Here is a 115,133-nt window from a genome sequence, read left to right as displayed (position 1 = left end):
ACCCCCTTAGATTGGAAGAAAGAAAAGAACACCCTCGTGCTCACCTCCCAACCTAGGAATTTGCAAAAGACTTCGAAGGCCTGAATAAAAGCCCAACTATTTAGGTGTCGTTGAGTTGGCGCGACGTTCAGCATTGACAACCCTGAGCATTGGAAGTCGGTGAAGGGGAGTCGCAACTGAATACACGTAAATAACGTCTCATACACCAAGATTGACCCTGAATCTCCATTCGAGGCCAAGTCCAGGTAGACTCGCTTTTCCTCCCCACACGACGGGGGGAAAACGAATAACTTTTCATCCCCGATAGCGAACAAAAGTACCCACATCCTCAGCTCGATGAGCCTCTTAGAAGAGTTGTATATCGAGACAACATTAGCCACATCTTTACTCACCCAACCATATCTGCCACAAAGCAGACTCGAAGATGAACCCACTTGATCAACTCTAGCTTCATTGCCACCACTCACGTCGTCCACAACAGCCTTCCCAGCCATGTACGAAGTACCTACAATGTCATCAACGGACCAGGGAAAATAAAATTATCAGAAATCGGCATCCCACGCATATTCCGAACTATCCTTAAAACCCCTGATCTATACCTTCAATTGCCCTCCTAAAACCCAACCAGTAAGGCCTAGTAACTAACCCCTCGTAAGGGCACCAAATTCCTCTCCGGGAGCCTCCCCCTATGGCGATAGCATGTTCTCTTCCCTTCCCAAATTCACTCCCCGAACTCGCCATGGCACTCGACAAACCAGCTAAAAATAACAAAAAGAGCGAAAGGAAAAAGACTTAAAGAATCGGTTTCGTGAAGTTACTTGTGCAAATGAGCGAAATCTGTAGAAAAATAGTAGAAGAGGAACTTAGCCCAAACCAAAGGAACATGAGCAGTCAAAGACAAGAAGAATGCAGAAGCTCTCGAAGAATTAGGGTTCAAGAATCAGATGCAAAGGCAGAAGTAAGAATTGTGAATATGGCTTACAAGTGTCTTTAAATAAACATTGCTCAAACAATGGTGATCTCGGCCCTTCCCTGATAATGAATCAACACCACAAAATGCATCAAATGGACAGAGATCAAGCATTGCCTGTGACTCCCCGACCCCAATATCGGGTGCCACCATAACCTACATTACAACCCCGGCCTGCCCGAAGGACGGTTATGCCCCTACCAAAATCCAACTTTAAAATAATATGGGCGCCCTGGGTGGGGTCCAGGCTTCGCCGCCTTCGGCCGGACGAGAGCTCGGGAGTAAATGGCAAGGGCAGCGGAAACTCACCCGAGCCTCGTGCCTGATTAGGCCCTTGGAGCATAAATCTAATTTCAAACAAATATCACAAGCCCAATAAATTACTTCAACCATCAAACATAATTAAACATAACTCAATTTTCAGCCATGGCCGACAAGTACAAGTTTCCTACCCTACTGGGTTTACTCATAGTGGGAACCTTAGCTTGGTTCCGGTTTACTTCAAGTTAAGCCATATCCGACACTCACAGTTAACACACAGTAGTTATATTACATTATTAACATTCGGGGTTAACCTACACCCCCACGGTTAACAGTTGCTGCCAACTGGCGACTCATCTATCAGCACCGCGTTTCCTTTCTCGGATCCCGAGCCACCTGTTGGGTTAGTGGGAAAATACAGGGGTGAGTCCCGAGGACTCAATAAGGGTAATATGAGTTGCAGTAAATTAAAATGCATGACAATTATAGAATAATGTGAAGTGCATCATGCATGCAGGCCTATCCACCTCACCCTGATCCGGATTTTGGTGGCCCCACTGATTTCATTTAGGACCCTATCTCGAGACTCACACGGCCCAAATCTACAGCCCCATGCCTAGACACTTCTCCCACAGTCTATTACAAGCCATGCCAAAATAAATTTACACGCAAACCATATTAAACCTTACCACACATTAATCTCGTGCTGCGCATTGGTTTCACGTTCCAATTTCCTATACAATCGTAAAATAATTTAATTAAACGCGCAGTCAATTTTAATTATCGCTGCTACATCGCTAATTAATTCAGCTAAACATGCGACTGATTCATAAATAGCATTATTAAATAAATTTAAAACATTTGTATACCTCGTGTACACACACGGGTAGAGTTTCGGCATGTTAAAAAATTATTGAGCATTCACAGCGATGAAACAACGCTATTTATAGGCGCCAGAAGATGAGGAATCGGCCAAGGGGTGAAGGAATTAAGTTGCTAGGGCCTCCTGCATGCTGCCATGTGGCAGCAAGGGAGAAATGGTGGGTGGCGCATGGCCACCCACGCGGCATGGCCTGGGGCGCGTAGTTGGCGCACCTGGCCGCGTGGCCGCACACATGGGTGCCCTCTGGCGCCCAAAACGACGCCGTTTTGGGGCGCCTTGGCTGATTAAAAATCAGCATTCCCTTGCGCGCACACCCTTCCGCAATTTTAAACCCGCGATCGCTGCCTCCCTCCTGCTCGCCCGCGACCGCCGGAGCCAGCTGCCTCTTTCAACCATTTAGCCCCTACCATTTTACTTCATGTGACCTTGACCCCTTTTCTGGAATTCACGCTACAGCCCCCAGCTCTCCGGATTTTGCACAACACACACCCACACCTTATTTCCACTATTTCACTTACTCCCTAAAATTCCAAGATTCATTAATTTAATTTATTTCCTTCCCCATTATTTCCATAAACATCCTCATACCACATTTCTTTGAGAATTCATAATTAATTCATCTCAACCCCACAATTAACCGATAATCACCCAAATCATCATAAACTCACTAATTAATTATTGTTCAAAGTCCAGGGTGTTACATTGCCAATCAATCATAGAGATCGCACCATCTTTCACGATCGCCTGACATGCATTGAACACCCTAGGCAGGACAACTCCTTGCCGGCCCATGATGTCACAACTTTCGAAATGGACACCTCAAATATTCAAATCGTGTGCGTTGTTTGGCAGTACCCCATCAAGCTTGACTCTAGCTCGACTTCGTTTTGAGCTCGAATGCTCACCCTTGCGAACATCCAACCTGGGGGGTTGTGGACTATACTAGTTCTATTGGGTTTGGCCCAACGGAAAGCCCATAGCTCAGTATTGGGCCCAATCCCTTGGGCCCCTTCCATCAACGTCAGCTTAGCAACATCCCTCATCGCATCAATGTCAGGCCAGCAACACTTTTATCCCATCGATACCATGCCCAGTTCATTAGCGCCCATGGTGAGCCTTAACTACCCCGAGGTCCTCGGCTCCCAGCTCACCTGCAACAATTAGCAACACATGGGGCTCTCCCTTTCTCTCCTATATATAAGTTAGTCGGCCGCCAGCCAAGGTATGTTTACTTTTTCATCCTTACAGAAACTTTGTTACTTTGAACTTTCACTCACTTGAGCGTCAAAGTGTTTGCAGGTGCCAACCACCCTACGCCATGCAAATCGTTGTCGCCTCAGTCCCTCCGTTCGGTTATCTCATTTGGGCTGGAAAGAACAAAATCGATTTAACACACAACATATATATATATATATTTAACACACATCAACATATATATATATATACACACGCATAGTGATGGGGTGGATGCCGATGATGGAAGAGGCAACGGATGATGATGGAGGCGCGAGAGGCAAACGACGACAACAAAGAAGTTGGGAATGGGTTTAGAGAGAGAGAAAGAGAGAAGGGAGAGAGAGGAAAGACTCATTTCATCCCTCACCCTTCTGAACCTCATGTGATTTAACACGTTGTGATGACTGGACAATGAGATGGATGATCGGTCCAAAATTTTAATTTAAGGGGTGTGATAGATCTTTTGTTGCAACTTGAGGGGCACAATCAGTTCTCTCTCAAGTTAAAGGGCATAAATGATTAAACGGGGCAACTTTAGGGGTATAGATGTGATTTTAGCAATTTTATTTGCATATAAAAATACATGTACACATACACATGTATGCATATATACATAAAAATGTGCTTGTTAAAATGTTACGATGAAAAAAATCATTTATTAAATTTTACGTGAATAAGAGAATAATTTATAAATTTTAAATCGACAAGTCATTTTTCTCATTTGAAAATAAAATATTTTTTAAAAAAATCACGAGCTTAATACATTTTCTTTTAGATCAATAATTTAATAATTTTGAAACAAACGATCAGATTTATATTATGCCACGCTAAAAAATAAATATATTTATACTGCATTTGTAAGGTGTGTCGTTGTATTGTATGAGACTTTATACTTTATAAGTGTCGTATTTGTAACTTAAATCTGTGACCTTTTAGTCTCCAACGGACAAGTTAAGTCTTGCGTCTATCTCAGTGGTCTCTCTTGGAACTGTTCGGGTCGGGCCAAGTATGCGCTCCTCAATTGAAATACATGGAAAACACATCGTGCAGATTGGACATAACTCAAGTGGGACATATGCTAGTGGTCCAACTCGCCGCGCCACCACCCCAAACGGGCCAATGTATTTTAAATTCAATTTCCCTCTCTCCTTATCTCTCATCACCGTACAGAGAGGGCGAAAATAGGTACAGGTTTTGAGATACTACTACATCGTGTTAGTGTTACTACAACACAAGCAAGCAGTGAGCACCGTTTCAGCTCCTGGAAACTAGAGCAAGATCCATAACATAATACAACAGGAAAGCATGAATAACTAACTATTACCTTTAGCCATAAGTACAAACCAATCAACAGGGAGATATCTGTTTTGGGTCCACCACCAGTCCACAGCAGGACCATTCATTAATTCGTATAATTACAGTGAAATTACCCACTTTATGATATATAAGACACACATAATTAATAATTCACACAGTAATACCAAAACCCAAAAGCAAAAGGAAGGGAGTCTTCCATCCATCCATCCATCCAATTCTTAATTCACCAGCATATGATCGAATCCTACTCCAGCCTGCAATGCAACCCGAGGTACCTGCACGTTGTGAAGCAACTGCTGCAACCACCTTCTTGTTGTTGCATCTTCCTGAAAGTGTAATATCCGTCAACTTATCATGCATCCACCAAATTAAGGAAGAAATATGCATCTCCATGCTCAAGTCCACATTCAATCAAAGAACTAATAACGTATGCTATACAAGGCCGCAGACAACAGCCATTAGGACCCATATCCCATTATTATTATCATTGTGATACAAGAGCACGTATAAAAGAACTTTACACAAAAGAACCTGAGAGACTTGACTTACAGAGATGAGCCATATTAAATTTTGACAAGTTACACGAGGAATCCTCAAAAAAACACGTTGGATTCTATATATTTTAATAAGTTACTTACACGAAGGGCAGGACTGAAGGTGCCGTCCCTCAGCATGTCTGGTAGACAGCTTCTCAGCGCATCACAAGCCCTGCATCATGAGGGCCAAATAATTTAGACAGTACATGGGGCAGTGGCCAACCGTAGAAAAGGAAAAGGTAGGAAGTAATCCATACTATTAACGTCATGACTGCGTTTACATCCAACTAAACAATTTACTAACCTTGGGTTGTCAGATAGGCGAAGATAACAGCGGATAATATGCTTTAGCAGGCGTGACGAGGGCTGTTCAGCAAGTGCAGCCACCATATTCCCCAATACTCGGCCTACAGCAAAAAAACGCTCTGCCGTTGTACATATATAATCCAGGCCCACATCATCCAATAAAATTTTTTGAACAATAAATGTGGCAACCTGTCAGCATAAATATTTAATCAGACTTCAATTGACCTAAAGTCTCGTAAGAACACTGTTGTATTTGATTAATTTGAAAATGATAAAACTTAAATATGAAAGATCAGAAGCTTGGTAAATTGAAGTAATTTTCTTTAATATTTGAGTGTTCTGCAAGTTAAACAAAGAATCAATTAGAGAATTGTGATTTTCCAGAAGATACCATATTATGAGCCTAGCATCTGGCTCAGCAATCATATCTATTTTCTTCCAAGAATCATACAAGTGGACAATAATGACATGCATATGGAACACAGATAATTTAAGCATAACCAAAGAAAATCACTTCTTCCAAGATCCAAAATGGTAACGTCAGACCGTTGCCCCATCAGCCACCATCAAGTGAATGATGTTTGACCAAAACTTGTAAAAGGGTGGGGGTTGGGGGGGGGGGGGGGGGGGAGAATTTGAAATGATTCACAAGGAGAACTCAACTTACTGTTTTTGACAGTTCACTACCCATCTCCATTGTCCTTAGGCACAGAGGAATTATTTCTGTAGAGAGAAGAAAACTGATAACCTCCGTATCATCAACCTGAAGTAAACACAAAAAACAGACAGGTCAGGTTTCGGGAAAGAATTAAAAATCCAAAAAATGAAATGTAAAATTGGATTTCACAAAGTTTTCAGAAAAGGAAAAAAAAAAACTGCTCTCTGAGTCATAGAAATCAGCAAACAATAGTGAAAATTCCTTTATTGCGTTCACATGAGAATTGTTTCCAACAACACTGCCACCACCAATGTGCACAAACAGCAATTCTTAAGATCTTAACAGCCACTGTTTTTATGGATAAAAGCTTTCATGGTTCAAGGAGCATTGTATGAGAAAACTCTCTGAACTACATAAATATGAGATGTTGCCTCTCATGTGAGAGGGAGATTACTGCAAGCCAAGATTGAGGGTTCAAAATTTTAACAGAACGGAGAAGAGGACAGAAACAGTTAACGAACAGATCATAAAAAATTCAACACTGCAACGAGAGAGAGTTAATGAACAGATCATAAAAAAAGACAGAAACAGTTAACGAATGGATCATAAAAAATTCAACACCGCAATGTGTGTGAGAGACAGAGAGATCAACAATACATTCATTAAAAAAAATATATAAAATTATGTTCCAGTACAAAAAATCTTCAGGAGTATCATTGAGGTCTTAAGAACAAGATCTAAAATATTGGTTGCAAACAGCTTCTCCACATACACAGTTGTCATTAACAAATCATGTCAGGCGGTTGGAAAATGTTGATAGAAAATTTAAGAATTTCCACGTTGCAGTGATCCTATGAAATCATACATCACACACATACATGTCGATGTTAGGAGGCAGGTTTTACTATGAGTCTCAAACTTCTAGGAATTACATTTAGGCCTGAAGCTATGACTTAATTAATTACAAGAGGGCCTGTAAGCTTTCCAACTAACCCATTTAGACCAAAATGGTTGCCAATTCACTCTAGGACCCCAAACTGTACAATATTCACATAAGCCCTCAACTTTCATAAATTACACTTTGGCCCTAGATTTCACAAAAATCACATGAAGACCCCCAAATTTTTCACATGCAATTACACTATGGCCCTTAGGGTCTTCTTTTATCTCATTTCCAGACCTTAAGCTTTCAATTTATTGCACAAAGCCTATATTATTTTGACAAAATCACACAGCCCCCCTTGACCCAAGTTCTATGCTTATTAAACTTCAATTAAACCCTGATTTCTTGCAATTTCTTCACATGCAAACACTAAGTAAGGCCTAGGGACTCCATTAGGCCTAAATGCACCCAAAAATCAGAATAAAACCAAGCTGAAACCATGGATTAACCTCACCTGAAAGCTGTCCCTGCTTTGCCGCATTTCTGACCAGAAATTAAACCAGCTCAAACTTCAGTTTTTGCTTAATCTTTCTTCTAATCAGCACAAGCAGGGTCTTCCCCCAGGTTGTAGAGGTTCTTTCCAAGCAAACCACATCTCAAACTATAATGCTCATAAAGAGACAAATAAGAGGGAAACCAAAATCCAACGGGAAATAGGATTTCTAAGGCCATTGTAGATTTGAATTGAGTTTATATTCTAAATGGAGATTGAGATAAGAGGGATTATCATAGCTGTGGAGGGATTTAAATGGGGATGGAATTTTGTATTAAACTTAATTAAGTCTGGGATAAATAAGGAAAAATCATAATTATATGTATAAATATATTATTGGAAGAGAATGTAAAAAAGGATTAGGATTGGCTCTAAGGGATAATTGAGAGATAAATCATAAACATATATGGATATTATCTTAATATGATTTGAGAAGGATAAAGATAAGGATTAGGATTAATTATTATGGAATTGAAAACAAATCAATTCCTTGTAGAAGAGGAAATTATTCATCTAAAGTTTAAAGACAAACTAATGCATTGTGAAAAAGGAATTAGGATTGGTAATGTAAATTTTGAGGATAAATAGGAAAAAAAACTTATGTATGGTTAGGATTTGGTAAGGATTATGACTGATTGCGGAATATTGGTAAATATTTATGAATTGAATTTTTTTTATTGTATATATATATATATGAAAAACTTTCTTTTTTGTATTGATCTATCATGCAGGGTGACCTTTAATGGGCTTTAAGCTTGCCAATCTCCCCTACATATTTTTTAGGCAAGTAGGAATAAGGGGCTAGATGTGAACTTGGATCGAGGGATTATTAGTGGACTCAGTTTGGGATAGTTTAATTTTTAATTATTTTTTGTTATTTCAGTTATGTAAATATGGAAGGATTTTAGGTTTCGTGAATTTTAAATCTTGGCTTAGGGTTCATAATCGATTACACAACCCATGGAGGGGGGTGTGACACAAACCCTCATAAAAAAAGGGAGAAATCAGTCTTCGTTGGGGTTGTACCCTGTTTCGTGTCACAGCAGCTGTCGGCAGCTTTTCCCTCTGTTTTTGGAAACTTCTCCAACTATAACTATCACCTCTACTGGCAACTCCCTTAGTCCTGGTGAACCTTTAGATTCTTTTCCTTTCTTCCTTTTCCTTCTTTTTTCCTTCACTCATTTTTTTGTTGTTTCTAGCGAGTATTGTGTGCATCACACACATGTATACATATGACTTTGATTAAATTGCACATTTCACCCCTTGGTTCATCTTATTCTCACATAAACCCCAAATAACCTTCCTTAATTCACTTTGATCCCTTTTTATTTCACTTGGGCCCCCACAAGTTTTGAAAATTTCGCAAATGCCCTTTTAAATTTTTTGGCATTTCTTAGAGTTCCACTTTAGTAGTCTTTTAACTTTCCTGGGCCCTCGAGAATCATCAACATTCATGAGTCAACCCTCTGGGGTCCACTCATGCCCAATCGAGCTCCTTGACTTTTAACTTTTACCCTTTGTCCTTTCTCGACCAAGAAAAGCATGTAATACAGGGTATTACAATGTGTGTGTGCATACATGCATATATATATATATATATACATATAGAGAGAGAGAGAGAGAGAGAGAGAGAAGGGGGGGGTGAGGGAGAGAGAGAGCTTGAACAAGAGTTTCATTGTGTGCATATATATACATATAGAAAGAGAAATATGTCAGAGGAGTCACCAAAGTCGTCATTGCTGTTCAAGAGTGAGAAAGGGTTAGCATAGAGGATGCTAGTGGCTAGGAGTGAAATGGAAAGAGAATGGGAAGGAAATCTTGAACACAGAAAGGGTTTCTTTCTTACTGCCATTTTTGTAGTTCATTTCATTTTATCTTCATTATTCTGGACTAAAAATGTGATGGCCACATGACCTTTCAAAATTTCCATTCCAAAATTATGAAAATAAAATGGAAAACATGAAAACAGGCATGTTTTCAAACATGCCCTAAATGGCTATGTTTGTGGTATTTGTTCAAATTTGAAGAGATACTTTAATTAAACATAAGCCTTAGACAACTACACTTTACATAGAACTAAGAGTAAATTTCTAAATTCAAACCAAAAAAAAAAGGGGGCATCCTTAGTGCATGAGGCTCCCCACTTTATGAGGGTTGGGGGAGGGTTGTGTTTGTATGCAACATTCCCTTTGGTTTCCGCAAATAGACCACTCCACAACTAGTGCTTAAAAAAGCACGCTTAAGCGCGTCTTAAGTGCAAAGCGCAAAGTGCAACATGCTTGGGGCTTTTTGTTGTGTGAAGCTCAACGACTTTAGTTGAGCACGATTAAAGCATGCTTAAGTTGCACTTTTACCTAAGCCTCGAAGTGCAATAAAATGTGCTTTAGAAATACACTTGGGTTTTTTTTCAAACAATATAAATGGTTGAATTTGTTTAAGTTTTTGCAATAATGTGGCTACTTGTATGGAATTCTTACCCAAAAAAGGTATTATCATACCATAAAAGATCTAAATAAAATCATATATACAATTTAAAAAAATAAAGACTCAACTATATTTACCAAGCAAAAAATATTGAAGGAAACATATAATTAAGCGTAAATTAAGGGTTGCTAATTTATTTCTAATTGTTGTATATTATGGATTGATGATTGATTCCAGATTGCCCTAAATTACAGATTGATGATTGATTCCTGATTGTTGTAAATTATGGATTGTTAATTGATTGCAAATTAGGGATTAATTGATTGGGGATTGTTGTAAATTAGAGGTTAATTAATTGGAGATTGTTGTAAATTAGGGATGAGTTTTTCCTTATTCGTCGATCCGATCCTTTATATAAATCATGTTAATGAAAGAGAATGGGTTTTGTTGCCAAACTTTTACAAAAACAAAAGAAAGACTAACAAATTAAAAAAAAATGCCTTAGCATATTCAAATTCTTTCAACCGAGAATTTAGACCAATTTGTTTTCCAGGTTCCATTAGTACCAGCAGCTGACCAGATTGTATCATTTTATATGTCCCCTATGTGTTTTTGTTATGGTTGCATGAACTTGTAAAATGGTATAAAATATAGATGAAAAATGGTATCTCATCTTTTATCAAATTTGCATCCCTCATTCGTAGTTTTTTTTAATGATTACCTTTTTAATAGTTTATATTTTTTATGCTTTTAAAAGTTTATACTCTTTATTTTATTTATATACATTTCACTTTGTTCTTCACGCTTAAGTGCTGTAGGCCTTCTATGATTAAGTGTGCTTTACGCTTTTCAAAACACTGTCCACAACTCAAACCTATGACCTTCCAGTCACAATGAAGTAACCTTACTAATGCTATCAATGCTTGCCCTCTAAGAATATATAATATTAATCAAAATCCAAGAAGCACTAAAAACCCATGACTGGAATTACCAGAGCATGAATATTCATGAGTGGAAAGCTACTCAGCTTACTGATATTACTTCCAGCTTGAAGTGGAGTTCAAGAGATAAGATTGTGCATGCAGCTCATGCTACCTGTGAAGTGTTTTTGCCATTTAAAGATTTTGGATGAATAGACATTTTTTTACTAAAATGTCAAAGGAATGCATCCAGAATCAGATTGTTTATGCACCTCAACAGAAAAGATCAAGAATATCAGTGACACAGAAAACAGGATCAGTTAGATGAAGTACCTTCACCAAAGCACCAATGACGCCCAAGGAAGTAAGCCTTAGATACTCAAATGGCCTGGATTTACTTGTTGTATTAAGGAAAGGGTACAGATATAATGGAATATGCGCTGCAAAAGAAAAACCATTGATTAGAACATTTTCATTAAATCTAAATAGACTTCTAGAAATATGCATCAAGCACAGCAACAGAAAGACTACTCTTTTTGTAATCTTAACCCTCAGAGAGGAAGAACTATATTACTTCAAAGGCAAAAAGGTAAATACAAATTGCCAAAATCTAAATTATTAGTCTAGGAAAATATCAACTCCAACTTTAATAAAAGGGGCAGCAACATGTTACAGAAAGACATCACATGCCTAGCTGGTTGGAAAGCTTTACGATCACTATATAGCAATCAAAAGATCCTCTAGATAAATTGTACTGCAATAAGAAAGAAGTCAAGCACCCAATAAAAGGTGTTTGACATGGAAATCTCAAAAGGAAGAAAAAGACAGGTGCAATGTAGGTCCCACAATGGTACACACAGACCATAACTGAATCTATTGTACTGCAATAAGAATGAGGTGGGGCACCCACACAAAGGTATGTGACATGGAAATCTCAAAAGGAAGAAAAAGACAGGTGCCATTGCACAATGGTACTCAAATGACCATAACCGTATCTAAGGTAAGGTACTGTAGCAGTAATTATTAGCAGGGGAAAACTAGCGAAGTGAACATTACAATATTTCCTCTTCATTTATTTGTACCTAAGCCAAAATGAAGTTTTTGGATATGAGACTCTTTTTACTATTCTGGGAGGGCTAATAAACTAAGAAAATGCCCATACAAGAAAGATAAATATGTAAATGAAATCAAGACTACAAAATTGGACAACGTTCCTGAACCTTTTGTGATGTTAGACTCTAATTCCAGGTTATAAGGATACAGTGAAGTATCAGAAACCTTGATTCTTATTTCCATAATTTCCAATTTCAACAGAAGAAATAATTGGGAAATAAAAGAGAAACAGGACACAGTTCCCTTCCAAAAACAAATGAACAAGGAGAAAGAGAGAGAGAGAGAGAGAGAGAGAGAGAGAAATATCTGAAATTGATTTAAGCATTTCAAAATGTTATTATATCAGGTAAAAATAAAAGAAACGAAAATACATGATCTAGTTCTACTTGATTTCATGTGATCTTAACGCAAATGAACAACAAAAAGAGGCTACTTGGAGAAATGTATATGCATGAAATTCGCAAAAAATGGAAGTGGAAAAAATTCTTTGAACACAGTAAGCAATTATAACCTCATGTAATTACAATTCATGCATGTAATGGAGCCTTTATGTGCTAACTTAATAAAAGAAAATTACCATTGAGGAATGACATTCTCGTTTCTGGGTGTGAGGCCACACACTGGAAAAATAGATTAAAGATATAAGGCATAAGTATTCAAAAAAATTATGGGGAATAAAAGATAGCAAATATACTATCCTTGACCCTTGAACGTTACTCAAGTTTTCAATGCCGTCATTCAACTTTTGATTTTTTTAATTTAAGCCCTTGGACTTCAATAATTAAGTTGATATGTCCAACTCATTAGCAAAAGTGAAAATTGAAATCACTATATCACTAGAATCTTGTGCTGGTTGAACAGTAAACTAAACTTGAACATTGTCCATTGTTGCCAAAGCTTCCTCTCTCTATCTTTGTTTCTCTCCTTTAATCAATCTTTTTTCTCTTTCCCCTTATTAAAATTCTAGTGGAAAATATATATTAAAAAAAAAACAACAAAACAAACACCATACCTGGAGAAGGGCAAGTGCATTGCAAACTCTATTCGATTGTGCTGGGGTAAGGTTTGGTGGTGATAAAACAGGGTATATTGAAACTATCTCCTGCAAATAATGAGGAAATCTGGCATGATCATACAGATGGAATATATGACACACATCCAGTCAGTTCATAACAAAAAAATGAAATACTAACACCAAAAATTCATTTATTATTGGTATGATGGGCTGTAAGGAGAAAAAGAAAATGAAAAGACAAAATGCATGCACTTTTATTGTCAAAACGAAAATTAAAATTTAGAATAACAAATCGCAGATAGCATATAAACTCAAAGAAGCTAATCTGACGCCTGCCTAATTAACCCAAAAATATTTGGACCACCATTAAAGGCATCCAGAGAGTTGTAGGCCATAAATTCAGTCTGGACTGATATCAAGCTACTTTAACTCAGTCATACCACCTTTTTAAAGTAAATAAAAGTTTTTTATAAGAAGTCATGTACGAAAACAGGTAATGCCTGTTGAGCCAACTTAGTGTAACCTAAATTTATTTTGGTGTTTTGATGAATTACAAAAAGGCTCAATGGTTGAACATGCAAATTAAGGCCCCTAAATGTTTCTCAAAATATTTCTTATATATTTCATGTTATCAAAAATTAATATTTTTATGAAATTCATCTTGCAAGGAGTTTTTTAATAAGTTAAAAATTATTTTACAAAAATTGGACTAATAAGTCGACTTAATCATAAATAAGTCAACTCGACAGAGAGCTTGCTTTAAGCAAGTTGTAGCTAAGTTGACTTGGCAGAGAGGCATTTTCAGCCAAGTCGATTTAATTGAAAATAAGTCAACTCGTCGTGAGGCTAAGTTGACTTAATTTGTTTCATGGCCAAAATTTTTTAAACGTTATGCAGGTCACCCTAGCCCCTATATATACATCATATGCATGTCAAGGAAGGCACTTATGCCATTTTGAAAACTCAAAGCAATCAAAAGAACTTTCTCAAAAATCTATTGCTTCTCAAAGGCTTACGCTCTCGATTCCATATCAAACGAAGAGCCTACTACTGTTGGAAATCGAAGTGCTGAATATCTGTCTCTCTATTTGTGTTTGATCTAAGGGTATATCTATTATATTTGATATTGTTCTGTAACTGCTAATATTTATTGTTTGTTTAAAGTCCAAGTGTGGACAAGTACTGTAATCTTTAAACTCAATAGTGACTTGTATCGGTCACCTAGATCTGGATTTATATCTAGGCGCGTATGTGTGTTTGATCTAGTTTCCAAGGTAAGTTAAGAAAAAACCTTGACTTTGATTGGATTTAGTGGAACCCCAATGGTGGTTAGACATTGGGAGAGTGGATTAGGTGTTTGAGATACACTGAACTACTATATATCGCAATGTTCATCTTCCTTTATTGCTTTGTTAATTATTGTGTTGATTTCAATTTCGGAAGACTCATTAAATAAATCGATTACAATATTTTAAGATTGATTAACTAATAATTCATTTGATCTAATCAATAAGGTGTAATAAGATAAAGATTTAATAAAAATCTTTCATTAATAATTCTCCTCAGAAATCAAATAAAATAAACGAAGTTCAAAAAGTTTTTTTTAACCACTCAATTTACCCCTCCCCCCCTCTTGAGTGGCCGTTCATTAAAGGACTAACAATTGGTATCAGAGCAGACTTCTAGAATAATTGAGTTTACTGTTTTAACACCCAACTTAGAAGAGATCCGAAAATGGCATCATTTACCAACCAAGCCATAACCAAAGGACCATCGCCCTTAGACCACCTTTCTTTGATGGAACTAATTAGACTTATTGGAAAATGAGGATGGAGTCCTATTTGTTCTCTATAGACTATCAATTATGAAAAATAGTTAGAGACGGTTTTATTACAACCTCAACCAAAGAAGTAGAATGGACTGAGGAAGACATTAAGAAACACCAAATGGACCATAGAGCTAAATACATAATTTTTTATTCGATTTTACCTAGTGAGTATGAAAAACTCTCTGCTTGCTCCACATCACATGAAATCTGGAGGAAATTAGAAGTTGTCTATGAAGGAACCGATCAAGTGAAAGATACCAAGATAAATCTATTAATGTCACAATATGAAGAATTTAAGTTACTTCAAAATGAGAATATTAGTGATATGAATGGTAGGTTCCAAGAGATAATAAACAACCTTAAGATGTAAGGAAAAATCATTTCCGAATAGGATCAAGTAAAGAAAATACTTAGGTCTTTGTCATTAAGAATGGCAGCCATTAGTAACTGCAATATCTCAAGCCAAGAATCTGAAAGTATTAAGAACGAAAGAATTAATAGGAACACTTCTTACTCATGAACTGATTCTAAACAAATCAAATGAAGACACTAAAAGCAAGAAGACATTAGTTCTAAAACCCAATGAAGAAACTGAAACTAGTGAAGAAGAAAATGATGATGAAACTGCTCTTTTAACAAGAACTTTCGCAAGACTTATGAAAAAGAGAGGAATGGAACGTAGGAGAGTACCACCAACTTGCTATAAATGTAAAAAGGTAGGGCACATGCAATATGATTGTTTGGAAGAAAAGAAAGATAAGAAGGAAAGGAAAACAAAAAAGGAGAAAAGAAAAGATTTAAGGAACCAAAGAAACAAGCCTAGCATGGGATGAGGATACCACAAGTGGGTCGTCCGAATCCGAAGAAGAACAAGCACATGTATGTTTTATGGCAATAGAAGATGAAGAAGAAGAAGATAATATGGACTTAGAAGAACTACAAGAAGCATACAAACAACTATTTAAAGAATATCAAGGAGACAAGAAAGAATTGAGAAATTCAAAGAAATCTCACAAGGAAGAGAATGAGAAGTTAAAAAGTCAAATAAAAGACTTAGAAGAAAAATCTAAAGATATAAAGAATGAGAATGAGAATGAGCTAGATGAAAAATTAATCAAGCTTCAAGAAGAGAATAAATCTCTAAAGATTCAAAACAATAAAATACTAGTTGAAAAGAATGCCATTGAAAAATCCCTAGCCACACTAATTTCTAGACAGAAGTCTAAACCTAGACCAAAATATAATGTTTCTAAGAGAGAATGGAGACAATCTAAGTGGCAACCTCAATCTAGAAAGACTAGAGAAGTTCAAACGTGGATACCCAAAGGGGTAGCCCAACTATGAGAGTTCTAGATCATGAAATTCCTAATGTTATTAATGTATCTCATGCAAGCACATCAAGAGTAATTTGAACATTTGGTTTTGATGAAGTTAGACACAAGGGACCTATCTCTAGATGGGTGCCCAAAGCTAAGATATGATTCTATATGTGCAAATGTGCGTGAAGATCACAATGGGCAACAAGTGGTATATGAATAGTAGATACTCACGTCACATGACCGGTGTGAGAGGTCTATTTTTAGATCTCACTCCCAAGGATGGTGGATTTGTCACTTTTGGAGATAATGCTAAAGGTAAGGTGGTTGGTATTAGCATAGTTGGTCAACCTCAACACACCACCATTAGAAATGTTTTGTTAGTAGATGGTTTAAAACACAATCTACTTAGCATTAGTCAATTTTGTGATGATGGTTACGAGGTTATCTTTAGACAAGAATAATGCCTCATTGTTGATAGTGATAAATCTTCTATTATTTGTACTAAAAGACAAGGTAATGTGTACGTTGCCGACATTGAGGAAATTAATGCAAAATGCCTAATGGTTAAAAATGAAGACATTCTTTTATGGCATAGATGACTAGGACACGTTAATCTTGACTTAATTAAAAAAATTTCTAACAAAGACTTAGTTCTAGGGCTCCCTAAGATGAAATTTAATGAAGAAATTTTTTGTGATATTTGTTGTCAAGGGAAACAAACTAGAGCATCGTTTAAGTCTAAGAATGAAGTATCAACTAGTAAACCCCTACAACTCTTGCACATGGACCTATTTGGACCCACACAAACTAGGAGTGTGGGTGGAAAATCTTATGCATACTGTGAGAAGTCAGAGGTGGAACTCTAACCTGAAAAGCTAGCTTAATAGGTGGAGGGATCCTCCTCCTTATATATAGCTCATGTCTCTCTTGCTGAGGCAATGTGGGATTCTCACACTCCCCCTCACGTCGAAGCTTCTCCAGTAACTGATACATGCCCAGGTAATCGGGTAGGGTACTAGTCCATGACCACGACCGAGGGTAGTCCCCTAGCCAAGGGTTGGCCCTGATACCATGTAAGAAGTCAGAGGTAGAATTCCAACATGAAAAGCCAGCTTAATAGGTGGAGGGATCCTCCTCCTTATATATAGCCCAAGTCTCCTTTGCTGAGGCGATGTGGGATTCTCACACATACGTTGCAGTGGATGACTTTTCTAGGCTTACATGTTCTTATCGTCAAAAGATGAAGCCTTCCAAATTTTTGTTAAACTAGCCAACAGAATTCAAAGAGAATTAGATGATAAAATAGTTTCTATAAGAAGTGATCATGGTGGAGAATTTGAGAATAGGTTATTTATGAAGTTTTGTGAAGAGAATGGGATTCATCATCAATTTTCCACACCTAGAACACCACAGCAAAATGAGGTCGTCGAAAGAAGAAATAGAACCTTACAAGAGTGGCTAGGACTATGTTTTTAGAGAATAGTTTGCCTATCTATTTTTGGGCGAAAGCGATCAATACCGCATGTTATATTCTAAACAGATTTAACTTAAGGCAAGGTATCAAGAAAACTCCATTTGAATTATACTATAAGAAGAAACCTAATGTCTCCTATTTTAGAGCTTTTGGATGTAAATGTTATATTTTGAACACAAAAGACAATGTAGGAAAATTTCAAGCTAAAAGTGACTGAGGCATATTTCTTGGATATTCAAACACTAGCAAGGCTTATGGAGTATACAATATTAGAACAAATACTCTAGAAGAATCAATTCATGTCAAAGTCAATGAATCTTTTGAGTCAAAAAGAAACAATGAAGATGAAGAAACAAATGCTATAGGTGTATCTAAGGAAATGGAAAAGTTAAACACTCAAGGAGAAGACAAAAATGAAACTGAAATATCTCAATCTAAAGCCCAAGAGGAATCAAGAGAAGTACCTTCAAGTTCTCAATTTCAATCTCAAGAACAACCTTTGCAAAAAAAAGACCTAGATAGGCTTCCTAGGAGTTTCAAGCATGCATCAAGTCATCCCAAAGATCAAATCATATGAGATCCAAACCATGGAATAATGACTAGAGCATCTTTACATCGATATTGTAATAATGTGGTTTTCATATCAAAAGTTGAGCCAACTTGTGTAGAGCAAGCACTAGAAGATGAATTTTGGATCGAGGCCATGCAAGAAGAATTAGATCAATTCAAAAGAAATGAGGTATGGGAGTTAGTTCCTAGGGCCAAGGATAAATCAGTAATTGGAACAAAATGGGTGTTCAAAAATAAGCTAGATGAGAATGGAAATATATCTAGAAACAAAGCGAGAGTTGTAGCCAAAGGGTATTATCAAGAAGAAGGAATAGATTTTGAAGAATCATATGCCCCCGTAGCTAGGTTAGAAGCAATAAGAATGCTGTTAGCTTTTGCCTCTCACAAGAATTTCATGCTACATCAAATGGACGTGAAGAGCGTATTTCTAAATGGTTATATAAACGAAGAAGTGTATGTAGGTCAACCCCCTGGTTTGAGGACTCACACTTAGAGGATCATGTGTATAAGTTAAGAAAAGCGCTATATGGCCTCAAACAAGCCCCTAGAGCTTGGTATGAAAGACTAAGTAAGGTTCTTATTGAGAAAGGATTCTCGAGGGGTAAAGTGGACACAACACTTTTCATAAAAACCGATGGACCCAACATATTGATAATTCAAGTATACGTAGATGATATAGTATTTGGAGGAATATGTGAAAATCTTTGTAAAGACTTTACAAACCTAATGACAAGTGAATTCGAAATGAGTCTCATGGGAGAACTTACATATTTTTTAGGTCTTCAAGTAAAACAAACTAAGGAAGGAATCTTTGTTCATCAAGCCAAATATTTAAAAGAAATGTTAAAGAAATTTGGGATGCTAAATGCTAAAGAAATATGCACCCCTATGAGCATATCCACTAAGTTAGATAAAAATGAGCAAGGTAAAAGTGTGGATCAAAAATTATATAGGAATATGATAGGTTCCTTACTCTACCTAACAGCGAGTAGGCCCGATATTATGTTTAGTGTATGCCTATACACACGTTTTTAGTCAAATCCTAAATAGTCTCATGTTTTAGCTGTTAAGAGGATCTTTAAATACCTAATTGGAACTCAAGATGTAGGCTTATAGTACCCTAATGGAGATGATTTTGAGTTAATAGGATATTCGGATGTAGATTTTGCTAGTTGTAAAACAGACCGAAAAAGTACCTCTGGCACATGTCAACTACTTGGGAATAAGTTAATATCATGGTTTTCAAAGAAGCAAAATTCAATGGCTTTATCCACTGTTGAAGCTAAATATATAGCTGCCGGTAGTTGTTGCGCTCAAGTGCTTTGAATTCAACAAGAGTTAATCGATTTTGGAGTATCGTTTAATCAAACCCCTATTAAGTGTGATAATACAAGTGGCATTAGCCTTTCGAAAAATCCAGTACTGCACTCTCAATCAAAACACACAGAGGTTAGACATCACTTTCTTAGGAACCGTGTTCAAAATCAAGAAATCATTCTCGAATTTGTCTCGACCGATTTTCAGTTCGCTGATATTTTCACCAAACCACTTCCCGAGGACCGTTTTAATTATATTAGAAGAGAATTGGGAATTATTAATCCTTTTGGATGGTTTGTTTGTCTAAGGCCATCAATTTGTTTGTGTTTGATTCTGTCTTCGTAAATTAAGTCGACTTGGAGCCAAGTTAAGTTGACTCCGTGTTTCAATAAGTTGACTCGATCTAAGTCAACTCATTTTAGGAGCGATCTCGAGCGACCATTGGCTTTCTTCTTCTTTTTAAACCCCCTCTCTGTTTTCTCTCTCACTCTCTGTCTCCCCAAACCCATCTCTCACTCTCGTCATCCTGGCTGTCGGTGTCCTCTTCGCCAACAGCCGTTGCTACCCTCATTGGTGCCATCTCCGCAGGTAACGTGTATCATCTTTTCTCTTTATTTTTTTTATTTCTTTCACACTCTCAAACCCTGTCTCTCTTGGTTTAGCCAAACCTTCGCATGGCTCGTGTGTTCGCTCCTTTGTCATTGAAACTGTAAGACCTTGTTTCCCTGTGTTTATCATTGTTCGTGTATGTCAATGTTTGTTTGCTGGCCATTACGTTCGTATAACATCCTATTTTAATGCCTAAATCAAGTTTCTATGATTGCGTGTTCATTTGATCATTTGACTGTGTTCATTTGTGGCTTGTTGCCCCGCATTTATCCCTTTTGTCAATCTTGTCCATCCACGTGCAGTTAAGTCGACTCAACAGCAATCCTCACCCAAACCTTCTCCAAAAATGTCCTCCTCTTGAAAACGTTTGTGTGATTCGACCTCATCACGAGCCCGTTCCCCTTCACCACCTCCTGCCGCTCAAGCCACCCACTTTCCTAACCTTCACCTCGAAGCCCATTTTTACAAAATGTTCCATGCCCGTTCAGTCATCCATGGGAAAAACATATCTCGGGAATATTTTGACAAACGTTGTTTAAACTTTGGCACTTGGCTCTATGTTAATCGACCCTGGGGTATTTTGGAATTTTTTATAAGACAGTTGATAAAAAAAAAAATTTCAATATCTCTATATGGTGTTATCATTTGTTATGTGATGAGATGGGGAAATTTTTTATAGGGCAGTTATCATTTGGAAATGTTGTTTCCATGCTCATCAACTGCCCTATAAAAAATTTCTAAAAGACATTGAAACTAGATAGAACTCAACATTTTTGTTATTACAAATGATAACACCATATAGAGAACTTTTAAAAATGTTTTGGAATAAAGAAATGACCCATCTCATCACATAACTGAACTTGATTGGAATTTGTTAGATATACTTATTTTTATATTAGAACAATTTTATCATGCTACAGTTATATTTTCTGGTTGTAAATACCCAACAACTCACCTTTTTTAAGAGAAATATATAATATAGTAAATTATTTCAATGAATATAGAGAACATCAAAGTTACATATCATTTATTGATCCAACGGAAACAAAATTTAGGAAATATTGGACGCAAATTCCACCACTTTACTTAATAGCTAGTACGTTAGATCCCACACAAAAGTGGAATGTTATAGATTATTTTTTAGATTTTTATGGCGATGCTATGAACATCAATATAAATGATATGAAATATGAAGTTAAACAATTAGTATATGAAATGTATAATTTGTATGAATTTCATTTTAAACCTAGACAACAAGTTGAAGACTCATCAATACAAACAAAATCCAAAAGAAATTTAAAATTTGAATTTTCAAAATTTTTGAGAAGTAAACAATAAAAAAAACTACAACGTCAAATAGTGCATTTAATGAATTAGACTTTTATTTAAATAGAGATGCAATTTTTTGATGATGAAATAAATAATTTTGATGTTTAGGCCTAGTGGCGCCTAAACCAACACACATATCCTGTTTTGGCTGCCATGGCCCGTGATGTGCTAACTCCTCCGGTGTCCACAGTACCATTAGAGTCTGCTTTCTCTACAGGTAACAGGGTGTTAGATTAAAAAAGATCAAGATTATCACCAAAAATATTGGAAATGTGTGTTTGCTTAAAAGATCGACTCGATGTGGAGTTCTAACAACAAGGGATCAAGTTAGTAGATGAATCAAGTGAAGATGGTGTTGATGACTAGCTGAAGCCACTTTACCTTTGCAATTTTGTACTATTTTCTTTTATTTAATCGAAAAGATGTAAAAATTTAATTTAACTATTGTACTCCCTCACCAATTAGTATTGGCAATCACCATTTGAGTGATGGGAGTTTTTTTGCTAGCCGCAAGATAATGATCTTGCTACAGCAATAGATTTAAAATTTTCCTACCTCTAAAAAAAGACTAGGATTATTAGGGATGGTTGCTAGCTCATGTAAAAAAGCTAAAAAAATATTTTATTGAACTTCTTCAAGTGATGGCTTGAAGAGAGAGGAGTAGGCCATTTGTTTACTGAACAGCTCGAACCTTTATAAGTTACAGTGTCCCTTACTCATTTATTTTTTTAACTGTGTTATTTTTTATTAATTATTGATATTGGATGCTAAAAAATTTACATTTCGCAATATATATAAATAATAACCATCAATATATTTAAAATTTTCAAGCTAAATTTTTTATATATTTAAATTATAAATAAACATTTTCCTTTTTATATTAGCATTATTTTTCATATCAATTCACAAGAAAATTTACAAGGCATATAGAATTTTGAAATATAAAATGATGAAATAATATTTAAAACTTAAGATAGAAAATTGTTTAAAAAGGAAAAAAAGAAAAAAATTGGTTTTTATATATGCATTATTTTTAAAAAAATATATATTTAAAAAAAGAAAAAAAGGGTCGGGCTCAGTGGGCCTGGCTTACCAGGGCCTGTAGGCCAGGCCCACCGAGCCCGGCCCTACCCACGGCAAAAAAGGCCAGACCGAGCCCGACCCTCTAGGTAAATGGGCTGGCTCGGGCTCGGCCCATTTAAAAAGCCCGTGGGCCGAGCCGGGCTTGCCCGACCCTTTTGATATCTCTAGTGGGAGGTTCGGTCTCTTATCTCTCAATATAAGTTGTCTTTAGCTTTTATTTTAGAGTCTCAGTTACAGGAAAGGCAAGCGAGGGAAATCTCTCGAGCTATTATGCCCACTTGGAAATGGATTTTCAATTACGACATGAATGATGGAGGTCAGTTTTGGATTGGTTATGATCCGTCAGCCATTAATTTAGTTGTTTTGAGTAAGTCGGACCAGTTCGTTCACGTTAGAATGACTGGTCCTGATATTATCACCCATTTCTTCATGTCTTGTATTTATGCTCGGAATGAAGAGGTGGACCAAGCTCACCTATGGAACTCTCTGAGAGGTGTGGGGTTGTCGGTGGTTAATGACCCTTGGATCCTCCTTGGTGATTTTAATGTCTATCGTAATAGTTCTGAGACGAGATGTGGGAACACCTCTCTATCTTTGGGGTATGCACAGATTTAATAGGTTTCTTTCCTCGGTTTCTCTTTAGGATTTGGCCTTTAGTGGTCCAAAACTGACGTGGAACAATAAGAGGTTTGGTGTGAAGTGCATTTTCCGAAAGCTGGACAGAGCCCTTGCAAATAATGGGTGGCTTGCTAGTTACCCAGAGAGTGAGGCTCTTTTCCTTCAATCAGGAATCTCTGATCACAGCCCCGCCGTGGTTTTCTTAGCTAGTACTTCCCGAAATAATGGTAGCCCTTTTAGGTTCCTCAACCACCTTGTCGACCATCCTCTTTTTCTTGATAAGGTGGCTAACAGCTGGAGCAGGTGGGTTCCTGGGGCCCCTATGTTTCGAGTTGTCTAGAAACTCAAGGTGGTTAAAGGAGCTCTGAAGACTCTTAATAAATCGAGTGGCCATGTCTCTGATCTTGTTTTGTTTCTCCGAGATAGTTTGCACAAAATTCAGCGAGAGATGCAGGATAACCCTCATGATCCTAATCTTCGCTAGCGAGAGCTTGATTTTAATAGGGATTATTCAGCGGCCTTGGCACAGGAATCTGATTATTTTCGCCTCAGAGCTCGAATAAGATGGTTTGCGGAGGGAGACCGGTGTTCCCGCCTTTTCTTCCAGCCCATGTTAGCTCGGCAAAATAATCACCATATCTATAGCCTCCAGAAAGAAGATGGATCTGTTGCGGATTCTAAAGAGGAAGTGGCGAGTTGTATGGTGTTGACGTCGGGAATTGATCGACTGTGATTTGTTCACCCGCCTTGAAGAAATGAACACGAAAAGGGAGAAGAGAAAGCACATCGAGGAGTTTTATGTGGTTCCGTCTATGTTTCGGCGGCCAACACTTGCAAGCACTCTGATGCTCTAGTCAATAAGAGAATAAGGTCATGGCCGTGTATCAGTAGGTCAAAGGAAAAAACATATCATCCACTCTCCCCAGAGCTAGCTCATGTAAGAGGAGGGGATATCCTCCTCTCTACATGCATCGTGTGTTTGCAGGTGATGGAACTGAGTATCCAGCATCAGTGAAGGTACACAGGTGGGGGCATGGTGTCGACAATAGAGCTGGCAATTTTAGACACGACACGACACGATACGACACGGAGTTAAACGGGTTAGGGTTGGGGTTAATCGGGTTCGGGTCATAAACGGGATTATTTTCGTGTCTTAGGCGGGTCAACCCGTCTAACCCGTTTAGACACGAAATGACACGTTTAATTAAACGTGTTAACGGATTGACCCGAACACGTTAACACGATTATATACGAAATGACACGTTTAATTAAAATGGTTAGTGGGTTGATCTGAACACGTTAACAAGATTATACACGAAATAATACGTTTAAAACTAAATAACACGTTTAACAGGTGACACAACACGACCCATTTAAATTAAACGGGTTAAATAGGTTAACAGGTGACACGACACGATACGACACGTTTAGTTAAACGAGTTAAACGGGTCGTGTCGTGTTACACGTTTAATAAACGTGTCGTGTTCGGGTTTAAGAAATTTGACATGATTATTAAACGGGTCGTGTTCGGGTTAGCCTGACACGTGTTATACGTGTGTCTTGACACGATACGATTACGACCCGCCAACACGAATTGCCACCCCTAGTCGACAAGACCTTCATTAATGAGGATGGGATCTGAGGCAGGCGTGCGGATACCCAGTTGAGGCTGCAATGATGTTGCTACAGGCTAGTACAGGGCCAGGATGAGATCGGCATGGGCCAGGAGATGGGCCGAGAGGGTGGGGCCAGATCGGGCCCAGACAGCCCAGCTAAAGTAATGCCTAGTCCACGACAGTTCTTTGGTTGTCCTATGGTCTTCTTGCTATGTGAGCTGAACAGTTGGGCCAACGACCTAAAAACATCATTGGGAGCTTGCTTGGTTTTGCGGTTTGAGCTCGGGTCTCAGCAACGTATGACCTTGTTCTAACGAGCTCGGCCTCGGGCTTATTGGGCTTTAGGAGATTAGGCCGGCCCGCGGGGTCAAGCCCAACCCATAAGAAGCAATCCGAGAAATACCCATAACATATGGTTTCCTATTTCCAAAACCTCTTTGGTCACAGTGCCCGTTTAGCCCCTGTGTCCATTGATGAGATTGCCCCTTTTATCGACAAACGCTTGTCACAAGGTCAGTGGGGGGGCCTTATTGTTGAGGTCTCAACAGAGGAATTCAGGGAGCCTTGTTCAATATGGGGGATGATAAAGCCCCTGGGCCAGACGGATTTACTGTTAAATTCTTCAAGAGGGCTTGGGAGATTGTGGGGTCTGATGTGGTGGAGGTTGTCAGGAGCTTCTTCTCCTCAGGTTGTCTTTTAGGGCAAATGAATGCAACTATCATTAGTCTGGTTCCTAAGATCCCTCACCCCGAGTCGTCGTCCCAGTTTAGGCCTATTTCTTGTTGTAACGTCTTGTATAAAGTCATCACCAAGATTTTGGCCAATAGAATCAAACATGTGCTTTTTGGTCTTGTGAATGAGGCTCAAGCAGCATTCGTGCTTGGGCGCTCGATTGGGGATAACATCTTGCTCGCCCAGGAGCTTGTGTTCCAATATCACCTTCACAAGAGGCCTCCTCGATGTGCGATAATAGTGGACCTAGCGAAAGCTTATGACACTGTGAAGTGGGACTTTCTCTTGATTGTCCTTCATCTTATGAATTTCCCTCCGCAATTTTGTAGCTGGACCGACGAGTGTGTCACTACTCCTTGTTACGCCATTAAAATCAATGGGCAATTAAATGATTTCTTCCCTGGGGGTCGGGGCCTTAGGCAAGGGGACCCTCTATCTCCTTATCTCTTCATCCTCGTGATGCAAATCTTGCATGGCATTATTAGCCATCAGACGAGGTCTCCAGATTTTCAGTTTCACTGGAAATGTGAGCAAACTCAGCTAGTGATGCTCATGTTTGCAGATGATCTTTTTTATTCTCCCATGGCGATCCTATTTCAGTGGGTATCTTGAAATCTTGCTTGGAGAGATTCTCTAGTTTGTCTGGCCTCAGGGCCAATGCTTTAAAAAGTGATTGCTTTGTCTCTTGTAGAGATGATTCCTTGAGGGAGAATATTTTGACTGTTGTGGGTTTCCAAAGAGGCGTGTTGCCTATACGGTACTTGGGGATGTCTCTTCTTTCCACCAAGTTATCATATGGGAATTGTTGGCCTATCATTGATAAGGTTAAGAATAAGATTTGCTCTTAGTGAAGTAGGTTGCTCTCTTTTGGGGGCCGCCTTCAGTTAGTTCAGTCTGTTCTTTCCACTATCTATGTGTACTGGGCCTTTGTGTTTATTTTTCCAAAACGGGTGGTCCATAAGATTGAGCCATAGTTCTGAAAGGCGCGAGGCGCAGCGAGGCGCAAAGGGTCCTGGAGCCTGAGGCGCGAGGCGCACGAGGCGAGGCGCGCCTTTGCGAAGCGAGGCGCACCTTTTAGAAAAAAAACTAAAAATCTTGTAAAATCATAAAAAAACTATCAAATTATCAATAATAACACATGCATATCATTAATGTTTCATTATCTTCAAATTCTAAACTAACAACATCAAAGTTAATTCATTCATCATACAATTTCTAAACTAGAAACATCATCAAAGTTCAAACTTAAAGTCTCAAACTCAAACAAGTACTAACCATCATGCAAAGTTCTAAACAAATATATAAACACTACAAGTCCACAATCAATAAAGAAGTTTTAATCATCATCATCATCATACCCTTCACCAAATTGAAAATCATCATCTTACGGTGCCATATTTTGCTCATCCTTGATTCCTTGTTATTTTTCTTCTTTTGCATGTACTCTCCAATCTCTTGTTTTATTGATGGAGGACATTTTGGAATAACTTTAGTATTCTCCACAATCAATAAACACTACAAGTTTAGCGCATTTTTTCTAAGTCTGGAAGATTAGGGCATTATAAGGAGACATATAAGAAAATGTTTTCATTTTGAAAAACTAACTCCCGGTATTTTGATAGTTAATATTCATTGTTGTTAAAATGATTTTTAATGAATTTTTCAAGAAATAGTAGGTATGTATTTTGGGGGTGGTAAAATCGCTAAATCCTGAATTTATACTAAAATCAAAATTCTATTTTCTTATTGTTATGGATTTTGATTTTTTAGATATTTTTATTGAATCCAAATGGGGGGTACTTTCTTATTTACATTTATGTATTAAAGTAAATTGAAGGTAAAATATAAATAAAAGAAAATGTGGACATTTACTTAAACTAAAGAAATGTAAATAAGTAGTGATGTATACATGCTGAAACTGAGAAGAGGGGATGCTGGAGAGGAGAGAAAGAAATGATGCAGGCAGGATGCAGGCGCGATTTTCATGAGGCGCGCCTAGGCGCGCCTCAGCGCCTCACCTTGCAAGGCGCGCGCCTTGCAGAAACCGCCTCGCCTCAGCCCAGGCGAGGCGCCAAACTGGCGCCTTAAGGCGCCTTGCGCCTAGGCGCGCCTTTAATAACTATGGATTGAGCAATTAATTCGTAATTTCTTATGGAGTGGTGATGGTGTTGACCCCCATAGAGCTAAAGTGGCTTGGCGGGAGATTTGTTGCCCCAAGTTGCAAGGGGGTCTGGGTCTTAAGCCTCTCTATGTTTGGAATCAAGCCCTCATCGCCAAGCTAATCTGGCATTTGCTCTCAAGCAATGGGGAGTCTCTCTGGGTGAAGTGGGTGCATACCTATCGAGTTAAGGGGGCGTGCTTCTGGCTCCTTAAAGTGTCGTACGCTTGTTCGTGGTACTGGAGGAAGCTGCTCACCCTCGGGGGAGTTGTGCGACCTAGAGTGGGGTGGAAAATTGGGGACGATCGTAGCGTGTTCCTTTGGCATGACCAATGGCACCCTTTGGGTGTACTTATTGATCGTTTCTCTTGCCAATTGCCTCGACAATTAGGCATCCATACCTTGGCCAAGATCTTTGATTTCATTGAGAATGGCTCTTGGAATTGGCCTGACATTTTCCCCTGTCCAGCTTATGATCTTATTAGGAATCACCTTCCTAGCCTTCCCCGCTTTCAACGTAGGGACAAGAATTTTTGCCTCCCGGCTGCAAATGGTGTTTTTTCGGTTAGGGTTGCTCAAGGACTTTTAGGAACAGTGTCCCCAGGTTCCATAGGCTTGTGTGGTCGTCAGAGTGTATTCCAGCTCATTCTTTTATTTTGTCGTTAGCGATTAAGGAGCGTCTTTTCCGAATAGATGTTTCCTCTGTAGGATGAATACGAAAAACACATAGTCACCTTTTTTTCAAGCGTCCTTATTCCAGAGAAGTGTTGACATGCTTCCGCAGATCAAAGAAACTCAATTGGCCCTAGCGTTGATGGGATACTGGTGTACTTTGGGCTGCTACGAGACGGAGTAGTGAGGGTCCGTGGCAAGTGGCAAACAAATTGGTGCTTCATGCTTTAGTGTATTTCATCTGGAAGGAGTGCAATAACAGGTGCTTTTGTGATTATAAGAGATCTGCCTCTCAGTTGGCTCATCAGATTCAGTGCATTGTGTGGGTCCGCTTAACAACTCTCCGATTCAGACCGTCTATTCAGAGTTATGCTCTTCGTCATGTTTGGCAGCTTTCAAGAGACTAGGTTTTCCCTCCCCATTGAGTTGCTGTTTGCTTGTTGTTGGGGGCTAGCTTACGTGTTCCTTGAGTCTCTTGTTTAGTGCCAGTCCCTCCGATGCCTTGTGTTCGATGTAGCCTCTCTAGTTAGGGCTCGCTTTGTTTTCAGTTTTCCTGCTCGTGATCAACATAGCAGGCTTGTTCTTCCGAGTTGAATTGTTAATTTCGATCACACCCAAGCTTTGTTTACTTTCTGTACATAATGTCTTTTATTTTGCTTCTTCCCATGTTTTCTTATTTTAGTTTATTTTTTCATCTTTTGGCCCAGAGGGTGATCGTTGTTGTGTTCTTGCCCCTTGTTTTTGGTTGGGTTGGGGTATGCCTTGGCCTTGGTTTGTAGCCGATTCGGCATTGGTTTTTGTTCTATAAATCTCTCACTTACAGGGGGAAAAAAAATTGTTTGAAGGGGAGGGAATTGTCAAGACCCTAAGGGTAAATTCGTAAAGGGACCGATAGTAGTCGTTAGTTGTTAACTAGCTGGGGGGGTTAAGAGGTTAGTTAGTTAGTTAACTGTGCAATAGCTTAGTGTTTTACTGTTATGATTAGTTAGCTGTGTTGTTACATTGTTATACTTGCTATTAGGGTTGCTAGAGGATCTATAAGTATCCTACGACAATAAGAGCCATCATCAAGAATAGTAAGAAGTTCTTCACTCTCAATACTCTCTCTTGACTCTTTCTCATTCTCTCTCTAATATTTCTCTCATTCTCTCTTTCTCCCTTTCCTCATTCTATTTGTTCTTCCTAAAATCATATCTTCGTGATCGGAATTCAACTCGAATTCCCTCAATTGACCAGCCCACAATTTGAGGACTTGACAATGGGATCTGTGAAGCCTATACACAAATGGGCCCTGAGCTGACCGAGTCTCGGGCAAATGGGATTGTCATTGAATCAATCTGAGGGGTTGTCATTGAATTAGTCTGAGCAAATATTACTAGAAAGGTTCTATGCACTACGTTGACCTCATTTTGGGCATGCATCACTTTTAAGCATGCTTAAAGAAACACAATCTATGTGTGATAGACAAAAAGATAAACTAGAACAATTTGTTCAACAAGCACAATCAAATTAGCCAGTGATTAAGGAAGAATTCTGCAGCACTTTTTAACTGAAAGGACAAAAACTGATTAAGAAAAAAGTGCCATGAGCAGTAGTATGGAGCATACCTGTAAGAGTGCAGCAATAGTACCAAAGGAGTTCCACAACAATGGAGCCAAATCTTGAAATAATTCTCTCTTCTAAAAACAGAAACAGAGAGGACAAGTAGTTTAACACAGGATATAACAATTTGAGTGTGTATATACCGATAAGGATGTGAAATGAATATGGCAAAAACAGAATGTTCTTATATTTTTCAATAAAAATGTTTATGAACATAAGAACAAAAAAGGGCCAACAATATTAAAAGAATTACCATTTATCCAATATGAATATTCTGTTTAAACCAAAATGATAATAATATATAAAAATATTAAAAAGAATACCACTAACTCAACAATGAAGATTCCCATTCAATCCATGAGAATGACTATATAACATAATAGCAATATAGCCAATCCATAAAAACTAACAATATCTTTTGTTGAAATTGTCATCATAGGACGAGGCACTGTTGGAGTTGTGATCACTACCAAGCTGGCTTGTTTGGAGGTTATGAGGAAAGAAGAATAATCTCGTTCAAAATAAGAGAGGGAAAGAGAATGAGAATGAATATAGAGATAGAAGCAGGGTGGGGGGAGAGGGAAAGAGAAATGAGCCTGCTCTTTCCATCACACAATGTCTATAGTTTGGATGAAATTAAGGGCCTGTTTGACTTGACTTTTTTTAGTGTGTGAAAAGTTGGCTTACAAAAGCAATAAAAAAGTAGAGTCGGTTTAAACAAAAAAACTATGATGGTGTGTTTGGCTTTTCGTTAGTCGTTTTCAATGTAAAATAATTTAGAAAATAATAACAATATCCCTGAAATTTATTATACTTTCTAAAAGAGTAACATAAAAGTGAAAATATATCATATATTCTTTCATTTTATTGAAATAAGCCATTTTTGTACTTTTTTGCTTTTTTTTGGATTTTTTTAAAATGCTACTAACTTGAAACTTTTATAAAAATGCTACAATCTCTTCCCAGTTAGTATCCACAGTGGATAAATGCTACTGATCTGGTTGTCTTTTGGATTTTTCTCGCCCTCTATCTACAATCTTAAGTTTTTATATGAGATGGTGATTAATAATTCAATATGCTACCAGAGCAGGGAAAGGTCCTGAGTTCAAAACTCACTGCTAATCCAATATTTATTCCAAGTGCTTGGACTAGTTATGTAGTGAAGTCTGGCCACACATGAGAGGGCGTGTTGAGAGTAAAAATAATAATATAAAAGATAAAGTTAACCTTCTATCTACAAAGTTAAGCTTTTAGATAAGATAGTGGTTAACAATTCAAGAAAAACTAATCCATGTTAAACAAATTTTTTATACTTAAAAATGCATTACACAAGCACCATGTAACCAACCATATACCAGTGTTATTAAAGGCCCAAGGCACACTAAGGAGCAAGGGTGTTGGAGCCTAAAGTGCAAGGTGAGGCGCACGCTTGATGAAACTAGGGTTGCGCTAACTAAAGAAAAAAAAAAGAAAAATATATATCTTAGTTGAAGAATAAGGTATAAAATAAGTCTTAACTCCTAATAATATATTCACAAGCATGTTATTAAGGAAATTAAGAAACTCAACATATACTAATGAAAAAAATAATAAAAAATGCCAAAAGATGCAATCTAAAAGTCTTTAAGTCAACTTAAATTAAATTTTAAACAATTTATAGGTCTTAAATCTTAATCAAGATTAACTAATTATGCATTTTAAATAATCTAAAAATCATCCTCATCATCAAGATTAAACATTTCATATTTTCATCATTAGAAGCATCATGCTAATATCTTCTTCCACATCATCTCCCTCTCCATCTTCATCTAGTTCAAATTCAATTGGAGCATTTGAAGTAATAACCTTTTTACTCATTGTCAAATTTGTAATTGAAGCAATGAATTTAAACCCTAAACAATAAAAAATTAAACAACATAATAAACAATAAAATAAAAACCCTAAAAAATAGTTAAAAAAAGCCCAGGCGTCTTGGGCCTAGGCGTGCCCTGCACTCGCCTGGAAGCATTCCAGGCGCCCAAGGTGCACCTAGGTGCACCTTTAATAACATTTCCATATACAAAGATAGGATTGGGGAAAAAGGAAAGAAAAGAAACAAGCCAACAAAATTGTCTATTTAACAATTTCTCAAAAATCTCCATAAAATCTTAAAAAAGATTGTTTAAAAATGGTTCATCGTTCCCGGAAGAACCAACTACACTAAAACAAAGAGAAGCATTATTCAATCCAAAAGCTAATTCTTTCAAGTTTTGAAAATATTTCCTATCATGCCCGTCACCAATAATCCATGTAGCCAAGGCTTTTTTCTCATACTAACTATATCTCTTCCACAACCAGAAAGAAGATGGCTACCTGTTAGATCCAAGCTACAAAAGAATTAGCATTGCACATGCATACACCAATAAACCAAATGAAACTTCTAATGCAAACCACAACCCATTTCAAGAATAGCAGATAATGAAAATATTTGGGGTTCTAAAACAACAATAACAAGAAGCCCTAACCCCTCTGCGAAATGTCAGCTACATGCTTAAAATCAATCACAAATCATGACCCTAAATTCCGTCCACAAACACAGGAATTCAGCTTTGTTTTAGGAAATGAAAACAACGGAATGAATAAATTTAACTCTTTTCCAACTCTGAAATGAAACAGATAGGTCGCTAATTCAGAAATTCCACCTATTGCATGTACCATATAGGAAGAAACAAACCACCAAATTAACATACCAGCATAAAATTTATCATCCTCGCACCTTCAAATAAAAAGGCCCAGAAATGTTGAAGAATTAATGAAGAGGTAGATAAAAATTAAAATAAGTAGAAACTCGCTTGATTCCAAGGGCGAATGCGAGCGACGAAACTCAGATAAACAAATGCAAACATATATATATATATACCTTGGATAGCTCGACCAGAGCGTTCTCTCGGAGATCTGGGTTGCTGAGATCGAGCACCAACTGCTCGGCCGATTGCATCTTACGTTCCTTGTTTCCTTGAGTGCCGATGGCGCTGGGAGCCGGCGAAACGGGGCCGCCGAACGGAGAATTGATGGACGAGAGAGATTGAGGTAGGTTCGCCATCCGGAATTACACAAACTCACTTTCTCGCACTTTCTTTGTCTTCTTGATTGGGAGAAGAGAAGTGGGGGAAGGGATTGAAAGATTATTGAAGCCACTGAGTTTTTAGGAGGGAGTTGGGGAGTCGGGAGGGAGTAGGACCGAGCTCGGGCCGTTTCTACGTTCCCAAAATGTTTTATGTTTCCGAATGCTTAAAAATATTTTTGGATAATTTTTATAAATTTCAAAATATTTTAAACTTATTTTATAATATATTAAAAATATTTTTTCAATTTGAAAATGTATTTTCATCCATGAAGGCATCAAATTTGAAAACATATTTCCATCTATAAAGGCGTTAAAGAAGGAATTTTTTTCATCTCTAACTCAAAAAAAAATTAAATTTATTTTAAAATTTTATTTGAATATATTATGAAATTTATATTTATTTTTAGATTAAATAATTATTTATATATAAAAGTTTATATTTAAAAAAAAGACTTTTATATTATTTTTTATTTACATATTTTTCTATATTTTCCTTTATTACTTTTTTTTAAAAATATGATTCTCTCGTTTCTATTTCATAAAATATTCATTTTCGATTTCATATCTATACAATTTAGGGTGAGGATTCATACTGCTACTTTCGTTTAATAATGGGGAATAAAAATATAATTATATTTTTTATATATTTAGTACAAAAAAATAATATTATTTATTTAAACTGAAAATAAATTTATAATCTAATTAACACATTTTCATTTTCTAATAAAAATATCCAACTATATTAGAGATTCATCTCTAGTCTAAGAAAATATTTGTTAACCAATATATGGAGTGAAAAATATAAGATATGAAAAACATTTCAGATGTTTGTCATTTTTAATGCAGTTGTTAAATTTATTTGACTTTCTCAAAAAAAATCCTCACATGATTTTTTATTTTATTTTTTATAGATAAATTTATCTAATATTTTACTGATAAACCTAAATTATTCATATGTCAATTGTATAATAATTAATGTCATTTAATAAATTTATAAAATTTAAATTTATTAAGTCTTATTTTTACAACAAGTTGGTTTTAAAAGAACTTATTTATTTAAGTCTCATAATTAATGTCATTTATTATATTTTTAAATTGTCATATATTTTGATAATTTTTAAATTTTAAATAAAATGATTCCGATTTTTAAAATTTAAATTCCCCCCCTCTCTCTCTATATATTTTATTGTATAATATAAATTTATTTCACCAATTTTTTAAATTATTTTATTCAAATTTATATTTTATTATCCATTATGAAAATATGTTTTGGTAATTTTTAATCATAAATTTATTATTGATGTTAATATACAGTTTTGAATGAATTTGATAATAAGGATATTTTAATAAAAAAAACCCTATCACATACATTTAACAAATATATGAAAAATAAAATATAATTTTCAATAAATTTTAAAAAATTTAACAAACAATCTAATATAAATTTTAGAATGTTTCATAGTCTTATTTTAATCATTTCATATATTGGTCTACAAAGTATTCAAACATTATCTTAATATTCTCTTATCTTGTTCATTTTAACAAACGCTACTTAAATAAATAATATTACTTAGTACAAAATGATATAATATGAAAAATCTAAAAAAAGACAAAAAATTGACTCGATAATGTCTTTTATTTGTATAAATGCTAAAATAAAAGGAATACCCCGTCTATTGTTTCATGAAATTATAAGAATATCTCATTTTTTTTTAATTTAACGTCTAGGATATGAAAAATTCCTTATAAATACGAGGACAAATTTATTATTTTGTGCTCCAATATAACGTTAGAATAACAAAGGAATAGTTTTGACTGTTTTCAAAACGTTATGGGTATTTTTACGATTTTGCTAAATTTTAAGAGTTTTGTTTGCAATTTACCCAACATTAAAATGACATGAATTTTTCTGTTATTTAAAGGGTAAATTATTAAAAAATAACTTTTCGATTTTTATAAAATTAGAAGATGCTTTTAGTAAATTATAATATTTAATAATAACATCCTCAATAATTTTAATTACCCTTATTTTAGTAACCTAACGTTATTTTAGTAAAAAAAAATACCGTTAGGTTTTTATTTTTATAAATTACCCTTATTATAATAAGAATTTTATTAATTTTAAGACTTAATCTTATCGATATTATTTTGGATATATGATGTTGAAAGGAAGGGGTTATTCTTTTCGTATTTTTTTTTGTGAATATGTTTGACCAAGTATCTGAAAAATAAATAAATATGTGTTATTTTAATTATCAAGAATTAGAGAGTGAAATTACGTATAGTTAGCATATATCAATATAATCTTACTCCAATATCAGTATATGGCCTTTTATGCCTTTCCAAGTGAATCTTAGACTACTTAGTGTCTTTAGGCCATAATGTGGAGTAATGGTAAATCTGACATAGAGCTTGAATGACATAGAACTCGAAAGCAATAACACAAGAATAATTCAAGAACTCAATATTCAAGATCAATAATCAGTGTCTACTTAATAATACATCTCGAAAGCATTTGTATAGACTGTAGATCCTAACTAATTTGAAAATATATCAAAGATCGAAATATCCTAACTAATTAAGCATCCTAAATGTTTGAAGTATAAGCTTCCCAAAATAATTAGGAAAGAAATAAACAAAAAATATTCTAAAAGAATAACAAAATAGATTAATAATATATTTTAAAATATTTCCCATCTTGCTCCCATTATTGTCCTTTGGCGAGAAAAAACTTGATCTGGAGTTTTGTAGATCTTCATGCTCAATCTAGAGGATTCACCTATTGAATGAGAAAGTTTTGAATTTTTCCCATTCTAGTAGGAATATTTAACATTGATGAGATATAAATTGCAAATACCACTTCAGAAGTTCAAGATTCAAAGCTCGATAATCATCCTCAAGAAGTCATTTATCATCTGGGTTTAGACAATCGTTTTGTTTGATGAAAAATCTATGAAAACCTCCATGAGACAATCTAAATAGGACTTTTACAAGCAGACAATTTAACATAATCATCGGGGGCAAATTCAGTAGTTGTCAAGATTAAATCTCAATTACTAGTTGGTTTTCCCACAAAACACCTTAGTGAATATCTCAAACTAAGGCTAACAACCTCTCAAAATAATAGCCTAACAACATGTGAATGATCAAATGTTTTAGGGAAATTCTATTTGTAATCACTCATTTTGCTCTTTACTGTTACCTTTCAATATGTCTAACATATCCTTGTTTGAAAACTTATTTTTACCCTTGTTATTACAATCACTTTATCCCTTAATGAACTGCCCACCAGCCATACGCGATTGTCATTTATGTCGGAGATGATGTGACAAAGAACACCAAATACAATCTGGCCAAAACAAAAAATGGATGAAAATACAAAACGTATACACACACATACATATATATATACGCATACATCCATACATATATATACATAGAGAGATGGTCGGGGAAGCGGCCATGGTGGCAGCGACCCTGTTCATGGCGCCCCGAACCCCAGGGTTCGAAGTGTCCCAAAAAAAAACAACTATTAGAAAATGTGAAGAAATATCATACATATATATATATGTATATATGCATACTTTCAGGATGCCATCTTCCACCACTAATCTTCCAACAGATAATGTGGCCTCTCCAGCCAAGAAACCTGAATGCTGAAATTTGCTTTTGCACTTTTGCCCGACGTACAATGTGTTGGAGGTGCTCAAGAAAAAAATCCACTTGATATCTTCCGGTCCTCCCCTTGTATCAAGTAGCTTCCCAGTTTGTTTATAGAAAAGCTTCTTGTCCTCCAAAGTAACTCCGTAAGCCTTTCTTTCTGTTTGCAAAATGAAGCAGGAATGATTTGGTGAGGCAAATTTCAATTAACTAGATAATTTTTATTTGATTCGGATCGAGTAATTTATACAACTAGCTATCAAACCTAATATATACACAGTCACACATATATACACATCTCCACACACACACACACATACATATATGTATATGTACACGTACATATATATATATATATATACAAACGAAGATGGTCGGGGAAGCGGCCATGGCGGCGGCGACCCCGTTCATGGCACCCCGAACCCCAGGGTTCGAGGAGCCTTAAAGGCCGCCCCTATCGCTCCCAAAACCACGGGTAGCGGCTGTGATGATGGCGGTCGCTAGCCAAGCTCGAGAGGCATTGGATCCCTCACCTAAACCAAAGCAGAATAGATATGCTTTTGCTTTAGCAACTTTAGCTTCTAAGAATGCTGTGGTGCTGGGTTACGGTAAGTTTAATTAATTTCATTGCAACTAACAATCTCCAAATAAAGTTATAATTTTTAATCTTTAGAATAGAAATGGAGATCTGAAATATGATTCTCCAGGGTTTGCATTTTCAAAGGGCTCTTTCTTAAACATAGAATAATGTTTCCATTTTCAAGGCCCCTAACCCTGGGGTTTGGGGCGCCTTGAATGGTGTAATACCCAAGAACTTTGGGTTGTTATTTAAAGGAAAAATGGAAATTTGGAAAAAAATAGGTATTTGAAAAGCCCAAAAAATTTATCGAATCAACCAAAGGGAGAACCCTGAAGCTTAAATGTCTAAGGAATAAGGAACGCATTTAATGAGCATATCGAGATAGGATTTTTAAGACCAAAAGAAATCGAATTGAGAACAATTTTCGGTACAGCAAAGATGCAGCTGCCATTTAGGCTGCAAAAACTGAATCTTTAAAGAAGACTTCCAAGAAGTCAACGGAAGCTTGAGGGAGCTTCGATTTTTCATAAAGAACAACCCTTCAGTAGTTTCAGGAAGAAACAATTAGGGTTAGAGTCAAAACGAAGAAACGAGCTTAAGTGTAATTTTTTCGAAGTTGCCCAAGAGGGTTCAAAATATCATTTTTTTAAAAAGTTTCAAAAGGGAAATTGAAAGATTTAAACTTGAGGGACTCAAATGCAATATTGGAAAGTTGCCAGGTAAAAAAGGGCAAAAAGGTAAAGGCCAAAAGTTGAGGGGTCAAAATGCAAAAAACTCAAAGATGGCAACAATGGGAGATTGACCAGGCCATGAGAGGCGCCGAAAGCTTCTAGGGTTGCATGGGCAATGGTCAGGGAGGGCCAAGGGGTGATGATGAGTCGACAATGGCCATCGGAGTGGCCAAAATTTCTAGAAAATCGGCCAAAAATGGGAGAACTGCAACTCGCTTTTGCAGGCGAATATCGATGCTTTTAGGTCGATCTGGGGGCAATGAAGACTCTTAAGGAAATGGGCAAGGCATCCAAGCCCATTTGAAGCTTCAAAATCCCTTGTAAATAGAGCTCAAAGATGGCCAAAATTTTCAAGAAATGAAGCTTCAAATCAAGGGCTATTTTGGACGAATTGAGAGGCAAGGATAGAGGGCTTTTGTTGCTCATAGGTTGAAGGTCATATTTAGAGCATTTCGTGAGCAACAGAGCAAAAGCGGAGGAGAATCGAAGCTTTGTCAGAACCCTAAGCGGTCCGTCTGGCCGGGAGTTTGAGCTCTCCGTTGACCGGCTTTCGAGCCTCATTTTGAGCTAATTCAGGTACCATTGGGATCGATTTGGGCTGGGTTTTGTCGTGGTGTAAAAATACTATTTTTCCAAGCAAGGTCGTGGCCAGAGGAGAAAACCGACGCGTGAGCCCCACGCGCCAGTCTCACACGCCTTACCACGCGCCAAGCGTGTGCAAGCGCATGCGGGCTTAGAAATTTTTGCAATTGTTTTTAAAAAAATCTTGAAAAATTATTTTATGATTTTTCATGAAAAAAGATTTGCAAAATATGTTACGTATGTATTTATTTTAGAATATTAGTAAGGAAAAATTGAAGAAAAATAGAGAAAAGGTAAGAAAATAGAGGGAAAATAGTGTTTATTGATTATTTGAATAAATATCTTGCCTGGGGTGTGTTTGGACTTGAGGCGAAACATTTGGTGCGAATTTCAAAGTTGGCACGCAAATCGAGGCAAATTGCACGTTTTTTGAGGTATCCCGATAATTGTGAAGGGTGAGTGGTTTTACCCCCATAAATCCATATTCGATGTGATTACCTTTCTATGCATGATAATTACATATGTTATGATCAATCTCGCCATATTTGTTCATATATTGTTGCATATATTGTTGTATGGAAAGTTGTGACACTCGCATGGCACGATATTATCATCATATTGAAACTTGTGCATGGGGTTGGGATGTCGCCCTAAGAGTGTAGCTATAATTCCCCGAGGGCAACTGATGGAACAACGTTAGGGTTATCCTGTAGAGGTTTGGGATTTTGCCTAGGGTTCCGTGCCGGGCTGGTTAGCCAGGGAAGTTACATTAAGGGTATCTACTTATAAATGTCCATGCATCTCATTCATTCATGCTTGCCTAACCCTTACTTAGAAGATTTCATCTTTTAATATTGGACTATGTTCCTAGAATATTCCACATTCCAGGCGAGGTAAGCGGTCGGAAGGGCAAGGAGGTGATCGAGGCCTGATCGCGACAGAAATTTTGTGGGTCCTATGTGGGCCTAGACCATATGTTTCATTCGACTGTATTATTTAGATTTTAAATAAATGTGTTGGGTAAATGATGTTGATGAACCCAGGTTATGTTTTCGAGGTTTCATGCAGGTTCTGATCTTACTTCCGCTTATGTTTAAATTGTATCATTCCTTTACTATGTTTGGAGTGTTAATAAAAAAAAGTCATGTTGAGGATTTATTGCCAGTTTATGTAAAAAAAAATAAAAATAATCCTAGCATATATTAATGCCCTGAAAAACGGGGTGTTACAATTGGTATCAGAGCTAAAGTTTTATTTGGAGATTTAGGATAGATCATTTTGAGATCTATGAAACCAAGGTTTAGAAAAACATAGATTAAGAAATCCTTATCTAGGGATTATGGACTTAAGTGTGCTGTAGTGAAAGTACATGTCTAGGAAAGTTCTGGCTAAGGAAAGATTTGATACTTAAGTGTGTCCGTTTGTGACACACCTCTCTTTCTTGGGAGCTTACTTGGTGTACTATTCATGTACAGATACCATGTGTCTACTATTCTCAGTGAATAATGGAAATCTAATCAGTTTTTCGATGTGAAAATGGAAGGAGACTACCTTGAGCAGTTCTGGGTGACCTTCTAGACCAGCCGATAGGTGGACAACGAACCAATAATGGTATACGTGTTCGGTCGCCTTAATCTTCTCGAAGGTATACTAAGAGATGTGCCGCCAAGCAGTTTCGTACGGCCAACCCTAATGCTCGCCCAGGTGGAATTTTTTATAAATCACATGGAAAGGGTTTGGAGAGACCTAGTTGAAGGACTTCACCTTCAAGGAAATTATGCATCCTTATACTTTTATTGCCAATAGTTTCGCAACCACGTCGCCAACATGTATGAGGGTATTGAAGCAGAAGGAAATGAGATGTTAGACTCATATGAAGATTGGGATGACATCGAGGCAATCGAAGCAAATATGATGGGTGCTGGCTACTTTGACTTGGACAACGAAGAAGAAGAAGCAATTGTGCACGATGACCTCGAGGGACTTGTAGCCGAGTCTGAAAACGACACAGCGAACAACGATGCTTGGGTTTAGAAGTTAGCCAGCCCATAGGAAGAATCATGGATGATTTTATTTCGCTTATTAGTGTGTCAAATGTGTGATGTGTGCTATTCTTAAGCAATGTTATATGTGTCGTATTTTGAAATGAAATTCCGTTTTGAAAAAATTCTCGTGGAGTGAGATTTTGTCTTGTCTTTCAGATGGTAACTACAAGACAACAACGGAACATGACTTCTGTCAACCCCAATCGGGAAATCGAGGATGTCAGATACAATGGGAATCGTCGCCACAGTCGCGTCGATAGTAGTAACAACCGATCTGAGGAACAAGAGACAGAATTAGCTGTCCCCAAAGGATGATTGGATCGGACTGAGAAGATCCTAGAGAATCTCGTAACCCACACAACTAGGGGAGAACCGGGCAGGCACACTGATAATGTGCTAGAACAGTACTGGTGACAGCGACCACCAACGTTCAAGGGAAAATCCCATGATCACCCCAGCATGGCCGAATATTGGTTGGAGAAAACAGAGAAGTTGCTTCGACATCTGCAGTAGAATGATGAGGACAAATTGAATTGTGCCACTTTCATGTTGGAGGAAGAAGCTGGAAGATGGTGGCAGACAGCAGAACGAGCTTTACAATGATCCCACTCGAGACAAGGATCAGAAGCCGATGAGGCTTCGGTATCAATCTGGGAGGCATTCAAGAAGGCCTTCAATGATAAGTATTTTCCTCTTAGTTAGAGGCAGGAAAAGAACTGGGAGTTTACAAACCTAAAGTAGATCGGGGAAATGTTGGTGGCTCAATATGACACTCGATTCAATTAGCTCATCAAATACGTGCCAATGTATGATGCCGATGAATGGCAAAAGGCACAAAAGTTTATGTCAGGGCTTCGAGTAGAGTTGCTGCAGGCCTTGAGCACTTGGTCGATCGACTCCTATGAAGAGGCCTTGAGTAAAGCTTTGATAACGAAAAGGAATCTTCTCCAAGTGAAGCTCATTAGGTCTGGTGAAACGAAGGGAAACTCAAAACAAAAATTGGGAAATAAAAGCTCCCAAAATAGCAGGCAATGCCCCAAATGCAAGAAGAACCATTTGGGAAAGAATTGCTTGGCAGGGATATCCAGTTGTTACTTGTGCGGAGAAAGAGGACACATAAGTAGAGACTGTCGCAAGAGAAAAGAAACACCCCCAGTGAAAGACTTAATGAAGGTGGTGTGTTTCCAATGCGATCAACCAGGGCACTATTCCAGGAACTGCCTGAAGAAGCCGAAACTCGAACAAGCAGAAGGACCAGCTGAAAAAGAAGGGGAGGCTTGTGGGACTCGTCAGGGATGCATCTACAACCTCACCAAGGAAGATGTGGGGGCAGATCCGACAATCATATAAGGTACACTCTTTATATTGGATACCCCTGTGCATGCATTGATAGATCCTGGGTCAACGCATTCGTTTATGTCATATGCTTTGGCAGAAAGTTTGGGGGTAGAAACTAAACCTATGGAGTTTTTGATAGTAATTTCAACACCCATGGGTAAAAGTGCAAGGTCTTCAAGAGTGTTAGAAGGATGTGAAATTAGTTTAAGTGATGCTCAGTTTCAAGTTGATCTAATTTTACTAAAAGTATATGACTTCGACGTAATCTTAGGAATGGACTTTTTGTCTAGATATGATGTCAGCATAGATTGTCGAAGAAAAATAATAACCATAAAGGAAATCGAAGGTGAATGGGTCAAATTTCGAGGTTAGGGTGACCCCAAGAATGGAAAAATGATTTCGACCGAGAAGGCAGAAAAGTTAATGACCCAAGGAGCCCATGGATGTATAGTTTATGCTCATTTGGAAGAGAAAGAAGTACCAAAACTCAAAGAGGTGCGGGTAGTATGAGAGCATGAGGATGTGTTTCTAAAAGAGTTACCAGGACTACCGCCACCTCGAGAAATCGAATTCTCAGTCGACCTAATGCCAGGAACCAAATCGATATCAATTCCTCCATATCGAATGGTTCCGACAGAAATGAAGGAATTAAGGAGTCAACTTCAAGAACTGACAGATAATGGATTCATTAGGCCGAGCACATCGCCGTGGGGTGCGTCGGTGCTATTTGTAAAAAATATGGACTAAAGTTTGAGAATGTGCATTGATTATCGTCAGCTGAATAAGGCCATGGTAAAGAATAAATATCCACTTCCGAGGATCGATGAGTTGTTCGATTAGCTTCAGGAGCAAAGATATTTTCAAAAATTGACTTAAGATCTGGATATTGCCAATTGAGGATTAAGCCTGATGATATTCCGAAAATGACTTTTCGGTCAAGGTATGACCATTTTGAATATTTCGTGATGCCATTCGGGTTAACAAATGCTCCAGCAACATTTATGGACCTCATGAACAGGGTGTTCAAACCCTATTTGGATCAGTTTGTGATTGTATTTATAGATGATATATTGATCTATTCCTCGAATGAGAATGGTCATGAGAAGCACTTAAGGACGGTGCTGGGAACTCTCAAGAAACATCAGTCATACACCAAGTTCTCAAAATGCGAGTTCTGGCTACCCCAAGTCGTGTTTCTTGGACACGTGATCTCTACTGAACGAATCTCGGTAGATCTAGCAAAGGTTGAGGCTGTTCAGGGATGGAAACAACCAATGAGTGTGACAGAAGTACGAAGCTTCTTGGGATTGGCTGGCTACTATCGAAGATTTGTGGAGGGATTTTCGAAATTAGCCGCACCTATAATAAGGATTATTTGGAAAGATGTCAAGTTTGAATGGACTACCAAGTGCGAGGAAAGTTTTCACGAGCTCAAAAATCGTCTAATCACGGCACCTATTTTAGCAATGCCAGGTGGGCCCGGAGGATTCGTTGTGTATACGGATGCCTCTAAGATAGGTCTAGGTTACGTGTTAATGCAACACGGACTAGTGATCACGTATGGATCGCGACAGTTAAAGAGGCACGAGGTAAACTACCTGACGCATGATCTGGAATTGGCAGCTGTAATATATGCTCTGAAACTATGGAGACATTACCTATATGGTGAAACCTTTGAGGTGTTCACGGACCACAAGAGCCTGAAGTATGTGTTCTCACAAAAGAGTTGAACCTTCTACAACGACGGTGGATGGAGTTTCTTAAGGACTACAACTGCACCATACAGTATCACCCGGGGCGTGCCAATGTGGTAGCTGATGCACTGAGTAGGAATGTGCATATTTCAATGGTCGGGATGATGGCCCGTGAGTGGCAAATGTTAGAGGCTTTTAGCCATCTAACGGTGAGTGTTGTGCCGAAGGAATAGTCTGTCCTTATCGCTGCCATGGTAGTTCAGCTGGATTTGGTGAATGGAATATGAGAGGCATATGTGGATGATAAGCAAATACATCTATGGATGGACGAGCATGGCTAGCTTAAGAGACCTGATTTTGAAATTCATGATGGTATATTGAGATTTTGGGGAAGGATTTACGTGCCAAACTTGAGAGACTTGAGGCAAAGGATTTTAAATGAAGCCCACAGAACTCGTTATACGGTACACCCCTGAGCCACGAAGATGTATAGAGATCTCCGAGAAGTCTATTGGTGGCTGGGAATTAAAACAGGTGTGGCAAGAAAAGTAGCTCAAGGTGATACATGCCAGAGGGTAAAAATCGAGCACCAAAGACCGGTTGGGCTCATGAGACCATTAGATATCCCGAAATGGAAATGGGAGCATGTCACGATGGATTTTGTGATAGGGTTTCCCAGGGATCAGAAAGGTAACAATGCAATTTGGGTCATCATAGATAGGCTAATGAAGTCAGCACACTTCTTGCCTACGTGAATGGATAGCCCAGTACGGAAGTTTGTGGAGCAGTATGTTAGAGAGATAATTAGACTTCATGCCACACCGGTAAGTATAGTCTCCGATCGAGATCCGAGGTTTACCTCGAGATTTTGGGGAAGTCTACATGAGTGCATGGGGACCCAACTGAATCTTAGCATGGCTTATCACCCGCAGACTGATGGACAGTCTGAAAGGACCATTCAAACACTAGAAGACATGCTAAGGTCATGTGCCTTGGATTTTAAGGGTAACTAGGAAGAGCATCTGACCTTGGTGGAGTTCGCTTATAACAACAATTACCATAGCAGTATAGGAATGGCACCCTATGAGGCTTTGTATGGAAGAAAATGTCGATCACCTATCGTTGGACTGAGGTAGGGGAGAGACAAATATTGGGACCTGAGTTAGTTCAGCAAACTACGGAAAAAATTCGAAAGATACAAGAGAGAATTCGAATTACGCAAAGTCGACAAAAGTCTTATGCAGACAAAAGGAGGTGAGATCTAGAATTCGAGGTAAAAGATCATGTGTATCTAAAGGTATCGCCCCAACATTTAGCAACACGGGGAAAAAAGAAAGGTAAGTTGAGACCCTAATTTATAGGACCTTATCTGGTCAAAGGACGAGTTGGACCGTTGGCTTACCATTTAGAACTCCCTATTAGCCTGTCCAACATCCATGATGTCTTCCATGTGTCTCAGCTTCGAAGACACATATAGGATTTGGCCCAAGAAATTCGTGTGGAAGTAATCGAGCTAAGAGACAATTTGACTTATCCAAAGTCGCCCGAGCGAATCTTAGATCGGCGCGACCAAACTCTAAGGAATAAAGTCATCTTGCTGGTAAAGATTCAATGGAGAAATCACACTGAGGAAGAAGCTACGTGGGAGCTCGAGGATACGATTAGGGAAAAATATCCCAGTTGTTCAAGGAAATAGAACGAGAATAGAAAAACTTTGTGGCTTTTATATAATGTACCAAGTGTATTGTGAAATAAAGGGATAACTTTGAAAAGTACGTTTACATTTGAGTAAATATAGACTATTCTTGATATGTGTGACCCATGGTAAAGAGCTACAAACGAGACGTTCTATAATAAGCACAGCATGCCCGATAGGTATTATTTGTGTAAATAGTGCAAATTAACGTGATTGCAAAAAGATTGACAGTAATGCTTAGCTGAGAAATAAAAGACATTGCTCTTATAAGTCGTTAGCTAGATATCGAGGTTCTAAGAATAAATGTGAAAATTTCGAGGATGAAATTTCTTTAAGGGGGAGAGAATGTAATACCCAAGAACTTTGGGTTGTTATTTAAAGGAAAAATGGAAATTCGGGAAAAATAGGTATATGAAAAGCCCAAAAAATTTACCGAATCAACCGAAGGGAGAACCCTAAAGCTTAAATGTCTAAGGAATAAGGAACACCTTTAACGAGCATATCGAGACAGGATTTTTAAGACCAAAAGAAATCGAATGGAGAATAATTTTCTGTACAACAAAGATGTAGCTGCCATTTAGGCTGCAAAAATTGAATCTGTAAAGAACACTTCTGGGAAGTCAATGGAAGCTTAAGGGGGCTTCGATTTTTCATAAAATACAACCTTTCAGTGGTTTCAAGAAGAAAAGATTAGGGTTAGAGTCAAAACGAAGAAACGGGCCTACGTGTAATTTTTTCGAAGTTGCCCGAGAGGGGTCAAAATGTCATTTTTTCAAAAAGTTTCAAAAGGGAAATTGAAATATTTGAACTTGAGGGACTCAAATGCAATATTGGAAAGTTCAGGGGCCAGGTAAAAAATGGCCAAAAGGTAAAGGCCAAAAGTTGAGGGGCTAAAATGTAAAAAACTCAAAGATGGCAACAATGGGAAACCGACCAGGCCACGAGGGGCGCCGAAAGCTTTTGGGGTTGTATGGGCAATGATTAGGGAGGGCCAAGGGGTGATGATGAGCCGACAATGGCCACCGGAGTGGCCAGAATTTTGAGAAAATCAGCCAAGAAAGATGGCCGAAAATGGGAGACATGCAACTCGCTTTTACAGGCGAATATCGACGCTTTTAGGTCAATCTAGGGGCAGTGAAGACTCTTAAGGCAATGGGCAAGGCATCCAAGCCCATTTGAAGCTTCAAAATTGCCTATAAATAGAGCTTAAAGATGATCGAAATTGCAAGAAATGAAACTTCAAATCGAGGGCTATTTTGGACAAATTGAGAGGCAAGGATAGAGGGCTTTTGTTGCCCATAGGTTGAAGGTCATATTTGGAGCATTTCGTGAGCAACGGAGCAAGAGCGGAGGAGAATCGAAGCTTCGTCGGAACCCTAGGCGGTTCGCTTGGCCGAGAGCTCGAGCTCTCCGTTGACCGGCTTCCGAGCCTCCTTTCGAGTTGATTTAGGTACCATTGGGATCGATTTGGGCTGGGCTTCGTTGTGGTGTAAAAATTCCATTTTTCTGGCAAGGCCGTGGCCGGAGAAGACGATCGACGCGTGCAGGCTTGGAAATTTTTGTAATTTTTTTTAAAAATCTTGAAAAAATATTTATGATTTTTCATGAAAAAAGATTTGCAAAATATGTTACGTAGGTATTTATTTTGGAATATTAGTAAGGAAAAATTGAATAAAAAGGCAAGAAAATAGAAAAAAAATAGTGTTTATTGATTATTTGAATAAATATCTTGCCTAGAGTGTTTTTGGACTTGAAGCGAAACATTTGATGCGAATTTTAAAGTTGGCATGCAAATTGAGGCAAATTGCACGTTTTTTTAGGTATCCCGATAATTGTGAAAGGTGAGTGATTTTACCCCCATAAATCCATGTTCGATATGATTACCTTTCTATGCATGATAATTACATATGTTATGATCAATCTCGCCATATTTGTTCATATATTGTTGCGTGGAAAGTTGTGACACTCACATGGCATGATATTATCATCATATTGAAACTCATGCATGGGGTTGGGATGTCATCCTAAGAGTGTAGTCGTAATTCCCCGAGGGTAACTGATGGAACAACGTTAGGGTTATCCTGCAAAGGTTCGAGATTTTACCTAGAGTTCCGTGCCGGGCTGGTTGGCCAAGGAAGTTACACTAAGGGTATTTACTTATAAATGTCCATGCATCTCATTCATTCATGCTTGCCTAACCCTCACTTAGAAGATTTCATCTTTTAATATTGGACTATGTCCCTGGAATATTCCACATTCCAGGCGAGGCAAGCGGTCGGAAGGGTAAGGAGGTGATCGAGGCTTGATCACGATAGAAATTTTATGGGTCCCATGTGGGGCTAGACCATATGTTTTATTCGACTGTATTATTTAGATTTTAAATAAATGTGTTGGGTAAATGATGTTGATGAACCCAGGTTATGTTTTCAAGGTTTCATGTAGGTTCTGATCTTGCTTCCGCTTATGTTTAAATTGTATCATTCCTTTACTATGATGAACCCAGGTTAAATTGTATCATTCTTTTAAATTGATGAACCCAGGTTTTTCCCCGAATGTAACCTTAAGATAGGGGTTTTAGGGTCTAGGTTAATTAAGGTATTTCATCAGGATATTATTAGCAAAAATGTGGAATGTTCTGATGACGAACTCCTATCCATGTCTTATCTGAAGATGATGTGGGAAATCAATTCCAAGGCTTTTGGCACGAGGGTAGATATCAGGTATTTTCACTTTGCCTCTCACTGGGATGAGTTAAATTGATTCCCTTGGACAATCGACTCCTTTACCACTACTATAGAGAGTGTCAGAAAAAGCATATTGAATGGGTTCAATCAGAACACTAAAAAGAAGACGTATTCCATTGGAGATTTCCCACTTACCATACAAGTATGGATTTATTATGTGATATAGAGATATAGAGATTTAGTGTTGTTGTTGTTGTGGACTTATCGGTTAATAATAGGCATTTCGTTCACATCATTGGTTTTTTATACATATCGGTAATTCAATATTAGGTTAATAACCGATGATGTGAATCAATATGTCTATTATTAACTGATAAGTATAATCGATATGTCTATTTTTAAACATTATGCTTACTATATATTGGTGGAACACCGATGTGGACTAACCGATACGAACGTGGATATCGGTTATACTATATTGGTAATTGGCCGATTCTTTTAACCAACATGTCTTTGATTAATCGATATTTATAACAAATATGTATATTTTAGAACATTATGCTTAATATATATCTGTCGAGAATCGATGTGGACTAACCAATACGAATGTGGATATCGGTTATATAATATTAGTAATTGATCGATTGATTTAACCGACATGTATGTTATTAATCGATATTTATAACCGATATGTCTAATTTATATCAATTTTTTTTCTCAATTGTAGATCTTTTTGTTTGAGGTCGTGCCACATTTGGTTGACCTGGAAATTGTGAAAAGAATAAGATAAGGCCCTCAAGCTCTAAGAATAAAGAAATGGAGACTTTTTACTCATATGATCTCCCAAGAACAAATTACAGAGTATGAAAATTTTAAAAATAATGTTATCCATATGGTGCCAAAAGAATAGGAGATATGTGCAGATTATTTTTACAAGGCACATGATGTGGTGGTTGAAGAAGAAGATGAAGCGAAAGAAGAAGAAGAAGATGGAGGAGGAGAAAATATGGTTGAAGGAGAAGGAATGGGTGAAAATGTGGTTGAAGTAGAAGAAAAAGAAGAACGAAGTGGTGAATCAAAGAAAATGCGTGTGGAGCCGAAGAAAATAAAAATTTTAAAGAACTATTTATAAAGTATAAAGAATGAAGTTGGGGAAGTTGGTAGGGAAGTTCAGAAATTAAAAATGGAGATCGGGATGATGAAAATGGAGGTGAATAAAGAGATCGAAATGATGAAGATGGAGGTGAAGAGAGATCTAAGTAACATTATGAACATTTTAAAAATATTATGGGGAAGGTGGAGAATATGGGGGAGAGGAAGGATGGGGATAGGGAGGGGAATGGGGAAGATGTTGAGGGGGGGAAGGTGGAGGTGGGGATGGAAATGGAGGGGGCGAAGGTGGATGAGTGGGAATGATGTGGAGGTGGGGATGGATATGGATATGGAGAAGGTGAAGAATGAGAAGAAGAAGAGGGAAAATGTAGAGGAAAAAATAGAGGAGATGAAGGATGGGGAGGTTATGACGGATGTGTCATTAGAATTAGTCAGTGCAACAAGTCCTATTAAGGAGACATATAAAAAGAGACGTAGTAAAAGGGGCAGAAAAAAAAATGCTAATTGAATCAATATTGAAGTCCGCTGCTAAAACGGAGGACAAAGGACCACCCACATACACCTTCAATCTTCACAAGCTGAGCCCCCTAGACATAAATGCTCCAACCGGTATTATTTGGGAGTCTTTTGAAAAATATATGAAAAAGCAAATAGTCAGACATCAACTGTAATAGCAAGCTGTTATTCAATGAATAAGGACTTTTTTGAGACATTCACCACACCGGACAAGTGGCTCCAATCTGAGGTAAGTAATTCTCTAATTGTATAGGAATTCTATTATTTGTATTTATACATCTGTATTCATATATCGGTATATGTAACCGATAGTGTTTTTGTGATTATATATCGGTCATGGAACCTTTATCGACATTCATATATCGGTGTGTGACCGATATATGTTACCGACAGTTGTATTGGTAATTATATATCAGTTATGACACTTTTATCGACATTCATATATCGATATTCATACATGGGTTAATGACCGATATATGTTACTGACGGTTGTATTGCTATTTATATATATCAGTTATGAAATCTTTATCAACATTCATATATCGGTATTTATATATTCGTTAATGACCAATTTATGTTATCGATAGTTGTATTGGTATTTATATATCGATATTCGATGTTGGTTACGATCATTTATTTATAACCGATAGGTAATTATGACTTTTTGTTTAAATCCTTGCAGCACATGAACGCCTACGTGTACATGCTTAACAAGAGAATGAAGAAATCACAGACTTACAATAAGGAGTTAACATTGGTTGATACAACATTTGCCGTAAGTTATACAATAATCAATATATATCAAAATATTTATATGGAATTAACTGTTTATTTTAGAAATTAACCATTTATCATTTTGACCTTACACAGCAAGCCTTGAAAAGTGATTGAGAACTTTATAAGGCAAGCAAATGGAAGACATGGGATGATCACGACATCCCTGTTGTATTTTTTTGGGCTGAGACATGTTATTTCAACCCATTTTTGAACTCGGATAACCTGCTCTGCCCTGCAAATATCGATAATAATCACTGGGTTTTGGTTAGGGTTGATATGGGCTCTTAATGTGTTCATGTTTACTCCTCTACCAAACCCATTGGTTATGAAAAGAAGTTTCAATATATGGTAGAGATGATACCAAAACTTCTAACAAAATGTGGATACGAAGATTTGAAACCTGGATTTATTATAAAGGATAAGTGGGAATTAAAGATTGAGGATGCTCCGTAGCAAACTGGGTAAGCAATATTTATTTTATTTTTATTAGTTAGAGTTGTTTTGATTGTGATGACTATTAATTTTTGTAACTTGCTTATAATTGGCAGGGGTGGTGATTGTGGGATTTTTGTTCTGAAGTGGATGGAATTAATGGCCCATAACAAATCAATTGTAGAAATGACCTAGTCAAAAGCTTCACAATTCAGAACTTGAATGGCTTGGGCTTTATGGGTTTGTAGTATTGGATGTAAGGGATTTTGAAGCCAAGATTGCAGATAAACCTGCCAATAAGAGAAATAAAAATTGAACAATTATATTTGTAGTTATTTGTAAATTTACATTCTTTGTATAGTTATAATTCTTTTCGTACATATTGTGTATAGGTAGGCTGAATAGTTGCAGTGATTATTGTCATTCTTTGAACATAATTGTAATATAACTATAAATTTACCTTATTGTAATAAACATTTAAATTTACAATAATTTATACATGCATTTAGATTATTGTTATATGATTGGAGAATTTAAATTTACATGCACTGATATCGGTTATGAAACCGAAGTAGGTAATAAACATCTAACCGATACTGGTATAACATATTGACCATATACCGACGTAAATTACCGATATTTGTTGTATTCGATTTCATCGGTTTACATACGTCGGTTATATGCACCGATATCCTAATACAAAGGTTCTTCGTGTGCAAAATATCGGCTGATGATCGATTCAAACGAATCAATATCATCTTCATTTATTGTAATTGATTTTCGTACGTCGGTTACATGACCAATATATATGAACCGATATCCTATTACAGAGATATTGTGTTGCATACGTAGGTTATATAACATATATCGATTTTTTAATTATAAATTAAACTTATGTTCCTTGTTAGATCGGTTTCTTAAAATCGGTAGTGTTAGGGCATGGATGTGTTAGTTAATATAGATAAAATATTATTAGTGCTGATTCCATATACATATCGGATATTATTAATGCTAATATATCGGATTCCATATACATTGTGTCGGTTACCGATTGTCAGATTCCATATACATTGTTGTTACTATCGGTTTACATACATGGTGATGATAACCGATATATCTGAACCGACATTGATCATCAAACAATTTCTTTTAAATACTACAATGATACATGTTCCATGGTTGTTACCATATTTGAATGTATATTTAAATATTTATTACAACATTGGTTAAAGAAGCAAATATATGGGTTCAATACAAGCATATGTGTCAGATGAGTCAGACATGATCCACTTTTGCACCTTTCTTGTTGCCTTCTTTTTTTTCATCCAGACTTATTGGATTTAAGCACATTTGGCGGTTGTGGCCAATTTGACCACAACGACTATATTTTACCCTCCTCTTCTCTTCATCGGCTGAAGGAATTCTGCATTTCTTGCGTCTTCCACATGGGCGTCTAGTTGTCGGAGGTAGTAAATTAACAGATGCATTTTCATCCGGTACGATCCAATCGGCCTAACTACCTATCGGCATAATCGGATCAGCATAAGCACACAATAGGGCCTTTGTTTGGTAGTATGCAAACGACAAAGTGTATGAGTCAATATTACGTGAACGTGCAACAGCCAGGGCATGTCCACATGGCAATTTTTTGAAATCAAACACCTGACATGTGCAAGTTTTCGCCTTCAAGTCTACTATGCCACTGGAGTTGCCATCTTTGACATTGAATTTATACATATCAATCGGTTCTGACTGCCAATATTGACATAATGCAAATCTTTTGGCTATTTCTCCTTCAGCCCAAGAGGTGAGATGTCCACCCATCTTACTAGCTGACCCTGTCTCTCATAAAACCATTATTGCAGTACATTCCTAATATACTCCATTAAACATTAAATAGGTAATTTACATGCATTCGCCAAAGCTGCATTGTGGCATTCTGCAATGTTTGTCATCATTATATCAAACCGTTTCCCATCCGAATAGGCATGTGCCCAACAACTAAAGCCGGCCTCTCTAAGATAGGTCTCGACGGCTGGATCATATCGCTCGAGCTCGTTAAACAATTCATGGAATTCTGATTCTCGATAAGCCTTTGTTGCCTTGTAAAACAAAGCATGCGCATTTTCATGCTGGAATTTAGCCTTAACGTTCTGACCAATGTGATATATACAATGTACGTTTAGTGCATTAGGGAAAACTATTAGTACCGCCTTACTGATGCTTTTATGCCTATCAGACACAAATATCAAATTAGGTATCTCATGGCCAATTGCTGATCACAATTTAGTGAAGAACCATTCCCATGAGACATCATTCTCGGAATCTCCTACTCCCCATGCTATAGGATATACATTGTTGTTATCGTCTTTGTATGTGACAACAAACAAACTACCAAGATATTTACCCTTGAGAAAGCAAGCGTCAACTACAATTATGGGCCGCATTTGGCTACGAAATCTAGCAAGACATGCACCAATTGCCATAAATAGGTACTTGAATCTGCTCTCACTGTCACTCTCGATTTCAACAATCGTCCTAGGGTTTTTCAACTTCAACATGTACAGATAAGATGGCAACAACTGGAATGATTCCTCCGCACCCCTCCAGATCATGTCCAAAGCCTTTTCCCACAATCGCCATGCCTTTGAATAACTTATGTTGACCCCAAATTCCTTGCGAACATCATTGATAATGTCCTTAGGCTTATGAATACGCTTCACATCCTCGTAATAGAGTTTTACATGAGAACCAATTACTATGCTCTTCGCTTGGCAATGACCAGGCCGCATTATTGAAGATGAACATGAATGAGTATTTACATATTTTCTGACTACCCAACCAAAAGAAGTGCCAAGCGTTGTTGCCCTCAACCGCCATTGACACTGATTGTGCTTACACTTCATGTACAATACCTTCGTAGTTGACTTTACCACCTTGTATTCATAATTCTTTCTCAATGCCAATAAACTCATCCTTTGATGCAATTCAAATTTTGATGCAAAAATTTGGTTTAACTCAACTTCTGACATCTCGAACGATGTTCCCGAACTAACCCTTGATAATCTCGAAGATGGGAGAAAAGTAGACTACTCAGCGCCATCACCAACTTCTACATCAATATGGACCAATTTTTCAACATCAATCCCATGGAAAACTTCTACTTCTTCAGACCCTGCTCTTGCATCATCACAATTAAAAACATCTTCAGCACCATATCCAGCATTATCACAATTAACTTTTTCAAACCCATTCCCATCCACATGATCATCACAATTAACATTGTCGTGTAAACCATCCATATTCATGTTCCTAGTGGCCTCGTTGTTCGACCATATTGGATTATCGCTGCCCAACTATATCACCGGTAAATTACTGCATCCTTGATTCTCTGCAACTTCTTCACTTGGCTGTGTACTCGGTTTTAATTTGTCCACAAAATCAACACACAATGAGCTTCTAGATTCTATCCGAGAGCATTCCACTATAAAGCACTCAACATCCATATCACTTTGAATCTCCATTGGTGGTGCCAATATATCTAGATTCCTAAACTTGTACTTCATCACAATCGACTTCTCAACAAGACTAAAATTGAACATTCTATATACGGAACTTAACAATTGGTCGAATGCGAAGCCTTGATGCACACGTATTACACAACAACATTTATCGATCATGTACTTATATTCGCCTCTATCAACATTATATTCCCACCGACCTCTATACATCATAGGTACAAATATAGGTCTATGATCTGCCATTCCTGTAAATTATAAAAAATCATCTGTTAGATGTAAGTAAAAAAAGTTGTCAATTATAAAATGTTATATCGGTTTCATAATATCGGTCACGCAAGGATATGTAAGTTATTATATATCGGTTTAAGTAAAATTACAACTGATACAGTTATACTGATATAGTATTTGTTATAAGATGTATATTGATTACTATGTATCGGTTTACATTAAATTAAAATCGATACAATTATACCGATATATGATGTCGGTACATAAAACATTTTTAGGTACCGATATATAAGCCTAACCGATATAAAACATTTTTGGGTATGCTTCTGGTTTGAACCTATAGTGAAATGCATAGCCTTCACTCAATCGAGCTTTAGAATGCAGAACCAGAGCTAGGTTCATTTGCATACCCATTACGTAGTCATTAAAAAAATCACATCGAAGAGGGTAAAACACTCTAAAATTACCTGCAATGGCTTTGAAGACGAAGACCGACAAAGAAGCAGCAACCCTAAATGCTTAGAATAGAGGACGAGCAATAGAGATGACGAAGAGGACGAGCGAGAGAGATGTTCTGGTCGGCGGGCGATTGGGGATGTGCGTGCGAGAGGAAGAAGACGAAGGGATCGTAGGCTAATTTAAATCGGGGGCATTTTAGTCCATTCAACTCTCAAAAGTCCTAGTATTACAAAAAAAATAAAATAAAATTAAGAGTCCCATTTTTGCAAAGTTCTTTGCCGGTAGTCCTATTTTTGCAAATTTCCCAAGCAATTGAGATTTCTTCTTCTTCTTCTTCTTCCTGAAAAATTTTGGGTGTTGTTGGTAGTTAGATTCTCTTCTCATACGTGTTAGCCATAAAAATATTGTCATCAGTGTACATTTGGATAGGTGTCCATCCTAGGTAATTTTGGATTCTAAATTTTAAATTTTTTTGTTTCTATATTTTTTAACTTAATTCTTTCAATTATTATATTTTAAAAATTACTACTTCATGACCAATATAATATTTTGACAATCAAATTATGAAAATACCTCTCACCCATTCCTTTAGCTGCCTCATATCTGTTAGAACAATAGGTTCTATGGCACACACCAAGAGGGGGGTGAATTGATTATTTTAAAAACTTGATTTAAAACTTTGAAATCCTTTTGATTGAAAGTAAAAATTCAATGCAAGTGAGGATAATGAAATGCTAGCAATGATAAATATGTCAAAGTACACAAGCATAAGAAAACACAAGGATTTATAGTGGTTCGGCTTAACCAAGCCTAATCTACTATCTTAACTTCTCACTAAGGATTTTTCAAACTATCCACTAAAACCCCCTACTTAAACCAAGTAGGTCCTCTAGTCCAAGACTAGGAAATACAACCTCTTTCTCATACAAGCAAGCCCTCTAGCACCTAGCTAGGAAAAACAGCCACTTGCTTCAACGAGCAAGTCTTCTAGCACAAAGCTAGGAAAAATTTAGAAATATAGAAAATGAGAGAATCTAAGAGATGAATCTCTTAGTTACAATATCTCTCAAGATTAAACAAGGCTTAATTGAATGGATTTACAATGATAGAACAAAGCCTTGGAGAGAAAATACAATAGTGAAAGCGCAAAGATTGTAAGCTTCGAGTAAAAATGATTTGAACTCTCTAGATCAACTCGTTCCCATCCATTAGCCTCCTCTTGATCATCCATGACATGTATATATAAGTGTCCCACAAAATTGAAGAGAAATATAGCTGTTTGGAGCCGTTAGGATTTGAAAAAATAGCCGTTGGAAGCTTTCTGCGAAACACATAGTCGACAGAGAAAATAGGTTAGTCGACTATTTTATCAAATAAAACTAGCCATAGTTGACAGACAGAAAAGCATAGTCGATTATCTTATAACACAAAAATCCCATAGTCGACAGATACATATGCATAGTCGACTATTGCAAAAATGTGAAGAAATTTTTAAATTTTATGAACAAAAATAGTCGACTATCCTTATTTGATAGTCGACATACAAAAATAGTCGACAGAATCCTTAAATAGTCGACATATCAAATCAGCATAGTCGACTATCCTTATACATAGTCGACAGCACTAAACAACATAGTCGACTATCTTCTTGAAAAATCTGGAAACTTAACACATAACATGAGAAGCACACTTGATTAATACAAAACATCACCACATATTTACATTTCTTTAGTTTAAGTAAATGTCCTCATTTTGTTTAATTTATATTTTACCTTCCATTTACTTTAATACATAAATATAAATAAGAAAGTACCCCCCATTTGGATTCAATAAAAATATAAAAAAAAATCAAAATCCATAAGAATAAAAAAGTAGAATTTGGATTTTAGTAGGAACTTAGGATTTTGCGATTTTACCACCTCCAAGATATACACTTTTCATTTCTTGAAAAATTCGTTAAAAATCATTTTATCACTAATGAATGTTAGTTATTGAATTACCGGGAGTTAGTTTTCTAAAAAGAAAATATTTTCATATATATCTCCTTATAAGGTGCTAGTTTTTCAGACTTAGAAAAATATTGAAACGATATCAAAATGAGTTTCAAGACATGATGCATGAACTAAAGGATTTTTCATACGATTAAGTTTCAAGCCAAAACCTTTCATGCATGTTTCAAAATATGAAGAACTTATATTGAAAACCTTTCATTTGAATTTCTAGTTGGTCTTTTGCCTTAGAACAATTTTAGCTCTATGTTGACCAACTTCAAAGCTAATTCGAAAAACATTTTAGGAGATTTCATTATAATACATATTTATTCACATCTCCATGTATAAGAATATAAATCATTTGGTTTTCATTTTAACAAAGTATTTGAAATTGATTTTTGTTGAAAATCATAAACTTGACTCATGACTTGGGGATAAAACACGATATTGTTTTTCATCATCAAAACTAAACATAAGGGTAGAACATCAATATCTACTCTCTCTTCTCTCTCTTCCATGGTCACCGCTTGCCTCCTTACCTTGCGCCAACTATTGTTGCATTATCCCTTTTTGCCATAGACAATGAGGATGCAGCGGCTGTTGGCACAAGGCGAGATGCGGCCTTGGGAAAGGGAGATAGAGCAGATAGGAGAATACCAAGGGTGATGGGTATTTTCTTTATTACATGTGTGCATGTGAAGCTCTCGAGCAATGTAAAAAAGTCTTTATAATTTTTAGGCATAAGGCACAAACGTGCCTCTCAACTTTGGGTAAAAGGCTATTTGGCTCCCTCAACTTCAAGCTGCACTTATTATGCCTATCAACTTCCAATTTTGCAACAATCACACACTTGGATCTAGCAAGCATAACGCGTGAAACACACGCGTGGTCTGACATGAGCCCCACATTGACCAACCCAATGAGAAGGCGCCACTTGTCTCGATGCTATAAGAGAGGAGATGAGGCCGACAAAGGTTGAAGTCGTCGTCCTGACCCTAGCCTTGTAGAGGTCGATGCTGTATTGGGCTAAGTTATCGTCGATTCAGCGACAACGGTTGGAGAAAGGTCGGTTAGCAGAGGAGGAAAGTAATGGGTCAATCGATGGCAGTGAGAATGGTGAACGGTCATTGGCAACAAGGAATAAGGAAGACGAGAGGTTTGTTGGCGTTGAGAATAAGGAAGAAAAATAAGAAAATAGGTGTTGAGCGATCATGGGTGGTGAGAAAGGAGGAAGGTAAGAGGTCATTGGCGCTGAGAATGAGGAAAAAAAAATGTGTATTGAGCGGTTGGCGTTAGCAAGGAAAGAGAAAGTTTAGAGGTCGTCGATGCTGAGAATGGAGAAGAAGAAGATGGGTACTGAGTGGTTGTCGATGGTGAGGAAGGAGGAAGGCAAAAGGTTGCTGGCACTGGGAATAAGGAAGAAGAAGAAGATAAGTGCTGCCTTCACGCACTTCAATCATGTGTATAACTCACGTGCGGTGCTAATTGAACACAAGGTGCATGATCAGTTCAAATTTAGAACTTGAGGGGTACAATAGGTCTTCCTTCAAGTTCAGAGATACAAAATGGTTAAAAGCCACAAGTTGAGGGATACGTTTGTATCTTATGCCTATTTTTTAGTATTTTAAAATAAAATAAAATTTAAAAATAATCTTAGCATGTTCAACTAATGTGTTTTAACCATAATTTTTGTGGAAAAAAAGAGTCATTTTTTTGGTTAAGAATTGGACCAATTTTCTAGTTGATAATTTCTAATTTTTGAGGTTTCACGAGTCAACTATAAGATAATTTTTAATTATAATTACAAGTTATTTGATTTATACCATTAATATATGTCAATTATATTGATGGCAATAGGGCAGGAAAGTAGAGGAGCAAGCCTATTCACCTTAACCTCACACCCTAGGCCTGCCTCGTATCTCGTGGGACACCAAACCTAGCCCCCAACGTAGACAAGATGGGGATGAAAATCCTAGCTCTCAAAGACAAATAATTCCTATTATAGTGTTGAATAGCAGGAATAAATCTTGCTTCTAACGGCATAAAATAGTTTAATAAATTTTTAAATAATTGAAAAAATAAAAGTAATTTTAATTTATTTATTTTGTAAAAACAAATGTTTAAATAATTTTTAGTTCAATAAATAATATATTTTACAAAAATAAATCTTTAAATGAATTGAATAATTGTTTTAGTAAATATGTAATAATTTTAACAATTATTATAAAAATTGTATATTTAAAAATGAATTATTAAAGGAACACAGGTGCCTCAATCCTATCCAAGTTTATTGTGCATGAATCAAGTACTAGTTGGATAAAAAGTTGAAAAATCTATATTTTTACTTTTATACATTTACGTTTTTTTTTTTGGTATGATTATTTAAATTTTTTATTATTTTAATTAAAACTTATATTTTTTAATTAATTTAATCCTTATACTTTAATTTTTTTTTTTAGTACCAATATGAAATTTTCATTATTTCGATTGCAGCTTTGAATTCACATTTTCGAGTTAATTTAAACTATGCATTTTAACATTAATAGAGTATGACACGTACTTTATTATTTCACTTTAATAAAAACGTGAATAAAGTGTAAGGTATATTTTATCATATCATTTAACTTTTTTTAATACATGAAAATATAAAGATTAAATTAACTTAAAAATACAAATTCAGAAATAACAAAAAAGTTGAGTTATCACACCAAAAAAATATCGAAGTACAAAATTTAAATTAACTCAAAAATCAAGTTTAGAAGTGTAAATGAAATAACGAAAAATTCAAATAACCACAAGAAAAAAAAAACATAAAGTACAAAGACATAAATATAAATTTCGCCACAAAAAATTTCAATACAACCATTACATCCGCCATGCCTCACTAGTGAGGATATGTAACATGTTTATCTGGTACTGTTATTTTCATTCAAATTTTTAAATAAAAATAATAATATTTGAATAAAAGCACTGCCTAAATTATTGATTGTTATAAAAACAATATTATGACTGCTTATCTTATTCTTATAAAGAAGTACACTGTTAATCATAGTAATGTTACCTAAAATTAATGCAATAGGATGCGGAACACCAAAGTAGAAGAGTTACTAATAATAAAACCAAACGCACATTCACCTTTTGATAACAAGCAATCATATTCAAGGTTCCTCCCTTTACAATCAACGTTTTTATTTGTAACTTTGCCCGCCCTTGGGCAAAATTCCGCTTCTACAACTCATGACTTAGTCAGTCACAGATGACAATTTTATTATTACTACCAAATCTCACACACTAAAGTCCTCAACCAAATTAAAACTATCAGAAATGAGGGTAACTTGGGAAAGAGCAAATCTATATTTCGCAGCAGGAAGAACTTGACTTGAACTTGAAGCTGCAGGAGCTTTTTAACTGTTGAAGATCCTCTTTGAATCACATGACCCATTGTTCACCCCTCAACAACAGATACAAGCTTGCATTGTACATGAAACAATCACCTCTATGCCAGATTTCTTCCAAAGGGTTGAGATCTCCTCCTATAGTATAGTTCTCAAGACTCTTCAATTTCTGTGGTTCCAATAGAGCATTTTCTTCAAGTCACTGGTAGACCAGATGAAACCCCAGTAATCCTACAATTCACCCACGCTCATGAAGGTGGTTACAGTTCCAGGGCCGTGGAGGAGAAGCTTCAGAAACTGAACATGATTACTTGAAGGATTGTTGCTTCTATCATGCAAGACAGTGCAGAATCATGCAAAATTTCTCACACAATTTACCTTCGAATCTTCTAAAGGATAAAAATGTAGGCTACAGAAGCTAAACCAGCCATAAATCATTCATACTGGCTCCGGTTCTTTGAAAAAAATCACAGAGTTTTGCAAGCTTGAGAATGCACGAGAGAGTTCACATTCTCAAAATCAGGGTTAATCTGTAGACCTGCAGCAAAAAAAAAAAAAAAAAAATTGATTGTCCCACATCAGCAGAAGGATGAACCGGTTAATCCCAATTCACCAATTCATGCAATCTATATATTGAAAAATCAAAACCACAACATTCAGATAGACATCAGAAGTGTACAACTTAAGAGTAATGCCTAAAAAAGCATTGAAAGGGACAGTGACATGGTAATTGTCAAAAAGCAGGAGTTGCTAAATATACAAATATTTAAATGTACACACAAACATATAAATAATTTAGCCTTCGGGTACATTCAGAGTACTGAAATAATGAAATTATTCTTTAATTTCTAAATATTAAGAAAATGTGAACAAGGAGTTTAATATCTATTCTCTGTGAGTGTACAATGAAGTCATCAGAGTCCATATCATCTGTACTCATAATTGATTTTAACTTTTTTACAACGTAATTTGGTTCTAATTTGCTCAAGTGATGGTCACACGTGTACCCAATGTGGATGCACCCATAATTTGGAGTGTTATTTATCTACTAAGGAAAGGGAGTCTAAAATGTACACTTCATGTGAAGATTATTAGCGAGCGCAACCTGGAAGCGGGACTTGCAAATGGACTGGAAGAAAGATCAAAACATAATTTGCCAGTTTCAAGATTAACAACAAGATGATGACCGTAAAAACAAAAACAGAACCATTCCAGGCTTACAAGAGGTGTTTATTAAGTGAACTAAAGTCTGATGTCAGGAACAGTACTAAACAGAGTAGGCTTTTGCCTTATTTGATATGTTTTGCATCCACATTACAGCCAAAAAGAACACTGCATGAAACCTCCAAACAAGGACAAAGCATCATAGCATAATCTCTGGTACATAAAAACTTGTTCAATTCTACACACAACAAATCGGAGCACTTCGATTAGGAAGGGGCACTTGCAAACAATGTTGGATAGCATCAATTCTGTCCCAAAAGAAAACAAATACGTCAACAAGAGGGAAGAAAGAAACTAACATTAAATAATTCAGCAAAGTAAAAATTCTGGAAGGTCCAAGGCCAAAAAAAAGCTCAAGAATACCTTTTACTAATATTTCTTTAAATATATTGGTCCTGGCTATAACACAAGCTTGATCACCATACTTCTTTTTATACACATCCAATATAACCTGTGCCAATGCTCAGTTATTGCAATGAAAAGTAAACTAACCCCAGGGATTTCTTCCTTGTATTTTTTTGGTGGGGAGAGAGGGGGTGGAGTATAAGTGGAAAACAAAAACCATGAAAATATAGTGATGCAGAACCCGAAACAAGACCACAGAAGTAAACCCAATTACTCAAATCAATTCTCAAATTCAATATCAAAATCAAAGCCTGCCTAATAATACTTATCAAAAGGATTTGTATAGACTAGAGATCCTAGCTAATTAGGAAATATATCAAGGATCAAATCCTATCTTATCTAGCATCCTAAATCTTGGAAATATAATCTTTCCAAAACTAATTAGAAGAAAATAAACAAAAATATTCTAAAACAAATAACAGGATATATTAATTAATACTTCCTATCTTGTCCCCCATCATTCTCCCCTGGTGGGAAAACTCAATCTTGAGTTTTATAGATCTTCATCCTCAATCTGGAGCATTTGCCTAATGTTTGAGAAAATTTTGGATCTTTCCTTTTTTGGTAGGAATATTCAACGTCAATGAGATGGACTGCAAATACCACTCCCAAGAGTTCATGATCCAACACTAGAAAATCATCCTCAAGAATCCATGTAATGGGTCTAGACGATCTCTCCAGTTGATGAAAAGTCTGTGAAAACCTCCATGGGGTGAAGCCATAATCTCATCATTGAACACAAAATCAATCACATCCCTTTGCTGCAAAAGGTATGGTAAAGCAGGGACTTGGTGACTTGTAGTAACTCTGGTGGGCAAAAGAGGAGGCTCAAATGTGCCTCTGTGAAGTGATAAATCCACCACATCGAGAACGAGATTAATACTCAATACTATTAGGAAAATTGAGTAAATAAAGATTACGTCTATGTTCAAGAATGATGGAAGGTGGGCTACTAGCTCAAGCATGTAGTTCCTTGAGAGCATATGTACGAAACATTTAGGTTGAATCATGACAACACAAGAAGAATTTTTGCTGTGCACTCTATCACGTAGTGCCTCATCTGCCTGCACTGTCACCTTCTTTAAGTTTCCTAACCCTATGATGCACATCAATATCAAGTCTATGAAAAGCATTACTGTTTGCAATTTTACGTTGAATCTCGGCACGCAAATTAGGGATGTGTTCAGAAAAAATTTCAGTAAATTCAAAAATTTGGATTTCAGGAGGAAAGGGTATAAGAGCAACAAGGGTATGAGGGGAGTGGCTATGAACAATCTGAAGAGGACTTTTACCAATAGACCATTTAACAACATTGGGGGTAAATTCAGTGGAACTTGGGACGGGTTATTTTGTTACAATGGTTAACTCACGTAAACTGTCTTGACAATCCTTTTCAAATGCCCTATAAGGTGGATGTGCTTCTTACTAGGGACTTGTGGTGCTTGCTTGGTCTTGGTCGTAGTGCCTTTACTAGAAGGTTTGGCAGGTATCATTCTTCCCCTTATAGTTAAAGACAGGTACACTCTCACCCAAAATGTACTACACTCTTGTCATAAAGCCAAGGGCAACCTAAAAGAATATGGGCAACATCCATAGGCAACACATTACAGTAAATCTCATCCTTGTTGTCACCCGATTGATTAGGAACAAGGCATCCATCAATGACTGGCAAGGTAGTTTTGTTCACTCATGCAACCCTAAATGGGTTTAGATGTGGTTCTGCCTTAAGGTTTAGTTGAGTAATTGCAGACTTAGAGACCACATTCATGGTGTTACCCCCGTCAATGACCATTATGCAAGCTCTCTTCTCACTCCAAATACATGTCTGAAAAATGCTGGTGCATTTCAATTAATCACCATCGACACTCTTGGTCAATGCACACCTCACAGTATTAACATGTTCGCCCATTTCAATTTCTCCATCAGACTCTTCCTTTCCTACAAAAAGATCTAAAGGATTAATTATTCCTTCTCCATCCTCAGGTGGATCAATAGGCTCTTGTTCTTGCTCTAGAGTTAGGGCGCATTCAAGACAACAGGGAGCTATGTGACCCTTCTTGTAACAATTGCAGCATTGAATGGAAGGGTTATTAAGATGTGAAGTTTTACAATAGGAATTATGGAAGGAAAAAGTTCCATTCCTAGTAGTGTTATCTCCAGAACTCAAATAAGAGACAACCTTACTAACATTGCAATCTCTAGGAGCAGAACATAGATGGATGAAAGTCAGACGTTTGTATGGAAATACGATGAGCAGCAGAGGCCTTAAAATACCTTTCTACTTCCAATGTCTTTAGATGGGATTCCTCTAACGTCTCTGTGGAGTGCAACATGATCTCTCTTTGGATGTCTAATCTCAACCCATTTTAAAACCTTTTGCATTGTGAAGAAAGAATCCTCATTTAAGTAACATCTGATGAGAAGATTTGCAAAATGAGCCAGGTAATCAGTAACAGTAAAAGTTGACTGTTTTAGGTTGAGCAATTGTTGTTGCAACTGACTCTTATGCAAGGTAAGCAAATACTTTTCCTTCTTGAAGTCCCATTAGGTGATAGGAGGTTCACGTAATCTCTCAAAATTTTGTTGAACCTTTTGCCAATATTTCTTTGCAGGACCAATCAATTTCATCTTAGAAAAATGAACTTTCTCAATGTCAGTCATTCTATACCATGTAAAGTAATCTTCCGTATCATCCAACCAATCTAAGAACACATTGGGATCTAACTTGTCATCATACTCCTAAACATCTACTTTGACATTCCTAGTAGTGTCCCTCTAGTCTTCCTGTCTATACCAATGGGGAGGAGGTGATTTCCTATATTCTCTATATGGAATCCTACCATGGCAAGCAGTGATCCTAAGTTTGCCACTTATGGGTGCTTTAATAGTTAGACCCCTTTAGTCATACCTAGGTGCTTCCTGATGGTAACCTAGATGGTGTGCATCTTTCTCATGGGGTTGCCTTAAGTTCTGAATGAGGCATCCTATGCGAAGCAAGGTTTGTCCTAGAAGTATTAAGTGTACTGTGTACCACACACAAACTTACTAGAATGGGAGGACTTTACTCAATCATCTCCTATGTTTTGCTAACCTAGTAAATTGAGGACTTGTGCCATCTGTTTAGTAACTGTTACCACCATAACCAAAAGACCTTTGAGATTGTTCATTTTGGTTTCAACAGCTTTTATGGAATTTTGCAATGATTAGAGGTCAGTAAGTGTAGTGGAGCAAGTTTGTTCTTGCTTGTTGGGAGCCATGAGAAATCGAACAAGCGATATTAGGAAGGTCAAAAATAGGTGATGCAAGAGATGGGGAATGTTGAGAAGACTCAAATTGCAATTTAAATGCAAACAATAAACCTAGTATGATGCAGAAAAATAGGACTATGAAATTTAAATTAAATGAAAATGTCAATAACAAAAATAATGCTCGATATGAAACAAATAAGGTAAGGGATGTTTGTTTTTGGTTGTGTTTTTTATTTTTTCTATTTGAGAGGGGCTTATGAAGGAAAATTAAATGGACCTAAAACAAATTTACTAAATATACCCAACAAATAAATATCAATGAAGCTTTCAAAGTGAAGAATATACCTTAACCAATGGACTTGAATGCTAGATGATTCAAAAGGAATTAGGCATGCAGGAAATTGGGCTGACCAATTAAAGGCAAGGTCGGGCCTTAATGGATTTGGGCTGGGCTGTGCAACTGTGATTGCAACAGTTCAATAGGTAATGGCACTAGGTTGGTAAATCTGAGGGGACAGATTCCTGGGATGGGTAACTGGGTCTCCGAATTGGGCCAGGTTGTGGGTTAGGGTTTGGGTTGAGAAATTGGGCAATCTGGGTCAAAGAAATTGGGTGAGAGAGGCTTAAGGTGAAGGCAGGAAGGAAACGCGATGATGATGGTCATTGCTGAGTTGCAACAACATTTGACAAGGTCACAAAGGCTTCTGGTGAAAGGAGCAGTGTTGGCGCTGCTGCAGACTGAAGCTGTGGCGCCCATGAAGGCTTCTAGCAACGGTGTTGCCTGAGTTTGTTGGCACCAATGAAAACTATTGATGAGACAAATGAGTGCGACAACAGCTGCAATAGGTCGAACAGGGCTTTCGATGTTATCAACTGAGGATTCTGATAGTTTTGTTGGCTTCGGATGTCTTCAATGGCAGCAACGAACTGAACTAGGTCGGTAACTCCTAGTTTGACTTTGCTGAGGAAGTTGAATGGATTTTTTTATGTCGGTGAGCTGATCTTCAGCCGGGGTTTTCAAGAGATTTGATGAAACCTGAAGATATGAGCCTCCTCCTTGATGGTTTTGAGTGTTGTGATGTTGAATGGTTCACACTCTCGGCTTCATTGGCTGAAACTGATGGTTGATGGTGATTACTGGAGCAGTGATGAAACTATGGATTGTGGGCAGTGAGGATAGTTGATTTTCTAAATTGTTTTTAGAAAATCCCTGAACAGATTCAGAACTTTTGGAGCTGAAACCAATTGATGCAGAACCCAAAACAAAAACATGAGGAAACCCAATTACTCAAATAAATTCTCAAAGTCAGTATCAATAATCGAAGGCTGCCTAATAATACATCCCAAAAGGATTTATATTGACTAGAGATCCTAGCTAATTAGGAAATATATCAAAGACCAAATCCCATCCTAACTAGCATCATAAATCTTGGAGATATAATCTATGCAAAACTAATTAAGAAATGTATGATCTTTCCAAAACTAATTAAGAAATATATGATCTTTCCAAAACTAATAAGGAAAGAAATAAACAAAAATATTCTAAAACAAATAACAAAATACATTAATAATATCTTCTAAAATACTTCCTATCTTGTCCCCTATCATATAGTCTTCAGGTTAAAGGCTAAAAGAGAATCCAAATAAAGTTAAAAGGAACACAATGGCTTCTGCCAAGAAAACAAAAATTCCTATACCAATTTTACTATGGAGTGGTTATTATGCCATATTCTCTTAATTTTGTGAATGAGTTTGAACAAGTATCATATTATTTTAATTTGCGAGACTTACAGAATAAAACAACATACAACTGGCAAGTATCAACAGAATCTTCTTACAACAATAAACCAAGCTCAAGAGAAATTTATCTGCTCGTATAAGACGCATATATCTAGTATGAAACCATTAACACCATTCTAAGTGGATCTTATACCATTCATTGTCTTGAGGCCATCTCTTGTGTTATACACCTTCTTGCTCTTGGGATAGTCAGACAATATGTGTCGTCCCCCCTCTTGTGGAAGACCAACATGAGGCATTCTCAGTGTTGTTCTCAACTGATACCTCAAAAGTGGTTTTGGTAAGAGATTTGGCTGAAGTCCCAAGGCCACAGGTACAATTCCACCCCTTGGGGTTGTGCAAACAACCCACAAAAACCTAGAAACCAAAGGAACCGAACATCAGTTCTGTTTCAGTTCACCACTTTTAAAAAAACGTAGAACTTGGTTTGGTTTCAGTTAGTGGTGCTGATAAACTAAACCAAATCAAAACCTAGAAAACAAAGGAACCGACATCAGTTCTGTTTCAGTTCACAACTTTGAAAAAAACGTAGAACTTGGTTTGGTTTCAGTTAGCGGTGCTGATAAACTACACCAAATCAAAACTTGAACCGAAGTTGATAAAAACTGAACCAAAATGAGCATTACCCAAACTGAACCGAACTATGAATAGAGAAAACCCTTTACTAATTTATGCTGTTTTCTCCCTGCGTAACTTCTATCTTTTGTTTCATTTCCTGATTCCAAAATTCATCTTTTACCCAGTTGAAATTACTGATCAAATTTCATGTTTGACTCATCAAATTTATTTCTGGTTTGTCTAAATATTCCAGAAATCATGTGTGTCATCTATAGTAAGAAACTGGTACATTTAATAATCTTTATTATGTTCGTTGGCCATAACTTTATGCACTCAAATTATTATATATCTTGGACAATACTTTTACATGTAATGGTTGTGTTTCTTCATCTGTTCTTCTCATTCTTCTTTTTCCCATCACTGCTTCACTGATTCTGGTAAAACATATATGGTTGTCTCTATTTTATTTTTCTACAAAAAATATGTTTCCAAAAAATTGATTTTCACCTTCAACAAGCAAAGCAAACACAAAATCAAGAACATGAATGTCTTAATACATTGAGCAGGGCATCTTTCCTGGGCAAAGAAATTTATATTTTTCGAATTTTACTAAAAAGAAATGCTCGGTTAACCAAAAACCGAACCAAGGTGCTCGGTTTCCAGTCTGTTAATATGTCATTTTGGTTCGGCTTTGGTTCGGCTCAGTTCAGTTTTTTTTAGAAACCAAATTTTGCACACCCCTAGGATTACCAGACGAGCATTATATCTAAGGTACATGGTAGGCTTGTCTTGTCCATGGTAAATGTGCAGTACCGGCTCTCTTGTTGCAAAGATACCTCCCAAGTGCAAGTGGCTGGGAAGCTCTACATTCAACAAAAATATTGATCTTAATGGCAGGATCTCAATTTTTCCCATGAATGTAACTTTTTCTAAATCTGGGGTCCTTGACACAAACTGCATAATATTAAAAAACTATTGCAATATAATACATTTACTCATATTTTCAGTATTCTAAGACAATTGCAACCCATTTTGCACTGGCATGGCCAATCTCTTATCCAAGCAGCTGGAGTCCATCCATCAGTAACATCCCGCCACTAAACAAATGTTTTACCATGTTTAACCATCTCATTGAGTAATGGTAAACCTCACACCAAAGAGACTTAAGAGCCTCAATTTGACCAAGAATGGTCCGCATATCCATATCCTATAGCTGCAAATTGACAATATTACAAACAACAGTATAAACCAAGATATGTCCTTAGGGTAAAGTTTATGTGCCCAGGCCCAGGAAGTATAACAAGTCTAGTATGATCTAAAGATATTAATGAGTTTAGGATCAAAACAGATTGCCAAGTAAACAACAGAGTTGGGCATCAATTTTCTTCCACATAGCCTGATCAATATTGGGAAGATCAACAGAGTTGGGTATCAATTTTCTTTAGAGTTGTGTCAAGTGGTCTTCTTGGCCATGCCCCATAAACCACAACCAAACAGATGCTAATCAGGACAAATAATTTTTTAGCACCAATCAATTTCTCAATGGTGATAATTGTTAGAATATCTTGACAATATTACTAGAATATTTTATAGATTTATATAGTCTTTGTAATCTTTCCATAGTTGTTTATTACCTTTTTAGATTAGTCCTTATTAACTTGTTAAATTAGTCAAATACCCTATACATACCCACTGAATACCTTCTACATTACCATAACCAACATTCTCACTTTGCACAATACGAATACGAACTCCAAATTGGGTACAAATCTCAGCACAAAAAGATCGAGAGATTTGAAACAATTCAGAATGTTCTTTCATTAAAAATAACCAAGTACAATGAGAATAATCATCAATGAAGGTAACAAAATACTAAAACTTGAACAGACACGACTTGGACCCCATACATTAGAATGAATAATAGAAAACTAAACTCAGCTCTGTTATGGAATCAACTCAAAAAGAAGTTTGAATATGCTTCACTAATTTACATGACACACAATCCAAGGAACTTAAACTAGAAAGACTAGGGACCATCTTCTAAAGCGTAGAAAGATTAGGATGTCCCAAACAGTCATGAATAAAGGCAGAAGCATCTGTGGTTGTGGCAAGAATGGGTGCGGGTGGAATGAGATGGTAGAGCCCCCATGACTCAAGTCCTGTACCAATAGATTGGCCCGCACTCCAGTCATGCACAAGAACAAAATCAGCAATAAAAGTGACAGAACAAATAAGAGTGCGAGTAAGCTGACTAATGTGGATAAATTAAAAGGACAACCAGGCATATACAAAACAGAGGATAAGGGTCACAAGGGAAGAGGTTGGGCATGTGCAAGACCTTGGGTAGGTGATTGGGAACCATCTACCAAAGCAATGGTAGTAAGAGACTCAGAACACCCAATATTAGTAAAAAGAGAGGGATTGGCAGAAGTATGATGAGAAACACATGAATCTAAAATCCAAGGACCAAGGGAGGCAGACTGAGAAACACAAGCAACGAAATTACCAGTGCGAGCAACAGGGGCAATAGCAGATGAAGACGAACTGTTGGAATGTGTGAAAATATAAGAACTCTTGGTAAGCAGCATCAGATAATGAAATGGTCCAAGATAAATATCAGCCTGATAAGTTAGCAGTAGAATCAAATCTAGTCTGAGCAACATTGGTGGTGTGAGGGGGTTTCCCATGAAGAGAGTAGCAACAATCTTGTGTGTGGCTAGCATGATTACAATAAGTGCAGTGTGGGTGATTACCCCACCCCTTGCCACCATGATTACCTCCACAACCTCTTCGATTGCTAGTTTGAGAGGGGATGACAGAATGGTCAGTGAGAACAGACTCAAAAGGGGTAGTAAAAGAGGACACAACAACCAAGAGAAGACATCTTCCATTAAAATAGTCTCACTAGCCAAAATTTGTTGACTCAAGATCTGGCCAAAGGGCTGATAAAGTAAAGACCATAAAGAATTTGTCTCGACGAGTCTGTTCTTCAGTGACCATGGGGTTAATCCACATTAGTTTCCTTAAAATTCCTATATAAGAGCCTGAATCTGGCCAAGAAAGGTCTGCATATTCATATCCTGTTGCTTCAAATTGACAATATTACTAACCACAGTATAAACGGAGAGATGTCATTAGTTTAAAGCTTACATGCCCAGCCCCATAAAATATAGCAAGTCTTGTACATTCAAAATGTATTAATGAGTTTAGGATCAACAGATTGCAGAGGGTTCAACATCAGCTTTCTTCCAGATAGCCTGACCTACATGAAAAATGAACAGTAGTGCACACTAAGAGCACTAGCCCAAGACCAACAACCAACCAAGCAAAGATTAACAGTCACAAAGAGAAGAAGGAAACCCAAATGACATGGAAAATGTAAATTTTGGAGAAATACTTTACTGGTTCATGAATTGCTTCAATTGCTTACTTTTTAAGCTTCAACAGAGACACCTATTTATACAGTCCTTTAGATGGTTCCGGAAATAGGTCTAATTAATCTTGCTTGCCTTAGTAATACCAGATAATAACTACTCTTGGTAATACAAAACGATTACTAAAGAACAAACTAAGAGAGAAAATAATGAACTCTTGACTAATCGGCCCTCCAAAACAATTTTTGCACAATTTTCTTTGTTGACCACATTTAATTGGCACCCAAAAAATCAAACTTTGCCATTTCCAACAAACAGTGGGAAGATCATCAGCTTGCTTGGTAAAATGTTGTTCTTGGCCCAGTCCCATAAACAACAACTCAACAAATGCCGACTAGGACAAATAATTTTTGGCACCAATCAATTTCTCAGTGGTGGTAATAAGTGTTCCTGAGAATGCAGAAGCAGGCATACTGGAACCAATATATTTAGGATCAATAACAACACTGGAAGTACTGTCAAGTGTAGTCATAATGTAGATTGAAGAGAGCGAAGACTAGGAGATAGCGCAACCAGATGGCAAACAGAAGAACTCAGACAGATCTATGCAATACCACTACCGAAGACAAAATCATAAGCCCAAGGGAAAAATCATATAAACACTGCAAGAAGAGCACATGGGAACCACCACAACTGCAGATCTGACAGAACAAAACATAAATGCAAACAAATGTGTCGTCGTAAGATGCGCACACAAATGCATCAGTTATGGAAACAATGTGATGGATCCCATCGAATCTAAGAGAGGAGGAGACAGCTAATTGTGACAGACCAATGTGCTGCCGGAATAGAGACAAACGTGACCAACAGCAGCAACCAAACTCAGAATGAGGAAAATCGAGGGTCATGTGTTGCCAATCTAAGAAGCACAGATGGGTCCCACTTGGATCTAAGAAAGGAGGTAATGGCGAGTTGTGTGAAACCAGTGTGCCATCGGAACAGAGACAAATATAACTGAAAACAACAAAAGAACCCAAAAACAGGAAACCTGAGGTTTCCGGAGCTAGAAAGGGGTGCGACTGAAAAGAGACACAGTTGGTGACTAACGGTGGCAACAAGAAGGACAAACAAGGGCAGCGGCTATTGCTTCAAAATAGGGTTAGGGTTTCTAATATCTTCTGTTTTGGGGAGTCAGGATTTTTTATTAAAAAATAGGGTTAGGCTCTAATACCATGCAAAAAAGAGAGAGTTAATTTGATTGTATGCTCTTGAGCATGGCACATAAATAAACAAGGTCAAAATATACAGGAATATTTATGTAAATACCCTTATGCTATACACTACAGACTAACATTTATATAGGAATTGGGCTGTAGGGAGGGCTCTCTTCCTATTCGTTATCTTGGGATTCCCCTTATCTCGAAGCAGCTCACCTATGTTGACTGTCGTCATCTTGGACCGTGTTCGCTCTAAAGTTGCTTCTTGGAGGGGTCGCCTCCTTTCTTTTGTGGGGCGCCTCCAGCTTGTCCAATCGGTCTTATCTACCATTCATGTTTATTGGGCGTCGATTTTTGTGCTCCCCAAGAAAGTTCATAAGGAAATTGAGAAAGTCATACGTGCTTTCTTGTGGGATGGTCCGGATCTGTCTCCCCATAAAGCTAAGGTTGCCTGGTTTGATATTTGCTTCCCAAAAGACCAGGGAGGCCTCGGTTTGCGTCCCCTCCATATCTGGAATCTAGCTCTTGCTGCCAAATTGATCTGGCGCCTCATGCAGGCTTCTTCCGAATCCCTTTAGATTCGATGGATTCACTCGTACCGTATTAGGGATTCTTGCTTCTAGTTTCTTACGCCTCCTTACTCATGTCCGTGGTATTGGCGTATGATCCTTAACCTTAGAGGCATTGTTCGTCCACTTATTAGGTGGAAAATTGGTAATGGGCATCGTGTTTTTCTCTGGCATGACCAATGGCACCCCTTCGGTGTGCTGGTGGATTACTTCTCCCATGGTCTTCCTAGGAGGATGGGTCTCCCCTCTGTCATGAACCTAGGGTTCATAACAGGGGGCTAGATTGGCAATCGGAAGAATCCGATTGAGTAGAACTAAGAACAAAAAGTTTAGAGGGATATTTGGACAGAAATGGGGGAAGGATGTAGAGAGAAACGAGGGAGTGAAGTAGAGAGAAAATGAGAGAGAATCAGATATTCAATTCAATAATTTTCAGCATACCCTCTCCTCTTACAATGGGCCTTTTTATAGGCCTTAGCTAGCTCCTTAACTAATTTCTAACAGCACCCATGTGCTCCTAACAAACACCCAAATATCTCCTAACAAACTAATATAACTAATTACATTATTGCCCTTCTAATTACCCTTAGGACATGACAATTTCCCCTTATTGAAATGTTTCTTGTCTCCAAGAAACTTATTACCACCTAGCCATTGCTTCTTTATCCAATGCCCGCCTTCTCTATCTAATTTTTCTTTCTTTCTTTTCTTGTCCTTCTAGGCCTTTTCTTCTTCCTCGTTCTTAAGTATCCAAGATCAATCCCCGTCGTAATTCGGCCTAGAACTTCAATAGGAGCAATTTGATAGAGTTCAAGTTCAATACTAGCAGCAGTTGTTCCTACACCTCCATGGTGCACCACAGCTGCACGTTGAAAGATATCATCAGCATCCTCGAAATGCAGCAATGGAAGATTGCAGATTTGCCTTGGACACTCATACCAAGGCTGCTTGTGAGCATTAGCCTTAGGAGCTGGTGCAACTTCAATTTCAGCCAACAAATCATCCTTCCATATGTTAGACAGCAGCTTGGATTTTCTAGTAGGAGCAAAAACCAACACAGCAGCGATAGTTTTGTTTTCTTCAGCAATCCCTTCGATTCCTTCCGCTATATCCCTTAGTTTTCCTCCAGCTAGTGTTGTCTTCACCTTCTCGTTGCCTATTTTAACCCAAGTCAAATCCATATTTTGTTCCGAATGTGATTGTTCCTCAAATTTCGATAAGTCTAAAATCTGAGGAAAGGCTTCAGCACCATCATCCACACCGATGGCTGGTCCTTTAGTCTGATTTGTTTGATCCAATGCTGTCCCATTTTCCACAAACTTCTGATCTGGAGCAATACCAAATCCTTCTGCCCATGCACTAGCCACCTGGGGTAATGAGCTGGCTTTGGCTTCCTCTATCACTTCATCAATTGCTTCCCTATTATTTCCTTGCAGCCTTTCAGTAGATGCATCTTGGGGTATTATTTTTTCTTCTAACTTCTCAATCACTGCAACTGAATCCCCTTCCTACCATCTTCACTTCTCCTTTAGTTGGTCCATTTTGAGAAATTCCTCCTTGTTAAAACTTCCATGATAATCGTCGAAGTATTCCGCTGGAAAATTGTAATGATACTCCTTAGATAGTATCATTGCAAACTCTTGCAACTTTTCGCGAAACATTCGAACGAATTCCTTGCACTCTTCATCAAACCCACTGCTGGTTCCTTTGTCCCTTCGGCTAGTCTCATTCTCAAACTTCTTTTCCCAAATTTGATGTTTCTGGTCAACTGAAAATGTAGCATTCTTTGGCTACCATTGAAGCTCCATTCCAGCTGAAAATGAAGCATTCTTTTGCTGCAATCTAGGGTTCATTTGCTCCATGTATGCACTGCTCCCCTTGGCTGCCTTTGTTTCCCTTTGCTCACAGCCTCAAGCACCAACAACCAACGAGCTGGATAAGCTGGAGGAGTCCACTTCCCACATGAAACCCATCGAATCCGCTGCGCCACTCTGATCTGCAACCGAGTTGCCAATTCAAGCTGACTAACGCAACGGATAAACAGCCTCCAGAAAATCAATTGACTCCAAATAGCTGCTATGCCTTCGCCTAACTAAATTAATCAACTCTGCTGCTCTAAATCACTAAAAATCTCAACCGAATTCAACCTGTTGCTCCCGATTTTCGTACAATAATTACCGAAATTATTGGCCGAGGGTCACTCACCTGTTGCGCCTTCCAATTCTGAACTGAGGGGGCTCGCTGGCTTGGAGATTAGCACCTTCCAACACCTAACCACCTTCCAAATCTCCAAAGTCGCTGGAACCGCCCAGCCAAGTCGCCTCCAAATCACCAACGAAAATCACTTGCTCGTTGCTTCAATGGCTGGTTATGGGCTCGATTCTCCCTAGGTTAATTCTTCTATAATGGTCGGAATCCCCCTTCGAACAAGGTGGGCAGCTCGCCTCACTCGAACGGTCAGAATTGCTTCTCGACCCAAAAATTTGCAGCACCACCGTGCCTTTCGATCCAGCGGCCACACCCACAGAATTCCAAACGGAGTTCCCGATCAAAACTGCCACAGCCACGCCTATACGAAGCTTACCGGTCTGGGTCGTAATGGTATGGGCCGTCCGCTTCACCTTCGATGGGCTTACGCTCGCCTTGGACGGTTGCAACACTCCCAAGTCCAAATTGCAATCTCCTGGCCATTCGCGTCACCCTCTAGTCACCCACTCCAGTCGTTTGACCAACCCGCGTCACTGCTGTCGCTCCCTAAGCTTGCTTGGATGGCCGAGGTCGGCTCCGTTACTGTCCTTCAAAGTCGCCACTGAAGTCGGCAACACGCTTGAGTTTCACAACCGAGCGTCACTGTCTGCTTCGCCTCCAAAAATCGACAACACTTCCAGTCCCGAATCGCCTGGCCTTGAGTCTGCTTCGACGTTTGGAAGAGTCAGTCGCAGCGGATTCTATGGCTGGAAATTTTCTAATTCAATTCGACTATAATTTCCAATCAACATGAAGAATCGACTCCTCACTCACTACAATCTTAACGACTGGCTGAGCACCACCGATAAATGGTAGCTCGTTGAACCAGCTTGGGTCGCTAAAGATCGCGGCCTAAATCGTCGGAAATCAATCACAAAGGAGCCATCGGACATTAACAGCCAAGGAACGATGCTCTGATATCATTTGTCACGAACCTAGGGTTCATAACGAGGGCTGGATTGGCAATCGGAAGAATCCGATTGAGTAGAACTAAGAACAAAAAGTTTAGAGGGATATTTGGACAGAAATGGGGAAGGATGTAGAGAGAAATGAGGGAGAGAAGTAGAGAGAAAATGAGAGAGAATCAGATATTCAATTCAATAATTTTCAGCATACCCTCTCCTCTTACAATGGGCCTTTTTATAGGCCTTAGCTAGCTCCTTAACTAATTTCTAACAGCACCCATGTGCTCCTAACAAACACCCAAATATCTCTAACAAACTAATATAACTAATTACATTATTGCCCTTCTAATTACCCTTAGGACATGACACCCTCTACAGCTAGGGTTTCCTCCATTATCTCTTAGGGCAACTGGTCGTGGCCCCATGTTGTTTTTTCAAGGGAAGCCTAGCTAATTTTGGAGAATTTGCCGAGTCCACCTCGGTCCCTTTCCCATGACCTCCCTTGGTAGGGTCCCTGCTCCTAATGGTTGTTTCTCGGCCCGCTTTGCTATGAGTGTTTTAAGAGGCAGGAGAGCTCGGGTCCCTTGATTTCGATTAGTCTGGAACTCCTTCGGGGTCCCATCCTATGCTTTTATCCTTTGGCTTGCCATTAAGGAGCGTCTTTCTACTCTGGATCGGTTAAATTTATATATGGCATTTCCTAACAGGTGTTTCTTGTGCAGGTGCGCGATGGAGCGCCATAGCCACTTATTTTTTAGTTGTGTTTATTCTAGACAGGTTTTGTAGTAGCTTAAATGCCACATGAAGTTTGCTTAGCCCTAGATGAGTTGGGAGTGAAGTGTTTCCTGGGCAGCTCATCGGTTGTGCGGTAGATCCCCGTGGATGGTGGCTCACCGACTTACTCTTCAGGTGGCTATTTACTTTATATGGCGTGAGCGTAACAACCGTTGCTTTCGGGATAGTGAGCGGCCTCCGGGCCAGCTTGCGTACCAGATCTAGTAGGCGGTTTGGGTGAGGCTAGCCTCCATGCAGTTTTCTCAATCCCTTCAGAGCATTGCCCTGGTTCATTTCTAGCAGCTTCCTCATTCCTGTTTTCGCTCATGTCCGAGTGCTTGATCTTCTCTCCCATCTTTATGCCTTTGGTCGTGTTCTCTCTCCTTGGCGTGTCATGCCTGGGAGGTCTCGTTGTTTTTTCTTTGTAGCTTCGATGGTGCAGCTTTCCATGGTTCTGTTGTTTTCATATGCTTTGTCTTATGTGACTCTTTCCTGCCGCATGTGTTTGAGGTGGTGTTTTTTGTCCTTATTTTTGCCTTGCGTTGGCTTGTGATGTAGTTATGTTCTCTATTCGGGGTATGCCCCAGCTGTGTTTGTAGTCGCTTTTGCGCTTGTTGTTTGTTCTATATAATTCTTATTTACAGAAAAAAACATTTATATTATATTTGTAAGGGGTTACCAGTGCATGAAAGTCCTCACTTTATGAAGGTCATATTTGTAAACAAATTTTCCCTTACTTTATTTGCAAAGAGGGTGTTTCCACAACTCGACCCCATGAATTTCTAGTCATAAAGGAGCCACCTTACTATAGCTACCAACACCAACAGACCAAGGATACTCATGCTATTACTTTAAGCTGAGAACCTTAAGTCAACAAAAAACACAACATCTAGGGTTCAAAAAAACACACCGCACAAGCGCCATTTCCCCTCTTGGAAACCATAACAAGCTCCATAACAAATCAAATAGGAATGCATGAAAAGAACAATAACAATTATCCATAACAAAACTATGCAAAGAGCCATGAGATGTCTTCTTTTGGCTAGCAAGGACTATTAATCCATGTTATTACTATGAAAATACCCCAACAAGACAACATAATTCACACATAATAAAAGCCTGAAGGGCGACAAAATGGAGTTCCAATACCACTGCATGTAACTTTAACTTTAGTACACCCGCATATGGTTGAATCCCCCAGCCTGAGGTGCAACACGAGGTCCCTGCACTTTGTGAAGCAATTGCTGTAACCACCTTCCTGTTGTTGCATCTTCCTAAAAGTGCAATATCATGGAAGTTATCATCCACCAAATTATGGAAAGAAAAATGTATCTCATGTTCAAAGTACACTTGCATGTAACGGGAGCTACGCATGTTTAAGAATGTAATATTTCCAGACACACACACAAGGGAGGTATGGGATCTATAGTTGGGAAGAAAATTACTAGTTTGATCGAGTATGCTATCAAGAAATTTCTACACCCCCATGCACACATGCATGCTCATAGATCATATGAATGCTATTTATTTGCTGAATAGACAGATTGATCAACAAACAGCTACATCTGAACAATAGTAACACTGAAAAGTCCACATTGCTAGAGGATTGGTTAGCCATAAAATTCATATCTATAACGAACTTGGTTATGAAGGGAAGTGCATTCACCTCTAAACTAATACAGAATGTTACAAAGGCTATCACCCATTACAACCCATATTATTGTTATGGTGATGCGACAGCATGTATGAAAACTGGCCACATGGGGCAAATTCACAGAGAGGTGTGCCATATTAAGTTTTGCGAAGTTACAAAAGGAACCCTAGAAACCAGAAGTTGGACTCTTTTAAGTATTTTAATGAGGGCCTACCTGAAGTGCAGCATTGAAGGTGCCGTCCCTCAGCATATCTGGCAGGCAGCCACTCAGGGCATCACAAGCTCTGCCTCATGAGGACCAAACAGTTGATTTAGTACATGGGGCAGTGGAGAACTACAGAAAAGATAAAGGAACTGCATACATACTATAAATCTTAAGACTGCGTTCACATCAAAATAAACAATTGACCAACCTTGGGTTGTCAGATAGACGAAGATAACAGCGAATGATATGTTTTAGCAGGCGTGATGAGGGCTGTTCAGTAAGTGCAGCCACCATATTTGCCAACACTTGACCTAGAGCGAAAAATCGCTCTGCTGTCGTACATATATAATCCAGACCCACATCATCCATCAAAATTTTTTGAACAATAAATGTAGCAACCTGTCAGTATAAATATTTAATCAGACTTCAATTGACCTAAAAGCCAAGTCTAGGGAATTGTAAGAACTAAGAACTCTGTTGCATTTGATTAATTTGAAAATGAGGAACTTAAAATGAAAGATCAGAATCTTCGTAAATTGAAGTAATTTTCATTAATATTTTAGTGTTCTATATTAAACAAGGCAGCAATTAGAGAAATATGATCTTCCAAAAGGAACCATGTACATCTAACCATGCTACACCATAGTTATGATCCTATAATCTGGCTTAGCAATCACATTTATTTTCTTCCAAGAATCATAAAAGTGGCCAACAATGACGCATATGGAACACAGATCATTTAAGCATAGCCAACGATAATCACTTCTTCCAAGATGCAAAAATTGTGACATCAGACCATTTCCTATCAGCCACCATCAAGTGAATGATGCTTTATCAAAACTTGTAAAATGGTGGGGGGAATTTCAAATGATTCACCAGGGGAACTTACCGTTTTTGAAAGTTCACTCCCCATCTCCATAGTCTTTAGGCACAGAGGAATTATTTCAGTAGAGAGAAGGAAACTGATAACCTCTGTATCATCAACCTGAAGTAAAAATAAAAAACAGACAGGTCAGGTTTCAGGGAAAATGACAAATCCCAAAAATAAGGTAAAATTGCATTTTTGCAGAGTTTTCAGAAAAGATAAATTACTCTGCTTCCAGAGTTATAGAAAGCAGCAAACAATAGTGAAAACTCCTTTAGCTTGTTCACGTGAGAAATTGTTCCCAACAACACAACCACTAATGTGCAAAAACAGCATTTCATAATATCTTCACAGCCACTGCTTTTATGGATAATAAAAGGGTGTACTCTATGAGAACCTCTCTGAAACTACACTAAATAGGGTATGTTGTCCCTCATGTGAGAGGGAGATTACTACAAGCCAAGGTGCACAATAAGAAAAACATCCCAAATAAAAAAAACTAATGACAAGCTGCTAACTACCCAATATTATCAAATGCTGAGGGTTCAAAAATTTAAAAGAACAAAGAAGACAACATAAACATATAACGAACAAATATTATAAATAATTCAACATCATGACTAGAAAGAGAGAGAGTCCAACACTAAAAGAACAATAAAAAATCCGTGTTATAGTAAAAAAAAAAAAACTTCAACGAGTACCCTTGAGGTCTTAATAACAAGGGTCATATTGTTCATTTCAGTGTGCTTGTGTGTTCACACATACATGTACATAGAGAGAGAGGGGCCCAAGATTAGAGGTTGCTGAACCAAGATCAGGGTTTGGCATCCCCAAATCTAGGGTTTCCTTGTTCGTTTCTATGTGCGGGTGGGTGCACGTATGTAGAGAGAGAGAGAGAGAGAGAGTAGACAAGATTTTCAGTATGCATACATATGCATTGGAGAGTGAAAGAGTCATCAGAGGCCATTGTAGGAGAAGTCATTGAGGTCATCATTGCTATCGGAGAACGAGAAAGGGTTATCACACAGAATGCTAGTGCCTGGGAGTGAAATGGAAAGAGCATGGGATGGAAATCTTTTTCATGCTGTTAGAATTAGTATATTATGTATAGTGTTGTACACATAATATATATATATATATATTAGAGATAGGGTTGTACCTTATGCTTAAGCTAGTTATACCTTATTGGTATATATAGATATACCACATTGTGAATAAGACAACATTTTTCCCTCTCTCAAAACTTCACATGGTATCAGAGCCATCTTCTTCCTCGCGTACAACCACCTTCTTCCTTGCGTAACTTGCCGCTGCCACTGTCGCCCCTGTTACCGTCGACCATTGCCGTCATCGACTATTCTTCTTGTGGCCCTTTGTAGCTCTTCATCTTCCAGATTTGTCTGCCTGAGGTTTCCTTCTTCGTCGAAGTCTCCCAAGATCTGAAACTACCGCCACCGCTGTGGTTTGTCTTCACCAACAGCTGCCTTTGTTTTTCGCCTTCTCTTTCATTGTCAGCGATCGCAAGTTGCCGTTGAGTTGACTAGGTAATTGCTGCCTTCGTCGCCGATATCCCAGATTTGGTCCATCATGACCATTGATCTACCTTTGGCTGTCGTTGCCTCTCATCGTCGGTCGGTCTCCTGCGACCGTTGATCTTCCACGATTAAGATTTCGCCACCATAGCCACCGTCAGATCTGCAAGGACTCACCATCAGATTTGCCATCATCGTCTAGATCTGTGAGCCGCCGCCGCCGCCGCCGTCGTCGCTCAAATCTGGCCATCATTCTTCAGATTCTGCCGTAAATCCCTCAGATCCAATCATCAATCTTCAGATCTAACCATCATTGCTTAGATCTGACCGTCGATCTTCAGATCCGGCTGTCAATCTTTAGATCCGCCCATCGATCTTCAGATCCAAACATAATTTCTCAGATCTGGCCGTCAATCCCTCAGATTCGGTAGTCAATCTCTTAGATCGGACCATCGTTCTTCAAATCCGGGCCAGATCTGCTTCCTCTTGCGACAGTGACCCTAGATCTGCTTCTAGCCAGTCTTCTTCTTCACTTTCATGGCAATCTATTAGACTGTCGGCCTCAAATCTCGGTTTCACAGCCTCAAATCTGGTTTGCAGCAACTTTCTTTAATTTTAGATTTAAGCTTCACAATTTCGGATTTGTTTCAGATTTGATTTGTAGTCTTGTTTCACAGTTTTAGATCTGGTTTTTCTTTACAATCTCAAATCTAGTTTGGTTGTGCTTGGTTTTCCGCTATGACCTCTTCAAAACTTGAAGTTGTGAGTCCATCTTCATCGGTGACTGTACCTATCCATGAACTGTCTTTATCTGGTATTACCGCTATTATCACTGACAAGTTGAATGGTAAGAGCTAGATGTCTTGGTCAGCGTCTGTTCAAATGTGGTTTCGTGGGCATGGTGTTAGTGATCATTTGACTACGAGGCTTTTTAACATTGCTGAAGCAGATAAGACTGTCTGGGATCGCATAGATGCACACTTGGTTACTTTGTTATGGTAGTTTATAGATGTTGATTTAATTCATTTATTTCTTGTTTATGAGAACTGTTTCGATATTTGGTCTTGTGCTCAGCAACTATATACTAATGATATTGTGTGTTTATATACTATCATTAGTAATTTGTTCAATATTAAAAAGGGGGACTTAGATGTGCCTACTTACTTGGGTTGTATCTAGTTTGTTGTGACAGATTTTAATGTTATGCTCTCAGTTACAACTGATCTCAATGAGCAAAAGCAACAAAGGGACAAGTTGTTTAGGGTGCTCACCCTGACAGGCCTTGGGCCCAATATGGGGGGTGTTCGCACTCAAATCCTGAGGATTCCCACCATTCCTACCATGGAAGAGGTGTTTGCCCAGATTCTTCTAAGTACACAAGCATTTTCCAAGGCTTCAGTTGGAGAGCGATCTATACTGGTCTCTCAGATTCCTAGATCTTCCTCTGAGTTTGGACCTGGAGGTGGATGTGGTCGAGGTGCTAGGCATAGTCGCAGTGGTAGGCGCCCTTATTGTAATTATTGTCATCGCCCTGGTTATTATAAGGAAACATGTTATGCACTCCATGGTCGCCCTTCCAAGGCCAATGTTGCAATTCCTGATGGTAATGACACAGTTCGTGGTACCTGATACTTCTCACACTAAGCGATCAGCCTCTACATATATGATCTCTGCTGAGGAGTTGGCTAAGTATTGTTAGCTTCGGGCAACTCAGCAGGCCTCATCTCCCAAGAGTCTACTTCTTCTGCACAGTCACCCAATGGTACTTCTCATATTTGTCTTACTCATTCTCAGCTTAGTCCTTGGATTCTTGATTCAGCAGCTTCAGAGCATATTTCTGGTAATAAATCCTTATTCTCTCATTTTGATTCCTCTACGTCCCTTCCTCTAATCATTGTGGCTGATGGGTCTAAAACCTTTCCCACTAGTATCGGTAGGGCTAATCCACATCCGTCTATTTCTCTTAATTCTGTTTTTCATGTCCCTAGTTGTCCATATAGTCTCATTTACATTTGTTGTCTCACTTGTTCTTTGAATTGTCATGTTATCTTTGATTCTGAATCTGTTCTTGTGTAGGATCGGGGTACGGGACAAACGATTGGCATCGACATGAGTTTGAGAGACTTTACCATCTTGCCCTGCTGTCATCTACAGTGTCTGCTTGTGCTACTACAAAAGCATCTCCTCTTCAAATTCATTCTCAACTTGGTCATCCTCACTTATCTACTCTTCAACAAATGATTCCTTCATTGTCTTCGTTGACTATTCTAGAATGTGAGTCTTGTTAGCTAGGAAAACATGTTCATTCTTCTTATCCTAGTTGTCTTAATAAACGAGATGATGCTCCTTTTGATCTTGTCCATTCAGACATTTGGAGTCCTAGTAGAGTCAAATCTAAAAAAGGTTTTTCCTATTTTGTTACATTTATTGATGATCATTCTGGTTGTGCTTGGCTTAATGAAAGATTGTTTTGAATTGCAATCTTTATTTACTTCCTTTTGTAATGAAATCTCTAATCAATTTGGTCGTACCATTCAGGTCCTTCGCAATGATAATGCCAAAGAATATTGTTCTCATGCATTTTAAGCTTTTCTCTCATCTCGGGGTATTGTCTACAGTTGTTTTGTCCTTATACTCCACAACAAAATAGGGTAGCTGAAAGTAAAAATTGTCATCTCATTGAGATTGCTCGGACACTTCTCCTTCACATGCAAGCACCTGTTGTCTTTTGGGATGCTGCTCTTTTCATTTCTAGTTATCTAATCAACAGGATCCCATCCACTGTTCTGAATGGGGCCATTCCACATACTTTACTCTTTCCTCATGATCCCATCTATCCTATTCCTTCTCGTGTCTTTGGATCAGCCTGTTTTGCCCATCTCTTTCCTTTGGTCGTGATAAATTGTCTCCTCACTCGATCAAGTGTGTGTTCCTAGGCTACTCTCGCCATTAAAAGGGATACAAGTGCTACTCCCCTGAACTTGGTAGGTATTTTCTCTCTTCTGATGTCACATTCTTTGAGTCTACACCTTTTTTCTCTTCTTCACCTGATAGGTCTTCTTCCTCCATTTATGAGGTTCTTCATGTCCCTTCTTTTCCTTCTCTGGTCCTAGCACCTGTTTCTGTTCCTCTCCAAACTTATCAGCATTGTTGTAAGCCTTCATCAGTACCTACCGCTCCCGCTCCCAGTTGGTGCCATTATTTCGTCTCCCTCTGACTTTGCCCAAGCTCCTATTTGTCGAGGTACACGTTCCACTCACAATCCTCATCCTATTTATACTTTTGTGACCTATCATCGTTTGTCATCTATTTGTTCTGCTTTTGTCTCTTCTCTTTCGTCTGTTTCTATCCCTAAGACAGATACTGAAGCTCTTTCTCACCCTGGGCGGTGACATGCTATGGATGAGGAGATGTTTGCCTTGTTGACTAATGAGAGACATGGGATTTAGTTCCTCTCCCTCCCAGGAAGTCTACAATTGGTTGTCGGTGGGTGTTTACAATTAAGGTTGGTCCAGATGGTTCTATTGATCATCTGAAGGCTCGATTGGTTGCTAAGGTCTATACTCAAATTTTTGGCTTGGATTATGGTGATACATTATCTCCCGTGGCTAAGATTGCTTTTGTTCGTGCTTTTCTTGCTATCACTGCTATTCAGCAATGGCCTCTTTATCATCTGGATGTTAAAAATGTTTTTTTTCATGGCGACCTTCAAGAGGAAGTATATATGGAGCAACCTCTTGGTTTTGTTGCTCAGGGGGAGTCCCAACTGGTATGTCGCCGGAAAAAGTCCTTATATGGCCTAAAGCAATCTCCTCAGTGCTAGTTTGGTCGCTTCAGTTTAGTCATCCAGTCTTTTGGTATGACTAGAAGTGAAACTGATCATTTTGTTTTCTATCGCCATTCTCCTACTGGAGTTATATTATTGGTGGTTATACGTAGATGACATTATTATTATAGGAGATGATGACGTTGGTATTGGGCAGTTGAAGACTCATTTGCATTCTTATTTTTAGACCAAGGATTTGGGCAGGTTGAAATATTTTCTTGGTATTGAGGTAGCTCACTCTGCCCATGGTGTGTGCATCTTTCGAAGTAAGTATGCCTTAGATATTTTGGAAGAGACTAGTATGCTTGATTCCCAACCTATAAATAGTCCTATGGATCCTAATATTAAGCTTGTACCAAGACAAGGGAGAGCCATTGGAGGATCCTTGGCGATATAGGAGGCTAGTTGGGAAGCTTAATTATCTCACCATTACACAACCAGACATCTCTTTTTCTATTAGTGTGGTAAGTCAATTCTTGGACTTCTCATGTGCTAGTCACTGGCACGCTTTAGTGCGTATCTTGAGATACATTAAAAGTGCTCCTAGTAAAGACTTGTTGTTTGAGAACAAATGACAAAAGCAGGTTGTTGGATATACTGATGTAGATTGGGTTGGTTGTCCCACAGATAGACGTCCTATCTCGAATTATTGTATCTTGATTGGAGGAAATTTGGTGTCTTGGAAGAATAAGAAGCAAAATGTTGTGGCTTGATCTAGCGCAGAAGCGGAATATCTGGCTATGGCTTTAGCCACATGTGAGTTGATTTGGCTCAAGCAACTTCTTACGAAGTTGAAATTTAGAGATTCAGGACCTATGCAACTTATTTGTGATAATCAGGCGGCTTTTCATATTGCCTCTAATCTAATTTTTCATGAGCGAATCAAACACATAGAGATAGATTGTCACTTTGTGAGATAGAAATTGATTTCTGGAGAGATTAGTACATCATTTGTTAGCTCTAATGACTACCTGGCTGATCTTCTTACCAAGGCAGTACATGGTCCACGACTTACCTACATTTGTACCAAGCTAGGCACATATAATATATATGCGCCCGCTTGAGGAGGAGTGTTAGAATTAGTATATTATGTATAGTATTGTACATATAATATATATATATATATATTAGAGATAGGGTCGTACCTTATGGTTAAGCTAGTTGTACTTGGTATATATAGATATACCACATTGTGAATAAGACATAACATTTTTCTCTCTCAAAACTTCACACATGCAAAGGGTGTTTCTTGCTGCTGTTTCTGCAGTTCATCTCATTTGTTCTCATTATTTGAGATAGAAAATTTTGTAGCCAAGCAACCTTCCAAATTTTCCATTCCAACATCATGAAAATAAAATAGAAAATGTACAGATGGCCATGTTTCCAAGCATGCCCAAAATGGTTGTGTTTGTTGTCTTAACTCAAATTTGCACATGGAAATACTCTAATAAACATAAGCCCAAGGAAAAGTGGGGGGAAAGGTAGAGGGTGACAAGTGAACAATCCCTAGATAACAAAATCTTTTAATAGAACAAAGGTTAAATTTCTAAATTTGAAGAATAAAAAAAGAGCATCCTTAGTGCATGAGACTCCCCACTTCACGAAGGTTGGGGAGGGTCATGTTTGTATGCAACATTTTGTAAGAAAACTTGAATAATATTCGTATATTTTATATCTACATCGTTTCCTATATTTATATACAATGGGCTACACTTTCTAAGAAAGAGTGCATATCCTAAATCAAAGGAATTGGTTCCTAAATAAAGGATTCAGATCCTTAATCAAGGGGATCAATCAATTAGATCCTAAATTATAGGGGTATAAATTGGGAAAAGAAAAAATAGGAAAGAATTAATTTTCAATCAATCAAAGATAGTGAAGATAATGGCTGGCAATTGCAAGATTGTCGTGAATAATTTTTAACACTCCCCCTCAAGCTGAGGAACGAATATCTATCAGTCCTAACTTGCTGGTTAAGTTCTGAAATCTTCTTGGAGGAAGTCCCTTGGTCAAAACATCAGCAATTTGTTCTTCAGTAGGTTAAGAAGTCTGCTTCTATCTTTTCCTTAATGAAGTGCCTATCAATCTCCACATGCTTGGTTTGGTCATGTTGCACAATATTATGTGCAATATTTATGGTTTGACATATTATCACAATACAACTTCATGTTCTGATTCCTCTGAATTCCCAAATCATCTAAAATGATCTTAAGCCACATTAACTCACAAACACCAAGGGCCATTGCCTTGAATTTTTCTTCTGCACTTGATCTTGCCACCACATTCTGTGTTCTACTTCTCCATGTAACTAAATTATTCCCTAGGAAAGTGCAATAGCCCAAGGTAGACCTTGTGTCAGATAAAGAGCCTGCATAGTCAACATTCGTATATGCTGTTAGACATAGATCTGGATTAGATGGAAATAGGATACCTCTCCCTAGAGTAGATTTCAGATGATGGAGGATTCTATGAATAGCTTGCGTGTGTTCCAACCTTGGATTATGCATAAACTGACTAACAACACCAATTGCAAAGGCTATATCCAGTCTTGTATGAGAGAGACATCAATTTACCAACTAGCTGTTGATACCTTCCTTTGTCAATTTTATTGTCATCGTGCAGTTCAGTCAGCCTATGATTTTGTTCAATAGGGGTACTTGCAGCCTTACCACCTAGAATACCAGTTTCTTTCAAATGGTCCAGCACATAATTTCATTGAGATAAGAAAATACCTTCCTTGGAGTAGGCTACTTCAACCCCAAGAAAATATTTTAACTTTCTGAGGCCCTTGATTTCAAATTCCTTAGCCAATGTTTCTTAAAGACATCTTCTTTCAGCCATTTCATTCCTCGTTATAATAATGTCATCCACATAGTTTATAAGTGCAGTAACTTTACCCTTGGATGAGTGTTTTATAAACAGGGTGTGGTCTCCTCTGCTTTGGCAGTACTCCATCTTTGTCATGGCCTGTGTGAATCTCTCAAACCATGCCTTCAGGGACTGTTTTAAGCCATAGAGGACCTTTTTTAAGGTGGCATACTTTACTGTCTTCAATATTATGTGCAAATCCTAGTGGTAACTCCATATAAACTGTCTCCTTTAGGTCTCCAAGTAAGAATGCATTTTTTACATCAAATTGTTGTCGACTCCAACCAAAAACTGCAGCCAAAGATAATAAGACTCAGATAAAATTCATCTTTGCCACAGGTGCAAAGGTCTCTAGATAGTCAACCCCATATCTTTGAGTATGTCTATTAGCTACAAGCCTTGTCTTGTATCTTTCCAAAGAGCCATCTGCTTTATAGTTCAAGGTATAAACCCATATTCATCCTACCAACACAACTCCCTTTGGTCCCGTGACAATGTCACATGTCTCATTCTTCTCAAGTGCTTTCATCTCCTCTTTCATGGCTTGAACCCAATTTCTGTCTTTCAAAACTTCTTGTATATTTGTGGGAACATCAATAGAATTAAGGGTAGTAAGAAAGGCTTTATGCTGAGAAGACATTTTATCATAAGAAATAAAGTGGGAAATTGGGTGTTGTGTACAGCTCTGGGTTCCTTTTCTAAGGGTAATATGGAGATCAAGATCATGTGAAGTATTATCCATGGGAGAGTGAGTTATCTCAGTCATAGGATCTGGTTCAGATGATTGAACCTGTTTTTGAGTTGAATTAGACTTCCCTTTCCTTGAGTAAACATGTAGTGGACTCTTGAATCATTGCTGCTTCTCATTAAGATCCAGTTGAGAATCACAGTCAGTGCGGCTGGGTTCTGGATTGGTTTGCCCAGCTGATCCACTAGATGGAGGGAATTAACTTTAATGGGAAGTTGTCATCATCCTTAGAGTGAATCTCCCCCTAAAGATGAGAACAGATGGAGATAAAAAGGGATCAGCTTCATGAAAAGTGACATCCATAGAGACAAACATCCTTTTGGAAGGAGGGTAACACTTGTACCCCTTTTGAGAGGGACAATAACCCAGAAAGACACACCGTAAGGCTCTTGGATCTAGTTTACTTCTGTGTTGCAAGGATATGTGAACAAAAGCAACACATCCAAACACTCGGGGTGCTGGAACAGTATAAGGGACAGCATTAGGATAGGCTTCAGAGAGAAGTTGAAGTGGAGTTTTGTTTCCTAGAAGGTTAGAAGGAAGTTTGTTAATGAGAAAAGTGGCTGTAAGAATGACGTAGCGTGTAGCGCATGTGTGAAAAAAACACACCAAAATAAACCCTTGAAAGAGCAAACTTCAGTGGCCGAAACTTGGCTTTCAAGAAGACGCAAAAACAAGACTGTTTTGCTAAGAAAACCCAAATAGATTGCTGAAATTTGATTGATTAAAACTTGATTACAAACTCTAGATCCTAGGCATATTTATAGTATTTGGCTAATCCAAATCCATCTAATATTTATAAACAAAATCCAACTAAAATCCTAATCCAACATGAAGTAGAATCCTAAATCAAGTAGAAACATGAAATTGAATCCTAAATCAAGTAGAATTCTAAAAACTTAAGAAGTATTAAAATAACATAAAGTAGAATCCTAAACCAAGTAGAATTCTAAAACTTAAGAAGTATTAAAATACTGTTCCGACGTGGTCGGGTCGGCTTTGGGCCGGGTCTTGATTGGTGACCGCATCATTCACCTCCACTTGAGAAGAATTCGTCCTCGAATTATGATCTGGGTATGACAACTCAACGTCCGGCAAATACAAAGAAAGATCAGCAACATTGAATGTTTTGGAAATACCCATATGATTTGGCAAATCCACAACATAAGCATTATTATTGATCTTCTTTGTAATCTTGTAAGGACCATACTTCTTTGGCTTGAGCTTGTTCTGTTGTCCTGTAGGAATCCGTTCATTCTTCAAGAATATCATGACTTCATCTCCAACCGCAAATACCTTGTGCTTCCTATACTTGTCAGCTGCTGCCTTGTACTTTTTATTTGCCTCGTGCAACTTTTGCTTGACATCTTCCTGAACTGCTTGAACGTGTTCGGCTAAGTCACTAGCTGCAACACTGAAACCTGGTACCTTTGGCAATTTTACCAAATCCAATGCATGATTAGGAACTTTCATGTATACGATAGAGAATGGTGATCTTCCTGTTGAGCTATGCATGGCGTTGTTGTAGGCAAATTCCGCTTGAGCTATGACTAGGTCCCATTGTCTTGGCTTGTCTTTGCAAACACTGCGAATCAGATTTCCTAAGGTACGATTCACCACCTCTGTCTGTCCATCAGTCTGGAGATGTGCTGTGCTACTGAAATTCAAAGATGAATCGAACATTCTCCACAAGGTAATCCAGAAGTGACTCAAAAACCTTGTATCACGATCCGAAGTAATAGTTTTAGGGACTCCATGTAGTTTAACAATCTCCTTGAAAAACAGTTTGGCTGTAGCTACTGCATCTGCCGTCTTCTTGCATGGGAGAAAGTGCGCCATTTTGGAAAACCTATCAACCACTACAAAAACAAAATCCATACCTCATTGGGTTCGCGGTAGACCCAATACGAAGTCCATAGACAAATCTTCCCAAATAGCATTGGGAATAGGCAATGGCATGTAGAGATCGGAGTTAGAAGAGTGCCCCTTAGCTGTTTGACATATACAACACCTCGCCACAATAATAGAAACATCTCTCCTTGCTCTTGGCCAATAATACCTTCCCATAATAGCTTCAATAGTCTTGTCTCTGCCAAGATGCCCTGCTAAGCCACCACCATGCAAATCCCGAATAATTTTCTCACGAAAAGATGTGGAAGGGATGCACAACTGATTTCCCTTCATGAGAAACCCATCATGCACATAGAAATCTCCTGATGGTTGCTGAGACATGCATTGTTTCCACACATGTTTGAAATCCTCGTCTGTCGCATATAATTCTTTTAAGCACTCAAACCCAACAATCTCAACACTAAGGGTCTTGATCAAATCCACGCGCCTACTCAAAGCGTCCGCCACTCAATTATGCTGTCCCGACTTATGTACAATTTTATATGGAAATTTATCAATAAAAGCAGACCATCTAGCATGCATATCACTCCTCAATTGCCTTTGGCTACTCAAGTACTTAAGAGCTTGGTGATCCGTGTAAAGAACAAATTCTTTGGCAATCAAATAATGTTCCCATGTCTTAAGAGCCCTCACCACTGCATAAAACTCCTTATCATAAGTAGACCACTTTCTTCTGGCTTCACACAACTTCTCACTGAAAAATGCAATTGGTCTCTTCTCTTGGGACAACACAGCACCTATGCCCACTCCACTCGCATCACACTCAACCTCAAACAATTTGTCAAAGCTTAGCAAAGCTAAAATAGGAACGATACATAATTTCTCTTTTATCAAGGTGAAACTTTGCTCTTGTTCTTCACCCCAATGGAACTTTCCTTTCTTTAAACACTCAGTAATTGGAGCCACAATACTACTAAAGTGTTTGATAAACCGCTTATAGAAAGTTGCTAACCCATGGAAACTTCGCACATCACTGACATTTTTAGGGGTTGGCCACTCTCTAATAGCTCGCACTTTTTCCTCATCTACCTTTACGTCCTCTTTGCTTATAACAAAGCCCAAGAACAACAAGCTCTCACTCATAAAAGTACACTTCTTCAAATTAGCATAAAGTTTGTTTTCCCTCAACACACTCAACACCTCTCGAATATGCCCCTCATGCTCATTAATAGACTTACTGTATATCAAAATATCATCAAAATACACCACAACGAATTTACCAATGAAAGGGCGTAATACTTGGTTCATTAGTCTCATGAAAGTGCTTGGTGCATTGGTTAGTCCAAAGGACATGACTAACCACTCAAACAACCCATCTCTCGTCTCGAAAGCTGTCTTCCACTCATCTCCAAGTCGAATTTTGATTTGATGATAACCACTTCTAAGATCAATTTTGGTAAAAATCACAGCCCCATCAAGTTGATCAAGCATGTCGTCGAGCCTAGGAATTGGAAATTTGTACCCAATAGTAATTTTGTTGATGGCTCTACTGTCAACACACATCCTCCAACTCCCATCTTTCTTTGGTGTCAATAATGCTGGCACTGCACATGGACTCATGCTAGTCTGAATATGCCTTTTTCTCAACAATTCCTCTACCTGCTCACGCAAAATCTCATTATCTCTGGGACTCATCATGTAGTGTGGTAGGTTAGGCAAGCTAGCACCAGGAACCAAGTCAATGTGGTGTTGAATATCTCTCATAGGAGGTAGCTCATTAGGCAACTCCTCAGGAACCACATCATGAAATTCCTCCAACAATCCCTGCACCTCCACTGGAATTTGATTCACCTTCAGTGGCTCACTCACACTCTCTCCCTTGATAACCAATAAGTGAACCTCTCGAGTATCCTTACACTCCCTCACAAACTTAGTGTGTTTATGTGTAATGGTAAGAAAATTTCGCCCCTCCACTTTAGAAGCTTTGGTTTGATTCTTTTCCACTATGGGTAACAAAGTATAACGCACACCTTCTTTCTCAAGCTGATATGTGTTCTTCCTACCCGAGTGCTTAGCATCCACATCAAATTGCTAAGGCCTCCCAAATAAAATATGGCAAGCATCCATATCAACAATATCACAATAGACTTCGTTGGAGTACTTACTAATAGAGAAAGGCACCTTGCAACGTTCATCCACATGTATGCCACCAACTTCTTTGATCCATCCAATCATGTAAGGGCTTGGATGTTTTTCAGGAGTTAACTACATCTTTGTCACCACGTCTCTTCCTATGATGTTCTCCTGACTTCCACTATCAATAATCAATTCAAAGATTTTTCCTTTCACCGTACACCTCGTGCAAAAAAGTTTATGCTGTTGAGTAGTATCTTCATTCTTTTAAGATAGCATTAACTTCCTCACTACACAGGTATATTGCCCATGTCCATAATCTTCTTCGTCATCCTCCCCATCAGGCCCGCAATACACTTTCTCTTTAGCAACATCTTCCTCTTCCTTTTCTACAATGTCAATTGTTTTCCTCCTTGGACAATCACTAGATCGATGCCCAACCTCATTGCACTTGAAACATTTTAAAAGAATAGGCTTTGCATAAGGATTAGGGGATTTTGGAAGATTAGAAGTAGTACCTCGAATGTTTCCCCCCGTTGTAGCCTTATTAGGGTTGACTGTATGGGGTGGATTGGAGGGTTGCGCTCCTTAAACCGACTTGCCTTTATCAAAAACTGATTGTTTATTTTCATTCTCACTATACCGACGATAGTTGTCATTACGAGATCTCTCACTCAACATTAACTCAGCCTTTAAAGCTAAGTCCTTGCTTCTTGCACACTCAGAACCATCTGAACCCCAATTTTATCACGAATAGCAGGCTTCAATCCATTCAAGTAACGAGCTGCTTGTTGATTGTCACTTTCTGACAATTGGTTTCTCTCCGTCAATCGCAGAAACTCAAAGGTATATTCATTCACACTCTTCATTCCCTGTGCACATCTTTGATAAGCTTCAAACATATATTGTTCATAGTTAGGGGGCAAAAACCTACCTCTTAACAGCTGCTTCATTCGTCTTCATGTCTGAACTAGCTGTCAGCCTTCCCTCAATCTCGTTTCTCTTAATTGCTCCCACCAAACAGATGCACCGCCCTTCAACCTATAAGCCACTAACTTTATTTGTCGTTCATCTAGGATCTCCATGTATTCAAAAAAACGGTCAACCTCAGCGATCCAATCCAGGAACCCCTCAATATCAAGATCTCCACTAAAGGTAGGAATATCAACTTTTAGTTTATACTCATCGTTGCCCCAGTGGTTGTGCTGATGCGCATTCCTCCTAACCCCTGTACCACCAGGGTTAGCTATTACTCGACCAAAATCATCTTTTTCATCGCTATCTTCAATCACTGGTCTTCTAGGATTAACAAGGACATGATTAATGGGTGGTCTTCCCGCTCCGGCTTGATTCACCCCATTATTCAGGTTCATGTCATCATCAACTCGTAGTAAGGTGCCCAATTGGTTGCTATGTTGCCCCAATCGCTGTTGGATAGTACGAGTTACTTCCCGCTGTTCTTCGATTGCTCTCCAAACTGCGGACAATCCCTGATCACTGTTACGAGGCTGGTTGCTACCGTTACCTTCAAGATTGGCCATCTGATTGGTTGATTAACCTATCTCTGATACCACCTGACGCAGCGTGTAGCGCGTGTGTGAAAAAAACACACCAAAATAAACCCTTGAAAGAGCAAACTTCAATGGCCGAAGCTTGGCTTTCAAGAAGATGCAAAAACAAGACTGTTTTGCTAAGAAAACCCAAATAGGTTGCTGAAATTTGATTGATTAAAATTTGATTACAAACTCTAGATCCTAGGCATATTTATAGTATTTGACTAATCCAAATCCATCTAATATTTGTAAACAAAATCCAACTAAAATCCTAATAGAAATAGATCCTAATCTAACATGAAGTAGAATCCTAAATCAAGTAGAAACATGAAATTGAATCCTAAATCAAGTAGAATTCTAAAAACTTAAGAAGTATTAAAATAACATAAAGTATAATCCTAAACCAAGTAGAATTCTAAAACTTAAGAAGTATTAAAATGTTGTTCCGGCGTGGTCGGGTCGGCTTTGGGCCGGGTCTTGATTGGTGATCGCATCAAAGAACAGCCTCCCCCCAAAAATGTTTTGGTAGGTTCATTTGGAATAGAAGGGAGCGAGTAACATTGAGGAGGTGTCAGTTTTTTTTTTTTTTTTCTCTACAATTCCATTTTGTTGTGGGGTATCTAGACAAGATGATTCATGAATACTCCCTTTTCTTTTTTAAAGAAGGTGTTGAGAGAATGATTAAAGTATTCTTTTCCATTATCTGACCATATATGTTTAATGAGGATGCCAAACTGAGTATGAATCATTTTGTGAAAAGATTGAAAGATAATCCCCACATCTGACTTTTCTTTCATAAGAAAGAGCCAAGTAGTTCTAGTGTGATCACCAATAAAGGAAATAAACCAATGAGAACCATTGACATTTGGAATTTTAGCAGAACCCCATACATCAGTGTGAACCAAGGAAAATGGCTGAAAACTAATTTATTGCTGGCTGGAAATCAAACCCTATGATGTTTAGCATACTCAAATGAATCACAATAAAGGGACTCAATAGCAAAATTCTTAAAAAGAAGGGGGAACATTTGTTTAAGCAAGATAAATGGTGGATGGCCGAGCTTACAATGCTTGAGATGGATTTTTGAAACATTAGAAGACACGGCTGTTATAGGAACCTTGAGAATTACAGCTAGGGGAGAGTTGAATATCACATGTCTTGGTACAGTCCATCCTTCTCTTTAACATATCCAATCATCCTCCCTGTGTCCCGTTCCTAAAATATGCAATGAGTAGAATAAAAAATGGCCAGGCAGTTTACAGACTTAATCAACTGATAAATAGACATGAGATTTGTGAGAGATTAGAAACATGTAAAACATTCTCAAGGAAAACTGAAGGTGTCAAACGAGTATGACCAAATCCTGTAATTTCAACAGGTTTACCATCAGCAACAGTTATTTTTCTCTTTTCCCGAGTCAATGATCCAAGAATTAGCATTGAAAGTAGCAGACATTAGGTATTTACCTGATTGAGTTAGTGAACAAGAGTTAGATGTGATAAGAGTCAAGAAATCCTCTTAACTTTTCCATCCCCTTGTTGAACCCTTTGAAGTCAGTGATATCTTGGCTGCCTTCCTCTTTTGTAGCACAGTTTGCTTTACCCCTCTGATTTTCAATTCTGTTCAAGACTTGCTCCTTACCATGTAGTTTGAAACATGTCTCCTGAGTATGTCTGGACTTCTTACAATGAGAGCACCAAAGTCCGTATCTGTCAGATTTGGTGGTTTCTTGCCACCCTTCATGATTCTTGTCACCCCATCCTTGTCTCCGGCCATAATTAGGTTTGTTGGAAGTCATGTCTGATCCAGAAGCTGGATGGGATTCCAGCATAACAACCCTTCTACTCTCCTCTCCTCTTATTATAGAGTACACTTCACTTGAAGAAGGCAACTTCTCCCTTCCCAAAATCTGGACTCAAACTTGATCAAATTCTACATTCAGTCTGGCTAAAAATTGAAAAATTCCTTCTCTTTCCATGACCTTTAGGAGGATCTTGGAATCCTCACTACACTTCATTTTTAGATTTTGATAGTGGTCTAATTCCAGCCATAGACCGTTCATCACATTGTAATAATCAACAACTGAAAGATTGTTTTGTCTCATACCTGAGATTCTAGTCTTAATCTCAATATAAGGCTGTTGCATCTTCCATCTTCGAATATGTCCTCTGAACCGTGTCCCAAATATCCTTGGTTGTAGGATATTTGAAGAATAGATCTTGGATCATCATGGCTCGGGCCACTTTTGATTAGATGACCAATCTTCCCTCGTCCTTTTAGGAATGTCCTCACTATCTGTGACCATTGAAGATAGTTCTTCCCATCCAAACAGTAGGAAGAGTTTACTGTTTGGAGTTCTCCAATTAAGGACTGATTGGATGAAGCATCAAAGTGTGATGCTGTACATGCAGTTATAGTCTGTGAAGAGGAGTCCGACATCTCTAGGCTGTGAGGAGTGAGAATAATGGTGGTTAACAAGAGGAAAAGAATAGATCTGAGGCAGCAACAATGGTGGACAGAACTAATAACCAGTGATAAAGGCTGGAAGAAAACAAAATTGGTTTATCAACAGGCAGCAAGGAAGGCTGACAGATGGGAGCACCAGCAATGAAGGCTGAAAACCTCAAAAAAAAAAAAAAGACTTCTCTGACTAACTAAAATTCTTAGAAGTTGATGGCTCTGATACCATGTAAGAAAACTTCAAAAATATTCATATATTTTATTTGTACAACTTTTCGTATATTTATATACAATGGGCTGCACTTTCTAAGAAAGAGCGCAGATCCTAAATCAAAAGGAATTGATTCCTAAATAAAGGATTCGGATCCTTAATCAAGGGGATCAATCAATCAGATCCCAAATTATAGGAATAAATTAGGAAAAGAAAAAATAGGAAAGAATTAATTTTCAATCAATCAGAGGTAGAGAAGATATTGACTGGCAGCTGGAAGGCTGTAGTGAAAAATCTTTAACACATTCCCCTTGTTTTTTTCTCAAGGAGACTCCACATCCCTACCCTGTGACCTTCCAATCACAAAGAAGCAACCTTACCAGAGTATGAATATATAATATTAATCAAACCTTGCCCTCTGAATTGTAAGAGTATATAATATTAATCAAAATCCCAGGAGCACTAAAAACACATGGCTATAATTACCAGAGCATGAAAATCGAACAGTGATGGCCTATGAATCAAGGACATGAGAACACAACATTTTCTAAAATAGTAGGACACAGCACAGTCAGGATACATCAATAGATAAAATAAATTTTTATATATCTAATGGCACAATAAATATCAAGACTGTGTTCCAAACTCACAAATATGAATTTAAAATTCATAATAAAACATTCCAAATGAATTAAGTCTAATATAATTAGCAACCAATTCACAAATCATTACTCATTTCAAATTCAACCACCAAAAGGTCAAAAACTGAAGAGTCATAACAACTGAAAACTGAAGAGTAATGCAATTGCCAAATTAGACAAGTGAATAGTTGTTAATTTTTTTTTTTCTTAGGTCCTCAAAGTGTCCATAGAGGGGAAATGTGTCCTATGCCCATCCCCTCCGATACCCATTAAAGAAAATAAGAAAGTGTGTTGGACACACCATGTGGGCGTGCCCACATACCGGTGGCTTCACTGTCTGGCGGACAGCACCAGTACAGCAGCCCCTAGGGAGTGTCAGTTCTTTTAATGTAGAAGATACTCAGATTCCTGATGCCACTTCCTCCTAGAAGTGGAGTTCAAGAGATAAGAACATGCATGCAGCTCATGCTACCTGTGATTATTCTGCTGTGAAGTGTTTTTGGCAATTCATACCCAGAAAACCTTTGGATTTTAGATGAACAGGCATTTCTCTACTAGCACAAATATCAAATATGTCAAGGAAAGCATCTGGTATCAAGATTGTTTATGCAGCTCAACAGAAAAGATTGAGAATATCAGTGACAAAGAAAACAAAATCAGTTGGATGAAGCACCTTCACCAAAGCACCAATGACGCCCAAGGAAGTAAGCCTTAAATACTCAAATGGCCTAGATTTGCTGGTAGTATTAAGGAAAGGGTACAGATATAAAGGAATTTGCGCTGCAAAGGGAAAAACCATCAATCAGAACATTTCAGTAAATCTACATAAACTTCAAGAAATATGTGCCAAGCATGGCCACAGAAAGATTACTCTTTTTGTAATATTACATCCCCAAAGAGGAAGAACTATATTACTTCATAGGCTAAAAGGTAAATACAAATTGCCAAAATCTAAAATGTTAGCCTATGAAAAATATTAACTTCAACTATTCATAAAAGGAGCAGCGAAATGTTAGCTGTCCATGGAAAAATGAGGATAAATAGAAATCAAATGCCTAGCCGGTTGGAGAACTTTATGATCACTATATAGCAATCAAATGATCCTCTGAATACATTGTACTGCAACAAGAAAGAGGTGGAGCACCGACAAAAGGCAGGTGACATGGAACTCTCAAAAGGAAGAAAAAGAGGGGGGTGAATTGCAGGTCCCGCAATGGTACTCAATGACCATAACTGAATCTACTGTGCTGCAATAAGAAAAGGTGGAACACCCACAAAAAGGAAAGTGACATGGAGATCTCAAAAGGAAGAAAAAGACAGCAGGTGATGCGGGTCCCACAATGTTACACAAATGACGGTAACGAAATCTAATGTCTGGCACTGTAGCAATAATAATTATTAGGAGGAGAAAACAAGCAAGTGACAGTTATTTCCAGGTTAAAAGGATACCATCAAGTATAAAGATCAAGGTCGGGTTCCAGGTTATAAATATACTGTCAAGTATCAGAATCCTTGACTGTTATTTCCAAAATTTCCAATTAATATGGAAGACATAATTGGGAAATAAAAGAAAGACAGGACCTAGTTCCCTTCCAAAAAGGAAAGAACGAGGAATGAAGGGAAGGGAAGGGGCGGCAGGGGGAGGGTGGGGGACAGAGAGAGAAGAACGATCTGAAATTGATTTAAGCATTTCAGAATGTTCTTATGTCAGGTAAAAACAAAAGAAAAGGAAATGCGCTACCAGTTCTACTTGATCTCATGCGATTTTAACACAAATGAACTACAAAAAGAGGCTACTCAGAAAAATACATGCACATGACATGCACAAAAATGGAAGGGGAAAGGAACCTTTAGATACGATAAGCAATTATCACCTCATGCAATTACAATTTGTGCAGGTAATGGACCCTTTATGTGCTAAGATAATGAAAGAAAATTACCATTAAGGAATGACATTCTCGTTTCTGGGTGTGAAGCCACAGACTGCAAAATTAGATTAATTATATACAGCATAAGTATTAAAAATAAAAACAATGGTGAAAGAAAGATAGCAAATATAATACCCTCGACCCCTGAACTCTACTTAAGTTTTTAATGCCATCCTTCAACTTTTGATTTTTCTAATTTAAGCCCTTGCACTTCAATAATTAAGTTGATGTAGTCCAACTTATTAGCAGAAGTTAGAAAATTGAAATCAACACACCACTAGAATCTTGTATCGGTTCAATAGCAAACTAAACTTGAACATTATCCATAACTGCCAAAGCTTCTCTCTATCTTTGTTTCTCCTTTAATCAATCTTTTTTCTCATTGATTCCCCCCATCCCCCCCTTCATCTTCCCCTTCTTATAATTGTAGTGAAAAATATATATATAAATAAAAAAGCAAAACGAACACAGTACCTGGAGAAGGGCAAGTGCATTACAAACCCGATTAGATTGTCCTGGGGTAAGGTTTGGTGGGGATAAAAGAGGGTATATTGAAATTATCTCCTGCAAACAGTGAGCAAATTTGGCATGATCATACAGATGGAATATATGACACAACTCAATCATTAGTAACAAAAAAGTGAAATACAAACCCTAAAAATTTATGTAATCTTGCTATGAAGCCATGACGGGCTGTAAGTAGACAAAAAGAATGAAAAGACTACTTCTTGACAAAATGAAAATTGAAATTTAGCATAACAAATCACAAATAGTATACATTTGATGAAGCTCATCTGATGCCCGATTAATTAACCCAAAAATATTTGGACCACCATTAAAGGTTTCCACAGATTTGTAGGCCAGAAGTTCATTCTCTAAAGCTACTTTAACTTGGTCCACACCATCTTTTTTAGTAAATAAAAGTTGTTCTTATAAGAAGTAATGTACCAAAAAAGGTAATGCCTTGAGGGGAAGAGCATTATGTGATAAAAGAAAAGCCTATATATCTACAAGTAGAGATGATTCAAAAGATTATGGCTTTGAATTGTTGTTTTCGTGAAGAGAAGAGAAATTCTCCTCTTTACCTGCAACCTTATTACAATAATGCAATGTCCCTGTAACAAGGTCAGGATAGTGTGTCCTTGTGATAGGGAATGTTTGGAACAGAGTCCCTCCCTCTATACATGGAAGCAGCGTCCCTGTTACTCAGAATTGATGCACTTTTGAGTCCTTATACCTATGTGGTAGCAGCAATATGCAGATACCATTATGATATCAGCTGGTATAGTACAGTATCACAACTATCAACTGATATCTTAGTAGGAATTCTACACCAACGCTTTTGTTTCGAAGTGTTTCTGGTACAGTATGTAGAAGCCAGAACAAAATGGGTGGGAATCACATATGGTTTGAATTGACAACTTGTGCCTATTCTCATACCATGTCAGACTGTTAGCCAAAAGCTCATCTAAAAGTTTAAACGTGTAGAAAAAGGATAATTATATTTTTTATATTACTATTCTTACTCCCAACAGCTCAATATGCCTCCACTCATAGAAGGTGGAACCCTGATCCCAAAAACTATATATATAAATATACACGCACCAATAATTGTTATTTCACTAAACAACAAAAAAATGAGGACCAACCTTTTTGGTCACTGGATAAGGAAGCAGCAAGTTAAGTCAACTCATCACTCTCCTTGGACAAAAAGCAGCAGTCTACTGCAATCTGAGCTCTTCTTCACAGGTTATTCACCATAGCAACTCAACTAGAGGGAAAGTCTAGACAAATAAGGGAGATATAGGGACCCTCGATCTCACCATAGCCTCTTAGGGGAAGGGCTAAGAGATCCAATGGAACACTAAAGAAAGAAGGAACAGAGAATAAGCTCCAGACTGTAACTGTTCCCTCCCTGTCTGGACAAGGGATAATTATGAAGCAACCCAAAAAAGCCAACAAGTAAACCTCCCATTTTCAGTCCCAAAATATCTCCAAAAGCATAGGATCCAAATACAACCCTTGGGAGTAGAATGAAAGCACTCAGTCATTATGACCTTGAAATCCCCCACAAGAAGGAACAGGGTGTAGAAGATCTTAAACAATGGTCCATGGCCAATCTAACTATATAACTACAATCTAGTCCTAAAACAATTGCCAATTTCGAAATGAAAATTCCACCAAAATATAAACTTAAAACAGTTACCACCTTCAAAACAAAAATCCCGAAAAGACTCTTCAAACTTGCATAGTACCCCTCAACATCGCTTCACAATGCCACCCAAAAAGGCAACAAAAGCACCAAATGCCACCCATCCCACAAACTACCATACTAAACCACCACCAAAGTCATGAAAGGCTACCCCTTCCATACGCAACCTCCAAAGGATCTTATTGAAGGGCATCATCAACAAATTTAAGATTCTCAATGCCCAACCCACCCAAAAACCTAGGAGGTGTGCACACCCTTCCAGCACACTAGGTAACATTTATATTATCCGTAGGACCACCAAAAGACAGACAAATATGCAAATGTAGGGAAGAGATTGTACTTTTAATATGGGAGAGCTTCCTCTTTTTTTAACAAATATCAACTCTTCCAAGCATCAGTTTTATCTCAATTCTCACCAACACACCATTTTAAATAGATATGGGTTAGGCTCCAAGCTAAGGCAAGCCCTATATAGGATGATGGTAGAGATTCTACCAGCACTACACCCTCAGGAAGTAGCCAAACACCCAAAAAGTTGTTCATACAACCCACCAAAATGATTGCTCTCTTAGTCAAATTAATGCAGAGGCCCAACACATCCACAAAGCATGAAAGACCAGAAAGACCACACCTCAAGGTCCACAACTCCCTTTCCAAGGCATCATAATAAAGCAAAGTCTATTGAACGTCAAATCCCTTCTTCTAACTCCATCCAATGGAAAATCACATTTTCTACTTCATACATAATGAAGGTCTTACAATAGATTTGGATGATTTAGCCTCACTTGGATGTATGTCATTGGTATTGAGCGAAGGTGAAAAGAATACCTCAAAAATTTTCATTAAAAGAAAAAGGCTAACATGTAGCGTTTAAATACAATGAGACAATGGCCTGCTCTAACTATTACTACTAACCACACTAACTATACAAACTAATAAAACAATACAACAAATACACATAGGATATTTTTTACTCCCCCTCAAGATGGACTGTGGATATCAAGAACAACCATCTTGGATAACAAAAGAGATAACTTTGCTACCGACAAAGGCTTAGTGAATATATCTGCTAATTGATGTTGTGTTTGTATGGGACGACACTTAATAAAACCATCAGCAATCTTGTCCCGAACAAAATGGCAGTCTAGCTTAATGTGCTTCATACGTTCATAAAACACGGGGTTAGTAGCAATATCAATAGCAGCTTGATTATCAGAAAATAGTAGAGTAGGGGATGAAGAAACAACCTTGAAATCTGATAATAGTTGAGTGATCCAAACCAACTCACTGGCAGTAGATGCAAGGGCTCTATACTCAACCTCAGCCGAAGAACGTGAGATTGTGCTTTGCCTCTTAGCCTTCCATGATACCAAAGAGTCTCCAAGAAAAATACAAAAGCCAATAGTTGATTTTCGTGAGTCCAAATAGGATCCCCAATCAGCATCAAAAAATGCTTGAAGTTGAAGGGAAGAGGAGGATGAGAAAAACAGACCTTGACCAGGAGCAGCTTTAAGGTATTGCAAAAGATGGTGAGCTGCATCAAGGTGAGGTTGTCGTGGTTGAGAAACAAATTGACTCAACTTGTGAATGGCAAAGGTGATGTCAAGCTAAGAAATAGTTAAGTTAAGAAGTCGACCAACCAACCTCCTATAGACAGATGGATCTTCAAGCCAGCCTCCCTCAGAGAAGCTTAACTTGGAATTAGGTATCACTGGCACAGAAACAAGCTAACAAGCCAAAAACCCAGCATCTTCAAGTAATTGTAAAGTATAGCGCCTTTGGGAGAAAAAAAAATACCTTTGGAAGATTGCACTATCTCTAAACCAAGAAAGTATTGTAACTGGCCAAGATCTTTCAACTTAAACTGACTATGAAGAAAAGCCTTAAGTGAGGCAATAACAGCAACATTAGGTCCCGTAATAATGATGTCAACGACATAGACAAGAAGTGCCACAAAATTATTACTAATCCCTTTAGCAAATAGCGAGTAATCTGACCCTGACTGAAGAAAACCATGTTGAATAAGAACAGTAGAAAATTTAGAAAACCACAGCCTTGATGCTTGTTTTAATCCATAGATGGATTTATGAAGTTTACAAACTAACCTCTCCCCCTGACCAAGAGCACAACGCTGGGGCTGATAACCAAGCAAAAGAGCCGTATACACCTCCTCAAAAAGAACACCATTAAGGAAAGCATTATTGACATCAAGTTGGACAAGAGACCAAGAATGAACAGAAGCTAGGGCTAGTAATACCTTGATAGTAACCAATTTTGCAATTGGGGAGAAAGTATCAAGAAAATCCAAGCCTTCTTGCTGTGTGTACCCTTTGGCCACCAAACGAGCTTTGTATTGCTCTATAGTACCATTAGACTTATATTTCACCTTGTAAACCCACTTACACCCAATGGAATGTTTGTCAAGAGGAAGGGAAGTAACAAACCAGGTATTGTTTTGCTACATGGCATCTAACCGTGGAGGATACTTGCATAAGAAAATTCTTATGACAAGAATAGAGATGATCATAGGTAAGGAAATCGTGTAAGGGATACTTTGTTTGAGCAATAGGCAAAGGCAAATTGAATAAAAGATTGCAATGAAAATCTCTAAGATAAAATGGTGGTCTGATGACTCTAGTAGACCTGCGAACAGAAATCAAAGGTATATCAAATGAACAAGGGCTAGGATTGGACAAAGAATATGCAAGTACATGAGTTAAATCACAAGGTTCAATAGGCAGGTTAGGGAGAGGAAAAGGATGGCAAGAAAAATTAGAAGCTGACTTAGGAAAAACCAAATCAGGGAATGGGTCTATCACTTCAATGGAGGCAGTAACAGAATGAAAGGGAAACACATCCTCATGAAACACAACATCCCGAGAAACAAAAATGGTCTTATTTGTAATGTCATACAACTTGTACCCTTTCATGCCGAGAGGGTATCCAATAAACACACAGGGAGTGGCTCTAGATTGGAACTTTGTTCTATGAGCGTGTAAAGTTGAAGCAAAACATAAACTCCCAAACAATCATCAGCAACTGTAATCAACAGAGGCACGATATAACAGATGATAAGGGGATTGATGTTGTAATATAGGTGCTGGAGTCCTATTTATCAAATATGCAGCCGTGAGAACACATTCTCCCCAAAATTTTATAAGAACTCGAGATTGGAATAACAAAGCCCTAGCCATGTTAAGAAGATGTTGGTGTTTATGCTCAACTACTGAGTTTTGTTCAGGCCTTTCAACACAGGAAAATTGGTGAACCACTCCTTTAGAGGCAAAGTAATCCTTAAACAACAATTCAGGGGCATTATCGGATCGAAACCTCTTGACCACTGTATTAAATTATGTCTCAACCAGAGAAAAGAATTTGGGGATAATATTTCTAACATCTGATTTGTGCCTCATGAGAAAAACCCAAGTGAAACGTGTGTAATCATCAACCAAGGTGAAAAAATACCAATGACCAGGATAAGTAGGGACATGATAGGGACCCCAAACATCACAATGAAGTAGATCAAAAGCACACTTAGACAGAATTCAATACACCACTTAGCGTTTTGTACTTCTAACATTTGAATGCATTTTTTCAAATTTTCTATGTAAAATAAAAATTAGAAATTTTATAGGCAATGAGAGATAGAAAACTAGAAATCATTTTCCCCAACAAAGCAACACTTAAGATTTGGTCATCACCTTCCACTTATTGTACACTTCCTACAAATAACAGGATCCATGATCTTATATGATTTGCTATTATCCCACATGCAATAGTCAAAAAGATAAGCTAGAATAACTTGTTCAACAAGCACAATCAAATTAACAGTGGTTAAGGAAGAACTCTGCAGCACATTTTAACTGAAAGGAGAAAAACTGGTTAAGAAAAAGTGTCATGAGCAGTAATAAGGAGCATACCTGTAAGAGTGCAGCAATAGTACCAAAGGAGTTCCACAACAATGGAGCCAAATCTTGAAATAATTCTCTCTTCTAAAAACAGAAACAGAGACAATGACAAGTTTAACACATGATATAACATTGAGTGTGAGCGTATACACATGGATATGGATAAGGATATGAAATGGATACAGCAAAAAGATAATACAACAACAACATATCTAGCCTTTATCCCACTATGTGGGGTTGGCTACATGAATTCTAGACTTCCATGTATTTCTATCTTTTGTCATATCTTCATTGAGATCCATACATTTCATATCAAACTTTAATGTCTCCCTAAAAAAGATAATGTTTTTATATTTTTCAGTAAAAATGTTTTATGAACATAAACAACCAAAAAGAGCCAACAATAGTAAAAAAAATTACTACTAGTCCATTTAAACCACAATTAATAATATATAAAAATATTAAAATGAATACCACTAACTCAACAATGGAGACACCCGTTCAATACATAAAAATGAATATATAAACACAATAACAATATTCCTACCACGTAAAAACTGACAATACCTTTTGTTAGAGTTGTCACCATAGGATGAGGGACTGTTGGGAGTTGTGATCACTACCACAGCTGGCTTGGTTGGAGGTTATGAGGAAAGAAGAATGATTAGAGGGAAAGAGAGTGAGGAGGAGGAACATAGAGATAGAAGCAAGGTGGGGGCAGACGGGAAGACAAAAGAGACTGCTTTTTCTATCACACAATGTCTATAGTTTAAATGAAATTAAGGGCCCATTGACACTGACTTTTTTTTTTTTGTGTATGAAAAAGTTGGCTTACAAAAGCAATAAAAGAAAAAAAAAGTCAGCATATAAAAAAAAAAAAAAGCTATGATGGAGTGTTTGGATTTTCATCAGACATTTCCAATGTAAGATAAGTTAGAAAATAATAACAATTTAGCCACAGGAAACTCGTTATTGAGAGTACCGAGTTCCATGCAACCATTTTAGCCAGTGAGTTACTCACCTGTTAGGAGCGAGTTTCGTGCGGCTAGCTAGCATTAATTCACTGTGGATATTAAATTGGAAGAATATAAGTAGTTTGAAAATTTTTTGCTTGCTTTATGGATTTTTATTTTTTTTTTTATAAATAGAAAATGAGGAAAATATTTGAGACCGTACTCCATGGGCTACATAATGCGTCATAATGACAAAAATACCCCTTGTGCCTCACTGCCTTGAGTGAGGGGTATTTTGGATATTTTAGTTACATTATGTAGCCCATGGTGTAACCGTGTAACCTATGAAATACCAATAGCATTTTCCAAATATTTGGGGTTATAAACAACAATAACAAGAAGCAATGATCCGTCTGCATGCCTAAATTCAATCATAGATCATGATCCCGACGTCTGTCCATAAACACAATAATTCAGCATTGTTTTAGGAAATCAAAGCAATGTAAGAAATAAATTTAACTCTTTTGTTTCTAACTCCGAAACGAAACAGATTGGCTTCTAATTCAGAAATTCCACCTGTTGCACATACTAAGTGCGAAGCAACAAACCCCCAAATTAAGATACCAGCATAAATTTATCATTCTCGCTCCGTCGAATAAGGAGAAAAAAGAAAAAACCCAGATACATTGGATTAAATAAAACGTAGATATAACTGAAAACAAACAGAAAACTCTTGATTCCAAGGGCGAATGCGAGCAACGAAACTCGGATACATACAAAGAACGTGGACGGATAAACAAATACATATACATATATATGTATATATACCTTGGATAGCTCGAGAAGAGCGTTCTCTCGGAGACCGCGGTCACTGAGATCGAGCACCAACTGCTGGAGTGATTGCATATCGCGATCCTTGCTTCCCTGAGTCCCGCTGGCGCTCGGATCCGGCGACGAGGGGCCGGCGAACGGAGAGTTCATGAAGAGAGATCGAGGAAGCTTCGCCATGGAATGGAAGGGATCGCAATTCACACACTACTGCTTTCCCACCGTTGTTCTCGCACTTTCTTCCTTGCAGTTGCCGATTGTGAGAAGTGACAAAGGGACTGAGAATTTTGAGTTGAGAGAGTTGGTGTTTTCTTCTTCTTCTTCCTCCTCCTCTGCTCATACGTGTCAGTCTTACAAATGTTGCTCATCGGTGTGCACTTGGATAGGTGTCCGTCGTACAAAATTTATGATTATAAAAATTATTTTGCAGACATTTAGGATGTATTTATAACGACCGCACATAAAAAGTTTACATTTTGAACTACAATGATAAAAGAGTTGATCTACGGCCCCCAACGGAACTACCAAGCAACTCACAGAAAAATGGTAAAAAAATAATTTTATCCCTCATTTTGTAAATTTGTAAAGCGGGGTACTACCCCTGCTCTATACATCTCTCCTACCATGATCGTCACCTCGTCTCACCACCATGCTTTATTATTATCGCCTCTTTGTTATGTCGTTTCGCCTCGCCCACAATTAATGCAGCGACTATCAACGAGGGCAATGTGAGTCAAGGCGATGATGGCAGAGAGGCAATGGAGACGAGGCGAGGCGACGGTAGGTAGACGCGTCGACGGCCATGGCAGGAGAAACGCACAGAGTATGGGGGAATCCATGGGAGGGAGAGGGAGAAAGTAAGGCGTGGGGGCAAAATTGTCTTTTTGCCCTCTTTCAGTAAACCCGTCAATAAGCTCGTCGGGCTTTCTAGCATTTTCCATAATAAAAATGTCCTTTACACCTCACCTTCCTATTTCACCGTCTTAGATAAGGAATATTTTAATCATATATCTCACCGCCTCACCTTATCACTTTAAAGAAGGGATATTTTTATCATTTTACATGTATTATGTAACTCAAGGGGTAGCCCTTGATGTATCAATATTATTTTCTTATTTATAATAGGATTTTAGTATTTAGTAATAGAAATTGATTGACAACCTAATAGAGACGATATCACAATATTTTGATATCAAAATAGAAAAATGCTATTGATACATCATGGTGTACATTTTGGGCTACATAATGATGTTTCAATGTCTAAAATGTCTTCATTCAAAACGCTAAGGTACAATGAAATGAGGGGTATTTATATCATTTATGTGTATTGTGTAGCCTAAAATGTACATAAATGATGTACAAGTAGCATGACTTATCAAAATATCACGATATATCATGAAAATTTATTCACCCCCTTCTCTCTCTCTATTTTCATTGTTTTAGCAAGCAACACTCTTGCTATCACATTTTCTCTCACTCTCATTGTATTCTCCATTTTATCGTTGTTACACAGACGGAGGGGTGTGCAACTATGATGACGAGACAGTGATGCTTGATCTCAGTAGCTGAAGTAAGGGAATGAGAGAGATATTTTGCAATTGAGTGAAATATTTTTATCATTTAAATTCTGTTTATGTCAATTTATCGGTCAATTTCTATGTACAACAAATAAAAAAAATTATAATATGAAAAATAACATCAAAAGCATTTTGTACTTTAACAAATCATTCAAAAAATTGATTAAAAGATATAAATGTTGCAGTAAAGGGTCAATGAACATAAATTGATAAACTAAAGTTAACAATATAGTCACGTGAAAACAAATAAACATTAAAACACAATTTTGATGAAAAATGAAAACAAAAAGAAATATAGTAAATTCAACGTTCCTTAGTTGATTGTTGTATTAACTTTTATTTTCACATGTTCTTGAATAGCTTTTTCAAACAAACTAAATTGTTTTCTGTTCTAAACAATGTTATCAAAAATTAAAAATCTTCAACACTATAAAAAAAATTATTATTTATTATAAAATAAATCTCACAATTCAAAATCGTGTCTTACTAATCATAAAAAACGTCGTTATTACTACCAAATCTCGCACGCCGAAATCCTCAACCAAATTATAAATAAATTTTAAAAAATGAGAGTCACTTGAAAAAAAACAAATCCATATTTCATAATATGAAGAACTTGAAGTTGATGCAATAAAAAAAAGCTCGTAGATGTTAAAGGTCCTCTCAAAATCAGATGAGCAGAGACACGATTCAAATGTCTCTACACTCCACCCAATGTTCACCCCCAAACCATCACACGCATGCTTGCATTCTTGTTCTTCACCTCTGCACAAAATCTCTTTCAATGGGTGCTGACTTAAAAGATCTCTCCTTTTTTTTTTTTTTCAAACAAGCATTTTCGTAGTCATTAGTAGGCCAAATGAAACACTAGTGATCCTTCAATCCACTTGTGTTCACGAAAATGCTATGGTTACAGAGCTGTCCTATGGAGACAGGGATTCAAAATTGAGTATGATGACTTGAAGGATCGTTGCTTCTATCATGCAAGATGGTGCAGAATCATACAAAAGTTCCCAACAAAATTCACCCTTTGGAATCTTGTAAAGGACACAAAATACAGCCCGCAGAAGCTAAACCAGCTACACATCATTCATACCAGCTCTGTTCCTTGAAAAAATCGCATATAGTTTCGCAAGCTTGACAACGCACACCTCAGCAGTTCACATTCTTAAAATTCGGGTTAATCGGTTGACCTGCAGCAAAAGAAGAAAAAATGAACAGTCCCATATCAGCAGAAGGATTAACTGGTTAGTCCCAACTAACCAAGTCACGCAATCCACATACTAAAAAATCAAAACTACAACATTCAGATAAACATCAAAGAGTGCAACTTAGAGTAATGCCTAAAAAGCATGGAAATGGAAAGTGATATGGCGATAGTCAAAACATAGGAGGCACTAAATATACGAATATCTAAATGTGCACACGAGCATATAACTAAATTAGCCTTGGAATGCATTTAGAGTACTGAAATAGTGAAATTACTCTTCAATTTCTAAATATTACGAAAATGTGAACGAGGAGTTTAATATCTATTCTCTATTTGTGTACAACGAAGTCGATAGAGTCCATATCATTTGTATTAGTAATTGATTTTCAACTTTTAAATAACGTAATTCGTTCTAATTGGCTCTCAAGTGATGGCCCAAAGTGTACACAATATGGACACATCCATAATTTGGAGTGTTATTTATCTACTATTCGAGTGGAGTCTAAAGTGTACACTTCATAAAGATTATTCACAAGTGCAACCTAGAAATGGGAACATGATCATGACAGTAAAAGACAAAAACAGAACTAATGCTGGCTTACAAGAGTGGTTTTACAAATAAACTAAAGTATGATGTCTGCAACAGTACTAAACAAAATAGGTTTTTGCCTCTGGATTTGCTTTGCATACTATGAGGCATTCCTGGCATTGCGCAGCGGGGCAGGGATCAGAAAGAGGAAAAAAAGCTTAATCCACATTACAGCCAAAAGGAATGCTGCATCAAACCTCCAAACAAGGATAAAGCATCTTAGCATAATCTCTGGTACATAAAAACTTGTCCAATTCTACATTAACCTGAGCACTTCTATTTGCAAGGGACACCTGTAAACAATGTCAGAGACCATCAAAAGAAAAAAATGTCAACGAAGAGGGGAGGAGGAAACTGCCACTAAATAATTCAGCAAAGCTGGAAAGTCCATTCCATGAAAGGGCAAAGCAAGCTCAAGAACACCTTTTACCAATAGTTATTTGAATATATTGGTCCTGGCTACAGCACGTGCTTGCTTGACTACCACACTTCTTTTCATTTGCATCCAATATAACTTGTATCAATGCTCAATCATTGCAATGAAAAATAAACAGAACCTCAAGATTGTTTCTCTTTTCTTTTCTTTTCTTTTCTTTTCTTTTTTTTTTTTTAAATGTGGGGGAGGGGCAGGAGTATAGGTGGAACACAAGCACCATGAAAATATAGTGATGCAAAACCCAAAACAAAAACGCAGAAGTAAACTCAATTACTCAAATCAATTCTCAAATTCAATATCAATAATCAAAACCTGCCTAATAATATGTACCAAAAGGATTTGTGTAGAATAGAGATCCTAGCTAATTAGGAAATATATAAAAGATCAAATCCTATCCTACCTAGCATCCTAAATTTTGGAAATATAATCTTTCCAAAACTAATTAGGAAAGAAATAAACAAAAATATTCTAAAACAAATAAAAAAATATATTAATAAATACTTCCTATCTTGTCCACCATGCTCAATCTGCAGGATTTGCCCAGTGGACGACAAAACTTTGAATCTATCCTTTTCAAGTAGGAATATTCAAGGTTGATAAGATGGATTGCAAATACCACTTCAGGAGTTTAGGATCCAAACCTCGAAAACAATCCTCAAGAAGCCATGTAACATCTGGGTTTAGATGATCTTTCCACTTGATGAAAATCTATGAAAAGCTCCTTGGGATGAAGCTACAATCTCACCATTGAACACAAATCCATCACATCCCTTTTTCTGAAAAAGGTATGGTAAAGGAGGGACTTGGTGACTTGTAGGAACTCTGGTAGGCAAAAGAAGAGCCTCAAATGCACCTCAACGAAGTGATAAATCCACCACCTTGAAAACAAGATTAATACTCATATTATTAATCAAATTGAGTAAAGAAGCATTAGGTCCATGTTCAAGAATGAAGGAAGATGGACCACTAGCTTGAGCAATTAGTTCTAGGAAAGAATATGTAGACAATTCAGGTTGAATCATGACAAGGTCACTTTCTTTAAGTTTCCTAGGCTATGATGCACCCCAATAACAGGTCTATGACAAGCATTACTTATTACAATTTTATGTCAGATCTCAGCATGCAAAAAAGGGATGTGTTTGGTAATATTTTTAGTGAGTAAAAAAAAAATTGGATTTTAGGAGGACCAGGTACAAGAGTAATAGGGGTCTGAGGGGAGTGACTATGAACAATAAGAAGAGGAATTTGCCAATAGACCATTTAAAAGTCATTGGAGGCAAATTTAATGGAACTCAGAACAAGTTCTTTTGCTACAATGGTCTATTGGCAAATTCCATTAAATTTGCCTTATAAGTTGGATGTGCTTCTTACTAGGTACTTGTGGTGCTTGCTTTATCTTGGTCCTAGTGCCTTTATTAGAAGGTTTGGTAGGTAGCAATGTGAGTTTCTTCCCCTTATAGTTAAAAACATAGGTATTTTCTCACCCATAATGTACTACAATCATGTCATAAAGCCAAGGCTAACCTAAAAGAATATGGGCAAGATCCATAAGCAACACATTACAGTAAATCTCATCCTTGTAGTCACCCAATTGAATAGGAACAAGGCATCTCTCAGTGCCTAGTAAGGTTGTTTTGTTCACCCATGCAACCCTAAATGGCTTTGGATGTGGTTCTACATTACGGTTTAGTCGACTAATTGTAGACTTAAAGACTACATTCATGGTGCTACCCCCTTCAATGAACCTTATGAAAGTTCTCTCCTCACTCTAAAAACAGGTCTGAAAAATGCTAGTGCATTTCCATTCGTCACCATTGATACTCCTCAGTTAACACACCTCACAATATTAACATGTTCATCCATTTCAATTTCTTCATCAAACTCTTCCTCTTCTCCAGAAAAATCTAATAGATTAATCAATCTTTCTCCATCCTCAGGTACATTAGCAGGCTCTTGTTCTCACTCTAGAGTTAAGGAGTGTTTAGGACAATGGGGAACTATGTGACCCTTCTTGTGACAATGATGGCATTGAATGGAAGGGTTATTAAGACGTGAAGTTCTATGATAGGAATTATAGGAGGAAAAAGTTCTATCATAGCAGTGTTATCTCTAGAAGTTGAATAAGAGTGTGCCTTACTAACATTGCTATCTCTAGGAGGAGGCCAAGGAAAGAACCTAGATGGATGAGAGTTAGATGTTTGTATGGACATAAGATGAGTTGAGGACTTAAAATGTCTTTTTATTTCCAATGCCCTTATGATAGGCTTCCTCTAAAGTCTCTATGGAGTGCAATATGATCTCTCTGATATTTTACTCTTAGTAATAAAATGGTTTTGATAATGACTATATGAAAATCAATCTCTACTATATGAATGAGAAAATCAATCTTTAATAAATGAGTTTGAAGCAAGATATGAAAATCTATAGAAGATATGTTGAGTGTGGTTTGTTTCAAAATATACTTTTGATAATCTCAACTTGCTTTCAAAACATCAAAATGAGGATTTGTTAAGTTTTCAATCTTTTCAAATGGATAGTCGACTATATGGTTTAATGCTATCGACTATGCCTAAAAATAGTCGACTATGTTATAAGGATAGTCGACTATGCATAAGGATAGTCGACTATGCTGGTTTAATCTGTCGACTATATAAGGCTTCCGTCGACTATTTTTCACTCTATCGACTATCATGTAAAGATAGTCGACTATGGCTTTTCTTTTGTCGACTATATTTGTTCATGAATTTCAAAATCTTCTTCATATTTTTGTATCTGTCGACTATGAGAAATTTGTGTTAAAGATAGTTGACTATAATTTCTTGTCTGTCGACTATGCCTAGTTTTATTTGAAGAAATAGTCAACTAACCTATTTGATCTGTCGACTATGTGTTTCACAGAAACTTATAACGGCTAGTTTTTGGTGCAATTAATGCTCGTCCAACTACCCACAACAGTCCAAAATTCAAACTTACCCACCATCAACTATAAATAGGTGGTTGAAGACGCATTGAAGGCGGTTGGATACATTGAATATCTTGAACTACCAAGCTTTCATTGTTACATCGAGCGTTTAATTTTTCTCTCTGTATTATTAATTTTGAGGCTTTGATATCTTACTGTTCCATTCATTTTAAGCCTCTATTATTCATTTAAAGAGAGAGCTTGTAACTAAGAGTTGTACTCTTAGACTCTCAATTCCACGATTTCTGTAATTTTCCTAGCATAAGCTAAAGGGCCCATTAAGAGGACCTGCTCGTATTGAGTAGAGGGTTGATAGTGAAGTTGCTTAAAAATCCTTAGTTGGTAGCTAAGGTAGTGGACTAGTCTTGAAGAGCCGAACCACTATAAATCTTGATCTCTTGTGCACTCTGTTTTCATTTATCTTGTTAGCATTTTTATTCTTACTTATTTCACTTAAATCATTTATAAGATTTCGTATTTATTTTTCACCAAACGAGAGTGTCTCTGTTTCTCAAAAGAAATTTTTAATTTACCAATTCACCCCCCTTTTGGTGTGTGCCATATCACTGCATTTCTGTCACTCTCTTTGGATGGCTAACCTCAACCCATTTATAAACCTTTGCATTGTGAAGAAAGGATCCTCATTCAAGTCACATCTAATGAGAAGATTTTCAAATTGAGCCAGGTAATTGTCAAGACTCTAGGGCTATAACAACAATTACATTTTGTTGCAATTACTATTGTGAATAAAATAATATATGTATATTCTACTAAAAGTGTATAATACAAGAGAGTATATATACAAATATTTTAAGTTAATTACACTAATATCCTTTACTTATCTTATTTAACACTCCCCCTCAAGCTGGAGTATATATATTAAGCATGCCCAGCTTGGTATAAATGTAATTCATACGAGAATCTCTAAGTGACTTGGTGAGTAAATCAGCTAACTAATCGTTGGAACTCACATATATTGTAACTACATCCCCAGATAGCACATTTTCTCTAACAAAGTGGCAATCAATTTCAATGTGCTTGGTTCTCTCATGAAACACAGGATTAAAAGCAATATGCATTGTACCCTGATTGTCACAAATCAATTGCATAGA

At 37.7% G+C, this 115,133-nt stretch overlaps 3 protein-coding genes across 23 annotated transcripts; all 3 read right to left on the bottom strand.

The window, feature by feature from the left end:
* Positions 1-4,656: 4,656 nt before the first annotated feature.
* LOC127811695 (uncharacterized) lies at positions 4,657-33,237 on the bottom strand. The gene is made up of 9 exons (XM_052351819.1): positions 32,902-33,237; positions 30,008-30,079; positions 13,073-13,162; positions 12,638-12,680; positions 11,281-11,387; positions 6,177-6,272; positions 5,508-5,698; positions 5,306-5,375; positions 4,657-4,993 (listed from the first exon to the last, which is right to left on the bottom strand). The coding sequence occupies exons 1-9, from the start codon at positions 33,082-33,084 to the stop codon at positions 4,886-4,888; spliced, it is 960 nt and encodes a 319-aa protein (XP_052207779.1). The 5' UTR covers positions 33,085-33,237; the 3' UTR covers positions 4,657-4,885.
* A 17,953-nt stretch (positions 33,238-51,190) lies between these two features.
* Positions 51,191-53,748, bottom strand: LOC127811190 (uncharacterized). Its single transcript, XM_052350896.1, has 4 exons — positions 53,255-53,748; positions 52,866-53,188; positions 52,477-52,794; positions 51,191-51,246 (listed from the first exon to the last, which is right to left on the bottom strand). Exons 1-4 carry the CDS (start codon positions 53,746-53,748, stop codon positions 51,191-51,193), a joined length of 1,191 nt encoding a protein of 396 aa, XP_052206856.1.
* A 6,520-nt stretch (positions 53,749-60,268) lies between these two features.
* Positions 60,269-107,653, bottom strand: LOC127811693 (uncharacterized). 21 transcript variants are annotated; one of them, XM_052351799.1, is made up of 12 exons: positions 107,248-107,651; positions 105,479-105,550; positions 99,821-99,910; positions 99,359-99,401; positions 98,092-98,198; positions 79,620-79,715; positions 78,939-79,129; positions 78,740-78,809; positions 78,021-78,141; positions 67,361-67,584; positions 65,773-66,662; positions 60,269-61,088 (listed from the first exon to the last, which is right to left on the bottom strand). In XM_052351799.1, exons 1-10 carry the CDS (start codon positions 107,425-107,427, stop codon positions 67,493-67,495), a joined length of 1,062 nt encoding a protein of 353 aa, XP_052207759.1. In that variant the 5' UTR covers positions 107,428-107,651; the 3' UTR covers positions 60,269-61,088; positions 65,773-66,662; positions 67,361-67,492. The 21 variants fall into 21 exon arrangements, with proteins under 21 accessions (XP_052207759.1, XP_052207763.1, XP_052207758.1 ...); XM_052351806.1 differs by lacking the exons at positions 60,269-61,088; positions 65,773-66,662 and adding exons at positions 61,881-62,022; positions 70,936-71,047 and having other exon boundaries at positions 107,248-107,652; XM_052351803.1 differs by lacking the exon at positions 65,773-66,662 and having other exon boundaries at positions 78,024-78,141; positions 107,248-107,652.
* Between the last annotated feature and the right edge of the window lie 7,480 nt (positions 107,654-115,133).

The sequence above is a fragment of the Diospyros lotus genome, chromosome 10 (assembly GCF_014633365.1).
Source record: "Diospyros lotus cultivar Yz01 chromosome 10, ASM1463336v1, whole genome shotgun sequence".
Taxonomy (NCBI): Eukaryota; Viridiplantae; Streptophyta; class Magnoliopsida; order Ericales; family Ebenaceae; genus Diospyros; species Diospyros lotus.
Note: the sequence above shows the minus strand (reverse complement) of the source record. Positions and strands in the feature narration are given on the sequence as shown.

Bases quoted from the DNA above. Each gene is read 5' to 3' on its own strand.
- LOC127811695 (XM_052351819.1), bottom strand. From the start codon at position 33,084: ATGGCGAACCTACCTCAATCTCTCTCGTCCATCAATTCTCCGTTCGGC. The intron at 11,388-12,637 runs GTAATTTTCTTT...TTTCTTTTGCAG, and splicing joins GAGAATGTCATTCCTCAATG to CGCATATTCCATTATATCTG. The intron at 4,994-5,305 runs GTAAGTAACTTA...TTACACTTTCAG, and splicing joins CCTTCAGTCCTGCCCTTCGT to GAAGATGCAACAACAAGAAG.
- LOC127811190 (XM_052350896.1), bottom strand. From the start codon at position 53,748: ATGCGGCCTGGTCATTGCCAAGCGAAGAGCATAGTAATTGGTTCTCAT. The intron at 53,189-53,254 runs GTTCTTCACTAA...TGTGTCTGATAG, and splicing joins AATGATGTCTCATGGGAATG to GCATAAAAGCATCAGTAAGG. The intron at 52,795-52,865 runs GTAAATTACCTA...TATGAGAGACAG, and splicing joins TGCAGCTTTGGCGAATGCAT to GGTCAGCTAGTAAGATGGGT.
- LOC127811693 (XM_052351796.1), bottom strand. From the start codon at position 107,427: ATGGCGAAGCTTCCTCGATCTCTCTTCATGAACTCTCCGTTCGCCGGC. The intron at 99,911-105,478 runs GTATGCTCCTTA...CACTGTTTGCAG, and splicing joins CTATTGCTGCACTCTTACAG to GAGATAATTTCAATATACCC. The intron at 79,716-98,091 runs GTGCTTCATCCA...TTTTTACTTCAG, and splicing joins TCATTGGTGCTTTGGTGAAG to GTTGATGATACAGAGGTTAT.